Source organism: Spermophilus citellus, assembly GCF_964194105.1.
Source record: "Spermophilus citellus genome assembly, chromosome: X".
Lineage (NCBI taxonomy): Eukaryota > Metazoa > Chordata > Mammalia > Rodentia > Sciuridae > Spermophilus > Spermophilus citellus.
Window position 1 is genome coordinate 116398995 of NC_138190.1, and position 144179 is coordinate 116543173.

At 39.8% G+C, this 144179-nt stretch overlaps 2 protein-coding genes across 2 annotated transcripts; one reads left to right on the plus strand and one right to left on the minus strand.

The window, feature by feature from the left end:
* Positions 1-25841: 25841 nt before the first annotated feature.
* Positions 25842-26573, plus strand: CT47C1 (cancer/testis antigen family 47 member C1; the record flags this gene model as incomplete). The annotated part of the gene is made up of 1 exon (XM_081277740.1): positions 25842-26573. One exon carries the CDS (start codon positions 25842-25844, stop codon positions 26571-26573), a length of 732 nt encoding a protein of 243 aa, XP_081133866.1.
* Positions 26574-34408: 7835 nt separating this feature from the next.
* Positions 34409-104623, minus strand: KIAA1210 (the record flags this gene model as incomplete). Its single annotated transcript, XM_081277741.1, has 15 exons — positions 34409-34602; positions 36072-36177; positions 39009-39172; positions 40146-44450; positions 46584-46692; positions 49461-49655; positions 57656-57811; positions 62243-62380; positions 62702-62828; positions 70017-70185; positions 76173-76243; positions 77276-77391; positions 99673-99780; positions 99903-100048; positions 104614-104623. The coding sequence occupies 15 exons, from the start codon at positions 104621-104623 to the stop codon at positions 34409-34411; spliced, it is 6114 nt and encodes a 2037-aa protein (XP_081133867.1).
* Between the last annotated feature and the right edge of the window lie 39556 nt (positions 104624-144179).

The following is a 144179-nucleotide window of genomic DNA, read 5'->3' on the forward strand; positions in this document are numbered from 1 at the left end:
GAGAGTTCATAGTCTTTGCAGGTGAAGAGAAAGGCGGGTATATGCAGACACAATATAGGTTGACCCTAGAAGTTCAAACAGGAAGTAGCAGTAGCCTACACGGAAAGACTGCTGAGTGCCAGAGCTGTTCTCCTCAACCCATCACCACCTTGGACCCCTGCATGGTACATAAGTCTTTTTAGCTGCCCCAGTTTGTTTTGAGTTCATATCTAATTTGCAGATTGGCTTGCTGAATGTTCAACCATATTGTTTTTTAAGTGTCTTATTCTTAACCATTGTATGTGTTTTAATTATTTTTTGTTGCTTATGTATTAACTTGCCTTTACACAGATTAATTTTGCTTATTGACCTATTTTAGACTTTCTGTTATCCTCTTTCCAAACTTGGAAAACTAATATCTCAAAGCCTGCGATTTCTTAATTTAGAAGACAGGATCAAGTTGCACCACATTGAATCAATAACTTACAGAAATAGAAAAAAAACATTTTATTATCACTGCCTTCATCTGATCAGGATTAAGAATGTTTTCACCATCAAAGGTGAAAATCATAATTGAATATAGGCCACAGATGTGCTTGGGAATAAATGGGACAAAAACACAGATTTCCTAATTCCAGAGTTATCCAACATATACTTCTAATAAAGTCACATTTAAATACCTTCCTAAAGTTACCATACATAAAAATTAAGAAGATATTAAAATGGTTTGAGGAAATAATAATTTTCCTTATGTTTCTGCAATTATTTTGTTCTTTACAAGGGGCTGGGAAAGGGACTTATAGATCAAAAGGCTGATGCCAGGAACCTCAGTCAAAAGACACACACTCCATCTTTGCACAGTACAGGGTATCCAATCACTGAAATTCCTGAGGGATTAGTCTTTCGATTAGTGGATGGTTCAATAGAATGTATGCATTATTATGCTTTGACCCTCACTTTTTCCCTTAAAATGTGTGGGTTCACTTTCCATCCTGAGTCTTAACACTGATGTTCTGTGATGCTTTGAGAGGAGCAGGCCCTCAGTACCATCATTGTGAACATCAGCCATTACCATTCAAACTGAAAATAGATATGGTGCAGGAATTACTCTCTCCTGTGTCCAAATGGCCTTAGAATAGCTTCTGAAGTATCCAATCAGCCTCTTGATATTCTTCCAGTCTTTGGATTGTCTTTTCGTTACATTAATGGTGTCTTTTGTGCAGCACTTTTAAAGTTTAATAAAGTCAAACATACCAATCTTTCTTCCACAGATTGGGCTTTTGGTGTTATATCTAAAAATACATGGCCACACCAAAAGTCATAAAATTTTGTCCTGTTTTTTTCTGGACATTTTATAGTTTTGTATTTTATATTTAGTTCTGTGATTCGTTTTGAGTTATGTTCTGTAAGGTGTGACGTATGTGTTGAGATCCTCTTTTTTTAAAAAAAAAATGTATGGCTGTCCAATTACTCTAGCATCATTTAGTGAAATACTCAACTCAATTTTTACAGAATTTTGAAATTAATTTTGAAATTGCTGGTCTTGGTTAAAAATTTTGTTCTGATTTCCTTCACATGGAAAGTAAAGAATTTTTTAAGTTCTTACTCATGCAAGTTGGACTTGCATGAGTAATGCCCATAAAAGCCTCTTGTTACATAAATAATGATATTTATACATTATGTGGTATATCTTATTTATAATTGTTGAATATTAATTTTGCTTCTGAATAAGCCAAAATAACAAGAGAAAATTAGGTGAAATTTTAAGACTAGTTTGAAGTCAGGAGTTTGGAAGAATTTTGTAGCTAGTATCAATCCAGGAAATATATTTTATTTTAAGAAACCTAACTTTCCCTACTTCATGCCTTAAACCAAAATGAAGTCCAAATGTATCAAAGAGTTTAAAACCAAAATTCTCTTGCCTCAGTCTCTGGAGAGCATTTATAAATCACTATGTGTGGAACATCTATTTGAAGTAAACACAAGAAACCAGTATCCTTGTTTTTCTCAGGAGGATGATCTAATAAGACAGAGATAGGAGGAAGTCTTCTTACTGATTATCCATTTGTGCAAGTACTAATATTTTAATAATAATATAATTTTACATTTAAGTGACAGTTTTAAATATCATATTTTAAAAGTTCTCACTCTCAGGGTATTGAGGTCAAAGATCTAGTTCCTCAAATAGCATTCCACAGGTGGGTTAGTAGCTCTGAAGAGCAAGACTCTAGAACTTGGTATTCTTTTCTATATACAAGCCAGCCTACAATGGACACTCAAAAGATAAGAAAGTCCTAACAGCTCTCATTGCTTCCATTAACTCATATTAGCTCATATTTAGTAGTGCTGTAATATGACATGGTAAAACAGTCATGGTAATGGAAATAGTGGCACTTTTGAGATCTACACAAGAAATTTCTGAGTATGAATACCTTTTTAAAACAGGTAGAGCCAGACATGTTGGTGCATGCCTATAATCCTAAAGGCTTGGGAGGCTGAGGCAGGACGATCACAAATTCAAGGCCAGCCTCAGCAACTTAGCCAAACCCTGTCTCAAAATAAAAAATAAAAAAGGGCTGGGGAGGGCTGGGACTATATCTCAGTGGCAAAACACTTGCCTAGAATGTGTGAGGCACTGGGTTTCATCTTTAGCACCACATAAAAATTATCAAATAAAATAAAGGCTTTCTATCCATCTACAACCACAAGAAAATTAAAAAAAATAAAAGTAAAAGGACTGGGGATGTGTCCCAGTGGTTAAGTGCCCCAGAGTTCAATCCTTGTGGCCATAGAAAGAAAGAAAGAAAGAAAGAAAGAAAGAAAGAAAGAAAGAAAGAAAGAAAGAAAGAAACCAAAATAAATAAATAGATAGATAAATAAAAAATAGGTGTGTGTGTGTGTGTGTGTGTGTATCTGAAAGAAAACACACAAAAGAGTTAACAATGACAATATCTGGGTAATGGAACCATTAGCTATTTTTCTTTGAATTGTTAAATGGGCATTTTCTACATCAATCATGAGTTGACGGTGTAATTAAAGAAAATCCCCCTTCCTTTGAGCATTTATGTTAACAGGCAAAATTATCTTGCCCAATTTACTCTGAATAATCAAAGGCTCATTATTTTGTTAAAACTATGGTCTCAATGCCCCCACCAAAACTTCTGTTGACATTTAATCCCCATTGTGAGGTATTCAAAGGTTGGTCCAGGTGAGACCTTTAAGAGGAGATTAGTTGTGAAGGCTTTTCCTTTATGAATGAATTAATCAACTCATGGATTAATGGGTTATACTGAGAGTGGTCTATTTTTAAAAAGCCAGTTTGGCTCACCATGTGATGCTCTCTGGTATATTTTGATGCAGTAAGAAGGCCCTCCTCAGATGCTGAGAAAATGCTGGCACTATGGTCTTGGACTTCCCAGACTCCAAAACCACTAGATAAGAAAGCTATACTCTTTATAAATTACCCAATCCAGGTATTTTATTGTAGCAACAGAAACAGGCTAAGATGGCTAATATACTGAGAAGATGCGCATAACAGTAGAAAAGCACAACATTCAGGCCTAACTATTATTCTAAGGCCATATAGTTTCTGTTCATAAAGGAAGGAATGTGGCCTGCTTACTCAATACAGGTACCCCTGGAATTTAGACTGACCAAAAATGTTGAACCAGGCAGGAGAAGCAAGCACCAAATCCCAGAAAAGTCTAGGCAGAGCTTAAATTACTCCCCTCCAAAAGTGACCCCTGCTCTGTTTAGTTCCATTTTGCCCTTCCATAGAGTCCTCATTTCTAGCCCTGTTCAGAGATTGGAAGTTAGAGGATAGAAAAAAATAAAGGAAGGTTTAGAAATAGAGGTAGAGTAATAGAGAATACTCTGTGGTCTGGGCTGAATCAGGAATTCACCATGGCTTTTTCTCTCATACATAGAAGTTGCACCTAAGGATAAAGATCAGACACAGTGATCAAAGAAGGAGGACAGCAGAGAGAGGTTCAAAATCCATTGTCCAAGTAAGTTTTGTTAGAAGCAAGCACATGGAAATGTAGCAGCTCAATATTATATGACAAGAATACTTTATTATAAAAATATGCTATTGACCAAGGCAAGATGCCAGTTGCATTTGTCAAGGTATATGATAAGTTAGCCTATGTTCCTGTTGAAAGAAGGAAGGAGTTGGGGAGGGAGATTTTTAAAAGAAAGAAAATCATCAACAACAGCTCACCCAGAAATACTACTCCATGTGATATGGCCACAATGAGATAAAGTGTAATAATGTACCCCATAGCCATTCTTTCTTTTTAAAAACTTTGTTGGTGTAAAAAAAATTCATTATGTCTATTAAGAAGAAGGCAAGAATCCTGTAGAGCATCCATTTTTTCAGAAGGCCTGAGCATTAAGTGGACCTGCAGCCCCTATGCATTAATGAACACTACCTTTGTTACCACTTCAAACTTAGCCAGACAATTTCAGGAACATTTTTGAGTAATCTTTCAGAATCAGTAATCCTAACAGATTTTTTAGTAGTTCTAAAGCTGTTAGGTTTCTGTTGCTTGGTGTTTCTGTGAGAATAAAAATCTGAATAGGACAGTTGCACATGGCAAAGCAACTCCTTTCTCACTTAAATTGTGTCACCCAGAGCCACTCATCAAGGACAAATCTATGGGAGAAAAAAAAAACATGGAAAACAATATTAAGTAACTGAAAATTACATAATAAGAGACTAAAGTCTTTTAAACTAGTGTCCTTAAATAACTCATTTAATGAGGCAAAATAATAAACACTTTACTAAGAACATGTCACATACATGTGAGTTTTCTAAAATCATAATACACAGATATTCTCTATGTTGTTTCTGTTTACACTAGTGAGTGTGTTATTTTCTGTACAAGTAGAAACTTAAATTTAAAAGCTCTAAGATAATTAGTAGAGTAGTGTGTATTTGAGATTGTTAATGTAGATCTTTTATTTATTCATAACTAAGAAAATATTATACTCATTTTTGGAAAAAATGTTACTGGCATGTTTTTAATTGAAAAGATGATATATCCAAATATTAAAGGACACTTTAAAGTGTTTCATAGTTGTAATTAAAGTCAACTTGCTTTAAATATATCACAACTCTGAGTAGTTTTATATATAAAAACAGAAATCCAAATCATATACAAAAATGCTCTTTTAGCTTCACTTTAATTATTGCTGAAACTGTAGTTCAAATATTTGAAATTATTTTTTTAAAGATTGAGTAACATGAGCTGGGTTATAGCTCAGTGGTAGAGTGCTTGCCTCACACTTGTGAGGCACTGGGTTCGATCCTCAGCACCACATAAAAATAAATAAACAAACAAACAAATAAATAATAAATAAATAAATAAAGATATTTTTTACAAAAAGATTGAGTTAACAGTTTAGTTATTACCTCTGCAACGAGTATTTTCATAGTTGATTTAAGAAAAAGACTTGTATATTAATTCAGTATTAAAAATTTTTCCTTCAATATAAAGTAAGTACATAAAATAAAACTAAAATATTTTCATGTAGCAACATTTTGTAAATTCATAGACATTTTTTATTTTCTGTTGCATGTATTATTTTGATGCTAGTGACACTGATGAGAACTGTTTTGAACAAGAGAAAAAAATGGGAAATATTAAAAACTGAAAACCAAATCAAATCACTACTGGAAATGAATCACACAAAATAAAATAAAGTAGCTAAACTTAGATTCTACACACATAAAAGGGAAATAAATTAAAACCATTTTTTACAATAAAAGAAATGAAAATCTATAAAATATGCAAATGTTATTATCTTTTAGATAAAGTATGTTCTGTGGTATGCTTTCCCACATATATTATATTGGGTTTCCTCTAATAATATTTTTATTGAATTTAAAAAGTAATATACGTTGGGGGGGAAGATATATATGGGAGCTCTTTGTACTTTCTTCTCAGTTTTGCAGTGAACCTAAAACTTCTCTGAAAAATAAAGTCTATTTTTTCATAAAAACAATATATACTCATTGCTGAAAATTAAATTTACAAAGTTAAAAAGAAGAAAAAATTATCCACAATTCTACTACTCAGAAACTATCATTTTTCTTTTGGTATTTTCTGTATATACATGTACACACACACACATACTCACACACACACATGCACACACACACACACACATGCACACATACACACACACTTATAACTATTTTCAAAATAAAGTTGGAAGATGGGCTTAGTGTCACATCCCAGCAACCCTGGAGACTGAGGCAGGAGGATCACAAGTTTGAGATCAACCTCAGCAATTTAGCAAGACCCTGTCTCAAAATAAAAATTAAAAGTGCTGGAGATGTAGCTTAGTGGTAAAATGCCTCTGGGTTTAATCACCAGTACAAAGAAAGACAGAAAGAGAGAAGGAATCTGGATGCATATACAAAGTAAAGTAAGCATTCTATATTTACAGAAAAACAAATAAAAAGTTAGAAATAGGAAATAATGTGCCTTTCACAATAAAGTCAAATAAATTCTGTTCACTGTTGGGTCAAATAGAAATTCATTTTCACAATTGGTAAACATGTAAAGCAATTGAAATATTCTCCAAACATTTTTAGATACATATACTTATAATGACAAACATGCATTTTTCCCTTTTCTCTCTCATCAGGGTTGTAACTCAAGAGACTAAAAATTGAAACAGAGATCAAGAAGGATCCTAGTATTTCACTTTTTCTCACTAAAGATATATCAATATAACTAAAGAAAAGCATCCTGCAACAGAAGCAAAGCATATGAAAAATCATATGTATGAAATTCTATATACAAATATTGAAAAATGAAACCACAGAGAAATGTGAGTGTAATGTTATGTATAAAAATAAGCTTAGGGGGCTGGAGTTGTGGCTCAGTGGTAGAACACTTGCCTGGCATGTGTGAAGCCCTGGGTTTGATCTTCAGCACTGCATATAAATAAACAAAAGATCCATTGACAACTAAAAAATATTTTTAAAAAAATAAGCTTAAGACATATTAAAATATAAGATATTGATGAAAGAAATTGAAGAAGACAAATAAATGGAATGTCCTGTGTTTGTGGATTAGAAGAATTATTATTGTTAAAACATCCATATTACCCAAAGCAATTTACAAATTCAATACAATTATTGTCCAAGTTCCAATGACATTTACCACAGAAATAGAAAAAACAATCCTAATATTCCTATGAAACCACAAAAGACTCCAAGTAAGCAAATAAATTTCGAGCAAAAAGACCAAAGCTATAGCATCTTACTACCTGATTTCAAAATATGCTGCATGCTATAGTAAGCAAAACAGCCTGGTACAGCCATAAAAACAGATATATGGATGAACACCAGCAGAATAAAGACCTTGGAAATAAACACAGATTTACATATAATTGATCTTTGAAAAAGGTGCCAAGAACATATAATGAGGAAAGAATAGTCACTTTGATAAGGATGTTGGGGAAACTGGATATTCATATGCACATAAATGAAACTGGATCTTTATGTACAAATGTCAACTTGAAATGAATTAAACACTTAAATGCAAGTTCTGTAAATGTAAAACTATGTGCTAGAAGAAAACATTTGGAAAAAGCTTCTTGACATTAGTCAAGATAGTGATTTTTGTCATATGACCCCCAAAACACAAGCAATAAAAACAAAAATAAATTGGATGACATCAAACTTTCTCTGCACAGAAAGGAAACAATCAATAGACTAAGGAGCCACGTAGAGAATGGGAGAAAATATTTACAAATAATATACTGATACAGATATATAAAGAATATGTAAAGAACCCAAAATATATAAAGAACTCAAACAATTCATTCACAAGAGAACAAATAACCCAATTTTAAAACGGCAAAAGAGCCAGGTTTAGGGGCTGGGGATGTGGCTCAAGAGGTAGCGCGCTCGCCTGGCATGCGTGCGGCCCGGGTTCGATCCTTAGCACCACATACCAACAAAGATGTTGTGTCTGCCAAGAACTAAAAAATAAATATTAAAAATTCTCTGTCTCTCTCTCTCTCTCTCTCTCTCTCTCTCTCTCTCTCTCTCAAAACAAAACAAAAGAGCCAGGTTTAGGAATACACACCTGTAATCCCAGCAACTCAGGGTACAAGTTCAAAGCCAGCCTCAGCAATTTAGTAAGATTTGGTCTCAAAATAAAAAGGGCTGGGCATGTACCTCAGTGGCACAGCATCCCCGAATTCAATCCCTGGTACTGGATAAAAGGGGAGTTACAAAAGACCTGAAAACACATTCCTTAAAAAAAAAGTATATGTGACCAATCATGGTGGCACTCACTTTTAATTCCAGAAGCACGGGAGGCTGAGGCAGGCGGATACTGAGTTCAAAGCCAGCCTCAGCAATACTGAGGTGCTAAGCAACTCAGTAAGACGCTGTCTCTAAATAAAATATAAAATAGGGCTGGGGATGTGGCTCAGTGGTGGAGTGCTCCTGAGTTCAAGTACCCCCCAAAAATGTATATGTGGCCAACAGGTATATAAAACAAAACTTAACATTATTAATCATCAGGGAAATGTAAATGAAAATTACAACAAGCTATCATCTTATACCTGTTAAAATGGCTGTTGTATAAAAGACAAAAGATAAATGTTGGCAAGGATGGAGATAGAGAAAAGGGAATACTTGCACACTGTTGGTGAGAATGAAAGTTGGTATAATCATTATGGAAAATAGCATGGAATTTTCTCAAAAAATTAAAAATAGGACTACCATATGACCCATCAATCCCAGTTGTCAGTATATATCCAAAGGAAATGAAATCAGTACATTGAAGAGACATTTGAATTCTCATGTTTATTGCAGCACTATTGATAGTAGGCAAGAAATGGAAACAACCCAAGTGCCCCTCAATGGGTGAATGAAAATGTAATATATATGCACAATGAAATAACTATTCAGCCTGAACAAGAAGAAAATAATTTTGCCATTTGTTATGACATCAATGAACCTGGAAGACACCATATTAAGTGAAATAAGCCAGGCAAATACTGCATAATTTCAAATAAAGACAAATACTGCATGATTTCACTTATATAAGAAATCTTTTTTTGGTGCATGGGGTGGGGTGGGGGTGGGTACCCGGTGTTGAACTCAGGGGTACTCGACCACTGAGCCACATCCCCAGCCCTATTTGGTATTTTATTTAGAGACAGGGTCTCGCTAAGTTGCTTAGCACTTCACTATTGTTGAGGCTTTGAACTTGCAATCCCAAGGTGCTAGGATTATAGGTGTGTGTCACCACCCCCGACCTATGGTTAGTTCTAATGTACTGTATACTTAAAAATTGCTAGAAGTAGATCTTAAATGTTCTCACAACAAAAGCATAGTATCTGAGATGATGGATGTTGGCTTGATTTAATCATTTCACAATGTATACATATATTGTAACATCACATTGTATACTGTAAATATGTACAATTTTATTTGTTAACTATACCTTAATAAAGCCAGGGAAAATAAGAATATAATTACATATCTAAAAGAATGGCTAAAATGACAAGGACATATGCTGATAAGGATGAATATCAGGCACATGTGACAAGTGGGGTTTTGGGAACAGAAGCAGTACAGAAATTCTCTCTGGAGACCTTTCAAATCAGAGTTTGCAGGTCTTTACCCACTTGAGATTTTATGTTTTTTCCCCCTATGTGTGGGCAAATTCACATTTGGCACAATGTGTAGTTAGCTGCTTGGCAATATTTCCCAGGAGGGCTGGGATTGCAGTGAAAAATGACCATTCCTGGCACTGTTTTTGGATCACCCTAGATGGACTCCAGTGGTCTCAAAGGAACATTGTACTTTCTCTTCAAAATTAATTATCCCAATTCACTTTCTATCAAAGTCAAATTAAGGAATAAACTGTACTCTGAAAAATCTTTGAATCTACATTTTATTTTACTTCCCCTTCTTCCACAAAGCCTTCCTGAACTCACCTGAGTCACAATGAGTTCTTCCTATGAGAATTCCTCCTGTATTTATGGGACAAGTCCAAGTAGCCTTTCAAAGGGTCATGTAACATTCTTCTGGTTCACATTTTTGTTCTGTTTGTTCATGACTTGCTATCTCTCCAATCAGGCAGTCCATTTCTTTTTTTTAAATTTTGTTTTTGTTGTGGTGGTAACACTGCTGGGGATGGAACACAAGGCCTTAGGCATGCCAGGCTATCTATTTCTTGACAATAAGATTAGTGTCATATTCCTTGACTATACCACCTCTCCCTTCAATGATTAGCATGGTTTGAACCCAAATGAATGTTCAAAGACATAACTGAGAATGAGCATGGGGGGCAGTTATAAAGTATATGTTTCAATAAAGCACTTAAGAAATCATCACAAGAGAGTTCCTTGCATGAACAGCAGTTGCAATTTTCTCCTGATGCTAAGACCCTAAGTAAATTATGTTGGGCTCGGTATTTAACTGGACTGAAGTCTGGAGCTATCTTCCCTGGGCCCTTTGCCACAGATCACAGAAAGAAACCAGCCTTGGATGAATATCTTGTTGGGAAGTAGAAAGACACAGTCCAAGTGTTGATGTAGGAACAGCAGCAGACTAGCTGAGTCATCTCTCTTACTGGAGGGTGATCAGGAAGAAAGAAAATTACTATGCACAGTGAATTGTGGGATTGTGCTTTGTTGGCAGCTGGTGAGTGGCAGAGCTGGAACAGAAATCCAGGCAGGCTGGCTCCACAAGCTGTGTTCTCAACTACTAGGTTACACAGCCTCTCAGGAGAGCCCTCTGTTGAACATACTTGCTGTTTCTGGCTTTCAAGAATTGCACTCTCCACGAATGAAGGAACTCTTTTCTTTTCCTGTCTATCTCTGTCTGTCTGTCTCTCTCTCTCATTAACTCCTGTATCCCCACTTCCTTTTTTTTAATGTAGAAAATAGTCTTTCTTCTCTCCCTACAGTGCTCTGTGATTACCTCTGTCATTTTACCTGCCACACTGTGTTGTATTATTTGGGACTGTTTTACTTCAGACATTTCTTTTTTTCTGGTATTTTCCATTAGTACATATTAATTATACAGAATGGTGGGTTTCATTATGGCATGTTCGTGCATACACATAACATACTTTCATCATTTCTACCCCAATGACTCTCTTACATTCTCCTCCCCCTCCCCCTCCCCCTGATCCCATACCTCTTCTCTAATAGTCCCCTTTGATTTTCATGAATTTCTGACATTTCTTTGTTTCTGGGAAGTTTTTAAATGAACCTGAGTAAGAGGTCTGCCTCTGTACCCCTCAATCATTTCAGTGATGCTGTTACCAAGAATACACATATAGTGCTCAAGTCAGATTTCTTGCTTGTTGCAGTGAGGGAAAACATATACCATGAACTGTGAGATGTCTCAAAAGATTTATGGGATTCAGACGTTGGTCGAGTAACTCGGAGGAGGGTCAAGGAGAGCTGTGGTTCACACTAAATTGGATGCTGTCAGAAAGTGGAGCAATTCTGTCAATGGGTACTTCAATAAATATTATTGAGAAGAAGAACAGATTAGAGCAGAGCTAAAGTACTAGTTAGGAAAGAAGCAGCAGTCACTCATTCCATCTGGGAGAGGGATAATTTGTCATTTCTGTGGTTTAGACAATGCTCATATTTTGTCTGGGTTCAGATATTACAGAGTGATCTTGCTTTTGTTCCCATCCTGCATAGTCACAGAGCTGTCTTGTCTGGTGTTGGCATCCTGTGAAATTATGTTCAACAGAACAGCAAGACCTAGTTTGGTGTTGAAACTACTGCCAGGCCAGCTCCTAGCAACACTGAGGCCTAGCTGATAGCATTGCTCCAACTCCTGGATATTGAGAAATGCTTTTCTCACTCTCAAATCAGAGTTTTACCAGAAGGGTATACACAGGGGGCTCTATCTATCCCACAGGTATTTGTGCCTCCAACCCTTCCTTCTCTTGCCCCCATTGTTTTGCTCCATCTCCATCTACCTATAACCCCTAGCATATTTCTGGGTGTACCCCAAGTCCTACCTCTCCTATGAGGCCATCTCTGACCACTCTACTTCAAAGGATCTTGGCCTGTTCTGATCTCAGTACTTTTATTGTTGCCTCACTACCATCACCTAAGGTCTAACACTCTATACAATCTAGTGATAAGTGGTAGCATGTATGGTTATTTACTTATTAATGCATGAATCTCATCTCCTCAGATGAATTCTAAGCTATACAAGGGCATGAATTATGTGCTGATAACTCATAGGTTACTTATATACCAGGCTGTGTTCTATGTTTTTACATATATCGACTTGTTTACCACTCAAAATAAGCCTATAAAAGTAAATGTTATTTTTGTCTCCATTTTTTTTCAGATTAAAAAAAAAACCCACTGAAGCACCAGAAAGCTACATAACTACCCAAGATTATACAGCTATTAAGTGACAAAGCAAGGGTTCAAATACATACAGTTTAGCCCTTGAGTTTAACAAAAGCTTCTTTATATCACAACAGGAACATTTGGAATTAAAAAGTACTCCGGAGACAGGCTTCCCTATTATTTTCCCTTCTGGAGCTGAGGTGTCTCCCATAGAGTCAGAGAAATGAAAATTTCCCTAGTGCAAGAGGACTCAAAAGTAGAAAAAAATGTGGTGGGTGAAACCTTACCATACAGATAAATTATTATGTATTATTTGCATCAACCAATCATTTTCTCTTAACAAACCTTTACATATAGATTCCTTCAAGGAAGAAGCATCCTTCCTGAATTTTGAATAGGCTCTGATCTATAATTCCCTTTCCATCCCTTACCTATCTCCACCATCACCATCTGGCTACAAGTCATTGTAAGGACTCGAGTTTTTAGAACTTGTGACAACATGTGTGTGTCCTTTTACCTCTCAGAAAGCCTGGGTCGGTGGCCTGATGAGGCAATCTGTAGCCCAGCAGTGCTATGTGGTCATTTGAAGGCAAACCAGCCTGGAGCATGGGCCTCTGAGCTGTACAGTAAATGGGGTTCTCTGATAACTAGCACTGGGCTTCCTGAGCTAGAATCATCAAAGAACACAGGGAAATGCCTCTACATTTCCTTTGATTAGGGTCATTTACAATAACTCTTTCCAAGTCTCTCCTAATAGTCCTGCAACCAGAGTCAGGAACCCTTCTGCTAACCCACTTCTCTCTGTCTCTCTGTCTCTGTCTCTGTCTCTGTCTCTCTCTCTCTCTCTCTCTATTTTTTTTCAAGAGAAACCTGATTTTTGTTCTCATTTCTTTGAGATCTATTCAGATTTCAGACTAATTAAGGCCCTGGAAATTTTTTCCTAGCCCTTTCTTCTACTTCTTCTATGCTTTCTCCCTCCATTCCACTCAGAAGCTGGTGAATGATGGAAAACATAAGGCAAGGTGGTTGTGTACATGAATTTTCTCTCCAAGTACTATTTCAGCATAATTTTCTTTTCGTAATACGTGCTCTTGAAAATAAGGATCATAAAATCTGCATTTTCTTCTCTGTCTCTGTCTCTCTCTCTCTCTCTCTCTCTCTCTCCCCCCCTCTCTCTCTCCCTTTCTCCCTCTCTCCCTCTCTCTCTCTTTCTTGTACCAGGGATTGAACAAGGAGCATTCAACCACTAAGCCACATCCCAGCCTTTTAAAAAATATATTGTATTTACAGACATGGTCCTGCTAAGTTGCTTAGGGCCTCACTAAGCTACTGAGGCTGGCTTTGAACTCATGATCCTCCTGCCTCAGCTTCCCAAGCCACTGGGATTACAGGCATGTGCCACCTGGCTAAATGTGATCACATCTTGAATAGAGTACCTACCATTATTGAATGGATTAGAGTAGTATTATAATGAGGATCTAAGGAGATACATGCCAAGTTAGATCAATACAATTTGCTATGTAATTTCTCCTTAGATCCTCACAAGGAGAGGATCTAAGGAGAAATTATCCTCATTTTACATGAAAGGAAAATAGAAAAAAAATGATTCTCAGAAAAAAAAGAAGAGGACAACAGAATAGAGAGCTTAAAGGTAAGAGAAAGGAAGTATAGGAAATGTTGGGCAGGAGGTAAGAGGATGGTGGTGGGGTTTGGTGGAGGTGGATTAGGATAAGAAGCTTTTAGATGGATGCCCTTTTTTGTGAACCTGGAGGTCAAGGAAAAGAAATCAAGACTAGAACTTTCCCAGAGGAATTGCCTGGGTCACGGTCCTGGAGTGAGAACATCTGAAGTCATAGTAGCTCCCCACCACCCAGTCCTCTTATTTTTATTGGTTCTTTTCATCTATATATAACAGTAGAATTCATTTTGACATAATTATACAAGCATGGAATATATCTTATTCTAATTCAGACCCCAGCACCTCTCCTTCTCCTCCCCTTTCCCTCCCACTGCTCTTTTCTCTCTATTGATCTTTCTGACAGGGGCTGGGGCTGTGGCTCAGAGCGCTCGCCTAGCATGTATGAGGCACTGGGTTCGATCCTCAGCACCACATAAAAATAAATAAAAGTAAATGTATTGTGTCCATCTACAATTAAAAAAAAAAAGATCTTTCTAACATTTTTCTGGGGCAGTAGTTTCAACACTAAACTGGGTCTTTGAGTTCTGTTGAACATGATTTCACAGGATGCCAACATCAGTTATTTTTTAAATTAATTTCTTATGGATGTACACAAAGGTAAAATTCACTCTGGTGTATTCAAATATGTACATAGGAAAGTTCTCTTGAGCAGCCAGACCTCTGTTCTGATACAGTCACACTGCTCCACCTAGTGACTATCTCTTCTTAGTGCACTGAGAATGTTTACTGCAGCCACCAAGATCCACTGAATCAGAACCTTGAAAATGCAGGGGAGACGTGATTGTTATTTTTCAACAATCCCCACTGGGTTCTGGTGTGATGCCCTATTTAAGAATCAGTGGAAAAACTTGTGCTTTCCTTATGATATGGAGACTTTTTCTCATACTAAGCAGATGCACCTAGGCAAGACAGTAACTTAGACTCCATCTTTGCTTTATGCATGCACTCCTCAGAAGGTTCATTCTTTTTCCATCAACTACTACTTCTCTGTGGGTTTTGGTCTATTAGGTACTGGTATAGGGCATTGCAAAGGATGAACAAGTTTGGTATCCTCTCTCATGGGGCTTATAGTGAAAAAGGCAGATCATGGGCTGGGGTTGTGGCTCAGTAGTAGAGTGCTTGCCTAGCGTGTGTGAGGCACTGGGTTCGATTCTCAGCACCACATATAAATGAATTAAAAAATTCCATTGGCAACTAAAAATATATTTTAAAAAAGAAGACAGATCACAAAGTCTGTACTTAAAAATGGCAATAAATTCTATGAAGGAGGTAGACATGGCACTGAATTAGAAAATAATTGAAGTCAGAGAAGGCCTCTTTGAGAAGGTAAGATTTGAAGAATGAAAAGCAGTCAGATATAGCAAAAGTTGCAGCAGGGCCTCTGCCAGCCCACTGAGTGCCTTTGTTCTAAAATAAAATCTACTCCTTTCTAGACACACAGCCCTGCTGACATGTGCTAAATGCTCTTTGGCACTTTGGGGTCAAGAGATAGAAGCTCTTTCTGCAAGCAATTACAGCCCCACACCAAGAAGTACAGCTTGGCAAACAGACTGTGAACTAGAATTCCATTCACCCTAAACATCAGCTGGTTATATTGTGTAGAGAAACATGCACCATCTTATAGAGGGGCAAGGGTTAAGCAGTGGTTCCAGAAGAGAGAACTGCGTATGCATGGAAAAAAACTTCATGTGTTCTATAAACTATGAGGCCAATGGCAGGAAGAGACTAGATCTCACCGAGTCCTATAGGGTAGAATAAGGACTTTACTTTTTTTTTTGTTTTAATTCACGAGAAGCCAGTGAAGGTTTTTAAGCAGGACTGAACGAATCTGAGTTATATTTTAAGAAAATATAACTCTGAAATCTGTGAAGATAATCTATTGGAGTAAATACCATTTATAAGGAAACTGAGTGGTCAAGTCAGAGATGCTAATTTTGTGTATTAGGATGGTAGTAGCTGAAGAGGTGAGAAATGCATAGATTTGAGAGCTATTTAGGAGGCACATTGACAGAATGCATGTAGAGAGGAATTAAAGAAAGACACCAGATTTCTGAATAGAGAAATTGGACAGGTAGAGGTGTTTTTCCCAAAATGAAGATGACAGGAAGAGGAATAAGTGCGGAAGAGGAGAAAATCAAGAATTACATTTTAGCTACATTGAGTTGGAAATATCTGTGAGGTAGTCAGGTGGAGATGCCAAACAGAATTTGTCATAAACTCAGAGGAGGGGTTTGAGTCAGAGATATCAACTTGGAAATTATCATCACTGGGTTATCTATAACAAAAATATCCATATTTTAGTCCATAACAAAAGGATCAGATCACTGAGGAAATGGGAATTCAGACAAGTGAGATCTCAGAACAGGACCTAGAGAAACTCTAATTTGGGGGAATCGGGTAAAGAATGGCCAAAGAGACAAATAAACAGGGAACTGTACTGCCACAGAAATCCTGAAAGGAGATTGTTTTCAAGAAGAGTAATATAGTCAGTTGCCATTGAAGGACCAAGAATGATGAGGATCTTAGAAAAGTAAACCCACGGTTTTGAACACATGGTTGTCATTGGGGATCATGGTAATAAGCTTTTGGTCTCCAAAATCTCATACCCATATCATAATGTAAAATGCATTTAGTCCATTTCCAAGAGTCCCCATAGTCTTAACAGTTCCAGCATTTCCCAAAGTCCAAGTCCAAAGTCTCCTCTGAGACTCAAGACAAACTCTTGGTTGTGAGCCACTGTAAAGATCAAAAGCAAGTTACATTACATCCAATATATAATGACACAGAGTAGCATCTCTGACTTGGGGATGTGGCTCAAGTGGTAGCATGCTCCCCTGGCGTGCCCAAGGCACTGGGTTCAATCCTCAGCACCACATAAAAATAAAATAAAGATATTGTGTTCACCTAAAACTAAAAAATAAATATTTTTTTTAAAAGTGACATTTGCATTAAAAAATGTAAATGTATAGAAAGGTATAGAGGTATAGAAAGAAATAATGGGACCAAAGCAAGTCTGAAATCCAGCTGGGCACACATTAGGTCCTGTAACTCCACATCCAACATTCAGGGCACATACTGGTGAAGTGTGAGTTCCAAAGGACTAAGGCAGCTTCATCCCTACGGCCTGCAAGTTGCAGCACTCATGTCCTCTCTTTTAGGTTGTCTACAACCACAGACAGCAACTTTCATCAGAAGATGTTCCACCTTACTGGCGTCTTTTAATCCAGGGACAGGATCTCTACTGCAGCTCTGATTTCCTTCTCAAATCTTCATGCATCACTCTCTCAGGGGTTGTCCACAGGGATTCTGACCCAGCTACATTTTGTCAGACCTCCAAGGCCTTCCTTTGTCATCTCAGTGGAAGCCTCCATGACCCACCTTATCTCCAGCATCCTGCGTTTGTGCAGAACCAGCTTCATGTGGACAATATCAAGAACTGCTGCCAGCTTGAGCAGTAATCAGGCCCTCTTGGAAGATGACTGCAGCAGCCTCTGGGTTTGAACAGCTGAGCACAATGAAATAAGTCCTGGGGCAATGATTCCTTAGTTACCTGTATGTGAGCAGTGTGCTCTCAAGGTCTCTTCTCAAAGAAGTTTCCCCTTTACATTCTTGAGCCTATAGTCTGAGTGTAGTGTCACTGATTTCTCAGATGTCCTCAACACATCTTTCCTAGTGTCTCTGTGTAAAGTATTTAGCTTCTATTTAGAGGTGGTTATCTCTTCAACACCATTCCTTTCTTGGCCCCAATTTATATTTGCTGGCTAAATTGCAAGTTTTTCAAATCATTCCTCTTAGATTTTTGCTTCTGATTCTCACAGTAAACACAGTTAAAAGCAGCCAGCAACACCCATGCCACCACGTGAATTCTGTGCTGCCTTGATATTTCCTCCAGCATACTAATTAATCCAATATATTTAAAGTCAGCCTCACAGAAAGTCTCAGGATATAGGCAAAATGTAGACAAGTTCTTTGCTAGGATGTAACATGAATGGTCTTTAGTCTAATTTCCAATAAAGTCCTTACTCCCTTCTGAAACCTCATGAGCACAAGCTTCACTGTTCATATTCCTATTGATTTCTGATCTCTCACCACAAGTTCCAAAGTCTTTTAAACCATGTGGTCAGGTTAGTCATAAAAATGACCCCATTCCTGGTACTAACTTCTGTGTTAGTTAGCTTTTGATTGTTGTGACTTGGGCCAAACATGAGGCAGAGCATCATGGAGGAAGTGTGTGGTGGAGGAAAGCTACTCATCTCATGGTGGTTGGGAAGCAGAGAAGAGAAGGAGGAGCCAGGGTATAAGATATAATCCCTGGGCTGGGGTTGTACCTCAGTAGTACAGCACTTACCTAGCATGTGTGAGTGTAAGGATGGCCTTAGGCCTTAGCCTAAGCAACTCCATTTTCAAAACCTGCAGTCTCACCAGGCACAAGCCTACAGAGCCCTCCAATATGCCATCAGGCATAGCCTGATAACAAACATGTCAGTTACCACCACTCTGATAACAGTCAGAGTGAAAGTCATTTGGTATAAATATAAACATGTCTCTTACCACCACCCTGATAAGAGAGTGTAAAATTAGGGTGGAAGCTGCCAATTGTATTGAGTGGCTTGGCTCTGAAATGTAAAACGTCACTAAGAAACCCAGTAGCAGCTGATAGGGACCCAAAGGGCAAGCAGGAGCTCCCAAAATTGGGGCTGGGGATGTGGCTCAAGTGGTAGCGCGCTCTCCTGGCATGTGCGGCCAGGTTCAAGTTCGATCCTCAGCACCACATACAAACAAAGATGTTGTGTCTGCCGAAAACTAAAAAAAAAAAAAAAAAAAAAAATTAAAATTCTCTCTCTCTCTCTCTCTTTAAAAAAAAAAGAATTCTCAGATCTGATCTAGCCAATGGAAAGCTCTTCAAGCTCTCTCTTGTGTCCTTGTGACTTTAAAAAAAAAAGAAGTTCCCAAAATTGGTACAAATTATCGAGTAAAAGGACAGACATTCAACCAGCAGATACTGATGCACACTTGCTGGAGAGCCTGATGAGGACCTGGACTGATATCCCAGCTCTTATCATCTGCCTGATCATCTGCATTGTCCTCACCACTCTCAAAATCTACAGCAGCCTCTTGATCCTTACTACCATCTCCTTGACCAGCCACCAACTCTACTCCAGAAGAGACCTCCACCAATTGTTGACCTAATGGCTGTAGTCTGAGTGAGTATGCATCTGCTAGACTCAAAACCTAAGACTTCAGATTTTACACCTGGCACTTAAGCTTAGCATGCAGAGGGAATGTCTGTAATAAGTCTGTCATGATTAAGTATGTTTTCAGTGCTTAGAGTTAACTTAGAATTGTTTGCTTTGAATTGATATATGCCTATTGCAGTGCCCAGCATTAAGAATTGCCATTTTTTTAATTTTTAAATTTGTTTTAATTAGTTATACACAACAGTAGAATGCAATTTATGCACTTTAATATATCATACATAGATGGGATATAATTTCTCATTTTTCTGAGTGTACATGTTACCTAATCATATTGGTCATGTAATCACATAATATACATAATATCTGTTTCATTCTACTATGTTTCCTATTCCCACATCCCTTCCTCTCCCCTCCCATCACTTCCCTCTACCTAATCTAAGATAACACTATTCTTCCCTAGTGCCCCAGCCCTATTGTGAATTAGCAAGGTTATCATTTCTTGATTAAGAACATATTGAGTGAATTGTATTGAGTGATTTGAGTGAATAAAACATTGGAAAGGGCATAAATGTGTGGACATTCTTTATTTCTACCCTCGACTGCATGAGTTGCACCCTTTGCCTCTCATGACAGTGGGGCACTGAGTTCGATTCTCAGCACCACATATAAATAAAATAAAAGGTACATTGACAACTAAAAATAAATAAATAAATAAAATTTAAAAAAAAATATAATCCCCAAAGGTATGCCCCCAGTGACCCAACTTCCTCAAGCCACAGTCTACCTGCCTACAGTTATAATCCAATTAGCCCATTTAAATCATTGATTGTTTTGATTAATTATTAATTGATTCACTATTAATCTATTGTTAAACCATTTAATGGCTCCATTAGGTTATAATTCTTACATCTAATCATTTCACCTCTGAATATTCCTGCATTAACACAGGAGCTTTTGGGGAACACCTCAAATCCAAATCATAACAGGGATCAAAGTGGAAAAATAAGACATGTGGTCAGAGTGAGGAATACTTGAGACTAAGATTTTGTATGTGATGTAGATTTTCATTACAAAAAAAAATTGGGGATCCTTAGCATGGCTGTGGGAGTAAGTAGCTAAGGTAGGGTAGATGACAAATCATTAGAAAGTAAGTAGCTAGGAAACAGGGCTTGGGTGTTCAGTAGTGAAACTGTCAGATCTGGGATGGATGGAAGGTGTAGTGAGGTTGTCAGGGAATCTTGAGTGTGATCATTATCATCATCACAAATTTTTAGTAAACCAAGTCAGCCAATTTTTTATATTTTTAAGTAGTTTAGTTAGGGTCAAGTAAAGGAATACCATGTGTTAAACTGAGATTGTTTTTCTTTCCCTAGTAAATATGAGCTAAGAGAAAAAAAAAGGAACCAAGTGACTTTAACAGTGAGTGTGTATAGTTTCCTGTTGCTGCTATAACAAATTATCACATACTAAGTGGCTGAAAATACCACCAGTTCATAATATTACATTCTGGGGGTCAGAGTCCAAAACGGGACTGACTGGGCTAAAATCAAGGTGTCAGCAAAGCTGTGTTTCTTTCTAGAGGATCTGGGGAGAATCTCATTCCTTCCCCTTTCCATCTTCTAGAGAACACCCACTTTCCTGGGCTTATGATCCACCTCCAACATCTTCATAATATTGAAAGTCCTTATCTCTTGACCACACCTGTAGGGAGATGGCACTCCTGCATAGGGGCTTCTCTTTGGTGAGCACCCAGAGCATGTTCTAGCTGTGGCACAGTGACTAGGAGGCCATCAAATGTTCAAGTCACTTCCTGTGGGGGAAAGAGGGAGTAGGTCTCACTTGAGAGGAGAAATCTTCCATTATCATCAGCATCATAGCAGAATAACACCTGGCCATAAGGGCAGAAATCTCATGTGAAGCCACTGAGAGGATACAAAGGCAGAAAGGAAGGGTGATAGGAAGGCCCTTGGTAGACAGTCAGGTACTGGGCAGGTGGAAGAGAAACGGCACTAATGATGATGATGATTCCAAAGCCCCTTGATTCATTTCATGAATATTGTCCAAACACCTCCCTTGTGCAGAGCCCCATGACAGGTGCCATGGGTGTTACAAACTTGAGGAAGGTCTTGACTTTCACCCTAAAGGGTCTGTGCTTTTCTAGAGGAGTTAAACCATGGCCACACATAATTCAGGATAGCCTGGGTAAGGGGAAGCAGACACAGAATAGAAGGCTGCTCAGAAGTGGCAAGTTTTGAGCCAGACTGTACAGGAAAGATTTGGATTGGTCTTCCAGGGGTGTTCCCTAACATCCCCAACATTAAATAGAACCCACTTCAGGTTGTGTGGTTCGAGGCCACACCCCTCTCCCATTCTGATCTGGATGATGGATTTATTAATGGAAAAGACTTGGCCACTTATGTTGACTGACAGAAGAGTAGGGTTAGAAAAGAGAGAAGCTTTCCCCAAGAAAATCTGAAATCTTGTCTTGTGCCAATTACCCAGCTTGGAAATAATCATATGGGTGATCTTGAGGAGATCAAATGGGTGAGATGGATGGACATGGAAGAAAGGCACCACTACACACCAGAAATTGGGAGTATGACCTCCTGGATGGGTTTTCATCCCCAGACTATCTCAGGTAGATGACTGAGGCTATGGAATCCATCCCATGTATCTAGGTTACATACCTGTCATAAAGAGGACACACATGTGGGAGCTGAGAGGCAATTTTCCCTGTTTCACTTCAGGGAGTTTCATGAAGCTTCCTGAAAGTACACCTACTCAGTTTTCTCTTTCTCCTTTGTTAGCTAGTGCCAAACTTTTCCCTTTCCAGGGTCTTGGAACCACCTTCAACCATATGGGGAAATAGTTTGATCCCACAGTGAAGGAACCATCTGTTTTGGGATCTTCTATACTTCTTCACAATACCTTGTTATGTGACAATCCCAATGTCCAGTCCTACCTACTAACACAAAGAAGAGAATCCAGGTGTGTCCTTCATTGCCAGAGACTTTAATATTGACAGTAAAATCAATTCAGTGTTTAGTCCCACAAATCAGTGCAGGAGGAAACTGGAGAGGAAATGATTGAGTATAAACTAGACTTTTGGCAAACATTTCAGAACACTGACATTCTATGAAGCCAGCAGGACTTAGTTTCCAGAAATCCTAAACAATCCCCTCTCCCAAGGGGCACAGGAATAACAAGGTATAAAGCACAAGGATGTAGACCATGAACAGTTCTGTTATATTTAGATTTCTTCAAGCAAGCAACAAACAAATCAAAGTTCTAAAGGGGCATTTCATTGATGCATGGAATACACAAATAAATTTGATAAGTGAATAAATGTATGGTTAAGTGAATAGTTAATTAGTTTAGATAGGAGCTAAAGAGGATGGGAAGGCACTCACCAGGGGAGTGGGGAAGAAATGAAAGCACAAAGAGGAGTATGTGCTTGTATGGAACGCAGAAAGTCCATATAGTAAAGATTATTTGTAGTAATGATTAATTATCAATGATAGTAATTATGGCCCCCAGCTGCTTTCCAGGTCCATTTGCCACTCTCCCCTACAGAAATAATTTCATTCCTCTGACAGGTAGGTGCACATGCATGGGCACACATATCCAAGTACTGTATTTATCAGAGCTCTCCAGCAAAACAGAAGATTATATATATATATATATATATATATATATATATATATATATATATATGATAAGGTTTGTATATTATATATAATATGTATTCTATAATAAGATATGCATAAATATGGTAATGGATTGTGAAGTTATGGAGGTGGACAAGTCCCATGATCTTCTTTCTGCAAGCTGAAGACCCAGGAAGGAAGGTCAGTGGTGTAGTTTAAAGGCCTGAGAACAAAAGAACTAATGGTGTAGATCCAGTCTGAGTCTAAAGGCCTGAGAACAAGTAGTGCAAAGAGCAAAATTTCAATGTTCCAGTTAAAGTAGTCACACAGAGAGAATAAATTCTCCATTATCTACCTTCTTGTTGTATTCAGGCCCTTGATGGATAGGATGATGCCTACCCACATTAAGGAGAGCAATCCACTTTACCTACTCTATTGATTTCTGGAAACATTCTCACAAACACACCAAGAAATAATTTTTAACCAGCCATCTGAATATCCCATGACCCAGTCAAGTTGACACAAAAGATTGTCACACACACACACACACACACAAACACACATATGTATGCACACACACACATCCCTACCTCTGTTACTATATATCCTATTCTCCTAATGATGTCCTTTCACTACCAGTTAAACTCTTAGTTTCAGAGCACTGCTGAAATACTTCATCATGAACACACTTCCAGGAACCAATTCATTTCCCTTCTCCCTCTTCCTAGCTCATAATTCTCTCTCTTGTGCTCCCATAGCACTTTTCACTCATCCCCATTTTTTTCACTTGACACCTGTGCTATCATTATCCAATATCTGTCTTCTATAGATAATAGATAATATAGATAATAGATAATATCTATAGATAATACAATAGAGCAAGCCAAGGGTGCTTAGACATTTGTGAGTCCCTAGCCACAAGCACAACTCTCAGAACAGGGTAGATGCCCAATAAATGTCAGTGAATGAGTGAATGACTAAGGTCTGAAACGTTCAACATGAAGTTTTATGAGTTGACAGATGTTGTATTTATTGCTAGTTTGCTATTTATTTGAGCAGTCATTGATGCTCAAAGTGACTTAAGAATTAGTATTTATGAGTAGCCTGCATGAAACAAATATAGAGGAAATATTTTTGAAAAAAAATTGAAAAAAAACCTCATGAATTTAGAATAACTTGAAGTAGAATCTGCTAAAATGTGTTACAACTGATGGTGACCAAAAATTATGTGTGGAGCAGAAAAAGGGTTAGTGAACAAACATACAAAAATTTTGAAAATAGAATGTATTTAACTCCTATGGTCTATTCATTGTATTATTTGTCTTCACTTACATTGCAGAAAACCTTTTAATCCCTCATGTGCTATTTAGCTAGTAGTGCTGCTGTGGAACTTCATTTACTTTCATGAACTTAACCATTACTGTTCTATGAACTTAATCACAGCAATTCTATGGGTGAACAGTGGTAATGGAAATTTTTGTATGTGATGTTTTTTAGCTCAGGGCTGATATTGAATTATTTTTGATCAAGAAAAATACCTCTCAGTTATTATTATTGAATACTGAATGGCTTTGGAAATTTATATTTGTTGTATGCCTGTTACTGCTCCTTAATAAATTCAACCTAAAATCACAGACAAACAGTGCTTATATATGAGATTTATACTGGTTAAAGTCATCTCGATGGCAATTAATGTTGGTTGAATCAAAGTAATGTCAGGTTACTTTATGTACTTCTCACATGAATGTGCAGTGGATATTTTATCCAAGTTTAAAGTTTCAGTATTTTTCCAGACTTCTATACAAATACAAATAAAATTTCCATATTTCAAACATACTTAACTGTACATTTGAATAACTTCCACCTAACTGTCAATTGGAAGTGATTACTCTGCAGTATAATACATGCTCAATAGCACATGTGAAGAGAAGAATCTAATTGAACTTTGTAAAATGTCTTCCAAGAGATGAATATGTTCAATTAAAATCAGATGCTGGTGAGTTGATACCAGTGTTTGAAAGTACTTATCTCTTCAATTTGTATTAGTGCTTTCCAGTATATAGCTGTGTGAAGATATTTTCAAAGATGAACAATGTAAAACCTCATTAGAAAAAAACAGATCAACATTTACAATCAATTTTGATGACAGAGAACATTAATACTGAATCTTAATTAAGCAAATGTCATCCTCCCCAAAGAGTTTCATTCTCATCTTAATGAACCCATATCATATTTAAAATATATGCAATTATCATTGTGTTTTTAGTTTCAACAATAAAATATTTGTGGAAATTTGTTTCTTTCTCCTGTTATACAAGTACTTTCATAATAACCTCGATTCTGCCTGTAGGGCCTGCAGAAACTAATGTTAACTGTGTGCCCTTTATAGAATAAGTTTTCCCAGCTCGAGGTGCCTTCAAGTAAGACCATTATACTTTCACCAATAATCATCAAATCAAAATAGACAGGACTGGCGTGGATCTAAAGGGTTGACTTCATTACTAAGACTTCAACGAAAAGGTAGGTAATACTGAATAGTCCTAGAACCTAAGAGCCTTGATCATTCATTGGATGTAGGGTATGTCAATCTTCACTTTTCAGCAAATGAGTTTAGAGCTTGTTATGAAGGGATGCAGTCCTTTATTGACCCTTTTGACCCTGCCCTATCTCCTGTGTCTCGGAAGTTTTCATTCCTAGTGGGGGTCTTCTGAGGCACAGACTTAGTTGACAACTCCTGGAGCCTGAGATTGACCCCCTGCCCTTCGTGTAGTGGGGCCTCCTTAGTCACCACCGTAGATTGTCCCCTCAGTGGGAGGCTCCTCCACGTTCGCCTCCCCTCAGACTCCAATACCAACGGCCTTCCCTCAACGGCAGCCAGCTAGGCCTCCACCATCTTCACTGTCCTCATTGCCCCAGTCTGACTGCAGCCCAGTTGAGGTACCCACTGGTGTCATGTCTGCCACAGGGGATCGAGACCCAACCCAAGAGGGCCCAGTGGGAGAGTGGATGGGGGCTGCTGGAGTGGGTGAAGGGATAGACCTCGACTTGGGCCCAGATGAGGGCAACATGGCACCTGAGACCATGGAAGCCGAGGTGGCGGGTTCTGGGGGGATGGAGATCCTGGAGCCTGAGGGAGGCCTAGAGGAGGAAGAGGGAGCTCAGGGCCTAGTCCTGGCCAGAGCCCAGGAGGGCGGCAACTCCGAGGAAGACTCGGACATTGGGCCGGCAGAGGAGGAAGGAGGGGACCTGGAAGAGAGCCAGGACATCCTCGTGGACGCCCGTCAGTTCCCCATGGTTGGCTTCCGGTTCATGTTCTTGGATCTGGTCCACTCCCTTCTGCACCGTATCTACTACAACGACCACATCCTGATCCGCCCCTACCGTGGCTCTGTAGTGGTGCAATCCCGCTCGCTAATGGCAGTTGGCTCAAGCGAGCTCCCGGTGCTACACACACCCCAGAGGCGGAGAATGAGGGCCCAATCTCTGGAGGTCCAAGGCGAGGGCCTTCGCTTGGGTCTAGGCCTGCCTGAGGTGGCCACCTCAGTCCTAGAGTTCCAGGAACCAACAGACAACGCAGAGGCAGCCCATGTTTCCGTGGAGCGGACAGAGGAAGTTGCAGAGGAGGAGCAGGCAGAGGAGATGATAGATCAGGTCACAGAAATAAGGGGTGAGGAATGGGTGTAGGGGCAGCTGCATGGGTACTTGCTTGTGGCCAGTGGCAGCAAGTGGGGATGGTGTGCTGGCTGAGGGAAGTGGTGAGATCCCCGGGCCTTGGGTTAGGGAAGTGCTGGGTCCTGACCTCCTCCAAATTAAGGCCGAATGTGCCAGGATAGAAGCCCAATTCAAAGCAACCTTTGCAGTTTTGAAAAAAAATATGCTGTCCTTTACCAACCTGTATTTAATAAGAGTTGGGACTGTCAATGCAATTTGCCAGCGGACAGATGAATGTCAGGTGTTCAGGAGGGAGCTCGGGAGAAAATGGAAAGAACCCTGGAGGAAAAGAAATTGCAAAGGGTGCACCTCCTCTTTGGTTCACAGCTTTTGAAAGTGAAAAGGGTCTTAGAAAGTTGAGCCTAACAATTATTTGGGAGCACTTGGTTAAAAAGACAGGTTCTGGGGTTAAGGAAACAATTGGCTTCACTGCAGAATTTGTCTTTCAGGCAAACAAGTATTTTCCCAACAAAGTTCTGACCAAAACATTGAAAATGCAAACTGACCCAATCACTCTGACCCTTTCTTCCCTAAAGGAGAAGTAATCAGCAGCATTAGGAGGGAGATTTCCTGGGAAGAGGGGAACATGTCACTGTGGAAATGATCAAGCAGCAAAAATATGAGGGCCATGGAAGGGTGATGTCAACCATCAGGAAGGTGCCTGGCCATGTTTTCTTAGCTACTTCTTCTTGCTTCTCCTGAGGGGAGATGATTGGTGCTGCTGCTGGGTATGAATTGAGCTAGTTTTTCCATCTGATCTCACTGTCTGTATTATTCTTAACCAAAGAAATAACTAAATATGAGTATGGTAACTGGAGTGAAGATGATGTAGACTTTGGAGGTGAAGAAGAGAAAGAAGAAGAGGAAGAAAAAAAGATGGAAAATAAAAACCAAGAAGAACCTGAAAAGGACCCAGATCCACTGGATGGCAGCCCCAGAAAACACAGGTATCTGTGTACAGCTTTGGGTATCACTCAACAGTTCTGGCCTTTATCTGCTACTGACAGTTTTATGTTTTTGGTTGATTTTTTTTGATTCTGGGAAATTGAGAAAAAGTTTATTTAAGATCACATTACATTTGATTTAGCATACTTAGAATGTTACTAGAATACTCATGTACCTAGTAGTATAAAATATACCGTATTGTGATATATACTTCATAGCTACTCATCTGTTATTGTGAGGTCTTTCATCCTCTGGCAACCACTACAGTGTGGGATGGGCCAGGTACTAGTGAGGTCTTCATTACTTGGCCATTGAATTGAATTCTCCTGTACTAACTAGGAGGCAACACCTTATAGAATGTGACTACTAACAAATAGCAAAAGTTAGGAACTTCAAGTAGGACCACATTTAATGCTTAATACCTAAATATTTGTTTAGATGTTAAGTTTTGTATTTTATGTTAGTCAAAAGGAAGAACCTTGGTCATAGTATGATTATTTATCACTGAGATGTTAATTAAGTCTTAAGCTATATCTTGTCTTTGAGCATATTTAAATCATCAATTTTTTTTTCTTTTTTGCATTTCACAGCTGTGTATTTCACAATAGCTCATTTCTCATATGGTAGATGTGAAAACTAAGGATCTGGGAGGGTAAGGGTGTACCATTTGTGGAAACAGCACAGGATTTTAAAGCTTGAGAGATTTATTTAAATGATAGAATGGACTTCAAGTAAAACAAACAACACATACACACACATACACACACACACACACACACACACACACACACATACACACACCAAGAATGTCTGGTGTTCGGCAAGAGGGAGACAAGGTTGGTGTCATCACATAATTGAAGCCCTCAGTTGCATGAACACCTTGATACCCAAGGGTTCGAGCTACTAGAGGAAAATATGTTGTTCTTCTGTACTTGTTGAGATACAGCACAAATGCGGCAGGCAAATGTAGAGCCTATTTTCTTAGATATAGAAAGCAATTTATATTGTATAATTGTTCTTCTTTCATTTTATTCATAGTTGGAAAAAATAGAAAAGGATGAAGAAAGAAGAAAGAATCTGATCTTCACTCTTTTTATGTGTTTGCTTTTCAGAAGCCCAAGGCAATTTTATCAATATTGGTTTCATTCCTCAGTTCATCACCCCAAAAGTGACATCCAATGATACCCAACTTTTCTATTTATTTATTACACTAATCTACTTATTTATTATGTTTTAATGGCATTTGTTCAAGTGAACAAATAGTTTGTTTTCAATGACTAACTTGAAATATAAGTATATTTTTAAAAAGATAACACTCAAATATCTTCATTTGAAATGGATCACGTTCTACCACTTGGTAAACTTTATTTATAAAGTCTTTTATAGCAGCCTAAACAATTACAATGTCAAGTTTAAAAATGTTTTATGAGGAAAGAGATTGAGGTCAAACCTTTAGTTAAAACTATGTTAGTCATTATATTAGTCACTTAGCCATGTGTGGCCCTTGAGCATGTAAAATGTGATTAAGTCCTATTTAAGATGTACTGTCACCATTGTATACACCCACAAAGATGGGGTCTTAATTAGATATAAGATATACCCCATACTTGTATAATTTTATCAAAATGCATTGTCTTGTATAACTAAGAAGAAACAATAAAAAAGAAAGATCACTTGACTCTTCAGAGTTTGTCCAAAGTGTTTTAGTAGTTCATGGATCCAGGTGATCATGGAGTAATGGGAACTCATAAGTGGGTACTAATGTTCTAAATTCATTTGAGCCTTGGAAACAAGGTTGTGATGGCTAAAATTCCCTCAAATGTTAGTTCTCCTATTATAGAATAGTAGCAAACAAAAAGGTGTAAAAGAGCATAGAAAGAAAATAATTTATTCAAGATTTTTGCCCATATTGTTGATTTCATCTATCTCTCAATTCCAATTCATTTTCTTAATCTTAATAAAATATACTTCTTTCAAGTCCTCAAATAAAGATGTACTGTGTGAAAACAATGTAAAATATCTCAGTAATAACTAATGATATATTGATATGATGATATATTTAGTTAAACAAAATATGATATTAAAATTATTTTCATCAGTTTCTTTTAATTTTTTTAATGCAGCTACTAGAACATAGATCGAGTTATATGTCTTTTGGACAGAGCTGCTCTAGAGCATGGTTTTGAAGGAAACTTCATGGATGGCTGAAGTTGCCTGGAGGCCATGTGTTGCTGTTGATGTTGGGTCCAGACTTTGATTTGGAGTGGTGGCTAGGTGTAATCTCGGGACTAGCAGCAATCTCAGGTCACATGCGTAACCTGTGAATCAGCAACTCTAGGGGAGGGGACCACCTCTGTGTTTTAATCAGTCCTCCAGGAGATTCTGATATATACTATGATTTGAGAACCACTGGTTTAGAGCAACAGGGGAAGCAGATGAGACTCACCTAAGATAGGACCAGCCTTAATCACTGGCTTGGAACTGTTGTAGGTAAACTTAATGGGATGGCAAGGGCTGGGCTGGGAGGAGACATAGAGGGGCAAAGATTGGGTAATAGCAGCAAAAAACACAAAAGGAAAGAAGCTGGTTCAAGAGGGATATAACATGATACCAAACATGCCAAATCTAAAAACCATGCAAAATAATTACCATATATTGATAGTGAATACAAATATCTGGAGTAGAAAGCATGCATAAGAAGACAGCATTGTTGGGAAAGATAAATACCTCATTTAGGATAGGGTTACCTCCAGGGGAAAGAAAAGAAGACAGATTTTACTGGGGAGGGCTTTACAGTGCATATCAACTGTACTGGTAGTGTTCCATTACTTAACTTGAATGGTAGATACATGCTTATGGGTGATAGATTCATGCAAGAAGGATGTATGGGATGAGCTCCCTAGTTTGCCTCTCTACCAGCCATGCCCCTACAAAGGTATATTCTCTATACCTTGTATAGATCTGAAATATAAATTAATACAAAACAAAATAAATAAAAAGAGGAAAGTGGGAATGGGATTAATCTCTAGACTCTGCTGAAGTGGGGAAATAGGTGAAGTCATATTTGATCAGAGTAGGAGATCAGAAAGAAGGAGAGGGCACAGGAGTTTGAGATTAGCTAGCTTCATTTCTGTATTTAGTGTCACCTCAGGTACTCTCTTGCTAGCACTGATACCTTTGCTCATACTGTAGGAGCATGTCTTAAATTATAACTTATACTAGCATTATTTTTTTTAAAGAGAGAGTGAGAGAGGAGAGAGAGAGAGAGAGAATTTTTAATATTTATTTTTTAGTTCTCGGCGGACACAACATCTTTGTTGGTATGTGGTGCTAAGGATCGAACCCGGGCCGCACACATGCCAGGCGTGCCCGCTACTGCTTGAGCCACATCCCCAGCCCTAGCATTATTTTTAACTGAAGTAAAATACACATAACAAAATTAACCATTTTAAAGTAAACATTTCAGTGATGATTAGTGTCTTCACAATTCTATGTAATTACCACCTCTATTTAATTCCAAAATATTTTCACCACTCCCAAATCATGTACCTATTAAGAAGTCACTCTTCATTTTCTGCCAGACCCCAGCCTCTGGCAACCACGAATTTTTTTCCTGCTGTATGAATTTGCCTATTCTGGACATTTCATATAAATAGCATTTGCATCTGACTTATTCACTTAGCATAATGCTTACAAGGTTCATCTACCTTATAGTATATATCATTATTTCATTCTTTTTATGGCTGAATAATATTCCATTGTATGTACATACTGCACTTTGTTAATCTATCCTTGTATTGACGAACATTTAGTTTTTTTCCATCTTTTGGCTATAGTGAATACTGCTGCTATAATAATTTGCTTACTAGTACTTGTGCAATATTTAAACATGGGTGTATCTACTCCCCTTACCACCCCACCCCCTACACTGGAAACTTCTGAATGATCAGGACTTTAAAGGGTTTTATTTATCTTCCTCTCCCAAAGCCCTAGACACTGAGTTTTCCACATAGTATTTGTTCAGTTAAAGTCTATTAATAAACTAAACTTAGCACATTCAAAACCCCTTTTTATTGTCACCAGTGCTGATATTTTAAAGTGTACTATCATGTAGTATTCCTTATGGCTAGAATTACACAGTGAGACAGAGGCACAGGGCCTCTAACCATCATTACTTAAATTGAAAGGGCAGGCCAATAGATTGTTTTCCATATAGTGTTATTTGAGGGTCTTCAAACTGGTGTTTATGTTTCATAAGTTGTTAATATGGTATTTCTCTTAGACTTAGACAGGAAGGATATATGTACTGAGTTCCATACTTTAGAGGCCCTACTTTGGCCCTCTAGCAGCCATGACCCTACATATAGTTCCAGGAGACTGTTGAGAACAAGGGTTACTTCCTTTGCTAGGCCATGTTTCAGGTAGCTGGGACCTCTGAATAATTTCAAGTCTGCTGTCAGGTTCTGCATGCTCTTCCTGGAACTGTCCTTGGGAGGTTGACTATCCTATCAGGGTATCTGCTCCCAGACCTAAGGGGTGACTGTATGCCTGGAACAGAGCGTGGAGCCTGGTCTTGGAGACAGGCCAGAACCAAGGTTAGAGGAGCAGGGATGGGAAAGAGAACCATGGCAAGGAGGCGGGACTTTGGGGAGTCTGAAAATTCAAAAATCCAACCTAAGTCTTCAGGTCATTATTAAGGCACACTTGTTATTTGTAGTATTAGTTTTTTTAAATGTACATTTGTAGTATTAGTTTTTTTAAACATTGATCCCCAACTGAACTCTTATCTTAATCCAGTTAAATATCTAGTTGGTTAGGCTAAATATCTAATCTAAACCCCTTTTCCTTCCCTCATTTCATGCTACACCTTATTGCCTAAGTATAGTGGCCCCATGTTTCCAAAAATACTGGTTCCAGGAACCCATCTTGCTGTAAGAGTTAGAACTAGTCCCTGAGCTAGGCTGAAGGACAACCACCAACAATCATGTCCCTTCCACTCATCTAGCTGCACCCCTCCACCCATCTCTCTCTTTGCTCCCCAGCTATTCATACAAAAAACTTCTTCAATAGAAGTCCCTCCCAATACAAGTGCCCACCTGGAGCCACTGGCTTGGTGAGGCACAACTATGTAGAGACCCTTTAGCACAAGGTCTTAAGGACACTTTAGTTCTCTGACAAACTTCAGGTCTGAGTTGCCAGGATTCCCCAAGTCACCAACAGACTGAGACAGACTACCAAATAGGTTATGTTGAATTTATTTGGTTTGCACATATCAAAAATCAGGAAAGCTAAAAGAAGCTGAAATCTTGCCAAAATGTGCTTTGGGCATTAGTAATTCTTAAACTCTTCATTTTAAAACAGAGCTTTGTTAACAGTGGAAAAGAAATTGTTAATGGAAAGTTCTCAGAGTGAGAGTAACCTAATAGAAGTCTACTCTCAGAAAAGTGGGAAGGAAGATATAACAGTTACTTTTCCAAGATTAGCTGGAAAAAGGGCTTCTACTTTAATAAAGTGTTCACTATGGGGATACAAAGGGAATAAATCAAGTCAACTGAAAATCTAGTATAGCCAAAAAGGCTAAGCTACAATATCAGGAAAAAAAGATATTTTATAGAGAAAATGCAAAATCTAGCATGTATTTGCACAGTGTCACATTATACCACCATCAGCAAAAACCAGCACCAAGTATCTAAATTAGCTCTGGCATCTCATTGCCTCTCTGGACAGTTTTGCAGGAAGAAGCACCCCACTCAGAATGTAAAGGCACAGTTAAATTTCTAGGCCTATATTTCTGTTCAAGCAAAGTAGCCCCAGTGACAGAGGATGGTATGGTGATTGCTATCCTGAGAAGTTGTTTCTGAGTCTCTAGGAAAATGAGTTATGTTTACTTCACAGGTATCTAAGGGAGTGCCCCACAAATGTTTGATATAGGCTTGGGGGTGGAACAAAGGGAAAGGACATGGAAAAGACTTAAGTGACTTCTGGTTCACCTGGATGAGGCTCTAGGGTGGCCTGCACCTTGGAAAGTGAGCCAATTGAGAAGCCAATTGGGGGTCAAGGTGCCCACATCTTTACTCCTGAGCCTGGGAGTTTAGTGAAGACCATGCCACCTGGATGGGAAGGGAGCAGTCAAATGTACTAGGCTATTTCCCCCTCCCCTCACTGTGACCAACCCTCTCCTTCTGCTTCTTCCTCTCCCACTCTTGTCTTTTTGCATTTTCTCTTGCAGGTCACTGGGGAGGTTGGGGCTTTCTGACATAGTAACTTGGGAGGTGCCTGTCTCTAGGAATGGAGGGTGGGGAGAGGCTGGTTTCATCATATAGACATATAGACATATAGAAGGTGTTTCAAGGGGTAATGGGTTGATTAGAAGACTGGCCTTTGCAAAATTTTTCTTGGAGATGCAAAATTTTCACTTCCACCAACCAAGTAATTCAGCATTTATGTAGGCTCATAAAACCTAAAAACCAATCCCTGGGCCAAATCATCTCAATATTTATTTCCATTAGGATTACTTTATTTGGTTGAGGAAAACAACCATCTTTTAATTGCTCTAACAAAGTGTTTATATTTTCTTCCTTTGAAGGCATATTCTCCAAAGTTAAATATTTCACAATTCTACAGCAGTGCAAAGATTTTCCCATAGTTTTATAGAGGAAATGCTGGGTTTCTAGATGCTGGCAGTGACTGTACTGAAAGTTAGGCATTAATGGCATTTATTTCATTCAAAGAGTTAAAAGTTTTAATTCCCATTTCTAAGGCTCTTTTGCTTAATAAAAAAATTGTCATAGTAAAGAAATCACTACACAGAATTACTACAGCTATTTGGCAATTATCATTTAAAATGCTGATGCTCCACCTATTTATTGCATGATCTCTGCTATGTGGCTCCATGCTTTGGCTTTCTTCTTGGCCATAGAGAACCAAACAGGCTCATCTGGCTCCACAGGCACAACAGGCTCCAGTGGCTGTTGGGGCCCAGCTGGAAGACTTGAAGATCGTTTAGTTTCTTTATCTATCGTAGACATGCGCAGTGTCTTCTGATCTTCAAAAGCAACTGGAACCATAGCAAATAAATCACAACCAGTAAGAAGTCCCAGAGATGTTGGTGTATTTTTATAACATGAAATAAAATGTTTCATGTTTTCAGATTTCCCCTGAGTCCCTTTCTCTTAGTACTTTCCACCTCTTGCCCCCTTCGATGTCAAGCTTCTAAAAGTCAGTGCCATGACTTTGGAATGTCAAAGGAGTAAAATCGACATGTGGCCATAAGGGCTTGGCCATGGGAAGTCTTGAGAAGTAATTACTATGTTGTACTGCCAATCTTTGGGTAGTTATTATTGGCTTGTCTTACACTTTTGAACTGAGATCAGAAGGTAAACATATCTGATTGATTCTTTTAAAATTTCAAATCAGGTAGTGGTTTTTTTTTTTGTTTTTGTTTTTGTTTTTTTGCCAATCCACAATGTAGTATGAAATTAAATCACTGGTGACTCAATAGCTTCATCCAATAAAAGTCAATATTAAACAATATTGTAGCAACCACCCCATCCTGGCCAAGCACACTACCTTCCTATTTTCCAGTTCCACATCCTCCCTCATCCTGCTCTATGACTGATTGACTCAGTGACTTAGACTCAACCAGTATTTCTCAATCTTGAATGCACATTAGAATCTCCTATGGCTCTTTTAAAAAATACCAGTGCCCATGTAGTGTCTGAACCAACCTCATTAGATAAGCCAGGGCCATCTAATTTTTTTAAAAAAAAACTCACCAGGTGATTCTAATACTCAGGGAGAGTTGAGAATGACTTGACAGCAGTGTAGTGCCCATGAAGCAATGAACAGGTCAACTGTTGCTATTTCATGGCTAAAATAATGGGTTCCTGAATTCCTAGTCTAATTTCTTCATGAAGGGGATTAAGGGAGAAGGCAAAGATGGCATCATTTAAATCCATCCTCCCCTCATCCTACTTGTGCTGGGAAAATCCTTCTGGCACACAACTCTTACTGATGAGATCACATTATTTTATCACATCACAGTGGTCTTTCAGTAGTTAAAATTTCCCCACTTCTCACATCCCTGCTCAGAATACAGAGGGATTAAACAGTTAAAAATGGTTCCATACCATTAGGCCTTCATAGTGGATTATTTTCAACAATTTCATGGGGGATATAGCAGGTGGAAAAACATCACTGTGCCATGAGTTGGAAAATGACTTGGTATTTTTCTCTTGCATAACTTAGCTGCAAGAATGTTTTAGTGAGTGACAACAGTTTTGTGCCTCCACAGCTTCCTCAGTGAGATGAAAGGCTGGAGGAGCTTCTGAAAGTTATACACTGGACTTAATGTTAGTCATAAGAAATGAATTTTCCTAAAGTAAGCGAATATCTGTTATCTTCTTATAGAAGAGTCATGACAGTGATTTGGGGAATAAAAGATGTGTTAACTGAGCTTGCAATTGCAGAAATTTCACAACATTCTTCCAGAGCAGGTTTTTGTGAGATCAAGGGATGTGCTTTTACCTGATTTGGCAGGCTTAGGTGGCTTCGTTGGTGGCATCTTCTCCTGTATATGGACAGTAGAAGTCAAAATCTTTTTTACTTGGCTTTCATTTGCAGAGCCAGCTCCCTTTAATATAAAAATGAAAACAGAAAGCTTGTAAATCCTGACCAACACCCCCCTCAGCAAATTGCTTATTCAGAAAATCATATGGGGCAATGTATTTTTTTGGGGGGTAGGGGAACCAGGGATTAAACCAAGGGATGCTTAACCTTGACCACTGAGCAATATCCTCAGCCCTTTTTATGTTTTATTTAGAGACAGGATCTCACTAAGTTGCTTAGGGTCCTGCTAAATTGTTGAGGCTGGCTTTGAACTTGCAATCCTCCTGCCTCAGCCTCCCAAGTTGGTGGGATTACAGGAGTGCACCACTGAACGTAGCCATATAGGGCAAGTTCTATCCTGGGCACTACAAGTACCCCCCAGGGGGGTGGAGAGAGAGATCGACCATATAATATATCTATATAGACATATAAGAAAAGAAATAGCACTGAACCTTTGGTTTAGAATGTATGTTGACAAAACCTAAGCTGGCTCATGTTTACCACCTTTCAGACCTGGAAGAAAAAGTTGTCTGATTATACAAATAGTGTAAACGGAATAACATGATAATTATTTAGCTTGAGAACAACCTTTTCCCCAGCACTTAACAGCAAGCTAGCAGAATGTGATGGCTACAATGAATCTGATCAATTCATTAATTCATTGAAGTGAGTTCCATAGGATTTCTACTTTGCAAAACTTTCTGACATGACTAGAACATTTTTGCATTAGAAAGTGTTGGTGTAAGTCTTTTCTAAATTTTCAAATTAACCTCTCCACAATTGGCACACTTTAATGACTTTATACATACTAGGATATTTCCCCCTGACAAAACCTTTCACCAAGGTGGACTTAACTTTTGTATGGTACTCCTCCCATATAAACACAAATGATAAGAAAATATCTTTAAGCAAAAAATTAGTTTTTCACATGATCCTTCAACAACTTTAGTAAGTAAGCCCTTAAATGCATAGGAATTGCTGGATGCTATGGTGCACACCTATAATATCAGTGACTCTGGAGGCTGAGGCAAGAGAATCGAAAATTTAAGGCCAGCCTCAGTGACTTAGTGAGAGCCAGTCTGAAATTTTTAAACTGAAAATAAAAAGGGCTGGGAATGTAGCTCAGTGGTAAAGTGCCTCTAGGTTCAATTTCCCAGAAAAAAAAAATGCATAGGACTTTAGATATATTTTGATATGTTAATTTGATATGATTTCTTGAGACAGCTTTGAGCAATTTTTATAAGGGAGGAAGGCATCATTCTATCATCCTTGATCCACATGTAGTACCATTAACCTAGTTTATTGCATAATATTTTTTTGAGCTTCAGGTAAGTACCACACAAAACCAAATTAACACCTAGAAATCCAAATGTTGAACACATTAAGGTGAATTGTTATCTACTGATATGGAAAGGTGCCCAGAAATGAAATGCTCAAGAAAAAGTAGACAGTAGGCTGGGGTTGTAGTTCAGTGGTAGAGAGCTTGGTTTGCGTGCATGAGGCATTGGGTTCAGTCCTCAGCAACATATAAAAATAAATAAATAATATAAAGTTATTGTGTCTATCTACAACTAAAAAAATTTTATAAAAAAATAGTAAAGCAATCCCCCTTTATCCATGGCTTCACTTTCTATAGTTATAGTTACCTGTGGTCAACTGCAGTCCAAAAATATTAAATGGAAATTTTCAGAAATTTACAAATTTTAAATTGCTTGCTTTTTTTTCAGTAACATGATAAAGATTCAGGTCATCTCACTCCTACTGGGATGTACACTATCCCTTTACCTGGCTTATCTACACTGTATATGTTATCTGACTGTTAGTCACTCAGTACCCATTTTTAAACTTATTTTTTAGTTGTAGATGGATACAATACCTTTATTTTATTTATTTATTTATATGTGGTGCTGAGGATCAAACCCAGTGCCTCACATGTGCTAGGCAAGTGCTCTACCACTGAGCCACAACCCCAGCCCCTCAGCAGTCATCTTAATTATCAGATGAACTGTCAGGATATCACAGTGCTTGTGTTCAAGAAATCCTTATTTTACCTAATAATGGCCCCAACTTGCAAAGAGTAATGATGCTGGCAATTCAGATATACCAAGGAGAAATTGAAAAATGCTTCCTTTAAGTGAACAGGCAAAAATTCTTGACTTACTAAGGAAATAAAAAATCATGCACTGAGGTTGCTTAGATCTATGATAAGGATTCGACTTCTATCTGTGAAATTGTGAAGAAGAAATAAGAAATACATGCTATTTTTGATGTTGCTCCTCAAACTTCAAATATTAGGGCCACAGTGCATGAACAGTCCTTAGTTAAGATGAAAAAGGCACTAAATTATGGGGCTCAGTACTATATATGGTTTCAGGTATCTACCAGGGATCTTGTATCCCTGTATAACTATAAATACACTAGTCCCCCCCAGTTAAGGGGGGGACTAGTGTATTTATAGTTTGATTCCCATTTATAAAAATACACATATGTATTTATAAGCATAAAATATGTGTAAAGATAGACACTCAACTTTTACCCCAGTGGTTACCTTCATGGTTTTTTTTTTTTTTTTCGTTGTTGTTTTATCTATTTACACTTATTTCTCAACCAATTTCATGGAATCCTGCTCTAGAATATTTAGGATAGGATTTGATTTATTCATTACTTTTGGCAAACCCTTTAAGAACATCAAGTAGGTCACATTTGTACAAGTATTTTCCCCTGCAGAGTCCTCCTGTCTTGATAAATGCTCCCAAAGGGAGGGGGCCTGAATATCTGACAAAGTTCTCAGTGCAAACGTAATCAATGACTCCAGAAACCCTTTTGGAGTGTTTTCTGAGCTGCTTCACATCCTACCCCATATTTAGGATCCTTGGTCTCATCCTTGGCTCCAGTTCTACTTGTGGGTTTTAGCTCTTTTTTAGGAACATAGGCCTGGGAGCCTCTCTGTCTCTGCTTTGTCATGGTTATCCAAACTGCCTCTGAGATGGCATAGTCTGACTGGTGACAAGAAGGCTTTCCTGAGAAAGAAATGAAAGGTATTAGAACTGAAGCAAGGCAGGCACAATAATGTTCCAAGTGGGATTCGTGTTATTTACCAAATGAAATTAAACAGATGTCAAGTAGAAAAGGATTCCTTTCTTTTGTGCCCTCCATATAACCCGGCAAGGCAGGAGTCCCTTGGGTAGTTAAGAAGCTGTTCTTAAAAGTGAGCATACTGTCCCCTTACTGGATCCTTTCCTTCTTTTGTCCATCTCTCTTCTCATCCCCAAATTGGGGCAGGACAATGGTCGTCAGGTGGGCTGGGAAAATTCCTAAGAGGCCATAGGCTTGGGTCATTGATATCATCCCTCCAACTCCAAAGAAAATCTTTGAATTTCCTGCTTGATAGTCCCTCATGCAAGTGTGTGGTTACATAGGTATGTATATACCAGCCTATGTGTGGGTTGGAATGATGGTAGAAAGGTTTTGGGAGAGACTTGTGCTCACAAGATCACCTAGCTCTGGATTCTTAAACATTTCAGGTAAAGGAAGAAGCTGTGTGAATACAAATATTTACAATAAACTACAATTTCAGGCTGAGAGTCTGAACATCATGCTATTCTTGAATTGGCTCTGAACAATGTACATGGTGGTTTGGAGGGGTATAATACATGTAAAAGTATTTTGAGAAAAGTTATAAGTCCATCCAAAAGTATGGTGTACAGAGGGTGGGGAGAGGGATTGAGGAGGTGATCATGTGTCTATTATAAATGTGGGTAGATATCCAGACCAGTGCCCCCTTGGGAAGGGGAAGAGTCAAAATGAACTACCTCCAAGTCTATTCATCTAGACTGAGGCATTCCCCTGCTCCTATATCCACAACACAGCCCTAGCAAAACAATAACCTAATAGGCAAGGCTAGAACAGACTTCAGACTCATTCAAGGCTTTGTTTTCCCATTCTTTCCTCCACATGGTACCTACTTGCCATCTGGAGAGATAAAAGTCTCACCTGGGGGTATGTAAACTGGTGGCCTCTTGAGCATGCTTTTCAATTTATTCCTGTTCTGTTGCTTCTCCGCAAAGTTAGCTATATCACTGAGGTCTTCTGGGGTACTCAGGAACACTTGGGGATTGCTTCTTCTCATGCGCTGTTCCTTGCCCACAGAGTGTGCAATTGGGCCCAAGGGCACTGAAGAAAATTGTGCCGAATTATCTCGTTTCTCATTCTTAAATTTCTGTGGAGAAGAGATTCTTCTCAGTCGGACTCCAAAAAGGTTTTCCACCTCAGCTTCACTGCTGGGTATGCTGATATGGCCATCATTATGTCCAGTACCACTCTGAAGAACTTCCTCCTTAATGTAAGCACTCCCAGAAATGGGTGTTTTCTCAGAAAGAGTAATGTTGAACTTCCCAGGTTTGTTAGCAGAGACTGGGATGCTCTTAATGAAGTCTTCTGAAACTTGGCTGAATTTCTTGGTTTTCTTTGGAGAAACAGGGCATTTTGATAAGGACCAATTGCCTGGATTGTTCTCAAAAATGGTTCCCTCACCAACAACATTCGTGGAACTTGAGTGGGTCTGTTGCTGGTATCCAGGATTTCCATATGCCTGGAAAGGATTAACAGGAAAGGAGGCCTCTGCAGGACTGCTCCAATCTACAGGAACATTCCCTGAGCCTGGTGATAAAATTGGTGGCTGCTCAGATCCATCCAAAGTTTGGGAAGGGTGTCTGGAAGGCATATGCTCTTCAGAGATCCTCCACTCTTCTGGGGAGTCATCAGAAACTGAGGAGACTTCCTGCTGATACTCAAACTTCCCCAGGATCTGGGAAAACCGTCTGGTAGGTACCTGCCCTTTAGAACTGCTCCACTTGCTAGGGACATTCTCTGAATATGAGAGACCATCTTGTGGGCCTTCAGGCCTCCCCACTGACTGTAAAGGGTGCTTCATAGGCAGCTTCTTCAAAGAAGTGCCTCCCTCAGAGTCAGCATTCTCCCAATCTGAGAAAACGTGGTGTTCCATTTTAGGCCTCAGCAAAGATTTGAAAGGATGGCTTAGCGAGAGAGGATCTGCATACATGCCCCCATGAATAGAAGCACTCTCTGAGAAGATCTGCTGTGCCATAAACTTCACAAATGACTGGGAAGGACTGGGAAGCAGTGGTTTCTTAGAAAAATCTTCTTCACCAGCAGGATTCTCTAGACGTGAGGACATTTCCTGAACTTTAGACCTCACTGAGAACTGGGCCGGATACTCAGGAGGCAATGCCCTCCCAGAATTACCTTCCTCAACAGTAGCACTCTCAAAACTTGGGGACCCTTTCTGTACTATGTGCTTCATAACAGAACGGGAATGAGGGTTGGAAAGCAGCATGTCTCTAGTACTGCCTCCCTCAATGGTAACACTTTCTGGACTTGTAGAGGCTTGTTGCTCAATCTGAGGGTTCCCCCATGGCTGGTAAGTATATCTGGGAGGTATTGGACAGCTCCGTTCTATAGAAGTGCTCACTGAACCTGAGGAGATTTCTTGTTTGACTGCTGGTCTCTTCTGGGATTGTAAGTGATGTCCAGGAGGTCTCAATTCCATTGAACCGCTCCCTTCAGCTGCAGAGTTCTCTGGACCTGCAGAGGTTTGTTGCTCAAGTTTAGAGCTCACCCATGACTGGAAAGGATTTCTTGGCATTGGCTCCAGAGAACCACTCCATTGTGCAGAAGCACTTGCTGAACCCTTGGAGACTGGTTGCTTCATTACTGGTCTCATCGGGGGCTGAGGAGATATTTTGGGAATTGGTGGAGCTTTAGGGATGCCCCACTGGGTACCAGAGCTCTTTGAATTTGCAGAGGCTGGCTTAAATGCAGAGAACAGCCACGACTGCAAAGGGCGTCTGGGAGACACTGACTCTGTAGAAATGTTCCCTTCAACCTGAGGGTTCTCTGCACCTGCAGAGACATTTTCCTCAAATGTAGGGTTCATCCATGGTTGGAAGGTGTGTCTGGCAGACACTGGCTCCTCAGGATTGGCCCATTGTGAAGAAATGTTCACTGAGTCTACAGTCATCTGTGGGTGGAAATGAGGCCTCATCAAATGTTTTCCAGGGGGCAGGTCCATGAATATGCCCTTTTCAACAGCAGTGTCTTCTGAGAACATTTGCTGGACTTGAGGATTTGTTATGGACTGGGGAGAATACCTGGGGTACAGTGGTTCCACAGAAGTAATACCTTCTGAACCCGAGAACATGTTTTGTTGAACTTTAGGGTTTATCAAGGGCTTGGAAAGAAGTATAGCAGGCCCTTCAACAGCTTTGCTCTCTGGAAATGAGGAAGTTTGCTGCCCCACTGGAGGGTTCCGCCATGTCTGGAAAGGGTGTGTGGGAGGCCTTAGATCCACAGAAATGCTCCCCTCCACAGCAGTACTCCTCGGACTTGCAGAGACCTGTTGTTGGATTAGGGGTCTCCTCATGGACTGAGAATGAAGTTTTGGAGGCAGTGTCTCCATAGAAACCTCTCCCACAACTGCAGCACTGTCTGCACCCAAAGATAATTGTTTCTCAACTTTTGGTCTCACTGAGGGTTGGGAAGAACACCTGGGCAGCACCTCCATAGAAATAACTTCTTCCCTAGTTGTAATATCTGAATGTAAGGAGAGTTTTTGCTCAACTAGAGACCTCTTTAGTCGCTTAGAAGCCATTCTGGGAGGCAGTGGATCCATAAAAATGCCCCACTCAACTGCACTGTTCTCTGGACCTGTGGGACCTTTTGGCCCAAATTTAGGGCTCACCCATGGCTGGAAAGAACAGCTGGGAGATACTGGCTCCAAAGAACTGCTATATCCTTCAGAAAGGCTCACTGAACTTGAGAACACTTGTTGCTGAACTATCTGAGGAGGGTGCCTGGGGGGCATCTGTTTGACAGAAACTCTCCACTCTTTAGGAGTGTTCTTTGAAACTGAGGACACTTCTCTTTGGTCTTGAGGCTTCCCCAAGGCCTGGTCAGAGTTTCCGAGAGATACATCTTCCTCCAAGCTGCTCCAATCATCAGCACTGTTGCATTTTTCGGCATAACTATTTGATTCTGTGGAGAATTCTGTATCTTCAGGTTCCTGTAAAACCAGCTTCTCCTGAGACCTGGAGGCGGCAGCAAATCTTTTTGATTCTGAGAAGACTGCTTCAAGCTTCCGCAAGGATCGGGAGAAGCGAATGGCGGCCATTTCCTCAGGACCTTTCCCCTCCTCAAGAATACTATCTGATTCTGAGGAGGCATCTTCAGGTTGAGGCTTTCTCAGGAACTTGTGAGAATACTCAGGACCCTGATTCTGTTCCAAACCGCTCATTTCAACAAAACTTTCAGATTCTGGGAAGCCTTCTTGTTCACCTTCAAGCTTCTGTGGGGACTGGAAGGAATGTTCAGGAGCCCGCTGCTCCTGAACACTCCCCTCCTCTGAAGCACTGTTTGAATCTGAGGACACTTCTTCATCTTCAGGCTTCTCCAAAGACTGGGAAAGGCTTCTGGGAGATAGCCTCTCTGTAGAAAGGCTTCCCTCTGCTACTGTACTTGCCACACCTGGAATAATGACTGTAAAGCCCTGGAGAATATTTCCAGGAGACTTTTCTTTGCAGATAGTTGGAACACCCTGGGCTAACTCCATTTTGGACTGGGAATTTTGCAAACCATGGCTGGAAGCTTCTTCTTCCCCTGACTGGACATGTGAAGGATCCCTAAGCACCTGAGCCTCTACTGCCACTGAAAGAATGTCCTCTTCTTGGGCTTTAGAAAGTCTTCCTACCATTGGTGAAAGAGAAGCTCTGCCATCTTGCTTCTTGGCTCCACAGGCCCCATTTTCATGGTAGAGTGGTGGACCACTCACCATGGATTCTACCATGTCTTTAGGTATGGGTTGTGGTGCTGATGCTCTTTTGGCTTTAACTTCTAGGCCAACATTCTTCTTTACCAAGTCACCTTTATCTGAAAGCAACTCCTGAGAAGTAGTACTTTCTGCCTGTGGAGTTGTGAACTGCTCCATGGTTTGCTTCTCCAAGGTTAAGTGCCGGAAAGGGCAATCACTGGCAGTCTTCTCCAAATGTGAATAATCATATCTATCACCCAGGATATGCAGTTGACAAGATGGTAGAAGGCATCTTCCTCTGCGCCCATACTCATTTGTTCCCAAAGTACTTGAACCTTTCCTTCTTCGTCTTCTTCCATATGCTGCCAACATTGGGTAGCCCATGCTCCCAGTAGGATCTGTGTTTGAAGCCTGTTCAGCTATCTTCTGATCATAAATCTCAGTTTTGTTGCTCGGGTCCTGTTTCAAGGTACCTGCACCAAATAGAAATTAGGAAAGGAGAAATGTGTATGCTTTAGACTTCCTAAATCAGGAAATGCTCTGTTCTAGCCCAGTTGGTACCTATTTGCTACTTAATTTGCTAGCATGAAGAAGCACTGTTCAAAAGACAAAGAATAAATGGGTCACAATTAACTTTCTGTGGTTGAAAATGGTTTCAATCAAAGGGAAATTTCAATTGCATGGACTGATTCCAGGGTTAGCTCATCATCATTTAATAATAGTCTGGTCCACCATTAGGTGCACATAAAAAGAGGCAAATTTTGAACTTGTAATAATGATTATCTTTGAAGAAACTGACGGGGGTAGGGGGAAGGGAAATTTTACTTTCTCTTTAGTATTTTTATTTTCTAATCTTTATCTGAACTGCTTGAAATTCCAAATTATGTCCATTTATGCTTTATTTTTTTAGAAAGGTATCATCAGAAATTATCTGAGAGGTAAGAATTTTGCCCAGTTTTCTTCTATTTTCTCCTTTCTTATGTTAAAATAATTCTATGTAATATACATGCACAGCAAATGTTTGAATACATGAAAAGCAATACTTGCAACATTTTAATAATTCAATTGGTCCACAGGCTTCAAGTTAAACACAAGGTAGCAGTTATACAAATTGCTCCTCTCCTTTCTTAAGGAATTCCTTTTTCTAAGAAACTCGGTTTGATCCCCTGGTGGCAGGGCCCCTTGCTGCCTATCCTTCCTCATAATCCACTGCTTCCCTAGTTCGATCTTGTGGTTTTTTATGCAGCATACTGCATTGAAAATAGCAGGTTGTGCTCCAAAACACTTCTATCACATGGAACACCAAACAAAATGTCTGCCCCTGTGGGTATTGACTCAGTTCTGTCCTCCTTTTGTAAAAAATCGGAAAAAAAATTACTTCCTTCTCTCAGATCTCCCTTCCTCCCTCTATCCATTTCTTCCTTTCTGGATTGATCTTGTGGTTTTGTTTGTTTTCATGGGAAAATATGATTGAGGATATCCTGTCTTTGAACCCATGTGTGAATTTTTTTGTAGCAAAAACATTAAATAACTGTTCAACATAATTTGTGGAACAGGAATTTTGTTTTATCAAATATTGCTTGAAATTAGCTGGCCATTAGCTGGAGCCAATATCCACATTCACATACCCATGAACACACAGTGAGTTTTACTCTGGAGGTATCTATTGGTTGGGAATTTGACAGGTCTTAACTGCCAAGGACATCTGCCTGCAGCTGTACAAGCCCTCTTTGTTCATGGATATGGAAACTGCTTTTGCTATTAACACAAAACCTTTTCTCTGTACTGAAAGGGAAAGGCAACTAAAAAAAATTATTTCAGGCCAATTCTGGGGATTTTTGTTTTTTGTTTTCTTTTTCTTTCTTTCTTTTTTTGTACCAGGGATTAAACCCAGAGGCACTTAACCACTGAGCCATATCCCCAGCTCTTTTTTTTAAAAAAAAAATATTTTATTTTTTATTTGTAGATGGACATAATATCTTCATTTTATTTCTATGTGGTGCTGAGGATTGAACCCAGTGCCTCACACATGCTAGGCAAGCACTCTACCACTGAGCCCTTTTTTGTGTTTTATTTAGAGACAGGGTCTCACTGAGTTGCTTAGGGTCTCATTAAATTGTTGAGGCTGGCTTTGAACCTGCGATCCTCCTACCACTGGGATTACAGGCGTGCACCACTGTGCCTGACCAATTCTGTTATTTTTATCTGGTTCTATTGTTGAAGGGGAAAGCAGAAGGGTTATCACTAGCTGTATTCACTGTACTCTACTCTGATATCTGGGCTCATTGAAGAGCTCCACATATACATTAACCTCAGAGAAAATTAAACAAATTTACACACAAAGCACTTCCCTGGTTGGAAATTCATTTAGATAAAACGAGAACCCAGATATGATCCTTTACCTAATCCCATACAAGTGGCAGTTGTATTAATTTGACAGTTTAGATGGAGAAAACTGGACCACATTAGAACACATTTTAAACTGGAAGCTCTCTGAGGACCAAGGGCACAGTCTCTGGTAATTCTTGTTCATAACTCATGTCACACTGAACTGTGCAATGAAGTCTAGGATACATGTTTCTGGGTGAGGGTGAAGATGAACCAACCTGTACCATCTTTATTCAGCTTCTTTTGATCAATTTCTTTTGGGTTATTTGTACTCTTTTCTCCTTCAGAAATCAGTGAAAGGCTCGTCTCGTCCTGCTTTGGTTTCATCTAAAACATGGAAAGAAAAATATCAAATCTGATTGACATGCTCTCTACCCTTGTATGATTGCTAAAAAAAAAATCAGGAAAAAGGTCATTGATGCTAGGTTTATAACATTACCAGTAAAGAAAGAAGTTATTTCTTTATTTAATGACTTTATTTTACTTATTTATTTTGTGTGGTGCTGAGGATTGAACCCAGTGCCTCACACGTGGGAAGCAAGTGCTCCACCACTGAACTACAATCTCAGCCCTGATGGAAGTTAGTTCTAATGACACTCATCAAGAGTTCCCTAGGGATGATTTTACCTATTGAAAGTGAGTGATCTAGATCTGGGGTTCCCAGACTCTAAGTGACATGCTGTAGGAATCTACTGTACCACATTGGAAGGACATAAATCTGAAAATGGAGTTGTTGGACCTTACAACAATCATGCCTTTGGCAACATTGGAATTCTCAGATTTGCTCACTGGACCATGAACCGAATTCAAATCCTGTTTGGCTCTTCTTTGGGAAATTTAATGAAACCATGAATGATGTCTTTTCAGCTCAAAAGAAGAAAGAAGAACAGGGTTTGTTAAGAGGGAAGACAGAAATAGATGAAGAATTCAGTCCTTACACTGAATGGGTTGCAATTAGTTTAGTATAAACAAGGTTTGTAGAGAATTATAGTAGGGTTCTAGAAATGCCAGGATAGCATCAAACAGAACAGTGTTCAGATATTGCTTAAAATAAACCATTTATGGCAAGCAACTAAAGGCAGAAATACAACTTTTTATCTTCTCATTCATATTTCCTGAGCTCAAAATAATTTATTGTTGAGTAAATGAGATCAGACAGACCTGGGTTCAAATCTCTTTTCCATCATTTACTTGCTGTGTGACCCTGGGCACATTGTTCTATATATCTCCATGTCCACATCTATAAATTAAGAATTATGACCCCTTATTTCTGAGCAGAGAGAAAGAGGTGGCAGCCCCTGTATCATAAATGATCCTGGAACTTTTTATATTCATTTATGTGTCAGGGAGAGAGTCACAGAGATGAGGCAGATGTCCCAGCTTTCTCTATGCCCAGACCTTTTCTATGCAGAATGAAGAATGTCAGAAGGGTAACACCAAGGTTCCCTTAGCCAATATTCCCTGACTGCCAAGTCTGTGGTGAGGTGTCCAGGGGGATAACATAAGCATAGGGTTTTAAATTGGTCATCCCTTGCTTGACACCAAACCAAGGAGATTGTCTCTACTGCTACTAGAGGTTCTCCCTTGACCCCACACACCTCCAACTGTTCTTTCAAGTCATATTTTGTTTACTTTCTAAAGCAAAGTTGAAATGTCTAAGCAGAGGCAACATTTGGGGTAAAAAAAATCCTGGGCTAGAATTCAGAAAATTGGATTCTGGCTCTGGCTCTATTATCACCTGGGTGTCCACCTTTGGGCCAGTACCTGAACTATTTGTGTTATAATGTCTTTCCCTGTGAAATTCTTGCACTACACAGTCATTTAGTCTTCCAGTTCTGATTTTATAGCCTCTTACTTTTAATCCAGAATTGCAGAAGTACTGGGTATTTGATCAAAGTGAATCTTCCACCCAGCATTGTTAAATACCAACATCTTTAAATTCTTAATTTTGGGGGAAATTTTTTCCAAAACATTCCCAACTTTCTTAAACAGGGATCAAGGAACACAATATAACTCTTCTTGATTACCCAGACAAATAACACACATGATCTATTACATTGGACTATGATAGAGTATATCCCTGAGAGGGAGACTGAAGTAGGAAAGATTCTTTTTTGTGTGTGTGTGGCGGGGGTGGGTAACCAGGGATTGAACTCAGGGGCACTCGACCACTGAGCCACATTCCCAGCCCTATTTTGTATTTTATTTAGAGTCAGGGTCTCACTGAGTTGCTTAGTGCCTCCTGTTCGCAAGGCTGGCTTTGAACTCGCAATCCTCCTGCTTCAGTCTCCTGAGACACTGGGATTACAGGTGTGTGCCACTGCGCCCGGCAGGAAAGGTTCTTGATCCCTTATACTAAATGATCTCATATTATTTCTGTCATCTCTTTCTGCTATGAGCTGGCATTTCCCTTTGCTCTCAGATCTGAGTCTGATCTGCAGCCATGATTTTATTGTCGTTGTTGTTGTTCTGTTTTGTTTTTGTGATGCTGGGAACGGAACCCAGGGCCTTATACATGCTAGGCAAACATTCCACCACTAAGCTATACCCAAAGTCTATTTTTTTGTGTGGTCATGTTTTTAACACTAGTTTGCCTAAGTACAGCTCTGTTGCTAGAAAGTTGTGTGGTCAAACTCTGTGATAACTCTGCAGAGGTCTTTAGCAGGGTTAACAGCACTGTTCTTCATACTTGGAGTTGCTCGAGCCTGACTTCCATACAAGTGGAACAGCGCTATAATTTTTAACTCTCAAATGGGTCTCATTTGATTAATAAGTAAAAAAATCCTGATCTGGGCTAAGGTTGAATATCCTCTACCAAGCAGACTGAGTGACCTCCCAGATGCTAAGCCAATAAGCAGGTTCTGGGGCTTACATCCCTGCTTCTGCTTTTTCAGGCCCTCTTATATAAGATCCAAATGGTCAGGACCCACCATCCAACAGACACAAGCTTGCTCATCCCTCTGGAGGGTCAAGGCCAGGACAGCACTCTTGACTTTGCCATCCCAACACCATACCATTCCTGGGGACAGTCTGCAAAGATGGAACTCATCTTTTCTTATGCAGGAGTTTATTCCCAGGTCTCTTGGAGGACTTACACTCGCTTGAAGGCTCTTCTTCTTTTTTTGTTTCCTGGGATTTAAAGCCATTTTGTGTCGAGCAGCTGAAGAATCCAGGCAGCCCTGGGTGGTGGCTGGGATGCTAAAGCCAACAGGCTGCTGGGTAACATTGGAAGAAGCACATGCAGTTGAGGACTGTGAGAGACCGGTTCCAGTTGATGCTTCAGAGTAGTTCTGGAAAGCGTGGGAGAAAATAAATGAGTCAACCTTTATGTCACCACTCATCTCAAAGTTGGAAATTCTGGCTGAAGAATTCCTCAATTCCTGGCTGAAGAAATTCTCCTTGAACTACTTTCCCTTTTTCTTCCACTTCTGGTCAATAAAGTTCCACAGTTCCACTGGTCACCTTATAGATGAAAGCAAGAAACAGGAAGCAGTTTGGGTTGTTCCCCTGCTTAGAAAGCATTCGGGGTGCCCCATTGTGCTCAGGAGAGGAACACAAGCACTTAATGGATTTTACAAGATTGGAGGGTTTACATGTTTTCTTGTCTCATATCCCCTGCTTAGGGTCAGGAGGACATTTGGCTGGGGTGAGAGGTACAACCTGTCAGTGAAACCCAGCAGGGCTCTGGGAGCTTATATTGGCGGGCTGGGTAGTGCAAAGAAAATTAGTTTGGAAGAGGGCCTGCCTGCAAGTTATATTTTCATAGAGACCGTAAGACCTTTATTTATATTTATGGCTCACGGGAGCAAGGTTGATCTGAGGACCCTAAGGAACTGAGGGCTCCCACCTCTAATGGGGTAGAGATGGAGCTTGTAACCTTGTCACATTATGGCTAGTCTCCATCTCTCTAAACTATTTGGTTCTGGCACACCTAGATAGTTTCCCTGGTAGGAACTTTATATACTCTCCTCTGGGCTTTTGGATAATATTTTCCCTGCCTCCAAGAGACCCCCAGATCTCCTTCCATTCCTAATAAGCTTCAGATTTCTGTGTTTACAGATACCCCTTTGAAGACCACATGATAAGCTGTCTCTACCCTGGACAAGAATAACAAGTGATATAATTTAGCAGGTAGACAGAATTTTTTTTGTTTGTTTGTTTTTTTGGTACCAGGGATTGAACCCAGAGGCGCTTAACCACTTGAGTCATTGAGCCACATCCCCAGCCCATTTTATTTTTTTATTTAGAGACAGGGTCTTGCTAAGTTGCTTAGGGCCTCACTAAGTTGCTGAGGCTGGCTTTGAACTTGTGATCCTCCTGCCTCAGCCTCCTGAGCCACTGGGAATACAGGCATGTGCCATCATACCCAGGTAGGCAGAATTTCCATTTGTGTTTACCCACTAAATTCTTTCAAACTACCTCTGCACAGCAAACAGGGACCCCTTTGGTATTTTCAACTTTCACATGCCTTTAAATTTCCTACCACCAGTATATGCTGATCCAGCAATAACCTAAGCTGCTATCTAAGTTCCAAGAACGGCTCTTTTTTGGCCTGAGATTCCAGTGTCTGGGGACTTAACAGACAGCTAATGGGTCAGGATGATGACAAATGGAGCTCACCAATCTGTTTCTGATTCTGAGAGAAATGGAAAGGAATACTACAGTTGTTTTATGGGACCTATCACACAAATTAAGGATGGTCTCAATCCTTTCTTAACTTCCTTAGGCAACTCATCCATAAATTTATATGACACTACTTCCTGATGTTATCTATTTGTCTTGTGTTATCTCCATCATATCAACTCAGGATCTGACTTTCTTAACAAGAGTCCTAAAGTGCAAGAAGTAAAATCAAGAATCAATAAATAGACAGCATCAAACTAAAAAGCTTCTTCACAGTAAACAATCAACATGAAGAAAGAGCCTACAGAATGGGAGAAAATCTTTGCCACCTGCACTTCAGATAGAGCATTAATCTCCAGGATATATAAAGAACTCAAAAAACTTAACACCAAAAGCAAAAACAACAACAAATAATAGACACTTCACAGAAGAAATACTATAGGTGTTATGGTTTGGATGTGACGTGTCCCCCAAAAGTTCACATGTGAGATAAATGCAAGAAGGTTCAGAGGAGAAGTGAGTGGGTTGTGAAAATCTTAACCCAATCAGTGAATTAATCCTCTGATAGGGATTAACTGAGTGGTAAATGAAGTGGTAGAGTGTTTCTGGAGGAGGTGGGCATTGGGGGTGTGGCTTTGGGGCATATATTTGTATCTGGCAAGTGGAGACCTCTCTCTGCTTTCTGATCATCATGTGAGCTGCTTTCCTCCGCCACACTCTTCCTCTGTGATGTTCAGCCTCACCTCGAGCCCTAAGGAATGGGGCTATCTATGGACTCAGACCACTGAAACCATGAGCCCTCAAATAAACTGTTCCTCCTCTGTCATTGTTCTGGTCAGGTCTTATTCACAACAGTGAAAAAGCTGACTAAAACAACCAGTCAACAAATATGTGAAAAAAATGTTCAACATCTCTAGCAATTAGAAAAATGCAAATTAAAACTACACTGACATTTCATGTCACTCCAGTCAGAATGGCAATAATCAACAATATAAATAACAATAAATGTTGGTGAGGATGTGGGGAAATGGGTACACTCATACATTGCTGGTGGGACTACAAAATGATGCCACCACTATGAAAAGCAGTATGGAGATTCCTCAGAAAACTTGGAATGGAACCACTATTTGACCCAGCTACTCCACACCTTGATAGGACTTAAAATCAGCATACTACAGTGACAAAACCACATCAATGTTTATAGCAGCTCAATTTACAATAGCCAACCTATGGAACCAACCTAGGTGTCCTTCAATAGATGAATGGATAAAGAAAATGTGGTTTATAGAATATACTCAGCCATAAAAAAAGAATGACTTTATGATTTTTGTCAGAAAATAGATGGATCTGGAGACTTTCAACAAAGGTTGAATGTTCTCTCTGATATGTGGATGCTAACATACAACAAGTGATGGGGCGGGGGAAGAATAGAAATTCAGTGGATTAGACAGAGGGGAATGAAGGGAAGGGAGGAGGATATGAAATAGGAAAGACAATAGAATGAATCACAAATAACTTTCTTATGTTCATATATGAATACACGACCAGTGAAACTCCACATGGTGTTCAACCACAAGACTGGGATCCTAATTAGAATAAGATGTACTCCATGTTTAATATATCAATATATACTCTCCTGACATATATATCTAAAAAGAACAAATTTAAGAAACTTCTTGTACAACATTTAAAAAAAGAAGAAGAAGAAGTAGTACAGGAAGTTCCTAATCCCACCAAATGTCTTAGAATAGGAGCCAGAAATGCATGGATTTCCTCTGGGAAGTAGAGCTCCTTATTAGGCTCTTTCCTCTCCCTCAGCCCTACTGGTTAGGAGTAACCTAGAAAAGTGAACACAGGAGCCAACCACAGGATTTTATAGTTACCAGAGAAAGCAAACTGAACTTTTCCTGGAAAGACTAAAAATTGAGTAGAGGAAATGGAACTCCTTTCTCTACCTCTCCTTCCCCAACCTCTGCAACCCTATTCCTCCCTTCCTGTACTCTGACAGCCAACATGTCCTCTCTGTACCAAATGTGCATATTATTAAGGAAGACTGAGAAATTTTCAATTCTCCTGTGTTTTAGAAGGGGTTTATCACATACATCTTCTAATTAACATCTGGATTTAATAAGTTCCTTTTGCCTCAACATCTGCCCCAATCAGTGCCAGGCCTGGCCCTACTAACCCAGGAAACATGGTTGGACCTTGGACCAGGAGAAGAGATCCTTTGGCATTGATTGATAGGTGGCCATACACTCCTTTGCTGTTAGCTGGGGTAAGGACAGATCTTTGGAAAATTAAAACACATTTTGGCTTCATATTCTCCTTCTGTCAAGTATCTAGACCCAGCACAAAGTAGTTCAGTCAATTTACCCTTTGGTCATCCTTTTAATATCTTCCTTTTCTATGGCATGATGCTGTTTCCCCACTTCCTTTCCTGTTGATAAGGAAACACTTGAGGAAAGAGACAGAGCAGGACAGTTGTCTTATTGGACAAAAGAAAACACTGGCTGTTATTTGTGAGCATCACCCAGAGGCTATGTAGGCCCAGGTTTCATCAAATAGTTGGTGGAAAGGCTGCTGCTCTGGGGTCAAATACACTCTGAAACTATCTGGGAAGATGTCAGCCTGGAATGCCAGGAAGCTGCATTCAATCAAAAGCTGGAAAGGCACGTAGTCTCGGGAAATCTCCAGCAGAAGCATCTCTTGGTGGGAAAAGTTGTTCTTGGGGGGAGGCTTCTGTGCTAGGAAGTACTGGCACAGGGCGTGAGACCTCATATTGGCTGTTGAGATTTCAATTCTCTAAGTGTATCAAAGTGGCTTATGTAGCCATTCCTGAGAGTGCTTCTGCAGCTGTTACTTTCCTCAAAAACCTCATCACGTTCCAGGAGTGGAACTTCAGATATTCCCTGCAGCCCCCCTCCCATCATCCCTTCTGAAATTTGCAATGTCTTAACTTTTATAGAAAAAAGAATGCAGGTTTGGAGGACCTAGGGCATAGCTCAGGGATAGAGCATGTGCTTAGCATGCATGAGGCCCTGGGTTCAATCCTTAGCACTGCACACACACGCGCATGCACACACACACAAGTACATGGACTTTGGAATTGAGTCTGAGGTCCTAGCCACACCATAGATTGGCTCTTTGAAGAAGTTCCCCAACTTCTTTGAGTCTCAGTTTCTATGTCTGTAAAATGGGGATAATAGTAATATATACTTTGGTGTGTTGTTCCAAGTATTAAATAAAATGATACATGGAAAGTACTTGCCACAGTGCCTTTTATATAAAAAGTCTCAATAAATATTAGCTGTTATTTAAATGTTACAGTTTAAGTAGCTGTCAATCATTCCATTGTTTTAACTAATAAACAGTGCTATTTCTAGGTCTGGGGATGTGGCTCAAGTGGCAGTGCACTCGCCTGGCATGCGTGCGGTTTGATCCTCAGCACTACATACAAACAAAGATGTTGTGTCCACCGAAACTAAAAAATAAATACTAAAAAAAACAGTGCTATTTATATTGATAGGCATTGGTTGTTCATATTTACATATCTTGTAGGAATCACATGGTTCAGTGAAAAGCATTCGGGATTGGGGCAGGAATTCTGGGTTCAAGTCTCAACTCTTTCTCCCCACCTCCCCTGGCACCAATTGGACCTGTGGTCTTGACCAAGACATTTCATCTCTCTGAACTTCAGGGTTTTAAAAAATCTAAATTGGGAATAATAGTATCTTTCCTATCCACCTTACAGAGCTATTGAAAGAATCAAATGTACCTCTATGTGCAAAATCATTTTGTAAACTGCAACTTTCCATGCAATACTTGGGAGAGATCATCTTGCTCTCCTTTGATACATGAGAAGATTAAAAAAAAAGATGCCCTGGTCTTCAGAGATTTTTTTTGTAAAAAAAAAAATAAAGATGTATTTTGGATGAAGCCATCAGAGGTAACTCAAGAGACATAATAAGAAGGAAGCAACCTTAGGGAAATATAACATAATTGTCATTAGCTATTATACTTTAGTTATGGAATACCCCCCAATATGTCATATGTTGAAGTCTCAGAACCCAGCTGGCAGCACTACCAGGAGGTGGTAGGTTCTTTGGGAGTTAGGGCCTAGTTGGAAGAGGTAGGTCACTGGGGTGTGCCTTCAAAGGGTGTATTTTGTTCCTGGATCTTTTCTATTTCTCTCTCTGCTTCTTGGCTGCCATAGGTGAGCAGCTTTGTTCTGCCACACCATCCTCACTGTGATGTTCTGCCTTAGCACAAGCCCACAGTGAAGGGGCCAAGCAACCATGAACTGAAACCTCCAAAACTGTGAGCCAAAATCAATCTTTCCTCCCTTTAATTGTTCTTCTCAGGTATTTTGTCACATCAATGAAAAGCTGACTAACACATTTACCAATACAATAGAAACAGCACTGAGAATCCAGATATAAACCCATTCATCTATAAGCAATCGATTTTCAATAAAGGTGGCAAGAAATTCAGTGGGAAAAGAAGAATCTTTTTAACAATGGTGCTGGGAAAACTGTGCCTTATTTCACACCATACAAAAATTAAGTAAAACTGGACCAAAGGCCTATATAAGACCTAAAACTATAAAACTCTTATTTACACAGGAGTAAATCTTCATGATCTTAGATTACATAATTAGATGTGACACTAAAAAAATTAATATCAAAAGAACTAATGGACAAAACTAAACGTCATCAAAAAATATTAAAGTTGTTCATCAATCTGGGCATGGTGGAGCACAGTTCAGGAGGGTGAGGCAGGAGGATTGCAATTTCAGAACCAATATTGGCAACTTAGAAAAAGGAATCTTTATACACTGTTGATGAGAATGTAAATTATTACAGCCACTATTGAAAATAGTATCGGGGTTCCTCAAAAAGCTAAAAGTAGTACTTTCATATGATCAACCACTCCTAGTTATATACCTGAGGAAAATGAAGTCATCACACAAAAGAGATACCCAGTTTATTATGTTATTGCAGCACTATTCATAATAGCCAAGATAAGGAATCAGCGTAGATGAATGGATAAAGAAAATATGGTGTACATATACACAATAGCATATTATGCAACCATAAAGAAGAATGAAATTTTGTCTTTTGCAGGAAAATGTGTGGAACTGGAAGACATGATGTTAAGCAAAATGAGTCAGACTCAGAAAGACAAGTATTGCATATATTCTCTCATATGTAGAAACAAAAAGATGATCTGAAAGTAGAAAAGAAACTATTAGGAACTAGAAGGGGCTGGTGGGAATGGGAAGAGACAGAGAAAGGGTAGAAATGATGTAGAACAACATAGAAGGGAAGGTGGACAGGATCAATTCACGATAATACATGCATGGAAATGTCACAGTGAAACTCATTAATTTGTACAATTAATATGTGTTAATAAAAATGGTTAAAAAATGGTTAAAATGGTAAATTTTAACACAATAAAAATGTTTCCCATGATTAAAAAAAATGTTATCTAATTCAGTCCTTCCACTTGAATTTCAGACTGTCCATCCTAACTCATCAATAGGGGCACTCTTTGTATATTCATAAGCTAACTCCATAAATCAATGAGTATTCATCTGCTGACTACCAGTCTGTGCTTTAACTTTGGTCCAATACCTTTAATTTATTTATTTATTTATTTATTTATTTATTTATTTATTTAATGTGGTGCTAAGGATTGAACCCAGTGCCTTACACGTACTAGGCAAGCATTCTACCACTGAGCTACAACCCCAACCCCTAATCTATGTTTTTGACATATATAACTGAAGGCTGCTTCTCTTCATAGGATCATTTAACTTTGATATGAATTTTATTCCAATTGGTCAATTATCTTTATTATAAATTATGTTTTGGTTTACTTTGTAGTTTGTTTACAAACTTAAGTGTTCTAAACACTACATCACTTCAAAAGCCCTTCCAAGTTCCACAACCAGTTAAATTAAATACACATTAATTTGAGAATGAAAGAAATTATATGGGCAGAATCTATTAATTTTCCAGTTGTTGATAGATATTATTTGGTTGACAAACCTAAACATAAGAAATGCATATACCCTTGCTATTTCATGTTTCAGCTGATTTTTCATATGGATATGTGTCTATCTAACAATACTACATACCCTAACCTTTGAGGTTTTGTGTGGGTTTTTTTGGGGGGTGGGTTGCAAGTGTATAGGCTTTGCTTCCCTTAACCATCTCTATTTTTTTAAGTATGATTTTTTTTTATTTTTTAGTTGTAGTTGAACACAATATTTTATTTATTTATTTATATGTGGTGCTGAGGATTGAACCCAGGGCCTCACACATGCTAAGTAAGTGCTCTACCACTGAGCCACAACCCCAGCCCCACCATCTCTATTTTTATTTTGATAAAATAACCAAGAACATCTGTAAACTATTTTTTCTGACATACTGTCCTGTGTTGCTTATGAATTAAAATGGTGGTGATTATTTGGTTTATAGAATTGGATGGAAAGTGTAAACCACCATGCAAATCAAAAGTTCAGAATGACAGCTCCATCTCCAAACTATCACTCTGACTTCCCTCCTCGTGTTTAGCTACAGCAGGAAAAATTGAACACAAGAAGAAATTATGTCTCTAATGGGTTACCAACCCCATAATGCCCTCTTCAGGAGGGGCCTAATACCTTCTTTGCTGCCAAGATCTTGTGTGATGAAGCCTTCATTTGTGGGTTCATAGGTAGCTCATCATCACCAGACATTTCTTCCAAGTCCTTAGAAATTGTGCCAGAACGGATAAGAGGTGGGCTGATGCTGGGCTGGCGCGGGCGCAGTGGTGGGATCTGACAAAGAGGGGAATAGAAGGGAAAAGTTGGAATGTGTACTTTCCCCTAAGATATTGGTATTTTCTTGTTCCTTAATTGCTGAAGGACTAAGAAGCCAAAAAAAAAAAAAAATGGAAAAAATAGATAGACCCAGGAAACAATCTCCTACCTCTCTGACCTCACTTCTAGGACCAACTTAAATCAAAGGCTAAGAGCCTTGGTTTATCCTCTGGATTGCTGCACACATTTGACAAACCCCAAACAGAAACTTCACATTGCTTGTTTGATCAAAACTGAATTCTGGTGACATTGCATTACTGATGTGAACTACAAATCTTTCTTGATTCTGATCTTTGTTTGAACTTCAGCCATGCCTTTGGAAGCTCAATTCTTATGGAAGTGACTCTTTGGGTTATGATCTGGGATTGGCATCCAAACTACTATCCTTGCTCTTGTTATTCTGGGAATTGTCTAGACTACATGTTGGTTATTTGTTCCTTATCTTATCTCTGTCCAGATTGATTTTTCTGGATTTTTTAAAAAAGAAAATCTATAGACCTAGGGCTAAAGGAGTCACTCATTAGTAGAGTAGTTGCCTAGTATGTGTGAGGCCCTGGGTTCAATCCTCAGGGGGGAGAGAGAGAGAGAGAGAGAGAGAGAGAGAGAGAGAGAGAGAGAGAGAGAGAGAGAGAGAGAGAGAGAAGGAAGAAAGGAAGGGAGGGAAGGAGGGAGGGAGGGAGAAGAGGGAGAAAAAGAGGAATGAAGGAAACAGAAAGGAAAGAAAATCTACAGATCTAGTTCTGGTTTTCTAAGGGAATAAAAATTTGTCATTTGAATTTTCTTTGTGTTTTGGCAGACTAACTTAGTTAATCCCAATTTGAAGATGATGGGACACTTGACTTCAAGGCACTGTTTTTTTTTTTTTCCCCAGGGTCCTCTTGATGTGGTTTAGAATCCATGATTTTATTTTAAACAAATTCTGTATAAGCATCTACAATGTGTTACGCCCAATCCTAGGAGCTGGACCTACAACAACAAACAAAGCAAGATTCTTTCTTTTATGAAGTTAACATGCTTTTTTCTGTTGTAGGCTCTGCCAGGCTCAGGATGCATAACCTTCAGACACTGTAGCCAAAGAAAAATGGCAACAGGGGAGGCTTGCCAAAGTTTTGCCTCTGAGTTTCTTTAGATCAGGGTCTCCAGTGCACCCTTATTACTACCAAGTTCTATTGGGGGCTCTTGAGAAGAGGCCAAATCAACCATCTCCAAACCCAGTACCAATAATAATAATTATAAATAATGACAAATAACTTTTACTAATTGGTTACAATGTGCTTATCTGGGAAAGCTCTCCATATATGTATGTCTTAAAGTTTCACAATTATTTGAGGTATTTGCTAGTCTGGTCTCCATTTTATATATGAAGATAACAAACATTGAGAGACGATGTAATTGGCCCAAATTCTCTCAGTGGCAGGGCACGCATTTGAAAGGTCTGTCTAGCTTGAGAGCCTGTGTTCTTAACCATTCTAGTCTTTGTGCACACTAGTGTGTGACCTATAAGAGCTGGGAAGGGGAGATCCCATACAGAAGGCCAAGTTAAAAAGAATCAACCAGAACAGATGGTGTGCCTGCCTCCTTAAGAAGAGCCACAGAGGGCAAATTGGGCCTGAGAATAATAAGCAATACTGCTTTGTAGTCTTGGTTTCTTAAATAACTGAATTCAATTTGATTACATAGCAGAAAGATACTATTAATATGCTGTCACATCTTCTTAACCATGTGTGCTCAAATAAAGAGAACAGAAAATGCCTTAGAGAATAATCTATGAATCCATATTCCTAACACTTCAGAGAAGGCATCAGGTAAATATCTGGCAGGGAATAAAATTGTCTCAGTCTTGGTATTTCTGACTCAACTACAAACCTAAATTTCCTCTCTCAGAAGCCTCTAATTGCAATCAGGTGTGGTGGCACATACCTGTAATCCCAGCCACTTAGGAGATTGAGGCAGGAGGATTATGAGTTCAAAGCCAGCCTCAGCAATTTATCAAGGTCCCAAGCAAATCAGTGAGATCCTGTCTCTAAATAAAATATGAAAATGGCTAGGAAAGCCTGGGGTTGTGGCTCAGTGGTAGAGTGCTTGCCTAGCATGTGTGAGGCACTGGGCTCAATTTTCAGTATCACATATAAACAATAAAATAAAAGTCCATTGGTAATTAAAAAAAATTTAGAAAAAAAGGCTAGGAATATGGCTCAGTGTTTAAGTAACCCTGGGCTCAATCCTTGGTACCAAAAAAAAAAGCCTCTAGTTACTCAAAATGTCATCTATAATTCATTATCGTGAAGGCCCCTTCAAGGGACTCAGCCACTGGCCAATTCCCTACTTGCCCCAGCTTCTATGTAGCACTGGGTGTCAGGAACCTTGGCTTAATGCTATCAACTACCCTGCATTTAGAGTTGTCGCATTGGCACTTAACTGGAAGTTTCCCATGTAGAGGTCAATATAATTGTTGATGGCTCAGGATTTATTGACATCCTCTGCTATCTTTAGTCCTGTTTACCAGCGGAAAGCCTAAGGGAACAGGCCAAGGTCCTAAGCATTGGCCCAAACCAAACATTAAAGAAAACCTGCCTTTGGGCTACTGTGACTGTAGTTTCCCCCACCCACTTCACGGTGAGAAGCAATGCCCCTAGAATCTTTGTTCCTTAATTTTCACACACACACAAAAAAATCACTCTTTGAAAAAAATGGAATATCTCTGTTGTGTGGGACTCTCAGTTTCTGGGATTAAGAAAGGAGGTGGAAACTGGGTGCAGTGGCTTATGCTTGTAATCCCAGAAGCACAAGAGGCTGAGGCAGGAGGATCATGAGTTCAAAGCCAGCCTCTGTAAAAGCAAGGCACTAAGCAACTCAGTGAGACCCTGTCTCTCAATAAAATACAAAATAGGGCTGGGGATGTGGCTCAGTGGTCGAGTGCCCAGAGTTCAATTTCCTGTACCAAAGAGAGTGAGAGGGGGAGAGAGAGAGAGAGAGAGAGAGAGAGAGAGAGAGAGAGAGAGAGAGAGAAGGAGAAAGAGGAGGAGGAGGAGGAGGAGGAGGAGGAGGAGGAGGAGGAGGAGGGGGAGGAGGAGGAGGAAAGGGAGATGTCCAGGAAACAGGTATTGTCTTTTCCAAATGTAAGAAATAACCCTGTGGCATTGGGTCATGGTCATGAGGAGGCAGGAAGTGTAGCTGTGGAGGCAAGTGAAAGCTGGTATTGATATTTAAAGTTGAAGACTGCAAAGTGCATGGAAGTGACTTCCTGCTATTATGCAAGATGGCAACAGTCTGCTGCCCCTAGGGGCTTTACAACCATAAATTCATCACTATTGGTAACTATTTCAGTGTTTTCTTCTCCACCCTCCAGGCCTAAAAAAACTAGCAGAACTTCCATGCACTGTACAGAAACTATGGCAATTTGTATGGGGACTCAGGCAGATATGTCATAAATAAGTCAAATTTACTATTTGCTAAATGCAAAGTAATCAGGTCTCCAGTAGAAAAGATGTCCTTCTTGTGTGGCCTTCCCAGTTACATGGGAATTTTTTTAATATTTATTTTTTAGTTTTAGGTGGACACAATGTCTTTATTTTACATTTATGTGGTTCTGAGTATCAAACCCAGTGGCTCATGCATACTAGGTGAGCACTCTATCACTGACCCAAAACCCCAACCCCAAGAATCTTTTTTTTTTAACATGGAAATCTTTGGGCATAATCCCACACATAACTGAGAAAAAGAAGATGTAGCTGCTATGGGTTAATGCCTCAGCAACCCTTAGCAGCTCCATCTGGGACATTTCTGAATCAGAGCTCCAAAAGCATCTGACTGAGCAATGGATGCCTACTATATGATTAGGATTAGGGGGCTGGAGATATAGCTCAGTTGGTAGAGTACTTGACTCACATTCACAAGGCCCTGGTTTAAATCCCCAGCATCACACACACATGCACACACACACAAAAAAAAAAAAACAGGTTAAGATTAGCAAGAAGCAAGAGATCATTCTATATACATCCTGTATTTTATTGGGGCTAAAGCTGTACCTTTTACAAGCAGATACAAAGAGGTTGGGCATCTTAGAAACTGGGATAAAGAAAATACCTCAGTTAACACATCTTAGTCAGATTTTCAAGTCTACAACTTATTATATAGGTAATCTTGAATGATTTCCTTAAATTTTCTGAGTCTCCAACCAAGTAATTCTTTGATGTAGATATTACATATTATGCCCATTGCAGATTAGAAAAGGAAATCTCTTATACTCGTTGTAGATTAGAAAAGGAAACCTCAGAGAGGTTAAGCAATTAGCCCATAGTCACATAGTAAGTAGCAAAGGGATAAATCAAGCAGAGATCTGTCTGTCAGACTTATCTGCCCATGCACAGAACAATTTCACCCTATTACCTCAGTGATCTTGGAACCTGCAACCCAGACTCCACTTCTGGGTACATATCGAGGGGCAACTCCAAACATAGCTCCAGATAAAGCTCCATGTACATTACTAGTCCCAATTCTAGGCAGAGTTCTGGAAACATGACTTCTCTGTGGAAGAAAGAGAAAAACTTGGGGGTTGGTATGCTGGCACATAAACCGTGTACTGTAACTTCTAAAACTTCTAAAACTTCATAACTTTGTGTATGTGTGAAGAGAAGTAAATATCATATATTAGCCAATATCATGTGCTGGGCTATAGGTAAGCATGTCACATTTAGTCATTCAATACTCACAACAGTTCTGTAGAGTAGAATTAGTTGAGAAGCAGAGGTAAATTCCTCCCTCCTTTTGCAGGGAATGGGCAGAGTAGGAGTAGGGAATGGAAAAATAATAGGCCCATTAGGCACTAATTCCCAAGTCCACCATTACCTGCAGAGATCTGCCTCTCTGGGATTCCAAAGAGGGGTGCATTTTGCCTGTTGATCTTTCAATCTCAGGATCCAACATAAAGATGCTATCATGGGATAGGGCTTTGTTCCCCATGTTGCTCTTGATCCTGAACAGAAAGGAAAGGTCTTGTAAAGCAGGCAATGGGCCACAGGAACAGAAGACAAATGTATACTCACAATATGGCCTACCATAGATACCTCAGAAAGAGTGTTGAGGATGCATACATGGTGACACAGAAAGCTCTTTTTAAGGTATTAAGTGAAAAAATAAAGAATACCATTCTTTATGTATTTAATAAAAATACACATATATTGCATACATATATAGTTTATGTTCAAAGAAAAAAGTCTGGGAGGACATTTCCTCTGAGGAATGGTACTAGGGACAGGAGGGGAATTGTCATTTTCTATTTTATGTACTTTTATATAATTTTAATTTTAAAAATTATAAACATGTCATATATATGATACTTTTATTGAGGTATGTATTACATATCACACAATTTGCCCATCTAAAGTACACAATATAATAGTGACAATTATAGGGACTGAAAAGGTTATTAAAGACCTTTCACACCCAATTGCTCTCTAGTGTTTTTGTTTTGATTTTTTTTTTCCAATAGCAAAAATCTTCCCAGATGTAAGAGGCTTTCATTTATCATTTTTTCCTCTTTCACACAAGGGTTCTGTGACACATCTGTCCTATTTTCAAACTCATCTTATGTACCATCCATTCCTTCCCTCTCCAGTTTGCTTCCCCCAATTGGAAATACATTCTGATTAGGAATGGAGCCAGGTCAACCACAATTATGTGTTAGGAGAAATCAAGGAAAATCTAGAAACAAATGAAATCTAAATGCCTAAAAGACTCCTTTTGGGTTGTGATAATAATTTATTTTACCTTTAAAATTTATCCAAAGGCATCACAAAAAGAGAAAACTACAGACCAAAATATCTAATGAATAGATATCTAAAAATACTCAATAAAATTTCAGCAAATTGAATCCAGTAACATGTAAAAATAGTTACATGCCATGACAAAGTAGGATTTGTGAGGAATGCAAAGTTAGTTTGACCTGAAATATAATTCATGTGATACACTACATCAATAGAATAAAAACAAGAACCACATGATTGTTTCAATAGATGTAGAAAAAACATTGTAAAATCTGACACCCTTTTCTGATAAGTGCATGCCAACTTGATAGAGGACATTTATGACAAAACCACAGCAAATATCATACTTGGTAGTGAAAGACTAGATGCTTTTTCCCTAAGATCAAGAACAGCACAAGGGTAACTGCCTTTGCTACATCAACAGTGCATTGGAATTCATGGCCAGGGATATTAAATAAGAAAATGAAATTTTTAAAAAAACATTCAGAATATAAAGGAAGAGTGAAATTATCTCTATTCACAGATGATGCAATTTTGTAAATAAAAACTCTTAAGGAATTCACTAAAAACTACTAGAACTAATAAATTAATTTAGCAAGGGTGCAGGATATAAAATCAGTATACAAAGTTGTATTCTATGTATTGGCAATGAACAATCTGAAAATAAAATTAAGAAAATATTTCCACTTATATCAGCATCATAAAGAATAAAACACTTAGGAATAAATTTAACAAAAGACATGCAAAATGTACCCTGAAAACTATAAAGCATTATTGAAATAACTTAAAGAAAGCCTAAATAAATGGAAGGACATCCCATGTTCATGGATTGGAAGGTTTAATCTTGCCAAGATAGCAATACTCCACAAATTGATTGACAAATTCAATGAAATCCCTTTTGGAATTCCAGGTGAAAGGTAGTATAGCACTGGCATAAAGATAGACATATAGATCAATGGAATAGAGAGTCCAGACATAAACCCATAATCTATATTTATTTGGTTTGCAACAAGGATTCCAAGACCATTCAATGGGATAAGAATAGTCTTTTCAACAAATTGTTCTGGTGCAACCTGATATCCACATGCAAAAAAAAAAAAAAATGAAGTTTCACTCTATCTCATACTATATATAAGAATTAATTCAGGTTGGAAATGTTTCTGAGTGGTAGAGCACTTGCCTAGTATGCATGAGGCCCTGGGTTCAATCCCCAGCAAAACACACACACACACACACACACACACACACACACACACACACACACACCTCAAAATGGGCCAATGATCTAAATATAATAGCTAGAACTATAAAACTCTTAGAGGAAAACCTAACAGTAAATCTTCATGATCTTGAATTTCACAATGCATTTTTAGACATGACACCAAAGCTCAAGGAACAACAACAAAAAATAGATAACTATATTTCATCAAAATTAAAAACAGTGTTGGGGTTGTGACTCAGTGGCAGAATGCATGCCTTGCACATGTGAGGCACAGGGGGTCGATCCTCAGCACCACATACAAAATAAATAAAAATAAAGATATTTTTAAAAATTAAAAACATTTGTGTTTCAAACATTACTAGCAAAGAGCTACTTTGGATGGATAGTAGAATGAATCAGATATTATTACCCTATGTGCATATATGACTACACAGTTGGTATGATTCTTCATCATGTACAACCAGAAGAATGAGAAGTTGTACTCCATTTATGTATGATGTGTCAAAGTATATTCTAGTGTCATGTATAAATATTTAGAACAAATTAAAAAAATGAAAATAAAAAGACAACCTACATAATGGGAAATATAATTGCAAACTATATATCTGATAAGGGATTTGCATCCAGAATATATAACAAACTCTTACTATTAAGAACTCTTACCAATAAGGACATTTATTATTGAATTCTTAAGTAATTCAATAATAAAAATATAAATAACCAATTAAAATGAAAAATATCTAAATAGGCATTTTTCAAAAAAAAAAAAACACAAATTGGCTAACACACATGAAAAGATCCTCAACCACATCAATAAGCAAGAAAATTCAAATCAAAACCATAATGAGATACTATTTTAAAATGTCTAGAATAGATAAACTCAAAGCTTCAGATAATTATTATTGGCAGGGTCATGGAGAATTTTGAACCCCCATATATTGCTAATGAGAGTATAAAATGGTACAGACACTTTGGAAAACAGTCTGGTGGTCTCTCAAAAAGTTAAGCATATAACTATCATTTGTCCCAGGAGTTCCACTCATAGTATATACCCACAAGAAATAAAAACATATATCTACCCCAAAACTTGAATATAAATATTTATAACAACATTATTCATAATAGCCAAAGGGTGGAAACAACCCAAATATCCATCAACTGATAAATAGATAAAATATGATATATTCATGGAATGGTATAATATTTGGTAGGAAAAGGAATGAGGTTCAGAGGCATGCCAAAACGTGGATGAATCTTGAAAACATTAAAAGAGTGAAAGAAGCCAGTCAAAATAGGTCAGGTATTGTATCATACGCTTTATGAGAAATGTCCACAATAGGCAAATCCATTGAAACAGAAAGCAGACTAGTAGTTGGTAAGAGGAGGCGGGCATGAAGAATTATTGCTAGTGGGTACAGGGTTTCTTTGGGGAGTGATAAAATGTTCTAAACTTGGGGAATCATAATGGCTACACACATAAAAGGTAGGATTTATAGCATGTGAATTCTATTCCAATAAAAATACAAAATTATGAAGCTATTCCTATTAGGTGGGGAAGATACATATATGCATAGCAAAGATGACATTAAGCATGAAAGGAAGGCAGGGGGGCTGAGGATGTGGCTCAAGCGGTAGTGCGCTCGCCTGGCATGCGTGCGGCCCGGGTTCGATCCTCAGCACCACATACCAACAAAGATGTTGTGTCCACCGAAAACTAAAAATAAATAAAAATTCTCTCTCTCTCTCTCTCTCTCTCTCTCTCTCTCTCTCTCTCTCTCTCCCTCCCTCCCTCCCTCCCTCCCTCCTCTCTCTCTCTCAAAAAAAAAAAAAAAGGAAGGAAGGCAAGGCAGGGAGGGAAGGGGCAAGAGAGGATGGAAGGAAAGGGAAAGGGGTAAGAGGAAGGGGGAGGGAAAAGAAAGCGAGCAAGCTACATACTACAACATGGACGACCCTTGAAAAGATGCCAAGTGAAATAAAGATGATCTTTGTATTATTCCACTTATATGAAATGTTGAGAATTAGTGAATTTACAGAGGAAGAAAGTAGATCCCTGGTTCCTTAGGGATGGGGATAGAGGGGAATGGGGACTGATGGTTAATGGTATAAGGTTTCTTCAGGGAAGGATGGAAATGATTTAAAATTAGATAAAATAAATTTGTTTAAACTTGAGTACTTTTTATGCTTATTACCTTCATTACAAAACAATAATTGTAGGTTGGCACTTTTAAAAATCTGTCTACAAATAGTAACTAGAGAAACAATTTGGATATTATAGGGCTGGCATTAGCCCTGTCCCTGTAAGCCTATCTGGTTGTGGGGCCTGCACACAGGTGTGCTTAATCTCTACAAAACTCAGCTATCCAAATGGCCCTGATAATAAAGGAAACACACTCTGCTTTACTAAAACAGTAGTCCAGAAAAAAAGTAAGGTGACTCTCTGGATTAACACTTAATGGGCATATGTAACTGATCTAGCACTGACAGAGATTGTTTTCACACGTGTATATACCCACATAGACTCATTATGCATACATATCATTCATTCAGTGCTGCTCTATGGCCTGCTGGCTCCAATCAGGCTGAGAACCAGTATAACATCTGTAACTACTTTGCCTTCTGTGTTTTGTGCAGAAAAACCCAAAGGAAATCTCAGGCTACAAGTGGGCTTAGAAAACTCTCTCATTTCCATGCTGTGCATCAGCCAGAGTGAAGCTGCGGAACTGGTCCTATAGTGCCAAACTCTTCCTGATCAAGAGATGACATTAGTATCAGCTGTGGCCAAGTTTGTCAGAAACCAAAATTCTGGGCTGGGGTCATAGCTCAGTGGTAAAATCCTTGCCTAGCATAATGAGGGACTGGGTTTGATCCTCAGCACCACATAAAAATTTTTAAAAAGTATTGTGTCCATCCACAACTAAAAAAATACTAAAAAAGAAACCAAAATCCTTCCCCCAACATATCTGGTATTCATTGATCTGCTCTCTGGAGAAGGAGGAAGAGGAGGAGGAGGAGGAGGAGGAGGAGGAGGAGGAGGAGGAGGAGGAGGAAGTGGAGGAAGTGGAGGAGGAGGAGGAAGTGGAGGAGGAGGAAGTGGAGGAGGAGGAGGAAGTGGAGGAGAAGGAGGAGGAAGTGGAGGAGAAGGAGGAGGAAGTGGAGGAGGAGAAGGAGGAAGAGGAGGAGGGGGAAGAGGAGGAGAGTGAAGAGGAGGAGGAGGAGGTGAAAGAGGAAGAAACTACAACTCCAAACAAAATCTCAACCTTAATTAAGAGCAATAAAGAACATTACAACACCCATTAAGATATCAAATGAAGAATGGGATTTGACTATTCTATCAGATACATCTTAATGTAGTCTTGGAAATAGATACTAGTTCTATTTTACAGATCAGGAGAAAGCTGCCAATACGTTTGGTTATAATTGGTTGTTTCAGTAGATGAAAAATGAAGCTAATCTCCCTAAATTCTTCAGGGTTTCGTCCCTAGCACATTAGGAAAGAGATTGGGGTTGGGGGTGATCTTCAGAACCCAAGGTTATGTTCTTTTTTTTTTTGAGAGAGAATAATAATTCTTTTAATATTTATTTTTCAATTTTCGGTGGACACAACTTCCTTATTTTATTTTTATGTGGTGCTGAGGATCGAACCCAGTGCCCTGCGCATGCCAGGTGAGCGCGTTACCGCTTGAGCCACATCAACAGCCCTCTTTTTGTTCATTTATGCTCCTTACAAAAGGATATCAATCTCTTTCCCTTTCTCTCTCCCACTCTCATACACAAACACTTCTTGTTCTTAAAGAATTTTTTTCACAATAGTTTCATGCCTCGCATGTGCCAAGCAAGTGCTCTACAACTGAGCCACAACCCCAGCCCACACACACTTCTTAATATGGAGAATACATCAGAGTAAATGGATCATTTCGAAGCAGAAATTGCAAGTAAGAAGGGGAGATTGTAGAACGTTGGTAGAGACAGTCCAATGAATTTTCAGAGACAATGAAAGTAAACCTGGACACCCCTTCCTCCTCACTCTCTGGTATTTAGCAAGGCCAGTGTTACGTCTTACTTATAGTTATGGTCTATAAAGCAATGGTCTATAATGCCATTACTTATGAGATATGGAAGAAGCCTCTGTATCCAAAACCATCTCTTGCATGGCAAGGCTACCACAAACTCCTTACTCTGAATGCACTCTTTAAGGTCTTTCTTATGAAGCCATATATATTATCAGGCCATTATGTCACAGAAGTGTTGGAAGGAGGGATTAAGAGCAGCATAACATGGTAGCTAGCTGTCTCACTGCCATCAAGCAAAGCCTTGAGAACATGAATGGCAGCACTGGTAAGTTCTGTCAGGAGTCCAGGAATTCTGTAGTTTAAGGCCAGGAAAACAGTCCCAAGAGAGCTTCATAGAAAAAGATTCAATGGATCCAGGGACAGCTGGGGGCACTAGATGCCCAGATAAAAAAGCACAATAAGATGTTAAAATTAGGGCACTGCAGATTTTTTAAAAACCTGAATAGAAATGGCAGTGGTAGCTCAAAGTCTTCCACATATACCCTTTGTGACAAGTTAGGCTACTAGGGTGGAGGGAGCATGGGATTGGGCTTGCTTGCTTGCTTATATACTTTTATGGCAATGCAAGGATTTTTATGCTCAAGTCCCACCCCCTCCAACTCCACGGTTTTAATATCTGGGATTTTAATCATTCATTTTGAGATCTGGCTCCCCTTGACTAGATTTTCAGCTTACAGTCCAGGCACGCAAACCAGACTAAACCTTCTGAATGACGTAGGCCATACTTATGGTACAAAATAGGCCTCTAGTTCATTAGCTGTAGGCCCCACATCTCGAGTTATTCTAGCTAGTACAGGAAGGGTTCCTGGATCTGTCTATACCCTCTAACCCAGTGCTCCTGAGGAATGGCGTGTGCGTTGACCATGTTCTAACCCACTGGGATGCTTAACCCAGACGACCCAGACAACAAACATACATGTGTGCACAAAAAAGAGGCGCTGGACACAGCTGCCTTGGCAATGGCTGCAAGCCCAACCCCTAGCACCGTGGAGGCCAAGAGTCCCTGAGACCAAATATCCATTGGTAATTTGCCAAAGGAGGGTCTAGACATAGCTGTTTGCCCTTATCCCAACCCAGTCCCTTTGCCCACCCCTACCTGAGCTTACCTAGGTTCACCAGGTTGGTAATCATCAACATGCTTCAGAGAAGAGGTGTTAATATTGCTGTTGGACAAACATGGCTTTAAGAGTCTCCCTCCCTGTAGGTCATCAGGGTCTTTTTTCTTTTTCTTGCCAAAAAAGCTCCTGAAGGCTTTAAATTTGGATTTCTTTTTTCCTGAAAATGAGAAATGAAAGTGAGGCAGAGTGTGATAGAGGAAGGAAAGGTAGGAAAGGAGACAGAGCCTTCAAAACTGAAACAAACACTGTGGATCTCACCCCCAGGGCCCACTGCACCTCTCTTTTGGTTTTTACCTCTCTTGGAAACTCAGTAACCAAGTATTTGAGATGCTGGCAAAAGAAGCAACCCAAACCATAGCTTTATGCAGCCTCTGTTGAAGTCAAACAAGGTATTCACTTGCTTCTCAATTTCAACCATTAATTAATATGCACACTGATAAATCCAAACCAATCAGCAATACTTGAACAGCACACACAGTAGTGAATGCACACACACCTCTTTCTTTTCCTAAGAACTTCGTTTGCATGAAGTGATGATTGAGCCAGTGGAAGCACTTGGCACCTCCCAGATACCACACTGGTAGCTGGAGTGACTGCAATCCAGTGGAAGAGCCAAGTTCACACATGTGAAAACCACTTTCAAACCCTAAAAAATCTAAGCAGGAGCTGATACCACCCAGACTATGTGCTGAAAAAATGCAGACCTAAAGTGTGAGTGCCATTGGTTGGTATGGTGAATGAACACTTCCTTGAGGAAGGAGTTTATGAGCAAGAGAGAGGGCTGGGAATAGGAAAGAAGAAAGGGTTTTCCAGGTGAAGAAGCTGCCTGTGCAAAAGCTATGTCAAACTCAGGTAACAAAGGGCTTTCCAAAGTGTGTTTGTCTGTGTGTGTGTATGCATGTGTATGTGTGAGCGTGTGTACTGCTGTGCATGTTGTTCAACTATTGCTACTTGGTTTGGATTTATCTACACAATTGTTGCCCTTTGCATTTGCAGATAAATTAATGTTTGCTCCATCTATAATAAGTACCAGGGCAACAGTGAGAAATGTGAGCTTTAAATGTCCCTAAGGCTCTCTCTGTTTGGGCTTTCTTTAATTTCCTAATAAACACATGTACATATCTATATCAGCAGAAGAGAAGAAGGGGAGGGGACTCAACCTACATTCTTCAGAGGGAAAGAAGTAGCTGTTATTTCTCTCAGTGCAATGATTTACCAACTCAGGTGTCTCATTTCAATATTCAGCAGTCTGGTCTCTGGAAGGTCTCACCAGCATAGCAGTGCTGCAGTGGTGGTGAGAGGTCTGTACTAGGGAGTTTTCAATACAGCTGCCATTTTGAAAAGTGTGATGGTATAATGGAAAGTACCATCCAAGAATCTGAAATCTGGAATCCAAGGCTTGAATCTGATATCAGTAGGCTCTGTGACTTTACTCTGGGTAAGTCACTCAATCCCTATGGGACTCAGGAAAACACACTGGCTCAGCATCTCCCGAAGTGTGTTCAGAGGCATGCTCTAAAATTTTGTTATGTGAAAAGGGGATCTGCCAACCAGGCAATCTGGGAAATGTTGAATTAGACAAAGTTCATTGCTTTCCAATAAGACTTTGCTGAAACTTCAAAATGCTAATGTGTAGAAAAGGGAGGTCAGTTGAATAGAAGAAAGGTACCAGGGGATGGGAGGATGGGAGGAAGGAGGAAAGCGCTTGGGAGAGATATTGGCCAAATTATATTGTTATGTTGTGTGCATGTACTAATATATTACAACAAATCCCACCATTGTGTACAAATTAATGCACCAATAAAAGTGGAGAAAAAATAAAAATAAAATTAAAAAATGTTTCTATGTTTAATGAAGAAACTGGGCAACAATATGGTCTCCCAAATGCACATAAGCAGAATATCTGGCAAAATGCAATTTTGGAAATGCTACCTAGGGTTCCCTCTAGCTCTGAAATGCTATGACCTATTTATATATTAATTACTCCTATTAGAAAGGTTTCTAAGCTGGGCATGGTGGCTCATACTTGTAATCCAAGTGACTCAGGAGGCTGAGGCCAGAGGATTTCAAGTATGTGGCCAGCCTCAGCAATTTAACAAGATCCTATCTCAAAAAACTAACTAAATAAAAAGGACTAGGGATGTAGCTCAGTGGTAGAGTACCCCTGGGTCCAATCCCCAGTACCAGGGGAAAGAAAAAGTCAGTTTTCTAACCTTCAAGGATGCCATTAAATCTAGTTTCCCACCAATCTGTACAATTCATGCCTCTTTTCTCTAGACAAATAAAACTTGACTGTTATCACAATGAGTTTTGCATCTGAATACTCTCTAGTCTGTCCACTAATTCATTCATCTATTCCAAAATATTTATTAAGGTCAAACACTTACTCTGCTCTGGGTGTCAATGAGAAAGGAATAAGATATGGTCCCTATATCTTAGTTACTGTCCCCACATCTGGGTATATTTAAAATGACCTTTAACCTCACAAACCACCATGAGGATTTCATGTGAAAGTTCTAGGAGGTATACAGCATAGAGTAGGCTGGTTCAAAATCATCTCTATTTTGCTCTTTGGCCTTCTGTCTTAATCTCCTCACCTCCAAATGGTTTCTAAAACCTATGGAATTGTGAGGATTTTTGTAAAATTCTCATTAATATAATGACAATTTCACAGTTTGATGCTAGAAAATACTTCACAACAAACTCTCTGGGAAAATTCCTTGATACCTATTATTTGCCTATTGATGTGGTGCAAATACACATCCACTATGACCAACTTGAAGCTACCAACATGACATTTGGGAAGGAGATGGGCCCCATCTCCCAAGCCAGCCTGAACCACCTCCAACACACTGGTAAGTAATTCCCACCCAAGGAGGATGAGTTGGGCAGATGGTCTCTCACAAACAGAAAGCCCCTTGGGAGATACTGCCATTTTCCAAACCGAAGGAACAAGATTTATTGATTCTTAACAAGTGGGTATCCTCCAGGCCTCCAAACCTTTATGCTCAGAACATAGTATAAAGAATGGTCTGAACATTCACTAGGTTTGGAAACACAGTGACTATTCTCTCTCTTGCTTTAAACCCCCAGAATGGAAGAGAGGAGGGCAAAGCTAGAGAATTTGGAGTTGCAAACCTGCTTCTCATAAATCAGCAAAGACAAAGAAAGGAGAATCAATAGCCAGTAGCTCCACAATCTATAATCACTGAATAGCTGAATAAAGCATTTCCAATTACCTCTTCAGGCTGTGAAACCAAATTTACCAAACATGATCATTATACAAACAGACAAAACTATGCACTAAGATTTTTATGTTTCTGAATTAAGAAAATGACTTGTGACTTGTGACTGTAGCATGTACTAAAATTGAACATACATATATTCCAATTTTCTCCCAAATTTTCATTCTTTGTTGATAAGGAAAAAAGAACTTATTTCCCACAAGGATTCAAAACAGCTTAAGCAAGGTGTGTCTTTTCAATCATGGCCCTAGAAGAAAAGAATGCTTCCATTCCATATAGTATGGAAGTCACATAGCTTTTGTAAGCATGGAGTTGGACAACACAGAGAGAAGGTAACTGCCAAACATGGTGGATTAGCAGCTTGTTGATCCACAGCAGTGAGATCACATCCTTAGTGGACAACCTGTTGCCGTGGCCAGGCATAATATGTCAGTTGCAGGAGTCTAAATCTTCATTCTGTTTTTTTTTTTTTTTTTTTTTTACTTCTTTTCTCCCAGTACTGGGGATCACACCCAGGGCCTCACACATGCTAGGCAAGCACTCTACCACAAACCTATATCCCCAGCCTCTTCAGTTTGCTTTTGATTAAAACACCCCAGTAATCCTGACTTCAATAGGTCTCCAGGTACGGAGATGAGCTCTGGTCTCAGCTCTGGAAATGAGATGCAAATCTGGGAACAATCCACATGCTATGTTTTTTTGTTTTTGTTTTTGGTTTTTTTTTTGGTGGGGAGCAGGGTACTGGAGATTGAACCCAGGGGTGCTTAACCATTGAACCACATTCCCAGCCCTTTTTATTTTTTATTTTGAGACATGGTCTCTCTAGTTGCTCAGAGCCTCACTAAGTTGCTAAGGCTGGCCTCAAACTTGCAATCCTCCTGCCTCAGCCTCCTGAACAACTGGGATTATAGGAGTGTGCCACCACACCCAGTACTATGCTGCTTTTGAAACCCTGATGGAATTCAACATGGTTGACATATATTCAAATGCATTTCTTTTTTGTTGTTGTTGTTTATTTATTTTTATGTGGTGCTGAGGATCGAACCCAGTGCTTTACCATGGGCAAGGCAAGCGTTCTACTGCTGAGCCCCAGCCCCAGCACCCATAATTAAGCATTTCAAGCTTTCTTTTTAAAGTGTTGCCTTTATACTACCAGAAGTTGAGCCCTGTAAAGTCTGCCTTTCAAAAATTAATAAAAGTACAAAGGATAGATAGGCCTAGACAGCAGGTAGAAATCAAAACCCATATTTGTATTCAGCAGTGTTTACATAGGCCACCTATATACTGGGCAACTTATGCCACCAAAAAGAATAGCAGTCATGGTCAGTGAACTGAAAACTGAGAGCTGACAATTATCTGGACTTCTTCTATAACAAAGCCATTGACTTCTCTGTCCAAGCCCAAGGACTGTGTATTCCCAAACAGCAAATAGCTTTCAGTATTATCACCCGTGAAAGCCTACAGCATGTTACATGCCAGAAAATAACCCAAAGAAATCACAGCTAAATCCAAAGAAGAAATTGTTGCTTTTTAGTTATATATTTGCTTATCCACCATACATGTAGGCAGCCCATCTAGGTTGAATTTAGCTTTAAAAATGGAACAACCATTGCTACCTGAAAAGAAAACATCTTTTACCCTGCTTGAAATTAGCTCACATACTATGTACCAAACTGCAAAACTTTGAGGTCAACTTCAGTATGATTTGTCCTTCTTTTGCAAACACCAAGACCAGTGTTCAGAGCTGATGAGAAAGGGAACAAGAGGTTAAAGAAAACATGTCTTACTAACCTTTCTCCCCTTTAACCTCCTAGTAGCCATATTATTCTCTCTCCAGCACTGACTAGTTCTAAAAATATACCTAAATCTTTTATCTTGAAAGAATCTTGAGAACAGAGAAAAGGCATTTCCTTAATGTACACTCACCCTTTTCTGTAGGCATTTGTCTAGCTCAACGATAGATCCATTGGCTTGGTAGTTGGGTCTGCCTTGGTCAGGAGACCTTTCATTCATTTACTCATCCATTCACTTATTAAATATTTCGGAGTGCCTGATCACTCTCTCTGAGACTTAAAACTAAGCAGCAGTATCAAAGAGATGAAGAAGACACAAGTCTTGCATTTAAGGATCGGTGACCATTCTCAGCATCCCTTGACCCACATATTAAGTGAAGTCAGACCTCCAGGAAGTCACAAGGAGGTTCCAATCTCTCTGTCCTTCTTAACAAAGTCTTCTGCACCATATACAACTAAAGAAAACTCAGCAAAAAGAAAAAACAACCTGAAGAATAACCAATCCACTGTTAAATTCAGTTCTGACTTTAAAAGCAATGTCTCACTTTGTGTCTTTCTCTATTGTGTGTATAGCAAAATCTTATCACTATTTGTCACTTTTATATCCTTTTCTACTACTCCATTTATGACACCTGTCACTCAGAGAAGGAACCACAATTTAGACAATGAATATATATCTGCTAAGTTTTGTAAAAGAGAATTTTTTTTGTAAATTGAATCTTATTTAACAGAAGTGTGAGGTGGGATCTTTTGTTCCTATCCCCCTTTACTCCTAAAATCCCAAATTCCTCCATTTGTTAAACATGGATTACTATCTACCATAAAACCTCAGTTGAACCTGTCAAGTCATGGGCTATTCTGATTTTTTTTTCCAAAGAAGATTGCAGACACACCGACAGACCATCAGAGTTGGAGATGACAGAGAAAAGGTTAGAAAACTGAAAAGTATATATGAAGTCAGTCTATTGTTATTAGAAATTTCATATGAACTTATTTTCTTACAACTTGGTTCTTTTTCCTAGGAGCTTTACAACTTGATTCTTTTTCCTAGGAGCTGAACACAGTAAATCTAGTTTTAGTTATCACGATTTTATTGAGTGACTTACCCTCATCGCTGGTCTCCACAATTTCTGTACAGCTAGGAACATCAGTTAGTGACTCAGCCATACTAGGATCACTAAAAGAAAATACAGAGCAAGAGAAAGATCATTGTTTGATATCCAGGATCTGCTGTTGTTTCACCCTACCCCTTATGCTTCAGTTAGTTTCTGAAACTATTCAAAAAATGTACAAGTAGAATCACCATTAGGGAGAATTGGACTCAAAAATTCAATGATTCTGTTAATATGAAATGTCCAGAATTGACAAATGCATAGACATAGGAAATGTCTTATTTAGGGTTAGGGTGATGGGGCTTTTGGGGATGACAGATTAAAAATCCCTACGATTTTCCTGGCCGTTGTAATAAACATGGCAGCATCCCTACTTCCTGTCACTAAGGAAGACTTTTAGATGTTGGGAACATAAACTATCTCTGAGTTTTATGGAAGCCCATAGAAAAGGAGCCTGTAACCCAAAACACCAGGTCATACTAGGCTGACCTTGCTCTTAACCCACCACGGTTTGGTGTTAGAAGAAAAGAAAATAACCATTAAAGAGAAAACTCTGGAAGACAAAAGGCAAAACAAAGAGGGCATTGTGACAGCATCCAAACCCCTAGAGCACTAAGAGAACCATTCAATCTAACCTCGAGTTTAGATGGTCTGAAATTCTTTCTGGCATGCTTGCCTTATTTCCCCAACCAACCAAATCCTAAAGGCCCTAAGGATAACACCGCCATCATCCCCTCAGCTGGGACATGTGGAACTGTCTCTCCCACAACAAAACACACCAACCTCCCTGTGATTTCAATCTCTCTTCCTATTACCACAACAGCTGTCTGCTTCTTTTTAAAGCAAAACTCAACAAAAGAGTTATCCAATACTCACTGTATTAGGTCCTTACTTTCTATGCTCTTGATAACTCTCCATCCAACCAGGCTTCCAAAGCCAACTGCTTCCAAAACCCACCACTAAAACTGCTCTTGTTAAATTCAGCAGTTGCCTCACCTTCTGGAAGCTTCTGACTTTTCTTTTGGGCACTCCTCCTTTTTTGAATAATTTTATCACTTGCCTTTTGGAACATCACACTCCCCGAATTTTCTGCTTACCTTATTGGTTGTTCCTTCTCAGTCTCCTTTTCTGAATCTTGAGCCTCTCCCTGACTTTGAAATGTTGTATCATCAAGGCTCTGTCCTTGGCCTTCTCTGTCATTTACAATCATTTCCTAGACCAGTCACATTAAACAGCAATGTCAACATTAGCATAATTACAAGCCATATATGTAATTTTAAATTTTCTAGTGACCACATTTTTAAAAGTAATGTTAATAATAATCAGGTGGGATCACATTTAATAATATATTTTATTTAGTCCAATATAACCAATATGTTATTTCTACATTAATGATGTATTTTAAATCCTTCTTTTCATACTAAGCTGCCACATCATTTGCATGAACCCCTTACTCAGACTCCTCCTTTCCCAGTCAGTAACTTGTCATTAAGCTCAGAGTAAAGTCCCAGCCTCTTACCATGGGTCTTATGTGATCTGGCTCTATGTCCATTTCCCCACTGACCCACCAAGCCTGCTACTCTCCTACCTTGTCCCTGGGCTCCAATATACCAAGACTCTTTCAATCTCAGGATCTATTTTTTTTTAAATTTGTTCTTTGAGTTATAAATCTCAGGATCTTTACATTAGCTTCTCCCTTGCCTGGAGGGCTCTTTCCCAAGACAGGTATATGTAGCATTCACACATTCAGTATTACTCCCCTTGGTGAGCACTTCCATCATCATCCTAGTTAGAGCACCCCCATTTCTCCATCCCATTGTCCTTTATCAATATCTTCACAGCACTTCTCACTACCTGAAATTATATCCCACATTTTTTAAATATTTATTTTTTTAGTTTTAGGTGGATACAATATCTTTATTTTATTTTTATATGGTGCTGAGGATTGAACCCAGTGCCTCACACATGCTAGGTGAGCATTCTACCACTTGAGCCACAACCCCAGCGTAATTATATCCCGTATTAATAACTTATTTGCTAGTTTCTCATCTGTTTATGTTACTAGAATATACACACCATGAAGTCAGGAGTTTTGTCTATTCCATTCACCACTGATTCTTCCATCACCTAGAATGGAAGTCACAGGATTTACTGGAGGATTTGACATACAATGTGAGGGGAATAGCAGACTCTATAAATATTTGTTGGATGAGTGCATAAATTCAATAAAATAAAGGGAAGTAATCTAAGAGCTGCTTCTGTAGTCAGCAATAGAAATAGAGGCATGCTAGTGGAGACAGAGAAGGACTCATTCTGGTGGAGAAACTCCCTTGTTCTCAATTTAGCAGAACCTGCCCTCTTCTCCAGCCAGGTGGGCCTCACCCCTCCCTGGGTGATTTGCCTGTGCAGAACATTCTTGGGTCCTTCTAATCCTTGATGCATAGAGCATATTCCCAGGAGTCCCAGCCATATTAACCCTGGGTGTGGATCTTCATTCAGTTGGACTAGGCCAGGACACTCACAGAAGAGAAAGGGGTTTCTCTTCCTACCTAACAGCCCCCATCCCTGACAGAAGTTCTTTCTTTTTGTTCTCAGGCTGACCTTACTAAATAGAACCTTGCTTCCTGATATGGTTTGGAACTAGACAGTCCTCCAAAGTCATATGTGCTTAAGGTTTGGTCCCCAATGCAGTTATGTCCAGCAGTAGAGTCTTTGGAAGGTGATTGTATCATTCAGGCTCTGATCTCATCGTAGACTGATCCATTGATGGATTCATAGCTCAGTGGGTTTGATGGGAAAGGGCTTTGTTATAAAAGCAAATTTTCTCTTTGCTTCCTGTTCACCATGAACTCAGCAGCTTTCCTCTAGTATATGCTTCAACTGTGATGTGCTACCTCAACACAGGCCTAAAAGTAACCAGACCAAATGACCACAGACTGAAACCTCTGAAACTGTGAGCCAAAATAAATCTTTCCTCCCTTAAGTTGATCTTTCTCTGGTATATTGTAACAGTGACACAAAGCTAACACACTTCCCAAGTACTTCCTCATAAAGGCCTGTATTTCTCTTATGATTCTCATTGTGGCTAACATGAATTTAAAACAAAATTGCTCCTTAATTATACCAGTACTCATTAATTATGGCCTTGGGCCTGACTCATCTATATTTCTATTTATGATATCCAGCAAAAACTTTAGGCCCGCTATAATCTGGTGTTCCCTGAAGCCCTCCAGTCTCCCAGCAGCCCACCTTCACTTACATTGTCATGGTCTGGTCACCCAAAATCAGAATCATCGGTCATTCGTAAACATAGCACATTCTTCTTTCTCCGTGATCTATACAGGCTGTCCACTTAGCCTGGAACACCATCCTTTTAATCCAACATCCTTGTAGTCATACACATTCTTTAAGACCCGGATCAAATGTTGCCACTTCTGCTCCAGGCTTTTTTTTTCTTTCTTGTGGGTTCTTTTATTGTTGATACTATGCTTCTTGTCTTATGAGGTTTTTTTTTTCTTTTTTCTTTTTTTTGTGTGTAATCTTTTCGTTCTTTTTAGATATACATGACAGTAGAGTGTATTTTGACATATTATACATACACAGAGTATAACTCATCCTAATTAAGATTCTATTCTTGTGGTTGAATATGACATGGAGTTATACTGGTCATGTATTCACATATGAACATAGGAAGGTTATGTCTGATTCTCTACTGTCTTTTGAATTCCCATCCCCTCCATTCCCTTCATTTTCCTTTGTCAATCCAATGAACTTCGACACTTCCCCTCCCTAGCCTCCCTTGTTGTGTCAGGGAGAACATTCAGCTTTTGTTCTTTTGGGATTGGCTTATTTCACTTAGCATGATAGTCTCCAGTTCCATCCATTTACTGGCAAATGCCATAATTTCATTCTTCTTTAAGGCTGAGTATTATTCCGTTGTGTATATATCCACATTTTCTCTATCCAGTCATCTGCTGAAGAGTACCTAGGTTGGTTCCATAGCTTAGCTATTGTAAATTGAACTGCTATAAACATGGATGTGGGTGTGTCACTGTAGACTGCTGATTTTAAGTCTTTCAGGTATAAACCAAGCAGTTGGATAGCTGGGTCGAATGGTGGTTCCATTCCAAGTTTTCTGAGGAATCTCCATACTGCTTTCCATAGTGGTTGCACCAATTTGCAGTCCCACCAGCAAATGTATGAGTTTACCCTTTCCCCACATCCTTGACAACATTTATTATTACTTGTATTCTTGACAATTATCATTCTGACTGGCTGCTCCAGGCTTCCTCCTTTGCCCATACTTTTGCCATAACTGATGTCACCTTGAGGACAGGGACCACATTTTGCTTATCTGAGTATCACCAGTACCTAGCATGATACTAAGCACATAGAAAGTGCTCATTGCATGTATTAGTGAAAGGATGAAAACAGGAGCAAGTAGGGAAGAGTATTAGTGTAGCAAATAGGAGGCAGGGAAAAAAGTGATCCCCTTGTTTGAACATATGTGGACACACTTTAAGTAAAAGGCTTCTTTGCATGAAATCCTATGAAAAAGCTGGTTAGACAAGTAAGGAAAGAAGATATACAAGTTTTTTCTTCCTTCAGTACATGATGAGAGACCTTCAGAGCCACTTCCAAGGAGCATAAGCAGTCATGTAATAATGATAATCAGGAAGGCTGTCCCAGCAGAGATATAAATTGCATATCAAGTCACAATTAAACTGCTTCTTGGCCTGAGGTTGTGGCTCAGTGGTAGAGCGCTTGCCTAGCATGTGTGAAGCACTGGGTTCAATCCTCAGCACCACATATAAATAAATAAATTTATGAAATAAAGGCCCATTAATAACTAAAAAATATTTTTTAAATAATGCTTCTCTAGGGCTGGGGTTGTGGCTCAGTGGTAGAGCTCTTACCTCGCATGTGTAAGGCACTGGGTTCAACCTTCAGCACTACATAAAAATAAATCACCAAATAAATACTTTGTGTCCATCTACAACTAAAAAAAAAAATCAAATGCTTATCTAGGCCAACCCCAAATGCTCAGGTTCCAAAGTTGCTCTTTCCTTTTTAGCTGTCTCACTTGAGAACTGGACAAGAGCTCTAGAAGTTTTTAAAAAGGGGGGGGGGACAGGCCTGTCTTCCAAGTCTTCCAAGGTTATTGAAATTGTTTAACCACGTCCTGGTTTAGGTTAAAGGATTCAGAAGACTGTGCTTGACAGCTCTGCTGCCTTCCTAGAATGGAGAGTACTAATAGAAAGCAGCTGTCCTTGTGTTTTTTTTTTAAACAATCTAATAGAATGAAACGATTTTCATACAGTTGGTGGTATATGGAATTTTAGGTTAGCCTCCAAGATTTTCACCCCCAGTAGGCATGAATGTGGGTGGACCTTTAAAAGGGATCTATGGGTCAAAGAGATTTAACCCTGAAGCCCATGCTGTCTTGTTGGCCTTGAAGGGACAAAATGTCAGGTTGTGGAGAGCCACCTGGCAGGCAGCCACTAGTAGCTGAGAGTAACCCTCAGTTAAACTGCCACCAAGAAACCAAGGACCTTGGTGCTTCGGTCTAATTTTGAAAAGAAGGAATTCTGCCAATAACTAGTTTGGAAGATGACCTTGAACCTCAGATAAGACTTTAGCCCTGGCTGACATACTGACTGCAGTCTGATGAGACCCTGAGCAGAGGACTCAGTTAAATCACACCTAGACTCTTGACTGGTGGAAGCTGAGATAATAAATTTGTGTTATTGCAAGAAACTAAATCCTTTATCACTTGTTATACAGCAAGAGAAAACTAAGAGTCCTACAAGTCCCACCTATAATTAAGAAAGAAGCCAAAAGTGGGGTAGCTTTGGAGTTATGTAAGCTGCAATATGGAACTGTGTACTCCATGATGGATCGTTTTTACACTATTACAAAATTCTTTTTTGATGCAGGGTACCAGGGATTGAACCCAGGAACACTTAACCAAGGAGCCACCTCCCAGCTCCCCATTTTTATGTTGAAACAGGGTCCCTCTAAAATGCTTAGGGATTTTCTAAATTTCTTAGGCTGGCTTTGAATTAGGGATCCTCCTGTCTCAGCCTCCTGAGCTACTACAAACACTTGTTTATGAAGAATATATGTTGCCATACTTTTAGGTGAGTTGTCAGCTGGACAGATGAGACCTTGCCAACACGTTAGAACATGTGAAAAGCCCTGAAAAGGCTCACCTTGTCTGAGATAGATTTTCCTGCCCTCAAAAGAATGTCTTAAATCCATTTCAAACTATGATTATACTCCATGCCTTTAACAAGGGGTGCATCTGCCAAGCAGCAGATGAAGAGCCCTGGAGTTGATAATAAGTGGAGGCAATTATCTTTTTCCTTGAAACTACTCAGCTAGCTCTACAGGAAGGGTCTGATGTCAGGACACCAATTTATTGAGGAATCTGGGATCCTCCTGGAATGAAAATACCAAAAGAGGGCTTAAATAACCACTAATTGTTGACTCAGCTAACCTCTAGTGGAGAGGAGTCTATGATCATACCTCTTTCCTCTTTTCCTTGCATGAGGTTGGCAGGAGGGCACCAGAGGTTCAGCCAGACCTTGAAATGCAGCCCTTGGACACTATAACAAGGAGAGCTGTTCTTCAGAGCACACAATGAGATCTAGAAGTTCCACTCCAGGAACCCACCAATAACCAGGATGGCTCCATTGTGAACAGTGACCCCACTGTTTTACAGAGTTCATTTGGTTGGGTAGAGTTTTCATATCAAGTTCCATTCAAGATACAACTATTTCCATGCAAAAATCAAGGCTTTGTGAGGGAGTAGGCATGATCAGCATTTTCTCAGCAGGGACCAAGAACAGCAGCCCTCTCAGTAGGCTCAAGGCCAAGTAGTTAGCTTTCAGTTTCTGTTTGATTATGTCCCTGAAAGCAGTTGTGAGTGCCCTCAAGGAGTATAGGTCTCTAGGGCAGTAACTTGAGGGGGGGTGGGTCAAATAAATGGCAGATAAAAGTTAGCAAAGCTTGTTAGAATAAATTCATCTGGTCTCATCTCAAGTTGATGAGGGTCTAAGGCTGTCTTCGGTGATTAACCTATGTTCTCCTGGTTGAAGCAGATATGGGATACCATTTCTCTTTGTAAATCTAAGTCCTGCTTTTAGGCAAGTAGAAGGAGGGCAGAGAACTTTCCTGATCTGCCTTTTGTGTGTTTGTTTTGGTACTAGGAATTGAACCCAGGGGTGCTTAACCACTGAGCCACATCCCCAGCCCTTTTTTGGATTTTATTTAGAGATAGGTTCTCACTGAGTTGCTTAGGGCCTCACTAAGTTGCTGAACCTGGCTTTGAACTCGTGATCCTACTGCCTCAGCTTCCCAGGGCTGCTGGGATTACAGGAATTCATCACAATCCTGGCTCTGCTTCTTTTTATTATCTTCATCACACAAAGCCTTCATATTTGATGATCATATTCTGGTCTCCCATAGTCCTTTCCATTGAAACTTTATTTTCAGAAACTTTCATATGTTAAAGTAGGATCCATAGCTATGGAGATGTTTGAGTTAGGAATTTTATAACAGGTTGGCAAAGGCAGAAGAAACATAGATTGTAATAAGCAGAAAACAGCAAATTGGAGCACAGTATCTCATATCTTATTGAATCAGTCTCTTAGTCCTGAGAATAGATCAGTTCAAAGAAATAGTCTTGTCTCATTTCAGGAAGTGAGCTCCCATCTATAGGGGCTGCGGTTGTAGCTCAGTGGTAGGCTCGCCTACTACGTGCGAGGCACTGAGTTCGATCCTCTGCACCACATAAAAACAAATAAACAAAGATATTGTGTCCATATACAACTAAAAAAATTAAGAATAAAGTTAGATCTCTATATAGTGCAAGCAAATGGGTGTTTAATAAGAGACATTCTCTGGAAACAAAAGAAAAACAGCTCAAAGTCCTCATCCCAGAGAAACAACTGCAACCACCACATCAGTAGCACCTTTTCCTCCATCTCTTCCTCCTTCTGCTCCTCCTTTTCTTCCTTCTTTGTGCCTTTTCTCCCTGCCCCCCAACACTTCTGTTTGAATGGTCTTAGCTTCTCCTCCAGCTCTGCTTTCCCTTCCTCCTCATTACACCTCCCCCGTCCAGTCCCCCAGTAACCCTGTAGAAGCTCAGGAAGACCCATCTCATGCCACCTCTAACACCTTAGATCCTGAGAGGGGCACTAAAATGCAAATAGTGTGGCCTAAAGGTTCTTTCTGCCATCCCTCTAGTGGCCTAAAGGCTTAATTGACATGGAGTCTGTCTTTTAATACCTTTAATACCTTTTAATCATACCCTATGATTAAAGGCTCTGTTCTTAAATTAAAAAAAAATAGAAATAAAAATAAATTTTAAAAGACTCTATTCTTGCCTTTAATCAACGTAATTAATATTTTACAATTAGCGTTGGGGATATAGTTTTGTGGTTTTGCCTAGCATGTGCAAAGCCCTGGATCTAATTCCCAGCACCACACACACACACACACACACACACACACACACACACACAAGGTATGTCGCACAAATCGTAAGTAAATAATAAGTAATAAGGCTAGGACTAAAATCCAGTTCTGTCTGATTTAAAAGGCTGTGACCTGGCCACTATACTCTTCTCCCTCTTCACTTAGTGACATCTGGTAAATATGAAATGCCCATTCACTCTTGCCCCAAAGAATGTGCACAGGCCTATTACAGGACCTGAAAATGGTGTAACTCACCAGGCCATTATCAGCCCCCAACATCTTTGCAGAGATATACTGATTATTTTAACAGTAAAGAGCCCTGCCATATATTTTTATGAGGGAACTTAAAGGAGATAGATATTCTCCAGGAACAGTTGGGTGTACCAGCGACTCAGAAGACTGAGGAGGGAGGAGCCATTGAGTCCAAGAGTTCAAGGCCAGCCTAGGCAACATAGTGATAACCCATCTCAAGAAAAAAGGAAAGGAAGGAAGGAAAGAGAAGAAGAGCAAAAATGAAGGGTCAGAATTTAGGGGCCCTTAGAATTGATTTCATAGCTTGAATTGTGTGTTGGGTGCCAAGAGCTCTGTCCCTAAACTCTCCATCAGTTCTCTATTGCAAGCACAGTATATCTGAGGTCTCTATTTTATGATTTGTGGTGGTTGCTCCAATCACTGCTCTTAGCAGTCATTAATACATCAGTTAGGGGAGGGGTTGAAAAATCTCCAAAGAAGAAAAAAAGCAAAAGGAGAAGTCAGGGAAGAGTGTGCTGGTGCAGTATGAGAATTTTACACAATTCCTTGGATTCTGTTGGACTTGACACACATTTCCTGTCCTCAGAATTCCAAAGACACTGAGGAGGGGAGACAGTGAAGGTCACTTCCAGCGAAGGCATGGGAGATAAAGCAGGATGAGAAATCAGTCTTCATGAATGTGCCCCTTTCCCTGGCTGAACTATCCATTCCCTTTGTGAGGGTAACTTGTAACTTTCTGGTTTCATCTTAAGACCTTTCAACCTACAGGGCAGGGACAGGGAGAAGCAATTTTAGCATCATCCCGTGGTTATGATAAATAGCCTTTGTTCTCCCAATTCTGGAGTAAAACAAATAGTCTCCAGATGAACTTCATCTTAATGGGGAAGGAAAGGGCAAATAAGGGTAATGCTGTTGTCCCCAAAGGGTACATGTCCACAGAAATAAAAATGCTTTCAAGAATCAGATCCCTGGACATTTTCAGTCAAGGAGATACCTGTGAGCCTGTAGGACCACAGATTTCCTTAGCCCTCAATCCCCTAGAAAGCTGTTTAGCTGGGCTGCCAGCTGCCTACCCGGAATGTTGGAAGAGTGATTCCCAAGGTTCTCTGGCCCAAAATCATAGGCATTGTCCTCCCATCCTGCCTCACCTAAAATAGCCACCCCTAGACTCATTCCCTTTAAACCAGACAACAAACTCAGAATATTAATCCCCAGGACCTCTCTCCTTAGCACCCAGAATATTTCTACACATCTACTATATGTTCAGGTCTGTTCCAGGTACTATGGAGGCAGTGACAAAACAAAATAGTTAACATTTACCAGACAATGAATATGTGCACACACTATTTAAAATATTTTCCCATAAATAACCTCATTTAATCCTCAGAGTATTCCAATGGGGTGTGTACTGCTTATTCTCACTCTCTTTCATTCTGTAGATGAGGAAGCTGAATGGCTAAGTAACTGCCAATGGTCATATGGCAAGTATATAGCATATTCAAGTTCAAAGTAGGCTTTCAACCTATGTAGGCAATTTGACTTCAGAGCCTATAAGTGTTACATAAAATAACATACTTCCTGACGATGAAGAAAAAGAATATACATGAAAACTATAAGAATAGTATCAAGGGCTGGGGATGTGGCTCAAGCGGTAGCGCGCTCGCCTGGCATGCGTGCGGCCTGGGTTCAATCCTCAGCACCACATACCAACAAAGATGTTGAGTCCACTGAAAACTAAAAAATAAATATTAAAATTTCTCTCTCTCTCTCTCCTCTCTCTCTCTCTCTCTCTCTCTCTCTCTCTCTCTCTTAAAAAAAAAAGAATAGTATCAAGAGTAGGAATCAGAAGGCCTGGGTTCTTATTCTCCCTGGGAAAAAGAGATGTAAATGACACAAGTGCCTTCTCTGTGCCTTGTTACACCATGAATACCATTCTAGGCCAGAGTCCTCAGGCTCTTCTTGGTCATTCGGGGTTTATAGGTGTTATCTGTTCTCTTTGTCCCCATATCTACCTCACCTATGCTGACCCTCAGTGCCCCAATGCAAATGGTCCATCCTGAGGTCTGCTAAAGAATAAGAGAAGATGAAAGTAAAGGGCAAAGGGCTGGGGATGTGGCTCAAGCGGTAATGCGCTCGCCTGGCATGCGTGCAGCCCGGGTTCGATCCTCAGCACCACATACAAACAAAGATGTTGTGTCCGCTGAAAACTAAAAAATAAATATTAAAATTCTCTCTCTCTCTCAAAAAAAAAAAAAAAAGAAAGAAAGAAAAGGGCAACAGCAAATGGGAGAACAAGAGATAGGAGGTGGCCTAGCCACAGGAGGGCTGGAGGGTGCTTTGTGGATGGCTCAATTTAAAGGCAGAAAGGACTAAAAGAGATCCCTTGGAGCAGGCCAAAGTAACCATGAAGAGGGGAGGCAGACCTCAGGATGGACCATTTGCACTGGAGCACTGAGGATCAGCATAGGTGAGGTAGGTATTGGGACAAAGGGAACAGATAACACCTATAAACCCCGAATGACCAAGAAGAGCCTGAGGACTCTGGCCTAGAATGGTATTCATGGTGCAACAAGGCACAGAGAAGGCATTTTCTTATTCACATTCCTTTTGCCCAGGGTCAAGTCTGCTCCCACACTTGATTCTTGTACCTCTTTGATCCAGGGCCTGAAGCAGAAGCCAGATGCTTCTGGAGCAATTTGACAGGCCAGAGAAGGAGACTTCAGAGTAAGGGACACCAGATAGTCATGGAGTGAAAAATGGCATGTCCCAGGGCTTGAGGCTAGACAGGACACCAGAAGGGCAGAAAAAAAAAAGGATCACTTGAAAGAGGGTCTAAAGCTGAGCCAGGCTAGAGGGCAGTTGGTGAGGTAAGAGAGAAAGGCTCAAAAAGACAAGGGCACAAAGGAGATTCCTGGTTCTCTCCTTCTGTACAGAAGCAGAGAGAACCCCAAGGGAAAGTGCTTTAAGCATTTTTGAGAGAGAGAGAGATAGAGAGAGAGAGAGAGAGAGAGAGAGAGAGAGAGAGAGAGAGAGAGAGAGAAGAGAAGAGAGAATTTTTAATTTTTAATATTTATTTTTCGGTTTTTCGGTGGACATAACATCTTTATTTTATTTTTCTGTGGTGCTGAGGATGAATCCAGCGCCCCGCACATGCCAGGCGAGCGCTTTACCGCTTGAGCCACATCCCCAGCCTTTTAAGCATTTTTATACTCATTCACTCACACAACTCACTTCTTTCCTAGGCAGGGAAAGAAATAAGGCTACCACTTTTAAGAAACAAATGGTGTGCCCAAAGCTCTTCCCACTAGGCAACACTACCTGAAGGGAAAAGAGAAATAAATGGCAAGAGAACCAAAATCTGCTGTGTTTCCCTAAACATCAGGCACAACAATCCCTTGTTGGAAGGCCCTAGGAAAAGAAAAAGCCACATTGGGAGTGGTGTCCCCATTGTCTTCACAGTATCTAGGAGGAGTGTTTAAATAAATATAGGAAGTGGCTGGCCCCTGCCCACTAGACACTGCTCTATTGTCCACTTGAGAGTGAAAGGGAAGCACACAGCAAGCATATGAGGAATAATTGAGATAATGCACATAAAGAAGCACTGTGCTGGTATAATTGAAGAGTTTTACAAATAGCATGGTTTTACAAACTACTATTACAAGCTGGGCATAGTGATGCACACCTGTAATCCCAGCAACTCGGGAGGCTAAGGCAAGAGGATCACAAGTTCAAGGCCAGCCTTAGCAACTTAGTAAGGCCTAAGCAACTTAGCAAGATTCTGTCTCAAAATAAAAAAATAAAAGAGGCTGGGGATGTTGCTCAGTGGTTAAGTACCCCTGGGTTTAATCCCCAGAACTAAAAAATAAAATAAAACAAAACTACTATTACAGCAGGAATACAATCATTTCTTGTCCTCCAGGGATTCTGATTTTTCAGTTGGAGTAGGTCCCAGCAACATGTACTATCCAGGGCTGGTGTTGTGACTCAGTGGTAAAGTGCTTGCCTAGCATGTGTAAGCCACTGGGTTTGATCCTTAGCACCACATAAAAATAAATAAATAAAATAGAAAAAAAATGTACTTTCCAGAAGCTCCCAGATGATTTTTGAGGCAAGGGATCCAGACAGCATGCTTTAAGGAAATCCTGCTGCAAAGCATGCTGGGTACTGGGCATGGCTAAAACAGAACTGCTGAATTGGGCAGCCATAATAAAAGCTGGAAAGCAGGGCAAGAATGGTGAAGGAAAAGCAATTTGAATGATATAGAGAAATGTGGCCACAAAGGTAGATATTTTAAAACATGTCTAAAATGTCAGCCTCCAATGAGGACTCTAGCAATTTTTGGAGAGTGCCACCCCCAGCTCTGTTATTAATCAGCTGTGAGGCCTTGGACACATCAAGGCCCTTTGCTGGCCTCTGTTTTCTCACCTAAGAACTAAGGGGGTGGTCTAGACTTGGAGCCTAGTGTTCCTTTGAGCCCAGGCACTCAGGATTCTAGTTCATCCTAGAAAATCCATATTTTGCAGAAGCTCACCATAAGGTCTAGCCCTCATTTTGAATATCTCTCTTATATGTTATAGTAGATAACTGAATTATATTGTTGGCCAGTAGGGGGCCAGACTTCAAAGCAGGGCCTTCAGAAGCCTGTCAATATGTTCAGAATAGTCTCCTACTTTCTGACTGTTTAGAAACCTAAGCTATTGCTTTTTCTATTTAAAAAATATAGAGTTACAGGAGTTTTGATTCAAATATCCCACTCATTCTTGCCTGCATTTCTAAAGAGATTTTTAAAATATCTTCTCAAATTGGGAGTTCATCTCTATCAGAAAATTATCATCCCAGAGAAAATCCTCCTTCCTCCAATTATGAATAAGCAAAATAAGCTATTTATGCATGAAATGGCTTTCAGTCATGAGCATTTGGCTTCTAGAGCCAGAGGGATGGAAGAAACAAATATTTCTCACATATAAAAGTAAAACTATGTCCTTAAAAAAACAGCATAGGGGGCTGGGGATATAGCTCAGTTGGTAGAGTGTTTGCTTTGCAGGCACAAGGCCCTGGATTCAATACCCAGCACTGATGATGATGATGATGATGATGATAATAATAATAATAATAATAATAATAATAATAATAATAATAATAATAATAATACAGCCATGGAGGTTTAGTGGGGATTTCCCTCCTCCTCTTCTGGAGACCACTCCAACCATCACAAATGAACAGTGAAATCATGTAGAGACATCTGTCCACATGCTTGATGGCAAGCTCAGTAAAGTAGGCCTTTCCCACTTCATCCACTGGTTCAAAATATGGATATGCAGATGTCCCTAGGCTCCCAGGATCCTTTCCTTTTCCCCAACCCTTATGGGTCTCGGAAGAATCATCCTTTGGCTTCCTTTACTCTGCATTTTCCCAGGATGGTTGGGTTTCTAGAAAAGGAAAATTTAGACGCAACAAGGACAAGAAAGTATCATGACCCTCAGTTTATAAAATGGGCTGATATTTGGTCCATAAAATTTACAGGGTAAGAAATAAATAAATACTTTGTTGATATAAAAATGCAACAAGATATTATCAATCCATAGTAACAATATTTTTCTGAAATACAATGCCTATTCTGTTGTTGAGCTTTTCTTATCCATATCTAGACTTTCCCATGTCTGTATCTTTCCCTTTTCTCATTTCTAGCCCTCATTTTGAATATCTCCTTTATATGTTATAGTAGATAACTGAATTATATTGTTATAACTTAGTGTTTAAATTGTTTCAAAAATTTTTGTTCAAAATTTTCAAATTAGATGAGGAAAATATTTTGTTTCTACTTTTAAAAATTCAAGTAAATTGTTTAACATATGAAAAACTGTGTTATTTTCCCTCCCATCGAGCCTTGGCCCCAGTAGTTGAAACTCTTCCTCCATCTATCAGGCTTGGAGTTTTTTAAGGACCATCATGTCAGATTAATGCAGATTCTGACAAGCTGGGTGGCCTTGAATAAGCCATATAATATCTTTATTCCTCATTTGCCTGACCTATAAAATAAACACAATAGAACATGTCTGGGAGATGGAGGGAGTGGGTACAATGAATGACATTAAGACTATGTTTTTCTGTAGTGCTTTCACTTCTCTGACCCAGCAGCTGCTTAGAAGATGTATCTTTGGCATAGAAAGAGAAATCTGGCAGACTGACCTTCTAAGGGAGAAGTATAACATAGTTGCAAAGTTGTTAGGCTATGGAGTTGGTCAAACCTAACTTTGAATCCTATCTATTGTTGATCACTCTTGTGTATGATCTTGGGCAAAATACTGGCCTATCCAAAAACCTAAATTTTCTTATCATTAAGTGGGGCTAAGTGTAGTGCCTTTATCAGAGGCTAACTATGAGTGCTTATTTATATAATAACTATTTATTGAGTATCTATTATGTGCTAAAAAGAGCTCAGAATAGTGCTCAAAAGAGAAAAGGGCCCTGCTATCAAGTTTGATGAACTAACTCATGAAATTCTTGGCATAAGGCATAATATGGTAATAGTCCATAGATGTTAGCTGTTGTTATTGTTCTCCCTTTTCCATAAGAAGATTGGCCTTCCTTGGGTTTAAGGACCTGGCCCAAAATACCAAGTTTTATTTATTTATTTTAAAGTATCTTTTTTAGATGTTGATGGATCTTTATTTTATTTATTTGCTTATATGTGGTGCTGAGAATCGAACCCGGGCCTCAAACATGCTAAGCAAGCACTCTACCACTAAGCCACAACTCCAGCCCCCAAAATACCAAGTTTTAATGCATCCTTAAAGTGGTGCCTGGGTCTTCCTGCCACACTACTGCTGGGTGACTGATGAGCAGGGCCTGACATTTGTGAGGACCTCCTGGTTTCCTCCTGCTTTACAGTTGAACCTCTCCAATTCAGGCACTCTCATTCCAAACTGAAGACAATTCTACCTACCAAAGCAAGGTAGCCTTAGATACCAGGTACAAACTCATATCATAAACCTTAAACATAGGGCTGTGGATGTTTTATTATTGTTGTTGCTGTTTGTTTTGTTTGTTGGTTGGTTGGTTGTTTGGTACCAGGGATTGAACCTAGGAACACTTTACCACTGAGCCACATCCCCACCCCTTTTTAAATCTTTTTTATCTTGAGGCAGTTTTGTCTCAATAAGTTTCTTAGAGCCTTGCTAAGGCTGGCTTTGAACCTATGACCTTCCTGCCTCAGCCTCTGGAATTACAGGTGGGTACCACCGTGCCCAGTGGCTGTGGACTTTTTAAAGAACGTCCATATCCCAATAACTCTGTGACATGGACAACTAAGGAAGTGGCATTATCATGATTATCATTTTTATTATCCCCATTTTACAGATGGGGAAACCAAAGTCCAACAAGGCACAGGGACAGATATCTAGTAATAAATAATGTAATATTTATTATAGTACTCTGACTCTGAAGTGACCTTTAAATAATTTCCCAAGGAAGATATTGTTTTTATGACCTTCAGAAGAACCATTTATACAATGACAATTACTATACTCACCACAATTCTCTGGCAATAACTGCTAGCATCTCTGAGATGTTTTATCTGCTGGACACTGCTACATTCTTTATTTCTCATGCATTATTTCATTTGAAACATACAATCCTAGAGAGTAGGTTCCATTTACTTTGTGTTTTATATATGACGAAACTGAAACTCAGAAGATTGAGTAACATGGGGCTGAGATTGTAGCTCAGCAGTAGAGCACTTGCCTACCATGTGTGAGGCAGTGGGTTTGATTCTCACCACTGTGTATAAATAAATAAATAAATGTCAATGGACAACTAAAAACATTTTAAAAGATACAAAAGAAGATTGGGTAACAGACTTAGGCCATAAAGCTAGGAAGTGGTAGTGTGTATACAAAGCAAGAACTATGCTCCACTAGATTATATACCTCTAAAGTTGAGTCCAATACGGAAGCCACTAGTCACACATGGCCATTTAAATTAATTTACATAAAATAAAATTATACTGAATTCTTCAGTCACACTAGTGCAAGTGCTCAATAGCTACATGTGGCTAAGAATATTATAATGTTCAGCATAGACAGAGATCATTTCCATCATCATAGAAACTTCTATTGGTCAGTGTTATTACAAACACTCTTAAGTTAGTCCTCCTCAGAATTTTGCTTTGGTAAAATGTTATTAGTTTAAGGCAGGATTTCTTAATCTCAGCACTAATGAGCTAGAAAATTCTTTGGCAGGGGCGGGGGTGCCAGTGCACGGTTAGATATTTAGCAGCACTCCTGGCCTTTACCCACTAGATGTCAGCAGCACATCTTGTCCCCAGTTTGGACAATCAAAAATGTCTCCAGACTGCCAAATGTCTTCTGGGGAGCAAAACTACCCTCTCACCCACTCTCAAGTGAGAACCTCTGGATAATAGTTACTATATATATGTGAACTAATCAAATGGAAAGTATTTTCACTAACTTAATTTGGCCTCTGAAAACACGCCAATTAGCTGACACTTGCTTTTTCTAGTGAATCATAAAGTTATAGCAATTTGTACTGAATGTGTGGCTTTAATGGCTATTAAAGATTTCATGAAAGAGTAAAATCATATAAAACAGCTGAACTAGAGTGAAGATGTCAAGAAGGGATTGATACAATGTATTCTATAATTAGTTTCTCAAATTTGCTATATGTTAACTATGCATAACTATGAAATTGTGAAGGAACATAAGAAATGCATTTGTTTAAAAAGCTAAGAGAATGTTAAAGTAGAAAATAAAATAAGAAAAGACAAGAGCAACCACATCACTTACTATATTTTGGCTACTAATTTCCAAAATAACAAACAACAAAAGATTGTGCTGTTTGAGAAATACATGAAAGAATTCCCCAAATGCTAAATGTAGCACAACCAAAAATGCACTTTCAAAGGATTTAAATAAAGCCAGTGTACAAAAACTAAATGTGCAAAGTGATTTACATGGCAATTGATTTCATTTAGTCATCTCACAATGCATATATACATCAAAATATCACATTGTTTACCATAAATATGTACAAATACCCATTTACCAATAAATAAATAAAATTTTAAAATTTAGCATTCCTATATGCTAAAATTTGGTTCCTGGTAAAATATACTTTTTCACATTTTTAGGATTTTCACAAGAAAATTAACCTTCCCTACAACAAATGGAACCCTCCTTAGTATGTTGCTTAACATCAAATGAAACCTGCAAGCATATCTTCAGAGAAATTTCCAAAAGCTTTAAAAACCATTTCTGCTTAAGTGAATTTTTATATAGACAAATATTTTGTAAATAGTCAAAAGTCAAAAGGTTGCCCAAGGGTCAGCCTTCCCCCAACCTCCCACATAGGGTAAGCCTGGCAGCCTGGGACAGTGCCCACCTCTGCCCCTGCTGTGTGTATCTGTCACTTCATCAGCACCCACCAATTCACCTATTGATCTCATGAATGGAAAGTGTGATGGGCAGATGCCATGGGGTTAATGTAGATTAGCAAAGTGAAGTACCCGGACTTGGCCTCTGGTCAGGGAATTGGAGTTAACAGCCGTTCCAAAATTAGGGGGAAATAGGGGTTATGGCTCAGTGGTAGGGTACTTGCCTAGTATGCACAAGACCCTAGGTTTGCAGTATCCCCAATACTGAAAAATAAATAAATATAAAGCTATGGAAATTTTTAAAAAACAGGAAAGAGGGCTGGGATTGTGGCTCAATGGTAAACCACTCGCCTAGCAAGGGCGGGACCCGGGTTCGATCCTCAGCACCACATAAAAATAAAAGCATTGTGTTGTGTCCATCTACACCTAAAAAAATATTTAAAAAAAAACAGGAAAGAAAGAAAGGAAACAAGAAGTCAGAGTGTTATAGGGATCTTTAATGAATACATTAAACACTTTTAATCACTAGAAGTTGAGTTTTGAGCTGGCAGGCTGAGAAACTGCAGCTACATGTTTCTGAGAGCCTAATTTTGCCTTCCCACACTGTAAGCTCATCTAGAACCAGACTTCTTGTTCATCTTTGCTCCCTGGATGCAACTAGGCATGAGCCAGGCTTCACATTCAAAATTCATTGTAGATGGGATGGGGGGATAGCTCTAATACTGTCAGTCACTGGAGGGATTCTGCAGGGTCTAGCATCTGGGTTCCAAGGCCAAGAATGTATGCATGACAGCTGGGTTTGGTGGCACACATCTGTAATCCAAGTGACTTGGGAGGCTCAGGCAGGAGGATTACAAATTCAAAGCCAGCCTCAGCTACTTAATGAGACCCCTGAGCAACTTAGAGAGACCCTGTCTCAAAATAAAAAAAATAAAATAAAAAGGGCTGGGGATGTGGCTCATTCAATCCCTGGTACTAAAATTAAAGAGAGAAAAAGAGAGAAAGTATGCTCATCCCCCTGAATACTGGCAACTAAGGCTCATATAAGTCAATATGTGTGACATATGAAAAAATGTTCAACGTGTTTGACAACCAGGGAAATGCAAATTAAAACTACAATGAGATCTCATCTTACTCTAGTTAGAATAGTAATCATCAAAAATACAAATAACAAATGCTGGTGAGGATGCAGGGGTGGGAGAGGAACATTTACACACTATTAGTGGAACTGAAAATTAGTAACACCACTATGGAAATCAGTATAGAGGTTCCTCAAAAGACTAAGTATGGAACCATCACATGCCCCAGCTTTACTACTTCTTGGTATTTATCCAAAAGAATTAAAGTCAGCATACCAAGCAGCATATGCATACCAATATTTATGGCAACACAATTCACAATAGCTAAGTTATAGAACCTGCATAGGTATGCAACAATAGATAAGTGCATTAATAAAATGTGGCGTAGATAAACAAAATGGAGTTTGACTCAGCCATAAAGAAGAACAAAATTATATCATTTGCTGGTAAATGGATGGAACTGAAGAACACCATGCCAAGTGAAATGAGTCAGACTTAAGGGTCAGGCTGTGCACAGTGGTGCATGCCTGTAATCCCAGTGGCTTGGGAGGCAGGATGATCACGAGTTCAAAGCCAGCCTTGGCAAAAAGCAAGGCCCTTGGGCTGGGGCTGGGGCTCAGTGGTAGAGAGCTTGCCTAGCATGTGTGAGGCACTGGGTTTGATTCTCAGAACCACATATAAATAAATGAATAAAATAAAGGTTCATCAACATCTAAAAAATATATTTTTTTAAAAGCAAGACCTTAAAGCAACTCAGTGAAACCCTGTCTCTAAATATATACAAAATAGGCCTGGAGATGTGGCTCAGTGGTTGAGTGCCCCTGAATTCAATCCCTGGTATCCAAAAAAAAAAAAAAGAGTCAAAGATCAAATGTTTTCACTCATATGGGGAAGCTAGAGAGAGAGGAAAAAAGGAGTAAAGAAAGGGGATCTTACAAAAGTAGAAGGGAGACCAATGGAGTAGAGGAAGAGGATTGAGAGGGAGGGAAGAAAGGAGGATATGGGAAAGTACTAGGGAACAAAATACACCAAAATTATGTGATATCCATACAAATACATAATGAATCTCACTTATATATAATTATAACACATTAATTAAAATAATAATAATAATAGAAGGGCAATCAGTAGACTAGAGCACACAGATCAGTGGGAGGAAGGAGAGATGGGAAAGGGAAGGTACTGGGAAATGAGATTAGTCAAATTTTATCATTCACATGTACAAATCCCACTATTATGTATAATTATAATGCAACAGTAAAACAATGTAAAAAAAGAAAGTCCTTTTGCTGTTGCTTCATCTCCTCTCTACTTCTGCTGTATGTTGTAACATAATCCAAGACTACAGCTATTTTTTCCTTTCCCTTAATAAGCATATTCAGTGATCCCTTCATAATTCTCCTGTTATCTAGTGTCATTTAGGTCTATGAAGATAATAACAAAACTTAATAATTAGTTATCTTGAGCAAAAGCTTTATCTACTATAACCATTAGATTAGAATAATTGTCAATGAGGCTCTTGGCAGAGTCAAGGCCCAGAAAGATCTAGATGGCTTCAAACATTCCCATTTCCACCACTGGCCAAGCATTTCAAACATCTCCAGATCATATAATAAATATATATCTATACACAAAATCTAGAATTCAATTGTGAGCTGGAGAGGAGACTGAACCAAACCTGTGTTACTGACCAGATTTCACTTACCAGGCCAACTGGGGTTCCTTGAAAGGGTGTAACCCTGCTGATACAGCCAAGCTATGATTCCAGGAAACCATGTGTGCAGGAGGTGTTAGGCAGATGGATGGTGGGAATGTGCCTAAGACTTACAAGGGAAGCAGTAAATGTTTGAATAGCACAATTTCCCTCCTAGGTATCCTCTCCCACTATCCCTGGAAGCCAGGAAAATCAGAGGACCCTAGTTCCATCTGCTCTTGTCCTTCTTTCATCCTCTTCTACTGAGCTTAGGCCTGCTTGTTCCATCTCTTACAAACTGCTGTTTCCTAGGCTGGCCATCCCTCAAGAAGGCAAGTTCCTCAATTGCACCTTGGTTCAATCATGAACATCCCTTCAACTAATGTTTGTGCCAGTTGCTGTGCTTGCTTGGCTCTAGGAGGGTAAAGGAAAAGTTCCTTCCAGAAGACTAGGCATCAAGCTAGCAATGGGAGTGCTTGGGAGTAATAATGTCACTTCCATTATAATTTTCCATTATAATGGCCATCATTATCCTTGCCCTCCAAAAGCATACAGGATCATCCTGTCATCTGTTGGTACCGTGAGTTATACACAGAGAACCCTGTAATTTCCACAGCATCCATCCAAGGCCATAGATTGAGACCACAACAACAAGGTGAAAACTTTGGAGAGAGAGGCTTTTTAAATAGTTGGCCAGGACATTTTTAAATGGGGGTCAGCAGAATTTCAAGAGTTCAGGCCTTCTTACCACCAGGAGAGTGGGAACACACTGTGGTAATGATCTTGAGAAAGAAGCAGAAAGGGACAGCAATCCCACACCTCCATCCCAAACCACTTCTCCCCACCCCCAGCACCTTAGATAAAGTGCCACTAAAAATCCCATGCAGGGCTGAGGATATAGCTCAGTTGCTTACCTGGCATGCACAAAGCCCTGGGTTGAATCCCCAGCACCACATTTAAAAAAGAAAGAAAGAAAGAAAGAAAGAAAGAAAGAAAGAAAGAAAGAAAGAAAGAAAGAAAGAAAGAAAGGAAGGAAGGAAGGAAGGAAGGAAGGAAGGAAGGAAGGAAGGAAGGAAGGAAGGAAGGAGAGAGAGAGAGAGAGAAAGAAAGAAAGAAAGAAAGAAAGAAAGAAAGAAAGAAAGAAAGAAAGAAAGAAAGAAAGAAAGAAAAGAAAAGAAAAACATGCAATTCCACTTTGGACCTGCAGGCCAGAGACTTCCAGTCCTTATCCATCCATAGTTTTTCTGTGAGGGAACAGAAAGAACTGCAAGACAAGGTGAACCCACGCAACCCTCAACTATTGGAGGTCTGTAATTGGTAAACTGCGTTTCTGGCTGAGATTGCAGGTTTTAATAGCTGAGAGAGAAGAGAGTTCTCTTCACCAGGGAAAATGGCAAACAATCATATTCACTTACATACTCACTAATTAACCATATAACTAAATCTATTTTGGTGATCTTATTGTTGGCACTGTTTGAAATATGCACATTTATGCACACACCCCATCCCAAAACAGCTCTATGGACACATACTGAGAAATACTGCCTGAAGACAATGTCCCATCAAATAACTGGAGACTGCACATAGTAGAGCTTGGAATATATTTAGAAAATTAAGACATCTCAGAAATTTAAGGTGATGATCTTGAATCCAAATTCTCTTTCTTTGCCTCTTGTCCTCAGCACCTCCTTCTTTTTTAAAACAATATTTATAGTTGTAGATGGACACAATACTTTTATTTATTTGTTTGTTTGTTTGTTTGTTTGTTTATTATGTGGTGCTGAGGATCAAACACAGTGCCTCACACGTGCTAAGCCAGTGCTTTACCACTGAGCCCACTCCCTTCTTTTGAAATTTCTTTTCAGCCATTTTGGCTGCTGACTTGTGCTAGGCTATGTTTCAGTATAACTGGAACTTATTATTTAATAGAATTATTACTGATAATGTTATTTTAATGATGTTACTTGTCAATGAAATTAGCTTTGTTAAAATCCAGGTTTGTGGGGTACTTTAAGTAAATGTTGGCTATGTTTTTTGACACTTGCAAGTTATAACTATATAGCTTTGCCCCAGACCCACTACGACACCTCACCCTGACCCCCACCCCGTCTCTTGTCTCTTTTCTTAGCCCATCACTTACATAGACACTGGCCTTTCGCAGTTCTCCAGTCTCAGACTCTCGATCCATTTCTTACAAATTCGGGCAAAACCAAAGCTGCAGGAAGAACACAAAAGTAACTTTACATCACAAGGCCAGGAATCACAATGCACACAACAGAAACCCTCCAGGAGCATCTAAGTATTTCCATATCTTTAGTGCATCTCCCCTCGTGTTTGCAAGTAATTTAATCAACGATTTCCGGGCTGCTTTGGGAAAATGCCTACCTTTCCATGCCGACCCCTCCTTCTCTGGGACTCGGGTAAGCCAGGTAGGGGTCTGGATGAGAAGGAAAGGAAGCCAGAAAGTCATAGAAGCCTCCTGGTGTCCAGACACCGGGACTGCCCTTTTTTGCCTCTGCCCGTGATTCAAAAAAGTTCTGAAGGCAAGCTAAAGGGGACCCCACCTCCGCACTTTCCCACACTCCCGCACTAGCACACCTGCACGAGCTCTCCGGGGGAGCTCACGGTGCCTGCCAGGCGGATGCACCCTGGCTGGACGCTGCCACTTAGGGCAGCGAAGGCGCCCACCCGGTAGGTTGCTCCTCCCTGCCCCTCAAGGCAAAAAAGCGCCCCGCTGGGGACAGGAGCGCTAAGGTGCCAGCCGGCACTCTACCACCCTCTGCTCTGTGGTGTCTAGTGGGAAAAGATCAGCTGTACCCACCACTTACTCTAAAATCTTCGGGCACCCATAAAAGCCGGACGTGGTACTTCTGATGTAGCCGCTGGACGGTTAAGCACTGTGCTCGCTGGCATGCCCTTGTCGACTGCCGTGTGGGGGCAGCTTTGCCCTCCAATCTCCCACGTGCTGCAAACCCTTGTCAGGCGGATGCAAAAAGTAACGAGATAAAGTTCCTTCTCAAGGTCTCTCTGTCTTCTAAACTAGATCCAGAAAGGGCTGAGATTGCTCCTTACATGGTTAGAAACTGTTAACGCCCCTTCTTCCTCTCCCTCCAACTCCCACTCAGCACAGCATCCCTCGTGCAAAATACCAGATGCTCTTTCACAGCCTTTCTAAATCCCTGCGGGGCTAACGAGTTTGAGGAATAATTTGAAGGAAAAGCCCTAAGGAGAGAGTACAAGTTTTTATCCAGGCAGGGAAAGACACTCAAGGGCTTTAGGAAGGAAATGTAAATATGTCACATTCTGGCATTTTAGACTGTGCAAGCTGGAAGGGAGAGGGAGCAGAGAGGAGAAGCCAGAGATTGAAACAGAATTTAAATGGCAGGGCTACATGTGTCCCCACCTCTATCTAAATGCTGTTTCTGAACCATCTAAAATGTTCTTGTTCAATTCTAAGAAAAATACTCCCTAAACCAGTCTAGGGCCACAAACTGAAAATGCAAGAACTTGCTTAAAGTTAACTATTAAATCTTTCCTGCCCTTGAAATGAAAGTGCCTACCAAAGATGGGATACATAGACACTGTGCACCCCAGTTATAACATGGCTTACATTGCATGGATTCACAGATATTGCAGATCAGAATGTATCTGCGGAAAATCAAAAGAAATGGGGGCCGGGGTGTGTGTGCAAAGGTGTGACCTATGGCTGCCTACCTCAGTTCAATATAGAGTGTCCCAGGTCTAGCATTTGAGATACCCAGATTTGCAATATTTTGATTTTTGAAATGTCAAGTGGGAATGTGAAAGCAAACCAAAGTAAATGCAGATGCAGGCTTTTGGCTTTTTACAATTACTTTGAGGAATCAAGAGTTTTAAAAGATCAAGATTTCTCCTGTGCATTCATGTGAGGAGGTCATTAAACACTGCCTGGCTAGGACTAATATCACAGCTTTTTTAAATCCAGCTTTCCCACATTAAAAAAAAAAGAAAGGAAGGAAGGAAGGAAGGAAGGAAGGAAGGAAGGAAGGAAGGAAGGAAGGAAGGAAGGAAGAAGAAATCCAGAGCTGGGGACCTTCAGGGTATATTGACCATTTTGGCAGTCTTAGAGAATAGATAGATGAGGATGGTAGGAATAATTCTATAAAATGAATTAAGAATTATGGAAAAGAATTAAGAGAATAAATCTGTAAAATGGCCCCACTGTGCTTACCCCCACATGCTATCTTTTGACCCCCCCACACACATACTTTCTTTGTCAAAAAAAAATTACCTGCACCCCTGCCTGGCAAATGGACAGGATATGTCACATTCCTCAGCAGACTACCTGCTATCTGCAAGGAAAGGCTGGCAGGAAATAACGTTGATAAGAGGAACCCAAGTTACTTTGAAGGGAGAGAATTTTGTGATCCTTTTCACAGACCAGATTCTGAAAGATAAGGATAATTCCTCCTAACCATAAAACCTGTAAAAAAAAAAAAAACGATTAAGAAGCTAATTGGAACCAGTCAGCATGGGCCAAAGTGACAGTTATCATGACAATGGGGACTTGAAAGTCTAATGTCATCTTATTGTCAGTCAAAAGTCAAAAGTTCCTGGGTGGAACTCTCTGAAAACTTCCGTGGGATCCTGAATTATACTGTAGTACAGGACAGGCACATTGTCTCTCTCCTCTCTGAAAGAATCCATTCTCTTCCTTGGAAGTGTCCCCCTTCCCCTTTTACTATCACTTTAATGAAGTAATTCATATTACTCTGAGTGACATGTCTGAACTCTTTCTGACTTGATCACAAGAATTAGGTTTGAAGAGGGGGTCGTCATGCTGCCTCAGTTTCCCAAAAGGCCCCAATTCTATTAACAGTAGTAGAGGGCACACTTTCTCTTTCAGTCTGAAATAGGCATCACTCTGCTTGTGGAATTTCATTGGGTAAATAGACTAGGCCCTCTGGAGCAAGATCAGTGCATGGGACCCTTTCTTCTTAACTCTGGGGAGGGAGAATGTGACTGAGCAAGGGCTAGATTCATATTATAGATGTTGTATCTGTGTCTAGAATTTCTAGCTAGAACTCCTCTCTTGCTAGACTTTGTGGTTAATTCTCCATTATTCATACATGGCTGTGGCTTACCACTTAGTGGATTTTTTTTTCTTTTTTTTTTAAATTATTTTATTGTTGGTTGTTCAAAACATTACATAGTTCTTAATATACCATATTTCACAGATTGATTCAAGTGGGTTATGAACTCCCATTCTTTCTTCCTTTTTTTGGGGGGGGTACCTGGGATTGAACCCGGGGCACATAACCACTGAGCAATCCAGGCCTTTTTAAAATTTGAGACAAGGTCTCACAAAGTTGCTTAGGGCCTCACTAAGCTGCTGAGACTGGCTTTGAACTTGCAATACCCCTGTCTCAGCCTCCCAAGCTGCTGTGGTTACAGGCGTGTGCCACTTGTGCCTGGCTGAATTTTCTGCAATTATGTTTTTAATCAAAGTACAACTTCTGGAATACTACCCAAGTTATAATGTCTGTGAGTGGTTAAGAAAGATTTTAATATTTGCCACAGAAGAAATTAATTAGGAAGGCAAATCTGTCATTCCCTTCCCACTCAAATAGAACACACTCAGAAAACCATGAGGTTTGGGTTTTTTGATTATGCACACTTCGTGATTATTTGCCCAACTCCTTCCTTCCATTGCTATAAACAATCAGGAGTAGAGGGTCCACAGAAAATGTATAATTTCCAGACTCTATTAATGGCTCCTTCGACTGAACTCTCATAGCACCTGTGTTCAGGACTCTTGAGTCACAGCTGGGTTCAAATCCTGACTCTGCATTGTGGCACTGTAGAAAAATGTCTTCTGTTCTTAGGAGATACGTGCTGAAATATTTAGAGGGGATACATAAGGATGTCTGCAATTTATGCTCAAATAGAAACATTTGGTGTGCATGTGTGTGTATACATATATATGGAGAGAGAAAAGACGGAGAGAAAATCCCTATAGATTTTAAGCAAACATAAAACATAATAGGTAGCAAGTCTAGCTTAAGCATACATGGGTCTTCATTATAGTATTCTTTCAACTTAACTGTAGTTTTTAAGTGTTATCAAAATCAAAAGTCACTGGGCTGGAGATACAGCTCAGTTGGTAAAGTGCTTGCCTCGCATGCACTAGGCCCTAGGTTCAATCCCTAGCACCACAAAAATAAATAAATAAATAAAAGTTGCAGGTGAAATCTAGCTCTATCTGCCCTTATCAGCTGTGCTATATTAAATGATTTACTCTTTGTAAATCTGAGTTGTCTTGACTAACACGGAGATATTAACAGAACCCATCCTAAAGGGTTGTTAGGAAGTTTAAATGAGGTAATAAGTGTGATATCCATACTATGGTGCCTGTCCATTAGGAAGACTTCAATAACTGATAGGAATTGCTACTATCATACCATTTTCACTTGACATTTGATTAAATGGTTCTCAAGGTGTTTCAAATGAACATATCTTACCTCCTTAACTTAGATTTTAAGCTTCCAGTGGTTAAGGCACATTTATTGCATCTGCCATAGTCCCTGGCACAGTGTAGAATTCTAGTCAACAGAATACCTTTTTGAGTGATTTTAAGATGATTTGGGGTGGGTCTGTGGTCATAACATTGGCTGGAATGATGACATGCCCCAAGTCAGTAATTATTTATGGCAGACTGCTAGAAGAAAATGTAACATAACATGGTGGGAAGAGATTACTTAAAATAATAAGAAATGAGAGCAAGTATAACAATATACTGTAATAAAAATTGTGTGAATGTTCTCTTTCTCAAATACCTTGTTGAACTGTACTGTGTTTTCAGACTATAGTTGACTGTGAATAATGGAAACTGATGGAAGCAAACCCACAGAGAAAGGGGGGGGGCTATTATATGGCTATTTGTTAACGGTAGTTCCCAGGCCAGACTACTTTTCTTCCTCCTTCTCCACCATCAGTCTTCAGAGTCATTGGCATCTCCTGTGTGGATACCTTACCTGGAGTTGGGGGGAGGGAACAACCAGGAAAGTCACCATCACGTAACACAGGCTTGTTCTTATGGTGGAAGAGAACAACCAGATTTGGAGGAAGTTTGTATTATACAGAATGTTTAAAATGTACTTTATTACCTTCAGGCCATATGTGCAATAACACAAACTTAGCTCCAGGTGTGGTCCTAGGGGATCCTCTTGACTCAGCAGAGATGAGGAAAGTTTGTAAATAGACATTGTGAGATGGTTTTAAACACATATAGCTACTCATCTGCTTGCATGCATGATTTGCCTGCATTTCAGATTTTCCCATTCGTAAGTGGAAACTGAAACTCAGATGGGGTCAGTGACATTGGTAATGAAGGTGCAAGGATGTGAAAGGCCCTTGCCAATTTCTTCCCGGATACCTTCATTTCCTTTCTCCTGACTGTGAGAAAACTCTGAAATAATTCCCTTCACTCTCCCCAGATCCCTGGCCTTAAAGAGCCTGGGGATGGAACAGGAAGAAGAATCAAATTTTCTTTTCTCTCACCTGCAGCCATGGCCAAAATAATGACCTCTAACCTGAAAATCACTGGTAAAAAGAAAGCACACACATTTATCATTCATACTTTACTCAGCCCAGAGCTCAGAGCAGTGAGGCTGCTGGGGCCCCACAACTGCTACGTTTGGGGTCAGATATCAGGACAGGCCGCACTTCCCCCCAGGCATCCCTATCCAAAGTCTAAACATACACCCTCTGCCCAACCATTCACTCAGAAGAAGGACTCAGCCAGGAGGCCACCCCACTAAAGGAGGAAGATTTGCTTGGCACAGTAAGTGGCATTTTTACCACCTAGTCAGGCAAAGAACTGTTCTGGCTTCCTTTCCCTGGCAGCTCAGAAAAGTGACCCCCTGAGTCTGGAGTCAGTGATTCACACTGGCCTATCTGAATTGCCCCCTGCTGTCATTTATTTTCCTTCCTTCCTTCCTCCCTCCCTCCCTTCTTTACTCCCTTCTTTCATTCCTTTATATCCTAGAAAAGGAGTTTGTGGTCCTTTCCCTAGGCCACTGGCATCCTGAGTTGAATGACTGATTGTTCTGTGGGACAAGCAGAAACATGTAGCCAGGGTAGCTGGCCTGTAAGTACTAAGAAAGGGGAAAAAATGATTGGAAAATTCTAGCAATACACGAAAGTATTAAATGATGAAACATGAAAGCCTATCTGTACTCTTCACCTCCCCCAAGTACATACCCTATTTCTTAGGTTCCTTCCAGAAAAAACAAGACTTGTATGTGTATACACACACACACACACACACACACACACACACACACATTATTTTTTTGCTATCTTGGTGATCCTTCACAGGCCAAGATGCGCCTCATAAGTTATGTGTCATTTAATGACAGAAACACATTCTAAAAAATGCATCATCAGGCTATTTTGTCATTGTTGTGTGAACATCACAGTGTGTACTTACACAAATGAAGGTGGCTATGATGTCACTAAGCAAGATATCATCTTATAGGACCACCATCATATATGCAGTCCATAACATTTTTGTGCAAGACATAAGTATACTTCGATAACTGCACAACAACAGGCTCTTGAATGATCCTTGGGAATGAAAGTTTGAGAATTGATACACTATCACTGCTCTTATACTCAACTCCAAAGTCTCTGCCCTGTTTTCTCAGTACCTCAGAGCCCTGCTGTGTGCCTGACAACAACAGATGGGAGTAGTAATAATGTTGATAAACCAAAGCCTCAAAAAGCACAGATATGCCCAAATAGGGTCCTAAGGAGTGGTATAATGAGCCAGGTGTGATGGCCTGTAATCCCAGCTGAGGCAGGAGGATCACAAGTTCAAAGCTAGCCTCAGCAACTTAGTGAGGCTCTAAACAACTCAACGAGACTATGTCTTAAAAATAAAATACAGACAAGGGCTTGGGGATGTGGCTAGTGCTTGCCTCCTCCAGAAAGACTTGATTTAGGATGAATTACACCCAGACCTAGCCCCAGATTATATAATCGCTTTAAGTCACTTCGTGGGTACCTTTTGACAGATAGGCATTGAAAACAGCACAATCACTGATCAAGAAGGTTGGGGAGAGGGGAAGGAGGCACACATATTGCCCACTATAGAATCAAGAAGGCCTATATCCTGTGCTATCCACATAGGCCCTAAGCCCTGCTTCACTGCAGGCAGGAGGGAACTACCGGCAGATTCCAGATGGAAGTAAAAAAGAGATTTATCCTTCATGACTTGGCACCTCTGTTTATCTGCAAAGATTAATACAGACCCAGCAGAAAAAGTTGCCTTTATCTGGACTCCATGACAAGTTAGACTGGGAACCAAGTGAGGCGGTGTTGCAAACCAGATATCTTTGTGTCTGAAGAGCAACATTTTTGTGGGAGGAGAGGGGAAGTTGATTAATTTTTGACACCATGTAAAAAAAACTGGCATTTCCTGACCAAACACCAGGCAGCCAGAAGTTTATCAATGAGGACTTTATGGTTCCTTTTTTTTTTGGAAAATATGTAACTTGTTGTTGGAATAAAGCAGCTTTTAGTTCTTTAATGGAAATATTCTGTGCAGGGTAAATAGAACCCAGAAGCATGTTCCACTGACCTCATGGCTTTAGCATTGGCAGGTCAATGAAATGTACAGTTGGTCCAGGCTTCAGGGGAATATGGCAAGAGCAAGCTGTAAGCTATTGCCAGAATCAAGGAGGCCCGAGGAGTCTATGGAAATCAAAACAAAACTTCTCAAGCTTTGCTGAAATATATCCGAACAAGGTAGCTTTGTGGTTGTGCCTGGCCTGATTCTTCCCTACCCCTCTTAGTCGGCACCTCTAGGGCATCACTCATGCTGGTCTTCCACCTCTCCTGCCCCAGAAAGAGCACATTATCTAGCATTTCAGGCTGTATAATGCAGGCAGCTCATCACTTTTGTTTTGCAATGTTTCTTTATCTACAAATGAAAATTTTGGACCAGAATCCGGTGACCAGATGTGCTTTCTGGCCCTTCCAAGTTCTGTGATTTCTGAATTCCCCTAAAAGGAACCTGAAATGTCTTTTCCCCCCATCTCCCATCTAAATGGGAAAACAGCTAGTGCTTCCCTCCTCCAGGAAGACTTGATTTAGGATGAATTACACCCAGTTCTAGCCCCAGATTATATAATCACTTTAAGTCACTTCATGGGTGCCTTCTGACAGATAGGCATTGAAAACAGCACAATCACTGATCAAAATCTATGTAAAAAAGCATTGAGGGCTGAGGATACAGCTCAGTTGGTAGAGTGTTTTCCTCTCAAGTACAAAGCCCTGGGTTCAATCTCCAGCACCACAAAAAACAAAACAAAAACAAAAACAAACAAACAAACAAAAACAAGCATTGAAAACAGCAGCAAAGCTATCACCCTTCTCTAACTTCCATCCGGGTTCACTCCCACTTTCCCTTTTTCTACCTCTGGGATAAAAGAGTTGGAGGTGTTCCCACAGGTGGGCCTCAAGTATTTTATATTTGAAATAGGCCTTGCTGGTTTCTGCATTTGAACAAGACCTCAATTTGGAGCTTCCACTGTGATTGCTGACTATTCATTATTCTTGTAAACTTGAAAACAGGAACTTTCTGGTTCTTTTTCACATCCCACTTTCCTTGTAAAACTAAATGCAACCAGGCTACTTATTAACTAACTAAGGATGAAAGAACACTGGAAGACTTTCTGAGAGAAAAGTAAGAGAAGTGACAGTTTAAAGGGCCAAATATGATTAAGAACAAGAATTCTAGAGTCAGACAGCTGCTAGTTTGAAATCCAGATCTTTCTGAATTGAATCCTGAATGTTGAGGTTTGTGCAAGTTACTTACACTCCATGTGCCTCAGTTTTCTCACTTATAAAAACAGGGATAGCAATAGCTCTACCTTGTGGAACTGTTACCAAATTTCAGTGAGATCATGCTTGAGAAGTCTTCAGCATAAGGCCTACATACGGATAATATTCCAAGCTGTCACACAGCTCCTTCATAGTGATGATGGTGATGTCAACCCATCTCATGAAGGCAAGCATCAGGGACAATGTCTACAATCTTGGACTAGTGTTACTTCCTTTTCTTCCTTAAACAGTAGAGGTGCACTTCTAAAATCTTGAAAAATAAAAGCCAGGTTCCTTTCTGGAATATCCACATTTGATTGCAAGGAGTCAGGAAGTGGTGATCTGAGGTACTTTTTAGTTGCCTTCATAATTTAAAAAATATCTTTAGGAACTGTGAGAATTCAGGAGTGCATATGTGACACAGCATGAATGGTGGACAAAAGGCCACTGGAGAAGCCAGGTGTGGAGGCACACACCTATAATCCCAGCAATTTGGGAGGCTGAGGCAAAAGGATCATTCAAAGCCAGCATCAGCAACTTAACAAGGCCCTAAGCAATTTAGGGAGACCCTGTCTCAAAATAAAAAGGGCTGGGGATGTGGCTCAGTGGTTAAGTGCCTCAGGGTTCAATCCAAAAAAAAAAAAAAAAGAGGGCATTGGGAAAGAGAAAATATAGATTATCCTTGGCTGCCACCAAACTCTGTTCGTAGAAGTATATTAAGAATGCAAAGGAACCCAGCGGCTCCGGACGCTGAGGCATGAGGATGGTGAGTTCAAAGCCAGCCTCAGCAAGTGCAAGGTACTAAGCAACTCAGTGAGACCGTATCTCTAAAGAAAATACAAAATAGGGCTGGGGACGTGGCTCAGTGTTGAGTGCCCCTGAGTTCAATCCCCAGTACCAAAAAAAAAAAAAAAAAAAAAAAGAATGCAAAGGGATACATAAGGAGGGAATTCACATAAAATCCAGGAATAAATGCCTCCTCCCAAACATTTCCAAACTGAGTCAGTCTCTCTCTCTCTCTCTCTCTCTCTCTCTCTCTCTCTCTCTCTCTCTCTCTCCATCTGGATGTTCTATGGGCACTTACAACTCAACCTGTCCAAAATGTAGCTCCTTTTCTTCCTTAATCTACAGTTCCCTCAGCCTTCCCCTGACACCCAATTTTGCAAATCAAGAACTGGAAGATCTACCTCAGCTCTACCTTCTCTCTCAACACTACAAATTAATCAGCAAACTGTGTGGATTTGAAAACCAAAACACCTCTCTCATCTACCCACAGTGTGACCTCTGTGCTGTACTGCCCTCATTGAACTCTTCCTTGAACCAGAGCACTATTATTCTCAATAGTTCCTTTATTTACTATTTCCGAACTCATTCCATCCCCACAATAACAAAACTACATTCTAAAAGTCAAATCTGAAAATAAATAAATAAATAAAAGTCAAATCTGCCTAAATTTATCCCCTGCTTTCAAAACACCTCCCTCGCCTTCCCAGAGCGTTTAAAGTGAAAACACTTGAAACAACACAAACACTGGCCCCAGCTAAACTATGTACAGCATTCTCTGTTCTTTTGGGGACCTCAGACAGTTCATATCAACAGTAGAAATAGGGGATTACAAGTCTATGAATGGCCCTAATTTATTATTGGTATTCCGTACTACTTTACACTTTTATGTTACTTCTATCTTGGAAATTGCTCCCTTTCTCCTTCCCCAACCTAGTGAATCTTACCCAGTGAGTGTTGAAAATGAACCCAAACCTCCTCTGTGAGGCCTTCCCTGTCCTTCCCGCCCTTCACTGTAGCTTCTCCTTCCCTCTCAGACCCTGAACACAACCATCACATTATCATTGCCTGCTCAAACTGAAGCCCCTCCAGGGAAGGGCCCATATTTTATTCTTCTTTATTTTTAATACTCAACATATGATTGATTCAAAGGAAAGCATGTAATGAAGGTTTGTGGAAAGAGTTCAAGGACTCAACTAAGCCCCTATCCCCAGTAATAAAAGGTCAGTATGAGAGTTCTTTGACATTGGAACGGACAGAATGTGAGAATTTAAAGGGCTTTGACTGGGGCTCAGTGAGAGTGACTACATGTCCCCAACTGAATCCTTCCAACCTTACCCACCACATAAAAAGCCCAAAAAGAAATAATACTACCTTGGCCTCTGATCCTTTGTTTAAATAGTTGCTCTACCCTTTCCAAGTCCTCTCTTCAACCTTTGAGACCTAGTTAGGAGCTTCTCCATGAAGAATGACCATTATCACCCTAGCCCAACAAGTAATTCTCTCTTCTCTGAATTTTTAAAGTCTTGATGCTTGGAAAAGTCTGGCACATAGTATAGACCACCTTGTTGAGTTACTTGGCTTTCCAGGAAATCTCAGACTGTCAGAGCAGAAAGAGACCCAGGAGATCATTTGGCCTGACCGTCTCATTATGTCAAAAACCCCAAGACTCAGAGAGGGAGAAGGGGCTTGCCCAAAGTCCTCTAAAGAGTGTGATCACAATAGATTCCTGGACTGTACCCTAGACCCATGAAATCAGAAAAAAAAAAAGATTTTGGGAATATCATTTGAGAACATTGACTATCCTATGCTAAATCTCTGTTACGTATCCTCAACTGGCTTCCAGAGACCAACATTAGAAGCTCTTTCTTCTTAGTTCTGTGTCTTCCATAATGTCCAGTACAATAGCATTGGTTTCTTCAATTATCAGACCCTGGGTTACTTTCCTGTGGGAAAATGATAATGGACAAAGAAACTCAACCTGAAGTTAGTCCAGTTGAGAGCACCAAGAAAGAGTTGGCCTTGGTAGGCTTCCCCAAATTCTGTTTAATGTCTGATTTTCCAAGTGTCAAGGTCATCATCCTTGGCCAAACTGATTTCAAGTGGGAATGTTCTGTTTCTTAGGATGATAGAGGACCCCTTCAACATTTTTCTGAACTCTCCTTTGGGGAGAAAAATTAGCATTCCAAAACAAACAAATACACAAACACAATTGCATGATTATGTTATACTGACATATACTGGAGTCCATAATCTTACACTTTGTTGGTATCTATTTCCAGCCTGGGAAGTGATTCTAGTTAATCAAGATTAACCACCACATAAAGGTGGTCACTAAGCTGAGTTCTTATTTTTTCATTTATTTTATTTTATTTTTTTAACTTTTTTTGGTACTAGGGATTAAACTCAGGGGCACTCAACCACTGAGCCACATCCCAGCCCTTTTTTGTATTTTATTTACAGACAGGGTCTCACTGAGTTACTTTGTACCTCATTAAATTGCTGAGGCTGGCTTTGAACTCCCATTCCTAATGCCTATGCCTCCTGAGCTGCTGGGATTAAAGGCATACATCACCATGGCCAGCCAAGGCTGAGTTCTTTAAGGTAGAAGGTAGCTTCAGATGTTTTGCTAACTCTTCCAAAAGAAGGATGACAAAACAGGCTTTCTGTTTGAGCCTCATTTTCTCAGAAATTCCCACTAGGCTCCTTCCCCAAGATTCTGAACAGTTAATATTCTGATCTACAGAGAACACCAGGGATATCTATACCTTGGGCCTACTTCCCCAGTGACTCCACTGCCCCTACAGCCAGAGGCTTCTGCAAATAAAAGTGGCCTACACAGACACAGAACCAGCCTCAGCCTGGCCTTTGAATTTCCTTCTGTTACTGAAAGGCTACTGTCCTGTCCCTGGATCTTTGATCATGGTTGAACAGGTAGGAGTCCTGGTTAGAGAAAGAAAGGGTCTGTCACTCACTTACTAACTCATGTCACTAGTTATCCCACTTGCAGAGACGTGGACAGCAAGTGCCCATTAATACTCCTTTGAAGCCAGAGCTTACCAAGTCACCCTCTGGGGGTAGAGGAAATTGGGCAAGATCCCTTAATACGCTTGGAGAGCTGGATATACTCAGGCAGGACAATTATATAAAGTCTACAAAACAGTGCAGGCTGCATCCTTGGAAGCCAGGGGGCCATGTTTGGTTGTGAGGGTCAAGTCATGTTTGGTTGTTAATTTTCAAGGAATAGTGCAAAGCTAGAAAAAAGAGATTAGACACAAAAAAAATCAGATACCACATGGATACTAGAATGGAAAGAGATTGGAAAACAAGGATGAGAGCAAAGTGAGAAAGTCCAATTGTCCTGAGAGTGAAGTGCATGGAGTTGAGGTATAACCATAGATCTCAGGTTGTGTGGGCAGGATTATTTATTCTGTGTTAAAAATCCAGGGTCTTGGAGCTGGGGTTGTAGCTCAGTGGTAAAGCACTTGCCTGGCACATATAAAGCACAGGGTTTGATTCTCAGCACCGCATATATCTAAATAAAGATCCATTGACAACTAAAAACAAATTACAAAAAAACAAAAAGATCCAGGGTCTTACCTGGATGGATGCTCCAGTTTTCTGTTGGGGACTGGATAGAGCCTTGCTCTCAGGGAAGTTAAAGTCAAGCAGGGCCTTTTCCTCATTTAGGGAAATAAAAAACAAATCTAACACTGGTACCTTGAAGCCCCAGATCCTCAAAGACTACCACAGTGTTGAGGCTGGAAAAGGCCATTGACATTACAGTGGGCCTTTCTTCGTGTGGGATGATGGCACTGCCCCTTACTGCTCTACTGGCTGCATGTGAGCTTTGCTTTGTTTTCTTATCTAGACTGGCCTTGGCTCTGGCACATTCTTTCATTGAGTCTTTAATGTGCCAATTTGGGCTGACTTTACAATCAAGGTTTTCTGACCAATACACAATGTTCCAAATAATCAAGATAACTTGACCACCAATGTCCTAGAGCACCTAGGGAATGGAACATTCCAGTTTCACTGCGACCTTTGCAGCGTGATGATGACAATATAAATATATCAGGTTTCCCCTGATAACCCATGAATCAAACCAACTTCCTGATACTTTTAAAATCTCTATAATTCCATGAGAAAGACAATAGGCTTTCGAATTCTGGGGGAAAGGATGGGAACTGTCACTCTGAAACATTTTATTTTTTATTTTTTTAGTTGTTGATGGACCTTTATTTTATTCATTTATATGTGGTGCTGAGGATTGAACTCAGTGACTCACACATGCTAGGCATGTGCTCTACCACTGAGCTAAAACCCCAGCCCCACTCTGAGATATTTTTAACAAGAAAAAGAACTACCATCTGAGTGAATGTTTTTCTTCATGCAAAGCAGTATTTGTGCATTTTACACATATTATGTGACCTAATTATCACAACACACCTAGGGCAGAGGTGCTATAACTAGGCCCATTTCACAGAAAATGCTAGTTGTTACAGAGCTAAGACCTTTCAGGAAACTGAGGCAACATGAAGACCCCCTTCAAACCCTGATTTTTGTGATCAAATTAGAAAGATTTCAGACACATACCTCAGAGTAACAGGCATGAGTTTATCAAAAAGATAGAAAAAGAAGAAGGGGACACTGTCAAGGGAGAGAATGGGTCCTTTGAGAGAGGAGAGAGATAATGAGTCTATTCTGCATTCCAGTATTTTTTTTTTTTGGTACTGCTTAACCACTGAGCCACATCCCCAGCCATTTTTATATTATATTAGAGACAAGGTCTCATTGAATTGCATAGGACCACTCTAAGTTGCTGAGGCTGGGTTTGAACTCTCAAGCCTCCTGCCTCAGTCTCCTCAACCACTGGGATTACAGGCGTGGGCCACCACACCAGGCTCTGCACTCCAGTACAGAAAAATTTTCAGAGAGACCCACTCAGGTTTACCTCTTGACTTTTGACTGACAGCAGGATGACATCAAAATTCCAAGTCCCCACTGCTCTAGGTCAGGTTGGCCCATGCCGACTGGTTCTAATCGGATTTTTTTTTGGGGGGGGGTACTGGGGATTGAACCCAGAGGTGCTTAACCACTGAGCCCCAGCCCCAGCCCTTTTCAATATTTTGTTTAGAAATAGGGTCTTACTGAGCTGCTTAGGGCCTCAATAAGTTGCTGAGGCTGGTTTTGAGTTCATGATCCTCCTGCCTCAGCCTCCCCAGGCACTGGAATTACAGGAGTGCACCACCTTGTCTGGCTTAGTGGCATCTCCATGCCTTCTTTTTCCTTGATGTGCATTTTTCACAAAATTTTATCTGGATATGCACCAGACCAAAGACAAAATGGCCAAAGTCTGATGTCCCTTTTCAAGCTTCATTCAGGGATAACCATTAATTTTCCAACACTCCAAGAGAAATGACTTAAATTCTAATGGATTTCACTGAGTTGGCCCCTCATTGTTCAAGTGGTAATTGCCCCCTCTCTCAAAGTCTCTAAATGAAAGTTCTTCTTTAGCATAGTGTTAGCAGAAAATGCAAAAGAGATGGCCACTCTTCCCAAAATCTACCCCTTCTTTGTTCTGTTGCTTTAATTACTTTTGTTTGTAATAATTATCCGTTATTTCTTTAAATATTTTTTTTTCCTATCAAGAAGGGCATGAGGAATACAAAAAGAATGCCTTTATGACATTTTCAGGTAATTGGATGGATCTGGAGATTATCATGCTAAGTGATATAAGCCAATGCCAAAAACTCAAATGTCAAATGTTCTCTCTGATGTGTGGATGCTAACACAGAACAAGGGGTGGAGAGGGAAAGAAGTTCAGTGAATTAAACAAAGTGGAATAAAGGGGAGGGAGGGGGTTGGAATAGGAAAGACAGTGGAATGAATCTGACAAAGCTTTCCTATGTACATATATGAATACACCACAGTGAATCTCACCATCATTTACAACCAGAAGACTGGGATTCTAATTAGAATAAGATGTACTCCATGTTTGTAGAAATATGTCAAAATATACTTTACTGTCAATGTATAACTAAAGAGGACAAATTTTTTAAAAAATAAAGGACATGAGGTATTTTAAAGTGGTCCAGCCTTCTAAAGGATGCTTTCTGAAGTCCAGCCATTCTACAACACCATAAGGGGAGCCCCATAATCTGCTCTTAAGTGCACACCCTTCTCTTTATTTTCATATTCTGTAAGTGGTATTTAATAAGGATGCCAATTGAGCAACGGCTAAACAAAACCAAAAGAAACATCCTTAACTCCTAGAGAATAAGCAATGTGGAACAACTGATTTTCCCTAAACAGGATCTTGGATGATTTTTTTTTTTTTATTGGTTGTTCACAACATTACAAAGCTCTTGACATATCATATTTCATACATTAGATTGAAGTGGGTTATGAACCCCCAATTTTACCCCAAATGCAGATTGCAGAATCACGTCAGTTACACATCCACAATTTTACATAATGCCCTATTATACTTCTTTAATGGATATAACAAAAATCAAAGGAGAAAGTAACTCACAAGCTCAGGGTATGTCCACTTACATAACAAAACAGACCAGAGTCTTTGGTCACAACCACATTCCTCAGAGACCCTGCAGACTACATCTGCATAAAGCCACAGGCTTTGGGGGCATGGTGAGCAGGGATCAACAGATGTCAGGAGTCCAGAGGCCAAAGAGACCATTAATATCTCTCCAACAATAGTCCTCTGGCTGACACTGGCCCCTTGTTCTGGTTCTATTGTTCTGTCCAGTAGCCAGGGTTTCAGAGACAGGCTCTGGCTGCCCTTGATGACAAGACCTGGTTGTGAGAAACCACAACTGGGAAACAGAAATGTGGCATATGTGCCCTGGGTGACACTTACCGAGATCATCACAGCAGAGGCATTCAGCACCTGCTGTCTGACCACTGCAGAAGCAAAGTGAGACCCTGATTTTGACAAGACACTCCTCTTCTGTCAACTTACCATTGTATAGTCCAATGCTTCTGGATCATTTTATGTCACAGTCTACCCCCAGCCTGATGCCAGATGCCCAAACAACAGCCACATTTGGGGGGCAGAATCAGGAATCCATGTGTTTGCTAGGAGCCACAACCAAATAATATGATGCATGGCACTTTTGGTTGTAAGGTGATGCCAGCTAGCCATTGAGATGATATGATTATGTTAAGATTTACATTCATATGGAAATTGGACTCCTGCTGTTCACCTTGGCCGGCTACGGGACTCATGTTACGGGACTCCTGGAGAGTTCCCATTGGTTGGGGAAGGACAGTAGGAGGGAATTCCAGGGCAACCGCGTGGGTGGACCGGTTTGCTTGCCAGGTGCGTATGGAGTATTGGCGGCATTTTCAAAAATAAAGTTTTGTTCCTGCTTGAGAGGCTCGTGATTCTGTGCCCAGCTAGACTGCAGCATGCGTTAGCAAAGCAGATGGTTCCACTGGACTATCTATCTGAATCCAGCTGTAAATGTGGTAGTCATGAGGGAGGGCACAGAGCTGGGCAAGAGTTTGTAGCAAAGTTCATTTTTCCCTAGGCATATGGAATCATATGCTTGGCTGATAGTTGTGATGATTTGTTTTAAATATTTTTTTTTAGTTGTTGATAGACTTTTATTTATTTATTTAATATGCAGTACTGAGAATCAAACCCAGTGCCTCACACGTACCAGGCAAGCATGCTATCGCTGAGCCATAACCCCAACAGCTGTTTTGATGAATTTTCAAAACAATTCTACATTGGAATCATTCTGCTTCCAAATTTCTATTACTAATTGCAGTGCACACAAAGAGAGTTTGAGTCAGTAGTGGATTGAAAGCCACATATATGCTGAAGAAGCTCTCAGGCTAAAATATAAAAAAATATTTCCATTCCTAACAACTTCAAATAACCAGAAATTTTCTCTTGGCTTGCCCCAGTTGCTTATAGGAAATAAGCCAAATCATAAAATAGTGGTGAAATTTTGAAATAGGGAACATTTTGAACATATCACATTCAGAACAGTCTCCTACTTCTCTATTTTTGACCCTGGGGTCATTAGTTGTCAAGCTTGAGTACCCCCACAATTATCTGAGTGTTTACTGAATAGGAAGAATCTCAAGCTCATCTCCAGTCACTCAACTGGGTAGTCAATTAACCTTTAGGAACTACCTACTGTGTGCCAGGCACTTTTTTTTCTTTCTTTCTTTCTTTTTTTTTTTTTTTTTTTTTGGACTGGGGATTGAACTCAGGGCCCTCAGGGCCCTCAGGGCCGCTTAACCACTGAGCCACATCCCCAGCCCTATTTTGCATTTTATTTAGAGACAGGGTCTCACTGAGTTGCTTAGGGCCTCTCCATTGCTGAGGCTGGCTTTGAACTCACAATCCACCTGCCTCAGGCTCCTGAGCTACTGGGATTACAGATGTTCACCACAGCACTTGGGATCCAACAGTGAAGAAGAGTCCGTGTCCACAGGAAGCTTACTATTTAGTGGGCAAGAAGGAAAGAAACTAATTGGGGGTAACTGTGAGTGCCTCAAAATAGATACAATATGGATGTAATATAGACTATGGTAGGATTGTGATTTTACAGGGGGTTGCCATGGCAGGCCTCCCTGAAGAAGTGATATTCAATAGAAGCCTGAGTGGATAAAAGGAGTCAGCCATGGAAAGGGTGTTATATCAAAAGGAAGAGCAAGTGCAGAGGCCCTGCTTGGATAGACAAAAAGACCAGAGTGAAAGGAAAGCAAGGAACCAGGAGACAGCAAGCGGAAAATGAAAGTCGGAGACCAGGCAGAGATACACAGTTTATTTGTCAGAGCTGACAAATAAAGGCCATCTCCCCAAAGATGGAGAGAGCAACACAGGCTTAGGGTTTGGGACTTGAGGGAGGCTCAAGGATTAGAGCCCAGTGGGTCCTAATGCTAGCAGGTAAGGGTAGGGTTGGTATGGGGGAGTGGTGAGCCTTTCTCAGAAAGGCCCTTGGGTGGGAAAGTGAAATTTTTCTTAAAATGGTGGCTGTCACTTAAAATGGCTGTCCAGATGCTAAGCAAGGACCTTACATAGAGAATCTGTTCCAGTAGATCTTGTATAAAGGCCAAAAAGGGGCATTTCAAACAGTATCACCTTCTCCAGGTGATTCTGAGACACAGGCACAGTTGAAAACTCCTAGACTAGATTGTCATTCAGAATCCCAACTCTAAGGCTGGTGTTGTGGCTCAGTGGTAGAGCACTTGTGTAACACATGTGAGATACTGGGTTTGATTCTCAGTACCCCATAAAAATAAATTAATGAAATAAATGTCCATCAACAACTTAAAAAATGTTTTTTTTTTTTTAAAAAGAATCCCAACTCTAAGTCCTGCAATATCACCCCAGTTAGCAAAGTTATGCTAAGAGCTATTCACTGAGAAGGGAAAGATTTCCAAAAGTTTAACTAGAAAGTTCCTTAGGAGAAGGGATTTTGTATCCATGGTGCCTGAAATTATGCCTGGTACACAATAATATCTGATTAAAATTAGATATTAATATTAGCACCCCAAACTCCCCATGCTTGATGAATTAATTTTCATATTTTAATATTAAATGTTAATATTAGATATTAATATCAGCACTCAAAACTCCCATGCTTGACGAATTAATTTTCAACAAACCAGAGTTTTTCCTCAAATGAAACTATATAAAAAGTGAAGTGTAAAGCTATTTCCTCCTGCCCAAGAAAGCTTCAGGAGAACTTTCCACTTTCTGAACAACCATATTCAGGGTATGCTGAATTGCATTCTGAGGAAGGGGCTCAGTCTCACCATGGGGTGCTGTAGGGTTAGAGGAATAAGAACTGATTGAATCAGCTAAACTCATACCTGGGAGCAACTAGCTATGGCTAGCTAGCCAGGACTACAGTCACTGGGCTCCCAGGAAGGCTCACATCTGAATTGGTTGATACCAGACACCATCTACAGGCTGCTGGGAGCCTGGCTGCTTCATTTACAAATTCTAATCAAAGCTGAAGGCTGTAGGGACAACCCAAAGCCTCATGGATCTCAGTATGATCCCATTGGGTAACCAGAGTCTGGGCATGTTTTGTCACCTCCCACCTGTCCCTTTATTCATCCCTCTCAACACCTCTTACTTAAGGCAACCAGGACCCATGGGATGACCTCCCTGGACCAGTTGTGGTGCTTGGTCCAGAGGCATGCTCAATAAACCTATACAGGTTTGCAGGCTTGTAAAATCTGCACCCCAGGTCTCTTCCTTTCTTTCCTGCTTCCTTCCCAAAACAAAGCTTCCACTTTCAGGAAGATGGAATAGATGCACTATTCCCCATTCTTTCACCAACTGCAAATAAAAATGCTAGAAAGGTAAACAGTATATACTAAAACAAAAGAACAGTGAAGAAGAAGAAGATTCAAAGATGGAGAGAAGATGGCAGGCTAGGGAACTTTGCACTTAAGTTACAAAAATTGTGGTGATGGGGCTGAGGTAGTGGCTCACTGGTAGAGCTTTTGCCTAGCACGTTTGGGGCCCTGGGTTCAATCCTGAGCACCACATAAAAAAAATAAACAATAAATAAAATAAAGGTATTGTGTCCAACTACAACTAAAAAATAAATTTTAAAAAATTGTGGTGAGTTCCCTGGATTTTCTTTTTTCCTTGTTTGTTTCAGCCTTTGGTCTAACAAAGTGTGTACAAATATGTAACAACAAATTCCATCAATATGTACAACTATAATGCACAAGTAAAAAATCAAGAAATATTTAAAAAGACCCAATCTGAATGACAAACAGAAACTTTAAAAAAGAAAGAAATGCTCCCCTCCAAAAAAAAAAAAAAAAAAAGAAGAAGAAGAAGCCAACAATTGAAAAAACAACAAGAGGGGCTGGGGATGTGGCTCACCTGGCATGTGTGCGGCCCAGGGTTCAATCCTCAGCACCACATACAAAAAAAAAAAAAAAAAAAACAAAGATGTGTCTGCTGAAAACTAACAAATAATAAAATATTAAAATTTTTTTTTTCTCTCTCTCTCTCTCTCTTTAAAAAAAGAAAGAAAAAACAACAAGAGATGCAGTTCAAAAAATCCCCCAGAAGAGCCTGTCCTCTCTAGTCAAAGGACCAGGAAAGGGGTAGGGGCATAAGACAAAAAAAATTAACTGCTGTATATCAGGCAAACACCACAGAAAGACTGTGACCCCCAAGACCATCTGTGCCAGCAAAGCCTAGAGGGTAGCCTAGATTGACACCCTCGTGAAACTATAAGAGATGTTCCTACCACCCAACAGGATGATGTCAGAGGAAGACTAATAGAAAATGAGGCATGTCACTACAGCCCAGCAGTAATGTGGTCCCCCAGCCTGACTTAGCCATGGTGTCAATGGAGGCCACAGGAAAGGCATACAAATCTACAAGGAAAAGTAAAACTTGATGATGATTATAATCCCAAAAGACACAATCCCAAAAACTATTGTTCCAAACGCTGAAATCCAAAAAGTTTGAAATCCCTTTAAGTCTAAATCCTGAAAGATCAAAATCCTGAAAATACAATTCTGGAAAAAAAATAGTTAAAAGTTTCAAAAGACATTTACTCTTTTTTAAAAAAATATTTATTTTTTAGTTATAGGTGAACACAATGTCTTTATTTTATTTTTACGTGGTACTGAGGATGGAACCCAGTGCATGTGCTCTACCTCTGAGCCTGTTATGCTCGAATTCAGGACCCCCAAAAGACCACCAGAGACAAAGATCAATGTAAACAGCAAAGAGGTGTTTATTGCGAGCTAGCTCGGTCCTCCAGGCGCACACACAGCAACTGGTGATACTGAGAGGCCCCGAGCTCAGGGTTTGCAGCAGTTTTATACACTCTTTGGGGAAGGCAGGGACTTCACATACATCATAGCATCTCTTAGCAAATCATCACACACCGCGGGAAAATCAAATAACAACTGTAAAACATGATTAGCACATTCACTGGTGGGAACAAGTTGGGTAGGGGTGATTGGTCAGTTCAAAAGGGGTATTTGTTTGAACTGATTGGTTTAAGCCAAGAAGGGTGTTCGTGCTGAACTACATGGTTTCCCAACACCATAAACTACTGGGAGGGTCATCTGGCATCCCAGGTATTTCCCTGTATCATGCTGATTGGTGGCTGCTAGGGATTGCTATGGGTTCCCACCTAGCCTGACTGAGTCAGGGACACCTGGTGCTGATCTCTCCTGTTATTTGTAGATAAACAACTTAGCAGGGTGGGAATGTGCCTAGGAGTGCTCAATGGGTCTTACAAAGGACAAAGGTCATGTCCCTTCCTTGAACAGGCTTTGATCTGAGGTAGAGGCTGTTTTTTCAAGCCACAACCCCAGCCTCTCAAAAAATAAAAAAATAATTTTATTTATATATATATATATATATAAAATTATTATATATAATAATAAATGATTATATATATAAATATATAAATATATAAATATAATCATTTAAAAATAATACCTTTATTTTGTTTATTTGTGTTTATGTGGTGCTTGGGATTGAACCCAGAGCCTTGTACATGCAAGGCAAGCACTCTACCAACTGAACTATATCCCTAGCCCTTATTTATATTTTTAAAAGAGGGGAAACAAGCTAGGCACAGTGGTACACCCCTGTAATCCCAGTGGCTAAGGAGACTGGGGCAGGTGGATCGCAAGTTCAAAGCCAGCCTCAACATTGGCAAGGAGCTAAGCAACTCAGTGAGACCCTGTCTCTAAATAAAATACAAAATAAGGCTGAGGATGTGGCTCAGTGGTCAAATGCTCCTGAGCTCAGTCTGCAGGAGCCCCCTGCAAAAAAAAAAAAAAAAAAAAAAAAAAAAAAAAAAAAAAAAAAAAAGAGGGGAAACAAAACCATAGCAGAACACTTCATAGGTCATTTTGAAAAACCAGCCTCTACCTCAGAGCAAAGCCTGTCCAAGGAAGGGGGTGTGACCCTTGTCCTTGGAAAGACCCACAGAGCACTGCTGAGTTGTTTATCTACAAATAACAGCAGAGCTCTGCTGCACCAGGTGTCCCTGACTCAGTCAGGCTAAGTGGGGACCCATAGCAACCTCCTAGCAGTCACCAATCAGCATGAGACAGGGAAATACCTGGGATGCCAGATGACCCTCCCAGTAGTTTATTGTGGTTGATAACATGTTGGGAAACCATGTAGTTTAGCACATACACCCCTCATGGCCTAAACCAATCAGTTCAAACAAATCCCCCTCTTGTACTAGCCAATCACCCCTATCCAACTTGTTCCGCCAGTGAATATGCTAATCATGTTTTACAGTTGTTTTATGATTTTCCTGCCATGTGTGATGATTTGCTAAGAGATGTTATGATGTATGTGAACTCCCTGCCTTCCCCAAAGAGTGTATAAAACTGCTGCAAACCCTGGGCTCGGGGCCTCTCAGTATCACCAGTTGCTGTGTGCAAGTGGAGGACCGAGCTAGCTCGCAATAAACACCTCTTTGCTGCTTACATTGATGTTGGTCTCTGGTGATCTTTTGGGGGTCCCGAATTCAAGCATAACAATTTTACATAATATAGACAATTATACGTGTATATATTTATATTTTTACACATATATATATTTGCAAGCATGTGTATCTTAGGTATACTAAATATAGTCACATGGGAATAACAATTATGAGCAGACAAAATATATTCATAAATAGATCAAAAAGCAAAATGCATAGATGCGTATCACTATGGTTGGTAATTGTGTGAACCTAACTTTATAACTGCAGTCATCTGAAATATCATAATAAATTAAGTGTAGTGGTTCATGCTTGTAATCTCAGCAACTCAGGAGACTGAGGCAGAAGGATCACAAGTTCAAAGCCAGCCTCAGTAACTTGACTAGGCCCTAAGCAACTTAGTAAGATCCTGTCTCAAAATAAAAAATAAAAAGGGCTGAAGATGTGGCTCAGTGGCTAAGAGTCCCTGCATTCAATCTCTGGTACCAAAAAAAAATCAGGACAGTTTAAGTCTTTTGACAGACCAATCAAAAAATGAAAAGGAAAGGGAAGGGTAAGGGAAGGGAAGGGAAGGGAAGGGAAGGAAGGAGGGAGGAAGGAAGGAAGGACAAACAAAGGAACCAAGGAAAGAATGTAAATGGAAGCCAGACCTGAGAGCTTCTAACAAAGGGGAAATAGCTGGTCAATTAAAAAAAAAAAAAACTGGGGCTGGGGATGTGACTCAAGCGGTAGCGCGCTCGCCTGGCATGCGTGCGGCCCGGGTTCGATCCTCAGCACCACATACAAACAAAGATGTTGTGTCCGCTGAGAACTAAAAAATAAATATTAAAAAATTCTCTCTCTCTCTCTCTCACTCTCCTCTCTCTCTCTCTCTTTAAAAATATGATATATTAAGAACTATGTAATGTTTTGAACGACCAACAATAAAAAAAGAATAAATAAAAAAAATAAAAAAATAAAAAAAACTGCAATGAGTCATCACTACATATAAAGTCACTCAAAGAGTTGAGATCTTGAGAAGCTTATCTTTCACAAATGCAAATGTCCTAAAAGGACTTCTTTACTTTTCTTCTGGAACTTTCAACATTCTTGCATACACACAAAGTCAACACTGTGAAAGTACACTTTAGTCTAGTCAAATTTGCAAAAAATGCATGAAACTAATTAGAATTCTCTAAGTTTATTTAATTTAAACCTCCAGTGTTGGAAAGGATGTGAAGATAAATTACATAGAACAATTAATTGAAAAAAAATAAATATTGATGATTTTAAATCGTGTAAAGAGAAACAAAAAGAAAAAGGAAAAAAAATCAATATATGAAAAAGAATACTGTAGGGCTAGATTATGAGGAATCGCAGTGAGGTAGTTCATAAAAGCTGCTGACATTTATGATCATTAACTATATTTTTGAATCCTGAATCAAGATGAATGATTTTTTTTCCCCTTTTAGGGCATGGCTCTCTCAGAGAACACATAGATCTTCATTTTCTTTGTGGTACTGCTGTTTTTAAAAGTCTTATAATCTGACATGCACTGAAAAGTGCATTCCCTATTACATTTTCCCAAATTTGTGCTGTGCTTTTATGTTGTTTTGGCTATGTGAAAATCCATTTCACATTTACTCATACACAGATCATAAATTTGGCAGAAACATTATTGATAAGTGGAGAGCAACACTATGTTGTGAGTTTTTTTCTCCTACCATGCACATAATTATTTTCAAATTGCAGCTTTTAGGATTTCAACATTAGAATTTTTAATCTTTTAAGAATTTTAGACTTTAAGTTGATTTTTAATCTTTGGGGATTTTAAAATTCAGGATTATGGCATTTGGGATTGTTTCTTTCAGGACTGTTGTCCCAATTTGCAGATGATATGATTGTCTACATAGAAAATCCCAAGCAAGCTACAAAAATTTAGAATCAATAAGAGAGTTCACCAAGGTCTCAGGATAAATAATCCATTAAAAATTCACTATATTTCTTTATATTAGCAATCAAGCATAGACACAAAAATTCAAAATACAATATCATTTATAATCTTACAAAAAAATAAAAATACTTAATCACAAATCTAGCAACACATGTATAGAAGTTGCTTTCTAAAAACTACAAAACACTGATGAAAGAAACTGAATGTTTAAATAAATGAAGAATCATATGTGTGTTCATGGATTAGAAGATTCTACATGATAAAGATGTCAATTCTTTCCAAAATTATGTATAGGCTTAATGTAAAATCCCAGCAACTTCTAAATTTATATGGAAAGGCAGAGGAACTAGAATAGATAAAATAATTTTGAAAATAGCAAATAGCCAGGAATCAGTCTGATTTTAGAAACCTGTGCACTAATGTTTATAGCAGCTTTATTCATAATAACCCCAAACTAGAACCAGCCTAGATCTTCAACAGATGAATTGTTAAGTAAACTGATAAATCTATATCATGGAATAACTCCTCAGGAATGAAAAAGGATGAAGTATTGATACTTATAACTGTATACTTATAACTGGACAAATTTCTTGGGAATTCTACTGTGAAAAAAGAAAGTCAATCCTCAAAGATTACATACTGTATGATTCTATTTGTATGCCATTTTTGAAATGACAAAATTACAGAGATGGAGAACTAATTAATGATTTCCAGGAGTTAAGAAAGAAGTTGTGGTGGTAGTGAAGGAAGTGTGGCTATAAAATAGCAACATGACTTAGCGAGGCCCTAAGCAACTCAGTGAGACCCTGTCTCTAAATAAAATAGTAAAAAGGGCTGGGGATGTGGCTTAATGGTAAAGCACCCCTGAATTCAATCCCCAGTACAAAACAACAACAACAACAACAAAAAACAACAACATGAGAGATCCATGAAGTGATGAAATGTTCTGCATCTTGATTCTATCAATATGAGTGTCCTAGTTATGATAATATGCTATAGTTTTGCCATATTTGGGGAGAGGGATGAATAAAAGGGACACGGGATCTCTTTGTGTTATTTCTTACAACTACATGTGACCTTATCTCAACATAAAACATTTGGGCTGAGGATGTGGCCCATAGAGAGTGTTGGCCTCACATGCATGAAGCCCTGGGTTTGATCCCCAGCATCACAAAAATAAGTTTAATTTAAAAAGAAATGGTCTTTCTGTTCTTCTGTTTGTCCCCTTCACTTGGGCCCTGCTATAATATAATCTTCACTGAGGTATTAGTGGGTAGCAAAGGCACTGGCATAATCCTCTCATTTATTTCTCAACAGAGGCTTTCTAGAGATTGTAGAAGAGCAACTTATTTGTAGAAGAAACTGCCTTGAATTTAAAATAAAGATACTTTGAGGCCTCGTCTCTTTAAATATTTTTTTTTAATTTGTGGATAGACTTTTATTTTATTTATTTATTTTTATGTGGTGCTGAGAATCAAACCCAGTGCCTCACACAGGCTAGGCAAGCGCTCTACCACTGAACCATAGCCCCAGCCCCCGACCCCCAGGCCTAGTCTTAATATGCTTTGGGACCTTGGACAAATAACTTAGCCTCTCTAAGATTCTATCTCATAATCTGTAGAAAAACTTTGAGGGCTAAATGAAAATAATTGTGTTAGAAAAACAAATGAACCTCAAATTCAAGTTCATTTTTTTTTCCCACTATATAGTCTCACAACACAGGTAATTCCTGTGACCTCAAAATGCAGCAGTGATCCACTTCACATTTTGAATGTAGCCCTTGTTACTCTGAAGCTTGTTTTTAAAGGGAACCTGTTTTTTCTTTCTCTTCACGCTCTCCTGCTTCCTAATTGGAATAGGGAGGCAGGGTTATCTTTTCTTTCCCTAGTGCACACACCCACCACAGGGAGGAGATATCTGCCAGAAGATCTAGGAAGTCGCCGTCTCCCAAATTAACAAGTGAATTTCAACACTCAAGATTCACCTGGAACCCCCTGCCAGGGCACACCTAGCGTACAGCCTTTAGAAAGCTTTCTTTAAAAGCCCTCTGCTTCTCAGATAGGCAAAATCACATCCTCTAGGACTGGGGCTAAGCACTTCCTCTACTTCTCCTTTTGTACCAAAGCAATAAACATTCTTTTTCCTTTTTCTCAAAAATGTATCCCTCATTATTGGATTGACATTGGAGACAAGGACTATGCTTTCGGTAATAAACTGGTCTGAGGATTTCTCCCCATCAACAAGTAAGCAAGTAATTTTATAGTGGCCAACAACTGGGTTTTCTCCAATGTAATTCAAATCTGACAATTAAAGTTTCATGATTCCACAGGTTAAGGCTCAGTCCCCAAGACTGTCCCCCAACTCTAGATGCCAGTTACCAGGCCCAGGTTGAATTTTTTTTTTGTACTTCTAACTGACTAGTTATAAATGGGAATTTCCACACCCTCTTCCTGGGGATTGACTACTTTGGTCCAGTGATTCACAGAATTCAGGGAAATACTTACATTTACTGGTTTATTTTAAAGGATATTACAAAGGACACAGATGAAGAGATGCAAAGGGTGAGCTGTGGAAGTGGCATAGAGCTTTAATGTCCTCTGGACAGACCACCCGTCGTGTGCTCAGCTACCTGGAAGCTCTCTGAAGCTTGTCCTTTTGGGATTTTATGATACACCGGCTTTGCCAATTTCCTTCTGGGTTCTTGTCTCACATTTTTTTCAGCTTCTAAAAAAGTTTTTTTTTGCATGACAGTAGAGTATATTTTGAAATATTACACACACATATAATAAGTATAACTTGTTCCAATTAAAATCCCATTATTGTGGTTGTATGCGGAGAGTGTCTCACAAATTTTGAAAAATAAAATCCACAGTCACAGAAGGGAAGAATAAACGGAGCAAGATTTATTTAAGCGAGAGAGAAAAATCCTGCCATGCAGGAGGGGACCTGATAGCGGAAAAATCAATTTTGTTGTAGTTTTACATATGGTTCTGGGTAGAGCGTGGAGCAGAATTTATGTTAACAGGCATTGAAAACAGCACCAAAATCACTGATCAAAATCTATGTAAAGCAGGCAGGAAAACAGCACCAAGGCCTTTAATTCTTCCTATCAACTTCCATTTGCGTTCACCCCCAACCTCCCATTTTCTCACTTTTTTTTTTCTGCCTCTGAGGCAAAGGAGGGGGCAAAGGAAGAGTTCCCATAGGTGAGCCTCAGTCTTTTACATTTGAAATAGGCCTTTGAAGTTGCTCATTATTATTTCTACAAGCTAGCCTCCAGATGTGATTTTTGCATTTGAAAAAGACCTCAATTTGGGCAGCTCACTTCTGCTTGCTGACCACTGACTGTTTTTATTCAATGGGGATTAACTGAGGCTATTGGGATGTGGCCAGAGGAGGTGGGCATTGGGGGTGTGCCTTTGGGGTATATATTTTGGTATCTGGTGAATGGACTGTCTCACTCTCTCTGCTTCTGGATCATCCTGTGAGTTGTTTCCCTTGAGGAATGGAGCCAGCTGTCTAAGTACGGAGACCTCTGAAGCCTTGAGGAGTGAAGCCTGCAGCCTCTGGACTGAGACCTCTGAATCTCTGAAGCCCTGAGGAGTCGAGCCTGCTGTCTGTGGACTGAGACCTCTGAATCTGTGAGACCCCCAAATAACTTTCCTTTCTCTAATTGTGCTTGTCAGGTCTTTTAGTCATAGCAGCAAAAAAAGCTGACTAAAACAAAAATTGGTACTGGCAGTGAGGCTATTGCTGTGACTAACCTGAAGCTTTGGAGATTTTAGGGGTTTATGAGAGGAATTTTGAAAAGTTTTAATAATGAAGGTTGGAAAAGCCTTAGATCTGTATAAGCAGAGCTTAATGGGCAATGCTGGTGGAAGTTCAGGAGGCGAGGATGTTGATAGGACTCTGCACAGTAAAGACAGGGCTCAAGAAGTTTCAGAGGAGAAGGAGGACACTATTGGTAATTGGACTAGAAGCCATTTGTGTTATGTTCTGGCTGAGAAGTTGTCTGCATTTTGCCCGTGTCCTGAGAATTTCCATGAGGCTGATTTAAAAAGCAATGGACTTCTTAATCTGGCGGAAGAAATTTCTAGGCAGCATAGCGTTCAGGAGGTGGCCTGGATATTGTTGGCAGCTTTTAGCCAAGTTTATTGTGATATTCATGAGCAGAAGAAAGATTTCAACTTGAAAGACCAGAATAAAACTGGGACTGAGGACATTGTAGTTGTTCAAGACCTTGCTACCACTGAAGAAATGCTAATGACTTTGCCCGAAGACAGTAATAAAGATGGCTTGAAGGCGTCTCAGGAATTGGTGAATCTGCAACCTTCTCAGGCTCAAGAGAGTGATAATTCCTTTGAGAAGAGACCAATGGGGTCCCCTTCTAGCACAAGGGGGCCTAGGGAGTTTTTTCAACATGCTCATCCACCCAGGTACTCGGAGGCTGCTACAGCCAAGGTCCCTGGAGACTGTATTACTACTAGAGATGGTGACGAACTTTCGCATCAACCACATGTTGCTGGTTCTACAGGATTAAAGGATCCTGGAGTTAGAGGGTCATACACTCTTCCACCAAGATTTCAAAGGAAGGCTTTGGAGGCCAGGCAAAATGCAGCAGGGTCAGAGACCCTGCAGGCAGTCCCCAATAAAGCAATGCATGGAGAGGTGAAGCGGAAGCCGAAGCTTCCTTGGAGACCTTTAAGATTAAGAAATGCCAGTAACATGGGATATCGTCCTGGGAAAGCTGCAGGAATTGAGCAGAGAGAAACCAACGGAGAAGACATGGGGATGAGGGATGCAACCAGTGAGGACACAGGGGACGAGCTACACGAATCTTTTGAAGAGAACATTGAGATTCCGTGGGCTCCAGGTGCCAAGATGCCATGGACTCCAGGTGCCGCATATGGAACTACAGGATTTCTTTGCCCAGCTGGATTCCGGACTTGTTTTGGTCCCATCCCTTCTTTCTATGCCTGTGTTTTTATGAATGGAATTTTTTACCCTATGCCTTTGTATATTGGAGGTTTTTGATTTTTTATAGGGGCTCACACTAAGAGTTTGCCTTGAGTCTCAGAGGAGACTTTGGACTTGAACTTTTAGGCAATGCTTGAACTGTTGAGACTATTGGTACTCTTGGAAGTGGACTAAATCTATTTTGCTTTGTGAGATAAGCATGAGCTTTTGGGGGCCAGGGGTGAAATGTTATGGTTTAGGTATCAGGTTTCCCCTAAAAGCTCATGTGTGAAACAATGAAAGAAAACTTAGAGGTGAAATGATTGGGTTATGAGAGCCTTATTAAACTAATTGAACATATTGAACTAATCTAATATGGATTAATAGTGGTAATGTTAATGGACAGACAGTTGAGAATGATGGGAACACAAGGTTAACAGAATAATTTTATAAAATGGGCCCATTGTGCTAACCTCCTGATGCTTTGTTTTCCAAGAAGCAATTTACCTGCAGCCCTGCCTGCCCTATGTGGACAGAATATGTCATGTTTCTCTTTTTTTTTTGAATTTTTAATATTTATTTTTTAGTTCTCGGCGGACACAACATCTTTGTTGGTATGTGGTGCTGAGGATCGAACCCGGGCCGCACGCATGCCAGGCGAGCGAGCGCGCTACCGCTTGAGCCACATCCCCAGCCCCTATGTCATGTTTCTCAGCAAACTCCCTGTTAACTGCAGGAGAAATGCAGGCCCAAGATAATGTTAATGAGAATAACCCAGGAAATTTTTTGTGACCAGATCCTGAAACTCTGTGACAGCTCCTCCTAACCATAAAATCTATAAGAATGTATGTTTAAGAATCCAATTAGAACCTGTCAGTGGGGACTTGAAAGTCTAATGTCACCTTGTTGTCAGTCAAAACTCAAGAGGTGAACCTGGGCTGAACTCTCTGAAAACTTACTTGAGATCCCAAATAAAACTGGAGTGCAGGAGAGACACATTGTTCCTCTCCTCTCTGAGAGGACCCACTCTCTCCCTTGAGAGTATCCCCTTTCCCATTTCCTCTCCTTTAATAAACTCATGCCTGTTACTCTGAGCTACATGTCTGAAATCTCCCTGACTCGATTGAAGGGGGGCTCTTCACACTGCTTCCGTTTCTTAGAAGGCCCTAGATCTGTAACAGTAACTATATGGATTGGTAGGGTGTGGCTGGAGGGGGGTGGGAACTGGGGACATGTCTTTAGGGTATATATTTGGTATATATTTTGTATGTGGTCAGTGGACTCTAGCTCTGCTTTCTGATCATCATGTGAGCTGCTTCCCTCCACCACATTTTTTTTGCCATAATGTTCTTCCTCACCTTGAGCCCTGAGGAATGGATCCAGCTGTCTATGGATGGAGACCCCTGAAACTTTGAGCCCCCAAATAAACTTTTCCTCCCCTAAAATTGTTGTCAGGCCTTTTAGTCACAGCATCAGGGAAAAAAAAAAAAAAACAGCCAACTAAAACAGTAGGCCAGCTCCAAGACAAAAAGGTAGGGTAGGATTCATGTCTCTTTTTTAAAAAAAAAAATATTTTTTAGTTGTAGGTGAAAACAATATCTTTACTTATTTATTCATTTTTATGTGGTGCTGAGGATTGAACCCAGGGCCTTGTGCATGAGAGGCAAGCGCTTTACCACTCCAGTCCCAGGATTCATGTTTCTATGACCTGCCCTAGGGAAGAGAAATTCTAGATTCTGTGGCCTGCATTGGGGAGGGAATTTTGAGCTAGGAACTGTGTATTAAAACCAAAATAATTATACCATAATATGACAACTTGGTAAATTAGAAAGCAGTAAAACAAAAGGAAGATCTTCCCTTTTTCTTCCTTTCCTGTCTCCATTGAGGTGAAGGAAGAGACTGTCTCTTAGGCTTTCCTGTATGCTTAGCCTGAGTTCCTGCCTCAGAAGGTACTTAGTGAGTGCTTGTTATTTTTCATAATGGTAGCATGTGTAAAGCCAGGCCTTGGCTCTAATGGGGAAATAGGAAGGTTAACCCCTTAGAGGAAAAGAAGTTTTTTGCTCAGTGAGACTTCCAAGAGCTTTTCATAATATCCCATGTGAACAGGCCCTTTTGGGGGCATTGCTTCACTTAGAGACTCCATGGAATATACAGCTAAAGCCCACAGAAAAGCCAGCGGCTAGTTTGGGGGACCAGAGAGGCATGATGAAAAGAAAAAAAAAAAAAACTTCTCACCTTGACCAATAACTTCCCTATCCATATTCTCCTTTGCTCTTTATCATCCTTCTGAGGCAGGCATAGCATCAATCATCCCTATTCTTCATTAGCAAACCCTAAAGACAGACAGATGAATCCTTCCCAGGGTTTACAGAATAAATGAGTCAGATTGGCCCCAGCTGGGGCCAGACTCATAGGACAGGCATTTTCCATAGCACAGACGGTGTGAAAAGGGAAAAGCTAAGACATGGAGAATGCAGCCATTCCTTGCCCCAACCCAAGGCCTCTCCCCAGGAAATTGCAGTGAGGTGTCCCCAGGCTTTTCCACATAACTACCTATCTGAAGAATCTGCTGTCACAGAGGTCCTTATAGATGCCAGGGCACTGCCTGGGATGGTTTTCCTCCCTTCTAGTTCTGAGCTTTTAGTGGCCTGTTTAAAGGCAGAGAAACCAGTTTGGGGTTTGGGTCTGTCCCTTAGCAGGCAATGCCTCTCCAGGGTACTCTCAGGCACCTCTTCCACCATCTCCTCAGTGGTAGCAGTGGGAATGGAGTAGGGAGGGCTGCTCTCATGAATTGCTCCTGGAGGCCCAGAGACCAAAAAGAACAAAAAATCAAAGCCTCCCTGCCGCAGTCTTGGCTGGGCACAAGATCACGAGCCACCACACACCTTGTAGATTCAAACAGCAATTCTTTATTCCCGAACTCACACCGGCCTCTACACACGTTCTGGGAAAATCCCAGTTCTGCCCCCACCGAATTCACCTACTCCACGAGGCTTTCTTTTCCAATACTTTCTGAATCTCAGGAGAACTCAATGGGAACTCAAGGATCCGGCGTGCCTGAGGCAGCAGGATACGCCCTATTCAGGGTACACCTTAAACCTGGAACTTCCCTAAACCCAAGGACTGGATACTCCCTAAAACCTGATCAGCTCTAAACCCGGATCCGCCCTGGTCCTTGAGCAAGGTCACCTTACTAAAGCATACATGCAATGTCCCAGCGAATGTCCTCTAAGCAACATGGGGTACGCTGGCAAGGAAATTTCGATGCGTCATTCCTACTTGGCAATGGCCCTCAGCACCTCCCTGGAAGGCAGGCTGAAGAGGTAGCAAACTTCTGTCCCCCCCCCCCAGGGTCTGGATACTTTCCCCATTGGGGCACACCTCTTTACTGCTGACCCCAGCAGAGCTCCAGAATAAAACAGGAATGTGAAAATGCAAATGCTGCTTAGGAGGGGGAATACTGGAAGCCATTTGCTTGGACTAGTTCACCATTTGTGGGTTGCCAACTTGGAAAGCATAGAGAAGCTCTGAGGCTAGGAAGGTATGAATGGGAGAGAAGGGGGATTGAGGGCTCTTAAAATCCAGCCTTTCGGTCAGGAAGTCATTTGGCAATCCCCTACTGAGTGCCTTTTCTGTGCCTGGCTCCAATCTGTGTCCCAGGGGCCACTGTTCCTCCACTCAAGTTGCTCTTAGTTTAAGATGAGGAGACTTAACTCCCAGGGAAGATGTAAGGCAAGGGGTAAAAGGACAAGAAAATATTCTCAGGCCAGTCAGTTTTGGCTTTCAGTCAATTTGTGGGACCTTTAGCATTCATTTCTTCATTCATTCATTTGTTCTTGAGCCATTCCTTCATGTAATAAATATTTATGGAGTGCCTATTACATGCTTGGCACTGTAGATAATACTGGCACCCTTCTGGAGATTACAGTCCAATGGGGAAGAAGACAAAAGAAAAGGATAAAGGAAAACTCTTTGTGATAGGGTGTTTACAGAGCCTCTCATTTCCACGATGTTACACTTTAAGAGCTACCTCTTTAAAATCCACATGTGATGCCAGGTACAGTGGCACATGCCTATAATCATAGCATCTAGGGAAGCTGAGGCAGGAGGATTGCAAATTTGAGGCCAGCCTCAGCAACTTAGTGAGACCCTATCTTAAAATTAAAAAAAAAAAAGGGCTGGGGATGTGGCTCAGTGGTTAACTTAAGCGCCTGGTTTAAATCTCCAGTAAAAATAAATAAATAAATAAATAAATAGAAATTAAAAAAAAAATAAAAAAATAAATCCACATGTTTTCCAGTCAGTGCTGCCAAACCCAATGTTGAACCTGAAGAAACTGCCAACATTTTGCAGACATACAAGACTCAAAAAATGGGTCCCTAGCACCTCATAAAAACCTTCCCTCTTACAGGGCCTCTCACCAGCATACTAGAGGGTTCGGGCTAGGGAAAGAGGAAAAGGGTGAGCTCTTGAACATCCAGCTGTTCCATCTGCGTGTCAATCCCTCACTCCCTATGGCTCCTTAAAGTTCCTCCCTGCCTTAAAGGCACAGTAACTTATAACCAGTCAGCTGTACTTTTCTTCATTCATGTACTGAGCAGTCACAAAATACTGGGAACTGGAGGAGATTCAAGAGTGAACTAGATAGCCACGGCCTCTTTGGGAGCTTACAGTCTAGTTAATGGGAGAAACAGATTAATTTAATTGCATGAGTAATTAATTATAATTGTGCTAATTGCTTTAAAAGAGACTATACAATAAGGAAGATTTGACTTGATGGAGGGGCCAAGAATGACTTCCCTGAGGAAGTAATATTTACAGCTGTAACTTGAAGATTTGGCCATGTTAGGAAGTAGAAGGGAGGTCAAGGTTGTTTTCTAAAAGACATATCCTGTGGAAACTTAGAGGTCAGAGAGTCAGAGAGTGTGGCATGTTCAAAGAACAACAAGCTGCAGGGCGGCGGGGGTGGGGGGGTGGGGGTGGTGGCGGCACTGGAGTTGTAGCTCAGTGGTAGAGCACTCGTCTAGCACGTGCGGGACCCTGGGTTCAATCCTCAGCACCACATAAAAATAGATAAAATAAAGATGCTGTGTCCAATTACAATTTTAAAAATATTTTTTAAAAAAGCACAACAAACGGGTCAGAGTTTGGGACTGAGTGAGGTAGGAAGAAAGGCTCAAAATGAGTTCCTTGAGCTGGGGGTGTAGCTTAGTGATAGAGTGCTTGCCTAGCATGCCCACGGCCCTGAAATCAATCCCCAGCATCACAAAAAATGAATTATGGGAGATAGTCAAAGAGAAAAGTCAGACATGCAGGGCTTCACATACCATGATAAGAATTTAGATTGCATCTTGAGGATATTGGGGAGCCACTGAAAGGCTATAGGCAGGAGGCTGAATCAGGTTTGCTTTGAATTTGGGGGGGGGGGGCGGGCAGGCCATACTAGAAATGGGAAGACAGCTGGAAAACTACCATTGTTATTCAGGTGGGAGATGACAGAAGTTTTAACACTTTGTGGTATGGTAAAGATGGAGAACAGTAGACAGAGTCCAGCACATTTAGCAAGTAGAATCAATAATAGAGTGAATCACTTTGTGATGGTTGCCTGTAGAATTTTAGGGAATGGAGGATTCATTCCCATTCTATAAAGTAGTGTTGACAACACATAGGGGAGAAAATCTTTGGAGTTGAGGGCTTAGTAAAGACTTGGATAGGGCTGGGGCTGGGGCTCAGTGTTAGAGCACTAGCCTAGCATGTGTGAGGCACTGGGTTCAATCCTCAGAACCATATAAAAATAAATATATAAAATAAAGGTATTGTATCCATCCTATATCTATATCTATATCTACACACACACACACACACACACGCTTGTATAGATGTCAAGGGCATTATGCTGAGTGAAAAAAGCTGACTTTTAAAAGTTATATACTTGGGCTGGGGATGTGGCTCAAGCAGTAACGTGTTCTCCTGGCATGCACGGGGCTCTGGGTTCGATCCTCAGCACCACATAAAAATAAAATAAAGATGTTGTGTTCACCAAAAACTGAAAATAAATATTTAAAAAATTCTCTCTCTCTCTTTAAAAAAAAGTTATATACTTTATAATTCCATTATAACACTCTTTCTTTCTTTCTTTCTTTTTTTGATATGGATATTGAGCACAGGGGTGTTTTAGCACTGAGCCCCATCCCAGGCGTTTTTTATTTTTATTTTTTTTTTAGATTTTGAGACAGGGTTTCCCTATATAGTTTAGGGCCCCACTATGTTGCTAAGGCTGGCCTTGGATTTGTGATCCTCCTGCTTCAGCCTCCCAAGTCACTGGGATTATAGGTGTGTGCCACCTTACCTGGACCCATTATATAACATTCTTGAAGGGACAAAATTATAGAGGTGTAGAACAGGGGTTAGGGATTTAGGATTGTGGAATGGGGTGAATTTGACTATATAGGGGCAGTTCAAGGGAAACATTTGTGGTGATGGAATAGTGCTGTATGTTGATTATGGCAGCGGTTACACATGATAAAATGGCATAGAACTATATACACACTTTAAACCAGTGTCAATTTCCTGGTTTTGATTCCATGATAGTTAACATAACATTTAAACATTGGAACAAACTGCATGAAGGGTACACAGGAACTCTTCTCCTATCTTCATGACTTCATGTGATATTGTACTTATTTCAATAAAAACAGTTCCTGGCACATAGAAAACATTCAACAAAATGTAGTCACTACTAAATACAGGTACTATTCCCTGTTTTCAGGGGGCCTCTATCTCAGCCCTGTGCCTACTGTGACATTCATGCATCTGGGAGACTTATGTATGTTAAATAGAGGGGATGGGAGAAAGAAAGGGTAAGGGAATCCATGAGGACATGTTTTAAGAACAATTTAAGAGCACAAATTAGGCAAATGAGAAGTAGGGGTTCTAGAATACCCTTAAAGTTCTTTGAAAGATCAGCCTGTTTTTATGAAATTGTTTATGGTTTATTAACTCTTTGAAAGTCTGAGGTGTGAATGTCATGGAAGCCTTAGCATTGGGAGCCCCATTATGGCATGTTAGAGGTAATAACTGTGTCCTACTAAGACCATACTACTTCTTTAATAACTTTCTCCTGATCAAAACTAACCTTTCCTTTTTAAAAAAATTAATAGGCTGTTTTTAGAGCAGCTTTAAGTTCACAGAAAAATTGAGTCAGAAGGTACAGAGATTTCTCATATACTACCTCCCCCAATACAAGCACAGCCTTCCTCATAAGTCAAATCCTCCACCAAAGTGGTGCATTTGTTACAATTTGTTACAATTAAGGAACCTACATTGGCACATTATAATCACCCAAAGTCTACTGGGTTCAATCTTGGTGTGCATTCTATGGGTATAATGACATGTATCCACCATTATAAAATCATGCAGAGTAGTTTCACTGGCCTAAAATCCACTGTGTTCTTTCTACCTGTTTATCCCTCCCTATCTCAAACTCCTGGCATCCACTGATCTTTTTTACTGTCTCCATAGTTTTGCCTTTTGCAAAATGTTATATAATTGGAATGATAACATACTCTTTTCAAGTTGATTTCTGTCACTTAATTATATGCACTTAAGTTTTTCCCATGAAAATGGAACCTGAAAGCAAACAGGAATGGTTATTCTCATATCTGACAAGAGCAAAAGAGGTAAAGAAGGCCACTACATCCTTGTAAAGGGAAATTCCAACAAGAAGATATAACAATAGTAAATATATAAGCCTCAAATATCAATCACTCAATTACATTAAAAATACTTCTTCATATAAAATTCCAAATAGACTCCAATACAATATATTAGGTGATTCATCAAAACCTTATCACGAATAGTTAGGTCATCCAAACATAAAATTAATAATGATATTTTCAACCTAAATTATACTATAAGAAAAATGGGGGGATCCAACATGGCCGCCGGGGAGGAAGCAGCGATTCCAATGTCTCCACATTAACGGGATCAGAAAGACGGATTGGAACAGCGGCAGTTTACCTACTGAGGAACTTCTAGCAAAATTCCGTGAAGAGGGGACCTGCCGGGAATTGTTTTACTGCTCTTTCCATTCTCCTCTATGCTATCTATCTCCCTCTCCTTCTTTCTTTTCAAGAGCACCTACCTTCCCCTTTCCCCCAACTTTCATCCCAAGCATTACGTCCTCCATTTCGCGTAACTGTCTAAATACAAATAGGTGTGCACCCTCCCCCCGTGCCTGCAAGGTAGCCGGACCTGCAACCCACCAGCAGGTCAGGCCCAGCAACCTGGGAGTGGCAGAGCCGCCCCACGCGCCTGCAAGGTAGGCGCACCTGCTACCAACCAGCAGAACAGGCCCAGCGGCCTGCTGATGTGGTAGGCACAGTGCCCCAATTGGAGGAGGAGCAGAGCCCCTGCCCGCGCCTGCGCGGGAGACTTTGCAACTATACAAGAGTAATACAAATATATAGGGGGAAAATTCAACAACACAACAGTCTCAGTAAGCAGAAAGAAACGCGAACAGTATGAAGAGACAAGGAAAGAAAGGACCACAAGCAATGCAGGTCAACTCAACGTTAGAAGAGGTAATATCTGCAGCAGATGGAATGTCAGATAAAGAATTCAGGAGATATATGCTTCAGATGATCTGGAGTCTCAAGGAAGACATTAGACAGCAAAATCAGACAATGAAAGATCTCTTCAACAATGAAATACATAAACAAATCCAGGAAGCAAAAGATCAACTATACAGGGAGATAGAAGTTGTAAAAAACAAACAAACAGAAATCCTAGAAAGGCAGGAAGCAATAAACCAACTTAAAAACTCAATTGAGAATACTACCAGCAGAGTAGAACACTTAGAAGATAGAACATCAGACAATGAAGACAAAGTATTTCAACTTGAAAAGAACATAGACAGCTCAGCAAGACAGTTAAGAAACCATGAGCAGAACATCCAAGAGATATGGGATAACATAAAGAGACCAAACTTAAGAGTCATTGGGATACAGGAAGGCATGGAGGTCCATACCAAAGGAATAAACAATCTATTCAATGAAATAATACGAGAAAACTTCCCAGACTTGAAGAATGAGACAGAATCCCAAATCCTAGAAGCCTACAGGACGCCGAATGTGCATAATCATAAGAGATCCACACCTAGACACATTATAATGAAGATGCCCAACATACAGAATAAGGAGAGAATTTTAAAAGCTACAAGAGAAAGGAAACAGATTACATTTAGGGGTAAACCAATCAGGATAACAGCTGATCTCTCAACACAGACTTTGAAAGCTAGAAGATCCTGGAATAACATATTTCAAACACTGAAAGAAAATGGGTTCCAACCAAGAATTGTGTATCCAGCAAAATTGAGCTTCAAGATGGAAGATGAAATTAAAACCTTCCATGATAAACAAAAGTTAAAAGAATTTTCAGCTAGAAAACCATCTCTCCAAAAAATCCTCAGCAAAACATTACAGGAAGAGGAAATGGAAAATAACAATGAAAACCAACAGTGGGAGGCAGGACAGTAAAGGGGGGAAAATAATCAAAGAGGAAAACAAACCATATTCAGTAACATAAATAAACAAATATGGCTGGAAGGATAACCCATATCTCAATAATAACCCTAAATGTTAATGGCTTAAACTCACCAATTAAGAGACACAGGCTAGTAGAATGGATCACAAAACATGACCCAACAATATGCTGCCTACAGGAGACGCATTTGATAGGAAAAGACATACATAGACTGAAGGTGAAAGGTTGGGAAAAATCATATCACTCATATGGACTTCGGAAACAAGCAAGAGTGTCCATACTTATATCAAATAAAATAGATTTCAAGCCAAAGTTAATCAAAAGGGATAAAGAGGGACACTACATACTGCTCAAGGGAACCATACACCAACAAGACATAACAATCATAAATATATATGCCCCAAACAATGGTGCAGCTATGTTCATCAAACAAACTCTTCTCAAGTTCAAGAGTCTAATAGACCACCATACAATAATCATGGGAGACTTCAACACACCTCTCTCACCACTGGACAGATCTTCCAAACAAAAGTTGAATAAGGAAACTATAGAACTCAATAACACAATTAACAACCTAGACTTAATTGACATCTATAGAATATACCACCCAACATCAAGCAGTTACACTTTTTTCTCAGCAGCAGATGGATCCTTCTCAAAAATAGATCATATATTATGTCACAGGGCAACTCTTAGACAATATAAAGGAGTAGAGATACTACCATGCATCTTATCTGACCATAATGGAATGAAACTGAAAATCAACGATAAAAGAAGGAAGGAAAAATCATGCATCACTTGGAGAATGAACAACAGGTTACTGAATGATCAATGGGTTATAGAAGACATTAAGGAGGAAATTAAAAAATTCTTAGAGATAAATGAAAACACAGACACAACATATCGGAATCTATGGGACACATTGAAAGCAGTTCTAAGAGGAAAATTCATTGCATGGAGTTCATTCCTTAAAAAAAGAAAAAACCAACAAATAAATTATCTCATACTTCATCTCAAAATCCTAGAAAAAGAAGAGCAAAATAACAGCAAAAGAAGTAGAAGGCAAGAAATAATTAAAATGAGAGCTGAAATTAATGAAATCGAAACAAAAGAAACAATTGAAAAAATTGATAAAACTAAAAGTTGGTTCTTTGAAAAAATAAATAAGATCGACAGACCCTTAGCCATGCTAACGAAGAGAAGAAGAGAGAGAACTCAAATTACTAGCATACAGGATGAAAAAGGCAATATCACAACAGACACTTCAGAAATACAGAAGATAATCAGAAATTATTTTGAATCCTTATACTCCAATAAAATAGAAGATAGTGAAGGCATCGATAAATTTCTTAAGTCATATGATCTGCCCAGATTGAGACAGGAGGATATAGACAACCTAAACAGACCAATATCAATTGAGGAAATAGAAGAAACCATCAAAAGATTACCAACTAAGAAAAGCCCAGGACCGGATGGGTATACAGCAGAGTTTTACAAAACCTTTAAAGAGGAACTAATACCAATACTTTTCAAGCTATTTCAGGAAATAGAAAAAGAGGGAGAACTTCCAAATTCATTTCACGAGGCCAACATCACACTGATTCCTAAACCAGACAAAGATACTTCAAAGAAAGAAAGCTACAGACCTATATCTCTAATGAACCTAGACGCAAAAATCCTCAATAAAATTCTGGCGAATCGGATACAAAATCATATCAAAAAAATTGTACACCATGATCAAGTAGGATTCATACCTGGGATGCAAGGCTGGTTCAATATACCGAAATCAATAAATGTTATTTACCACATCAATAGACTTAAAAATAAGAACCATATGATCATCTCGATAGATGCGGAAAAAGCATTCGACAAAGTACAGCATCCCTTTTTGTTCAAAACTCTCGAAAAAATAGGGAAAACAGGAACATACCTCAACATTGTAAAAGCAATCTACGCTAAGCCCCAGGCTAGCATCATTCTGAATGGAGAAAAATTGAAGGCATTCCCTCTAAAATCTGGAACAAGACAGGGATGCCCTCTCTCACCACTTCTGTTCAACATAGTTCTCGAAACACTGGCCAGAGCAATTAGACAGACGAAAGAAATTAAAGGCATAAAAATAGGAAAAGAAGAACTTAAATTATCACTATTTGCAGATGACATGATTCTATACCTAGCAGACCCAAAAGGGTCTACAAAGAAACTATTAGAGCTAATAAATGAATTCAGCAAAGTGGCAGGATATAATATCAACACGCATAAATCAAAGGCATTCCTGTATATCAGCGACAAACCCTCTGAAATGGAAATGAGGACAACCACTCCATTCACAATATCCTCAAAAACAATAAAATACTTGGGAATCAACCTAACAAAAGAGGTAAAAGACTTATACAATGAAAACTACAGAACCCTAAAGAGAGAAATTGAAGAAGATCTTAGAAGATGGAAAAATATACCCTGTTCATGGATAGGCAGAACTAACATCATCAAAATGGCGATATTACCAAAAGTTCTCTATAGGTTTAATGCAATGCCAATCAAAATCCCAATGGCATTTCTAGTAGAAATAGAGAAAGCAATCATGAAATTCATATGGAAAAATAAAAAACCCAGCATAGCAAAAACAATGCTAAGCAGGAAGTGTGAATCAGGTGGTATAACGATACCAGACTTCAAACTATACTACAGAGCAATAGTAACAAAAACAGCATGGTACTGGTACCAAAACAGGCGGGTGGACCAATGGTACAGAATAGAGGACACAGAAACCAACCCACAAAATTACAACTTTCTTATATTTGATAAAGGGGCTAAAAGCATGCAATGGAGGAAGGATAGCATCTTCAACAAATGGTGCTGGGAAAACTGGAAATCCATATGCAACAAAATGAAACTGAATCCCTTTCTCTCGCCATGCACAAAAGTTAACTCAAAATGGATCAAGGAGCTTGGTATCAAACCAGAGACAAGGCATCTGATAGAAGAAAAAGTTGGCTACAACCTACACACTGTGGGGTCGGGCTCCAAATTCCTCAATAGGACACCCATAGCACAAGAATTAATATCTAGAATCAACAAATGGGACTTGCTCAAACTAAAAAGTTTTTTCTCAGCAAAAGAAACAATAAGAGAGGTAAATAGGGAGCCTACATCATGGGAACAAATCTTTACTCCTCACACTTCAGATATAGCCCTAATATCCAGAGTATATAAAGAACTCAAAAAATTAGACAATAAGATAACAAATAACCCAATCAACAAATGGGCCAAGGACCTGAACAGACACTTCTCAGAGGAGGACATACAATCAATCAACAAGTACATGAAAAAATGCTCACCATCGCTAGCAGTCAGAGAAATGCAAATCAAAACCACCCTAAGATATCATCTCACTCCAGTAAGATTGGCAGCCATTATGAAGTCAAACAACAAGTGCTGGCGAGGATGTGGGGAAAAGGGTACACTTGTACATTGTTGGTGGGACTGCAAATTGGTGCAGCCAATTTGGAAAGCAGTATGGAGATTTCTTGGAAAGCTGGGAATGGAACCACCATTTGACCCAGCTATTCCCCTTCTGGGTCTATTCCCTAAAGACCTAAAAACAGCATGCTACAGGGACACTGCTACATCGATGTTCATAGCAGCACAATTCACAATAGCAAGACTGTGGAAGCAACCTAGATGCCCTTCAATAGACGAATGGATAAAAAAAATGTGGCATTTATACACAATGGAGTATTACTCTGCATTAAAAAATGACAAAATTATAGAATTTGCAGGGAAATGGATGGCATTAGAGCAGATTATGCTAAGTGAAGCTAGCCAATCCCTAAAAAACAAATGCCAAATGTCTTCTTTGATATAAGGAGAGTAACTAAGAACAGAGTAGGGAAGAAGAGCATGAGAAGATGACTAACATTAAACAGGGATGAGAGGTGGGAGGGACAGGGAGAGAGAAGGGAAATTGCTTGGAAATGGAAGGAGACCCTTAGGGTTATACAAAATTACATACAAGAGGAAGTGAGGGGAAAGGGAAAAATAATACAAGGGGGAGAAATGAATTACAGTAGAGGGGGTAGAGAGAGAAGAGGGGAGGGGAGGGGAGGGGAGGGGGGATAGTAGAGGATAGGAAAGGCAGCAGAAGACAACAGACATGAGTATGTCAATATGTAAATCAGTGGAAGTGTAACTGATGTGACTCTGCAATCTGTATACGGGGTAAAAATGGGAGTTCATAACCCACTTGAATCAAAGTGTGAAATATGATATATCAAGAACTATGTAATGTTTTGAACAACCAATAAAAAAAAAATGGACCTAATAGACATCTACAGAATATTTCACCCAAAACAGACAAATTTACCTTCTTTTCAGTATTCCATGGAATCTTTACAGAACTAGACCATATTCTAGGTCACAATGTAAGTCTTGACAAACACAAAATAACTATATTCCATCTGATCATAATGGAATGTAACTAGAAATCAATAGCAAGAAAAATAGAAACCACATAAACACATGAAGATTAAATAATACCTTTTTTGTTTTTAATTACTTTATTGTGTTTTTACACATTTTTATTGGTACATTACAGTTGTAGGTAATGATCAATTTTTTTTGTTACATATTCATACATGCACATGATTTCACAATATAATTTGGCCAATATCACTCCCCAGCACTTCTCCCTCCCTCCCCACCTCACCCGGCTTGGTCCCATTCCTTTACAGATCTCCCTTTGATTTTTAGGAGATCCACCCCCACTTTTGTTTTCCCTTTTCCTCTCTAGCTTCCACATATGAAAGAAAATATATGACTCTTAACCTTCTGAGTTTGACTTATTTCACTTAATATGATGGTCTCTAGTTCTATACATTTTCCTGCAAATGACATAATTTTATTTTTCTTTATAACTGAATAAAACTCCATTGTGTATGTATACCACATTTTCTTTATCCATTCATTCATCAATGGACACCTAGGCTCATTCCATAGTTTGGCTATTGAACAAAACTCTTTTAAATGAAGAATGAATCATAGAATAAATGAAAGAAGAAATCAAGAAATTCTTAGAAAGAAGTGAGAACAGAGATACAACATATCAAAACCCCTGGGACAGTATGAAAGCAGTTCTAATAGGAAAATGTATGGCATTTGAGTGCCTACATAAAAATAAAGAGATTCCAATTAAATAGACTTTTATTTGTATACCTAAAATCCCTAGAAAAGGAAGAACAAACTAATTCCAAAATCAGGAGAAGACAAGTAATAATAAAAATCAGAGTCCAAATAGATGAAATTTAGAATAAAAATACATAGAATAAAAATGCAATGAAGAGTTGGTTCTTTGAAAAGATAAATAAGATTGATAAACATTTATCGAAACTACCGAAAAGAAAGAGAAGACCCAAATCAACAAAATGGAAGATGAAAAGGTATCACCACAGACACTTCTGAAATCCACAGAATCATTAGAAACTATTTTAAAAATTTATATTCTTGGAAATATATAAGACATTGACAAATTTTGGGATATATATGAC